General features: G+C 37.6%; 15 protein-coding genes across 21 annotated transcripts; 11 read left to right on the forward strand and 4 right to left on the reverse strand.

Annotated features, from left to right (window-relative positions):
* The first annotated feature begins 215 nt into the window (after positions 1–215).
* chs1 (chitin synthase 1) lies at positions 216–19,034 on the forward strand. The gene is made up of 34 exons (XM_055154310.1): positions 216–262; positions 2,527–2,662; positions 3,505–3,690; positions 4,442–4,643; positions 4,829–4,989; positions 5,097–5,172; positions 5,260–5,378; positions 5,450–5,605; positions 5,729–5,847; positions 5,932–6,028; positions 6,125–6,246; positions 6,333–6,428; positions 6,514–6,678; positions 7,358–7,505; positions 7,577–7,642; positions 7,720–7,901; positions 7,988–8,046; positions 8,118–8,318; positions 8,392–8,560; positions 8,646–8,761; positions 8,839–9,018; positions 14,732–14,836; positions 14,909–15,026; positions 15,141–15,222; positions 15,299–15,528; positions 15,644–15,718; positions 15,810–15,911; positions 16,517–16,667; positions 16,746–16,850; positions 17,616–17,726; positions 17,798–17,935; positions 18,008–18,087; positions 18,161–18,233; positions 18,951–19,034. Exons 1-34 carry the CDS (start codon positions 216–218, stop codon positions 19,032–19,034), a joined length of 4,257 nt encoding a protein of 1,418 aa, XP_055010285.1.
* Positions 19,035–19,556: 522 nt separating this feature from the next.
* On the reverse strand, positions 19,557–27,073 carry ddx21 (DEAD (Asp-Glu-Ala-Asp) box helicase 21). Its single transcript, XM_020941593.2, has 16 exons — positions 26,900–27,073; positions 26,009–26,203; positions 25,795–25,935; positions 25,646–25,718; positions 25,008–25,186; positions 24,822–24,939; positions 23,614–23,799; positions 23,387–23,532; positions 23,153–23,302; positions 22,262–22,423; positions 22,068–22,187; positions 20,700–20,773; positions 20,458–20,617; positions 20,254–20,388; positions 20,113–20,157; positions 19,557–20,034 (listed from the first exon to the last, which is right to left on the reverse strand). The coding sequence occupies exons 1-16, from the start codon at positions 27,035–27,037 to the stop codon at positions 19,783–19,785; spliced, it is 2,274 nt and encodes a 757-aa protein (XP_020797252.1). The 5' UTR covers positions 27,038–27,073; the 3' UTR covers positions 19,557–19,782.
* Positions 27,074–27,455: 382 nt separating this feature from the next.
* On the forward strand, positions 27,456–29,464 carry LOC110175426 (mitochondrial pyruvate carrier 1). Of its 2 annotated transcripts, XM_020941599.2 has the most exons (4): positions 28,357–28,375; positions 28,466–28,562; positions 28,975–29,107; positions 29,221–29,464. In XM_020941599.2, exons 1-4 carry the CDS (start codon positions 28,361–28,363, stop codon positions 29,240–29,242), a joined length of 267 nt encoding a protein of 88 aa, XP_020797258.2. In that variant the 5' UTR covers positions 28,357–28,360; the 3' UTR covers positions 29,243–29,464. The 2 variants fall into 2 exon arrangements, with proteins under 2 accessions (XP_055010558.1, XP_020797258.2); XM_055154583.1 differs by lacking the exon at positions 29,221–29,464 and having other exon boundaries at positions 27,456–28,375; positions 28,975–29,111.
* Positions 29,465–30,485: 1,021 nt separating this feature from the next.
* On the forward strand, positions 30,486–34,819 carry kifbp (kinesin family binding protein). Its single transcript, XM_020941596.2, has 13 exons — positions 30,486–30,958; positions 31,041–31,139; positions 31,454–31,533; positions 31,742–31,800; positions 31,886–32,010; positions 32,136–32,229; positions 32,310–32,422; positions 32,838–32,987; positions 33,073–33,147; positions 33,290–33,452; positions 33,681–33,855; positions 33,925–34,110; positions 34,198–34,819. Exons 1-13 carry the CDS (start codon positions 30,509–30,511, stop codon positions 34,334–34,336), a joined length of 1,908 nt encoding a protein of 635 aa, XP_020797255.1. The 5' UTR covers positions 30,486–30,508; the 3' UTR covers positions 34,337–34,819.
* A 1,364-nt stretch (positions 34,820–36,183) lies between these two features.
* LOC110175425 (serglycin-like) lies at positions 36,184–39,744 on the forward strand. Of its 2 annotated transcripts, none has more exons than XM_020941598.2 (4): positions 36,184–36,352; positions 37,067–37,208; positions 38,889–39,091; positions 39,172–39,744. In XM_020941598.2, the coding sequence occupies exons 1-4, from the start codon at positions 36,214–36,216 to the stop codon at positions 39,267–39,269; spliced, it is 582 nt and encodes a 193-aa protein (XP_020797257.1). In that variant the 5' UTR covers positions 36,184–36,213; the 3' UTR covers positions 39,270–39,744. The 2 variants fall into 2 exon arrangements, with proteins under 2 accessions (XP_020797257.1, XP_055010849.1); XM_055154874.1 differs by having other exon boundaries at positions 36,199–36,250.
* Positions 39,745–40,625: 881 nt separating this feature from the next.
* On the forward strand, positions 40,626–45,269 carry vps26a (VPS26, retromer complex component A). The gene is made up of 9 exons (XM_020941597.2): positions 40,626–40,727; positions 41,690–41,839; positions 41,915–41,990; positions 42,532–42,688; positions 42,768–42,932; positions 43,018–43,124; positions 43,203–43,304; positions 43,373–43,482; positions 43,562–45,269. The coding sequence occupies exons 1-9, from the start codon at positions 40,725–40,727 to the stop codon at positions 43,676–43,678; spliced, it is 987 nt and encodes a 328-aa protein (XP_020797256.1). The 5' UTR covers positions 40,626–40,724; the 3' UTR covers positions 43,679–45,269.
* Positions 45,270–45,682: 413 nt separating this feature from the next.
* Positions 45,683–49,532, forward strand: supv3l1 (SUV3-like helicase). The gene is made up of 15 exons (XM_020941592.2): positions 45,683–46,078; positions 46,178–46,255; positions 46,344–46,451; positions 46,524–46,638; positions 46,703–46,871; positions 46,941–47,052; positions 47,138–47,215; positions 47,289–47,380; positions 47,479–47,659; positions 47,741–47,954; positions 48,062–48,161; positions 48,263–48,343; positions 48,429–48,605; positions 48,694–48,842; positions 48,914–49,532. Exons 1-15 carry the CDS (start codon positions 45,820–45,822, stop codon positions 49,293–49,295), a joined length of 2,295 nt encoding a protein of 764 aa, XP_020797251.1. The 5' UTR covers positions 45,683–45,819; the 3' UTR covers positions 49,296–49,532.
* A 135-nt stretch (positions 49,533–49,667) lies between these two features.
* Positions 49,668–57,187, forward strand: LOC110175418 (hexokinase HKDC1-like). Its single transcript, XM_055154795.1, has 21 exons — positions 49,668–49,876; positions 50,149–50,311; positions 50,425–50,582; positions 50,654–50,776; positions 50,868–50,963; positions 51,467–51,566; positions 51,650–51,833; positions 51,904–52,059; positions 52,126–52,353; positions 53,040–53,181; positions 53,251–53,383; positions 54,048–54,199; positions 54,285–54,404; positions 54,931–54,993; positions 55,082–55,181; positions 55,260–55,345; positions 55,408–55,568; positions 55,636–55,791; positions 55,878–55,965; positions 56,378–56,523; positions 56,596–57,187. The coding sequence occupies exons 1-21, from the start codon at positions 49,799–49,801 to the stop codon at positions 56,732–56,734; spliced, it is 2,772 nt and encodes a 923-aa protein (XP_055010770.1). The 5' UTR covers positions 49,668–49,798; the 3' UTR covers positions 56,735–57,187.
* Positions 57,188–59,481: 2,294 nt separating this feature from the next.
* Positions 59,482–71,698, forward strand: hk1 (hexokinase 1). Its single transcript, XM_020941588.2, has 21 exons — positions 59,482–59,742; positions 62,677–62,839; positions 63,734–63,882; positions 64,206–64,325; positions 64,431–64,526; positions 64,627–64,726; positions 65,413–65,596; positions 66,358–66,513; positions 66,597–66,684; positions 67,163–67,308; positions 67,395–67,587; positions 67,666–67,777; positions 67,921–68,069; positions 68,149–68,268; positions 68,706–68,801; positions 69,121–69,220; positions 69,302–69,485; positions 69,750–69,905; positions 69,976–70,063; positions 70,262–70,407; positions 70,496–71,698. The coding sequence occupies exons 1-21, from the start codon at positions 59,680–59,682 to the stop codon at positions 70,641–70,643; spliced, it is 2,757 nt and encodes a 918-aa protein (XP_020797247.2). The 5' UTR covers positions 59,482–59,679; the 3' UTR covers positions 70,644–71,698.
* Positions 71,699–71,975: 277 nt separating this feature from the next.
* On the reverse strand, positions 71,976–76,139 carry LOC110175402 (neuromedin-K receptor-like). Of its 2 annotated transcripts, XM_055154796.1 has the most exons (8): positions 76,024–76,139; positions 75,154–75,303; positions 74,735–75,030; positions 73,919–74,113; positions 73,526–73,676; positions 73,312–73,431; positions 73,045–73,121; positions 71,976–72,878 (listed from the first exon to the last, which is right to left on the reverse strand). In XM_055154796.1, the coding sequence occupies exons 2-8, from the start codon at positions 75,286–75,288 to the stop codon at positions 72,740–72,742; spliced, it is 1,113 nt and encodes a 370-aa protein (XP_055010771.1). In that variant the 5' UTR covers positions 75,289–75,303; positions 76,024–76,139; the 3' UTR covers positions 71,976–72,739. The 2 variants fall into 2 exon arrangements, with proteins under 2 accessions (XP_055010771.1, XP_055010772.1); XM_055154797.1 differs by lacking the exon at positions 75,154–75,303 and having other exon boundaries at positions 76,024–76,092.
* A 17,027-nt stretch (positions 76,140–93,166) lies between these two features.
* tacr2 (tachykinin receptor 2) lies at positions 93,167–95,966 on the reverse strand. The gene is made up of 6 exons (XM_020941574.2): positions 95,852–95,966; positions 95,326–95,621; positions 94,395–94,589; positions 93,701–93,851; positions 93,489–93,608; positions 93,167–93,247 (listed from the first exon to the last, which is right to left on the reverse strand). The coding sequence occupies exons 1-6, from the start codon at positions 95,963–95,965 to the stop codon at positions 93,167–93,169; spliced, it is 957 nt and encodes a 318-aa protein (XP_020797233.2). The 5' UTR covers position 95,966.
* A 1,957-nt stretch (positions 95,967–97,923) lies between these two features.
* tspan15 (tetraspanin 15) lies at positions 97,924–113,175 on the forward strand. The gene is made up of 8 exons (XM_020941482.2): positions 97,924–98,097; positions 103,487–103,672; positions 103,756–103,830; positions 105,906–106,001; positions 108,612–108,728; positions 110,180–110,230; positions 110,731–110,847; positions 111,302–113,175. Exons 1-8 carry the CDS (start codon positions 98,008–98,010, stop codon positions 111,458–111,460), a joined length of 891 nt encoding a protein of 296 aa, XP_020797141.1. The 5' UTR covers positions 97,924–98,007; the 3' UTR covers positions 111,461–113,175.
* Positions 113,176–122,423: 9,248 nt separating this feature from the next.
* dna2 (DNA replication helicase/nuclease 2) lies at positions 122,424–131,441 on the forward strand. The gene is given in 26 exon segments (XM_020941575.2): positions 122,424–122,673; positions 123,129–123,182; positions 123,269–123,514; positions 123,516–123,855; positions 123,979–124,072; positions 124,135–124,284; positions 124,747–124,930; positions 125,114–125,262; positions 125,344–125,466; positions 125,540–125,768; positions 125,847–125,961; positions 126,088–126,244; positions 126,319–126,510; positions 127,205–127,435; positions 127,535–127,648; positions 127,758–127,867; positions 127,936–128,045; positions 128,136–128,264; positions 128,332–128,424; positions 128,532–128,725; positions 128,840–128,929; positions 129,011–129,224; positions 129,292–129,381; positions 129,455–129,640; positions 130,043–130,189; positions 130,974–131,441. Coding segments are annotated over 26 exon segments (3,819 nt in total). The 5' UTR covers positions 122,424–122,649; the 3' UTR covers positions 131,028–131,441.
* Positions 131,442–131,492: 51 nt separating this feature from the next.
* On the reverse strand, positions 131,493–133,585 carry LOC110175291 (phenazine biosynthesis-like domain-containing protein 1). Of its 2 annotated transcripts, none has more exons than XM_055154533.1 (10): positions 133,396–133,585; positions 133,192–133,291; positions 132,643–132,741; positions 132,464–132,573; positions 132,364–132,393; positions 132,194–132,282; positions 132,015–132,106; positions 131,868–131,911; positions 131,735–131,797; positions 131,493–131,655 (listed from the first exon to the last, which is right to left on the reverse strand). In XM_055154533.1, the coding sequence occupies exons 1-9, from the start codon at positions 133,477–133,479 to the stop codon at positions 131,753–131,755; spliced, it is 693 nt and encodes a 230-aa protein (XP_055010508.1). In that variant the 5' UTR covers positions 133,480–133,585; the 3' UTR covers positions 131,493–131,655; positions 131,735–131,752. The 2 variants fall into 2 exon arrangements, with proteins under 2 accessions (XP_055010508.1, XP_020797101.1); XM_020941442.2 differs by having other exon boundaries at positions 131,868–131,951; positions 133,396–133,583.
* Positions 133,586–133,838: 253 nt separating this feature from the next.
* On the forward strand, positions 133,839–137,541 carry hnrnph3 (heterogeneous nuclear ribonucleoprotein H3 (2H9)). 3 transcript variants are annotated; one of them, XM_020941432.2, is made up of 11 exons: positions 133,839–133,979; positions 134,463–134,554; positions 134,648–134,803; positions 134,880–135,023; positions 135,369–135,507; positions 135,909–136,108; positions 136,208–136,303; positions 136,380–136,486; positions 136,628–136,763; positions 136,852–136,908; positions 136,994–137,541. In XM_020941432.2, exons 2-11 carry the CDS (start codon positions 134,467–134,469, stop codon positions 137,047–137,049), a joined length of 1,179 nt encoding a protein of 392 aa, XP_020797091.1. In that variant the 5' UTR covers positions 133,839–133,979; positions 134,463–134,466; the 3' UTR covers positions 137,050–137,541. The 3 variants fall into 3 exon arrangements, with proteins under 3 accessions (XP_020797091.1, XP_055010507.1, XP_055010506.1); XM_055154532.1 differs by lacking the exon at positions 133,839–133,979 and adding an exon at positions 134,298–134,316; XM_055154531.1 differs by lacking the exon at positions 133,839–133,979 and adding an exon at positions 134,329–134,347.
* The last annotated feature ends 52 nt before the right edge of the window (positions 137,542–137,593 follow it).

The raw sequence follows: 137,593 nt of genomic DNA on the forward strand, positions 1-137,593 counted from the left end.
TGTTGGATTTGCATTCCTCCTTTTTACGCAGACTGCTCGGATTATGTTATTTGATGTGTCTAAAAACGTTTACAAGAGAAATACAGGTAAATTTAAGCACTTAATACAGTGTGGTTTTTCACTAAGTTTTATTAGTAGTAACGCTAATAGTAACACTTTATTATGTCTTTTTCAGTGACAGAAAAGATATCTGTGTGATACTGGCCTAAAAAAAAATGGAGGAGTTGAAAACAAGAGGAAGGAACCGAGAAGATCGGCACAAGTAGGTTACGAACTTTTTAGATGAACAATGTATTTTACTGTAGAAGCTGCTACCTTGTCACTGTATACTAACTAACATGTGGGACTGATCTGCTCTCAACTGTCTAGAGGCAGAATAAATCATGTTTTTTTTTTTTTTTTATAAATATTGTTTAAAAAACAACCTGTGGAAACATTTGAGATGATTAGCTACAGATTGCTATAATTTTGGTTGATGGTTGGTTGGACATTCCTTTACATAAATCATGTTTACATTTGATTAAAATTGATATTCTGTTAGGTCATAGTTTATATTTATTTTTAATAACTCAGAAAAAAAAAATCTTAAAATACTGTGAAAAAGCACAATTGGTGCTCTCACTTTTCAATGCATACCAGTTCGTGTGACAATGTTATTGATCATTTATTTTTATTGGATCTGTATCCATCCAAGCAATAAAGTATTGCATTCCTAGATTTCAATTTGAAGCCATTTTACAGCTTAAAGGAAATAGTTAATTTCCCCTGTGTACTTCTCACTTTTGTTCCTTATTGCTCTTGCTCAGTGATATCCCTCCATCACAGACTACATTATAACAGCACTTTTCTCACTCAAATGTTTCAGCCATAATAAGCACAAACTATTGATGGTAAATAGCAGAGCAATCTGACTTATTGATTGAATTAAAAATGAGTCCACTAAAAATATTGGGAATATGGGAGAAATGTACAAGTCACAAATATAGATTTCCGATTTGAAAATTCAATAGCCTTAAGTAAGGAATAGTATATATTAAGACTCTATAGTATTCAAACGGTAATCAACAGTGTCAGTATTATATATAATATATTGTCCTTGGTCCAGGTATGTCATTTGCAAAACAACACCACAATTCTGTATACATTAAATAGTTTTTAAATAAACTTGTTTTTGTTCCAAACTAAAATGCCCCACCAAACAGTCTAATAAAAAGTTATAATTGAATGTTATAAGTTAGTGGTTCTGTTTCAGTTTACATAAGCTTGCCATAGAGGAAAGATTCAGCCATATAGCTGTCATATTTATTGATAATTGTTATGGTTCTGAATCAAAGATCACTGCTGTGTTATCCATTCAGAAGTCCACACCCTGATACCTTTTCCAGTTAATCACCAGTGTGACATATACTGGATCATGAAGTATTATTTTAAGTCCACTGTCCACATTGTGTACTGCAGCCACTTCATAATTCTCTTTATAGAGCTAATAAAAATTACAATCATGAGGACGTGTCATCAGGCCTTGACAGTATTAATCAATAGTCAACTAGTTATGACTAGAAAAAATATAACAGGCATATTATAATAATTTAAAATGTTCACATCAAAAAAGGATAAACAGATTTTCATAAAAAAATAAAATAAAATAATATTAAATTAATAGAAAACAATATTTAATATTATTAAGTATTATATTTAGAAGCCTTTAGTCAGCATATTTCAAAATACATTTGGATAATAACATATTTTAAAACTCACTGTACAACAAAAAAGTAGTTTGACTAGTTGACCTACTGTAGTAAAGTACATGTTTACACAGGGCATAGGGCAGGGAGGGGGTCTCAGTCTGTAAAGTGCATTTTTCATGAGGAGAGCATGTTGTGAAGGCCTAGAATCCCTGCTACTATCCATTTTGGCCATTTGAATTTTTTACGATTCAATTTAATCACCTGTGATATGATACTTTTTGCTGTTCAGTTCCCGATTCCTTTTCCAGACATAAAACCAAATGTAATGTAACTTTATAGTTTTTATGGCCCAGGGTGTTATTGTACCAAAACTTTAGACCAACTCTTGGGCTAGTAAAAAAACATAGAGTGTAGGTTTTGAAAAGGACCAGAGTAGCTTATGAGTGAAAAAGGTTGACATCAAGCTCAGGTGGTTAAAGGTGCATTCATTATGCAACTTTTCTGGCTGTCACCTGCTTATCTTCATGGGTATGTTACTGGTCATATTACAGGTCAGATCTGTGGAGAGGCAATATTCACAAATATATCTTATTTTTGAGCAATAGAACACATATAATTAATAAATGCTAGATAGATGCGTTTAATATCGTATCACTGAACATTCCAGGTGAAGAAATAACATCTCCATGGAAACAAGTGGGTAACAGATCCTCCACCAGAAAAGCTGCGCAATGCACCTTTAAGTGTGAATAATAGTGTGTTGTTATTTTTTTTCCATATATATTTCATTTGTTAATGTATTTATTTTTTTCTTATTTGTGTTTGTCTTTTGCCTCAGAGGAACATGGGATCCGTTCCTCTTGAATCCGGCAGGAGCAGAGAAGGAGCAGAAAAGGACATGTTTCCGACTAGCCCAATATTTAGTGACAATATTAGTGGGCCTGGCTGTTTTGACCACTGCTGTTCTAGCAAAGGTACCATTACGCTTTAACGCTGTATATTAAAACCTTTGAACCTGGACTATGAACATGACTCGGCTTCTGAGACTTTCTGAGGGTTGCTACCTATTTAGAATTTATTATTATCATTTATATATCTTTTTCTCTTTGTTATTATAAGATTTTGTGATGTGTGAACTACTGTGTCCAAATAATTTCCCTTATGGATCAATGAAGTTTATCTACCTCTAAATCAAAATTCCAGCAAACACAAATATTAAGCAGAACTTCATCATTTTTTCACAATCAAAAATGCAAAACCTCACTTGACACACAGTAAATCTTAAATTACTGCTTTTGACAAAATTCCTTGCCATAAATTGAAAAAGTTACAAAAAAAAAACAAAACAGAACTAGTACATTTTCTTCAGTTTCTAAGCACTTTCACAACTCCAGCATGGACAACTAACAACTAGCATGCTAACGTGAACGTTCCAATTATCTGACAATAAAGTCCTTTATAATTAGATGCTGGCTGTACACAAAGGACTTAATTTGACCTCAAAAGCTTATACAATATCATCTATACTGGGGAAAGACATAAAGCTCAATTACATGGGAAAAAAAATCTGGTTCAGGGCCTTTAAAATAATACATTCTCCATAGCGGTAGATACGTTTCGTGCCAAATGGTTGTGGTGATGGTGCAGTTTGAATTTGTTTCTTGCACCACGTTAGAAGTCCGCAAAAATGTAACTGTTCCATTTTATTTATTGTTTGCTGTTTGAAATATGCTATAAAACACCTGAAACAATCAAACAGACCTGTATTTTGTTTTTAAACCCCATAATGATATGGTTTTATAATGTGTTCTCACAGGGCTCATTGCTGGTGCTGTCCACTTTGTCCAGTCCCACCTCAATGCGCAGCAAACAGGAGAAGCAATTCTATATGCTCATGTTAGTCTTTGTCCTCGTCTGTCCTAACCTTCTTGTGTTCCTCAAGTCTCTGTGGAGATGTGCCTTCAAGAGTTTTGTCCGACCAAACTTCAAAACTATGTCCATTGTAAGTTTCTCATTAAAGGAGACATATTACGCAAAATCATCTTAAATAATCATAAGCTTACTTAAAGGTGCAGTGTGTAACTTCTTGGTTGGGGGTCTGTCACTTGCTTGTTTCTATGGATAAGTCACTGTTAGGCCTGGAATGTTCCACAGTATGGCATTAAACAGCTCTATTTTACATTTATTAAAATAAAGGTGGTTTTATAGCACAACCATTCCTCAAAAAACTAAAACAAAAACAGGCTTTCTGACTTGACTGTGAGAGGGGTTGTCTTTCCACAGATCTGACCTGTAATTTAGCGTGGTTTGGTCTCCACGAAGATACAGAGTTTTAATACCATACTGTGAAACATTCCATACAAAGCAATAACATCTCTATGGAGAAAAAGTATGTTGGGCTCTTCACCAGAAAAAGTTACACAATGCACCTTTAAGGTTGGATTTTGACTGATTCAGGTATGTCTGAGTAAAGCTGTATTGTCTTGCCTCTATTCCTGTACATGAAAGGTTCTAAAATGTCACATAGCCAAACAAAATATAAAAACTGGTCAATTAAAATCCACTGCTTGCTACAATGAAATGCCACTATGAAGAGGTTGGTCCTATCAGTCTGTGGACCCACTTATATCTTAGAGATGTTTTAGATCAATATTTTAATGTACAATGAAGAATATGTAAAATTATGCAATATTCAATAAGTACAATAAAAAAACGTATATGGTGAACTAACAAACCCACTTCTGCGTCATCAGATTTGTGCCATTGAGTGCCTGGTGTCTCTGGGGACCTCCATCCTGGTGCTGGTTGTCATGCCTAAATTTGATGTTCTGACTAATCTTTTCATCAGTGGAGGAGTATGCATTGTGTCCGCAGTCCTACAGATCATTTTCAGACTTCAGGCCGAATCTTGGAAATTGATCTTCCCAGTTTGCTCCCTGATTCTCACAGTAGCAGGTAGGGGTGGGCAAAATCGACAAAAAATATGATCTCAATATTTTGGGGGATTATCTTTAGATGACCTGATGGCAGTCATTCAGACATTTGCTCAAATGTGCCTGTAAATTAATAGACTACAATTTATAATATAATTTGCATTTAATTTATATTTGTTCATATTAATTTCATTCACAAATCCACAGGCTACTGTCTCTTGGGCATTGACTACTATGCCCGTGTAACATCATTCGTGGACAGACAGGGTGATGACTGCTACTTTTACATTGTCATGGGCATTTTGTCATCGCTGCTCATCTCCCTCTGCTGGTGGGAAAATTCACTGCAAGCATCTAACCGTATGCAGGTAAATGTGAATAGTTTTAACTTAAATACTGCATGTAATATACTTGAAGTAAAGTTACAGCTTACTAGTGTGCTGCTAGTAAATATTCATTTACTGTGTATTTTCAGGACAGACTGCGTGAGTTGGAAGGATTTCGGGACTTTGTGTACTGTATCAGCAGTCTTCTAAGGATAATAGTTATAGGTCATTATCTGCATTTAAACAACCAGTACACATTACTGTCTGTGATCCATCCCTAAGTCTGCACAATTTGTTTACTGTGGATTTCAGGAGGTGTGTACCTGCTCTACCATTATTTCATTGCCAAGACAATAGTTTGGAAAGAGTTTGTAATAGAGAAAGCTGACGGGCAGCTGCTGCAGACTGGACTAGGACTGTTATTCTTACAGGTAAAGTCAAGGAGCCTTAATGTTTGTGTGTCTATCAATTATCTGCAATTTACAACTGAACTTTTGTCTAGGCCTGCTGTGCAGCTGCCTGCCACTGGTTTGGTGTAGTGGCCTGCAAAATTCATGCTGTTAGACTGAGTTTTGCTCTGCCAGTGTGCTGTACAGGTCCTGTTGTGCTTTTGTTGGGACTTGTATTGTTCATGACTGAGTCCAAGTCATTGACTGAAGTAGAAAAAGGGAACATCACAGGTGGGTTTCTGCAAAGATGCACATTAATGAAAGACAGAGAAAGAGGCTTTATGGCTATATAGGTTAACTGGACTACTGAGTATTCCAAAATATAAATGTAGTTTAAAAGTGTCTCTTTTACAGAGTTTTGTGAAAGCCTTGAGCTTGTCACGCACAAAAACGCAACTTCAATTATACTGCTCGAGGTCATCAGGAGTATTTGCCGCACATCACTGAACAGGTACCTAAAAATGCACTTGAAAATTGGCACTATGCATGGATATTCAATTTAGAATGCTTATATTTTATTGTTTTCCCACTATAGTTATTATGACCAGTGGCCGTTTGCTATGCTGGTTATGGAGGGGTTGTGTATGTGGTCTGGATTCGTCACCTGCACTTACTATGTGTGGAAGATAAAGGTAAAGCACATACGCATTAGTTGCCATTGAACGGCTTTTGTGGCAAAACATACTGCAATACTACAAAAACCTAAACTTGTGTAAAACCAAAATCAGGTCCAGCGCATAGAGAGAACATCACAGCTCTTTGTGCGAAGACTGTACGAATCCTGCTTCATTGACCTCTCTCTGTTACTCAACACTAAGATGAAGGTGGCAAGAACTGAAAACCAAGAGAGGTAAAGAAAAAGTGTAGTATACGGTATATTGTGTCGTTTAGTAGAGTATCTACAAATTACCACTTAATTCCATTTCTCCTAAACAGCTCGGACGAAATACAGAACTGTGTAATCTACCTCTGTGCAACTATGTGGCATGAAACCTACGATGAGATGCTAAAGATCATAACATCAATGTTTAGGTATGGTATAAGCAACAAACAAATGTGTGTGTGTTAATTTTACCTTTCAAATAATAATCATCAATGGTAATACGATTTGTTTCAGGCTGGATCGATACCGAGGCGATCCAGGAAAGCAACACAATGACTGCTTTAACTTCGAGTGTCACGTATTTGTGGACGATGCCTTTATGACTGAAAAGGAAACGGGAAAAAGATTGGTTAATTCTTACGTCAGTGACCTGGTTAATGTTGTCATTGAGGTTTACAGGTGAGATAGTTATTTACTAGGGCTTCAGTCAATTAGAGAAATCCACCAAAAACATGAATAGGCTGCAAGAGGGTGATGCATTACCACAGACTGTATACACAAATGAACATAGCAACACGCAACCCACCACATTCCAAATACGAAATTTGCTTGCAGGCGCTTCCGGCTCCTACTGACCCTGTCTCCCATTGACTTACATTGGAATATTGTCACCCACTCTCTCTCTAACTGTTGTAATGAGCCTCATCATTTTGGTATTCAAATGTTTGTATTAACCTGCTCTACAAGATCCTGGTGTTTTTTTCCCACTATTTCGTCCTTTAAAAAAATCCTATTCCTAATATATAGTCTGGCTCCAAATTCGCTCCTGCAACTGCTAGCTTGGCGAGCTTCATTTGAATAGTGCTGAACACTACACACAAGATTACAAGCTCATAGAAGTTTTCTAGAGAAAAGTATTCATAATCTGTATATTTACATGAATTGGGGAGAATAAATTGTCACCAGACATTGCAAAATCTCCCACTAATCCACTTCATGTTCCCCATATAATTTTTTAATGCTTCAATAAAATTATTAGTTGACTAATAAAAATGTCAATAAACCATACCAGAATTGCCAGATTAATTAAATGACAAAGGCTTATTCATCAGAGAGTGGTATGTTTGCCGTTACACAGAGTATTCACTCACAAAGAGCCAGATGACGTGTCAATCATTGAGACTCCGTATGGAGGCAGGCTTATGGTCGTGCTGCCACAAGGAAACCTGTTCTTGGCTCACCTCAAAGACAAGAGTCTCATCCGGAACAAGAAGAGATGGTCACAGGTATACATGCTCACCTCTTCTTACAAAAGTGCTTTCAGCATATCTTTACTAATTATATTAATCTTTTTCAGATTATGTATTTATATTACCTGCTTGGATGGAAGGGTTATGTTGACAAGAATCCTCAAAAATTAAAAGTAGGGGGGATTTTTTTTTGCTGATATAAATGTATTTATTTTCTTTGTTTCATCTAAAAAAAAACACTTCTTTTCAGTACAAGAGAGAAAGCATGCAATCATTGGATCGTGAATCTGAATTTTCAAACATATATATCATGCGTCAAGAAGATATTGAGATCTACAATAGGAAGAACATTTCAGATGAAAACACTTACATCCTGGCTTTGGACGGAGACACAGATTTCCATCCTAAAGCTGTGATTCTTCTTGTAGACAGGTACAGTTTATCAGTTTATTATTATTTAAGTTTTTTGTTAAATGGTTTTGTTTCATACATTTCATATTGCACTTTATTATTAACAGATTACGTATGTATGATAATGTTGGTGCAGCCTGTGGCAGGATTCATCCAACTGGAATGGGTAAACAGTGGAATGATTTTATTATTCTTTACTGTTTGTTGTTTATTATACTGGAATACTATCACTTATAGGTCCAATGGTATGGTACCAGAAGTTTGAGTATGCGGTGGGCCATTGGTTACAGAAAACAGCAGAACATGTGTTTGGCTCTGTGCTGTGCAGCCCAGGCTGCTTCAGTCTCTTTCGAGGCTCAGCTCTAATGGACGACAATGTACTGAAGAGGTACACCACCAAAGCCTCGCGAGCCTCAGAGTATGTGCAGTATGACCAAGGTATGTGCCACTTACAGTTTGAATTTCTTTAAAACTTTATCTTATTGATAATACTTTGTATTATTCCTTGTAGGGGAGGATCGTTGGCTGTGCACGTTATTGTTGCAGCAAGGATGGCGTGTGGAATACAACGCTGCATCAGATGCATACACAAACTCACCCCAAGAGTTTAAAGAGTTTTATAACCAACGAAGAAGATGGGGCCCATCTACATTAGCAAACACACTTGATCTTTTACACAGGTTTGTCATGCTAAATGACTCCTCATCAAGATGTTTTTGTGTAGAATATCACTCAGTGGTTTTTAACCTGTGGCCCAAATTGCAGTGGTTCAGAGACAGTGAAAAGAAACACATCCATCTCGAGGCTTTACATTTTTTACCAGATGTTCACTGTTGGCTCCTCTATTCTTGGACCAGCCTCTGTGACTCTGATGATAGCAGGTACGCCCATGTTGCAATAGTGAAGCCAGAGTAAAGCATTTATTTGAAACATATTTTACCACTATTTTGATTGACAGGTGCTTTTCAGTTTGTTTTCCAAATTACTGGAACAATCTCCATCATCATAGCAAGCGTTCCCCCTGTGTTCTACATCCTCATCTGCTTTATCACTAAAGCCAACACCCAGATCACCATTGCTGGGATAATGAGTGTCCTCTACGCTTTTCTGATGATAGCTTCTTTCTTCTCTATCATTGGTCAGTACAATTACAGTTGGTTAAGTTACTTTAAGTAGTACTTATTGTACTATTTTCTAATCTGTTATTGTTTTGACATTACAAACTTATTTGTTTCATTCACACATTTAAAACACAAACCCTGCATATCTCACAAACAGAAAACACTCTCTTCTCCCTTGTGATGTCATGTGGTAATACAGGAAGTGCTCCACTCTGGGTTTTTTTGTTTGTTTTTTTAAATCATTTTTTGTTTTTGTTTTTCAATTGTACAAAACAAAACAAAACAAACACAGAAGAGAAGAGTGCCATTACAATCGTTAAATGAAATATCAATCAAGATGTATTTACGCTATTCATTTTCAGATAAAGTCCAATCTGATAGGTTTCACATACTCAGTCCATTTCGTCCATGTTTCATAAAATAAGTCCCTTTGGTTCCGGAGGGAGAAAGACAGCTTTTCCACCACATAAATTTCAAAGACTATTTCTATCCACTCCTCTATTGATGGAGGATCCACCCTCAGCCATTTTCTTGTGATGGCTTTTTTGCTTGCTACAAGTAGGACTGCTAATAACTTTTTATCATCATTTCCCCAATTCTGGACATAACATCTCCCAAGTATATACACTCGAAGGTAAACATCAATTTAGATCCAAAAACATGGTTTATATGACTCCAAATCTTTGACCAATAAAATTTCAGAATAGTGCAATCCCAAAAAATATGATAGTGGTTCACCCCAGATGAGCCACAGAGCCTCCAACATGAATCCCCGTTCCCTTGGTGTCTTTTTGAATGGGTGTAATAAAAAACCTGACAATGTTCTTCCATCCAAACACTCGCCATGTATTAGATAATGTTGTCTTCCATTGTAATTGACAAATTCTTTCCCAACTTTCACTTGAAATGTTCAGATTACCTTCCATTTCCCACCTTTACCTTGTTGAATTGCTTTATGTAATTTAGATATTATATTACACTGAGACATTGATTTTGTTAATGTTAAAAAGGTCAGTATGAATCCCAAATCGCCTACACCTTTCATATTTTGGTCAAAATGATGTCTAATCTGTAAATATCTGTAAAAGTCTTTCTGATCTAATCAATTTTTTCCCCTTAATTTTTCAAAGCTCAAAAATACCCCCTTTTGGATGAAAGAGTAATATGATGTCAGACCCTTTGATATCCATGTTTTGAACATATTATCATGAGGGAAATCAGAGTCATAGGCTACCCATCTTAATATTTTTGATATTTTCTCCAGTTCACAAATTCTAAGAACTCCCTCTCAACTTTTCAAGAGGGATTCATACATAAAATCCTCTGTTATGTTAAAATTGTTTTGTAATTTTTTATCAGCCAATAGTGCCATAATTGGAATATTTTCCATCTCCATGCTTTCCACTTCTTTCCAGCTTGCAGAATAGGCTGGTAAACATAAACATACCAAAGGTCTGAGTTGAGCGGCGAAGTAATAGTCTTGAAAGCATGGGAGCCCGAGCCCACCCCTCTCCTTCCTCAGTTGCAATGTCTTATATTTAATTCTAGCTCTCTTGTTTTGCCAAATATATCTACCCAACATTCTGTCCCAACTGTCAAAATAACTGTGGTATCCAAATTGGTAAACAATTAAATAAATACAGCAAACGTGGGAGAATGTCCATCCTAACTGATTCCACTCGGGAGTGTAAATTCAGAAAAGGGATCATACTCCACCTTTGTAAATCTGTTTTAATTTTTAAGATTAATGGATCATAATTTGCGTGAAAAAGTTTAGATAAATCTCCCGTCAAAACAACCCCTAAATATTTAATGTTATTTGAGTCCCATTTCCATTTATATGCATTTTTTTATCCTGATTGGGGGTTTGTAGTTAAATTTCAACACCTGAGTTTTGTTTATATTGATTTTGTACCCTGAAAGAGAACCATATTTACACCTGCATTAGTTTTGGTAGAGATTGTGAAGGTTCAGTCAGATATATCAATATGTCAACTGCAAATAGAGCTAATTTTTGTACACCTGATTTAAGGGTAACTCCTATAATTTCTGTACTTTGTCTTATAAATTGGCTTAAGGGTTCAATAAATAAAGCAAATAAAAGTGTGGATGCTCCACAACCCTGCCGAGTCCTCCGTTCCAAAATGAAAGATTTAGTCAAATCCCCGTTAATTTTTATTCTTGCAGTTGGCCTGTTATACAGAGCAGCAACCGTGTCAATAATATTGGCATCAAAGCCAAATGTAGCCTTTACTCTGTACAAAAATTCTCATCGTACCGAATGGAATGCTTTCTCAGCATCTAAACTTATCATGAGCATTTTCAAGTTACATTTATTGACATGTTTCATAATTAATAATGCTCTTCGAATGTTGTCCTGAGTCTGCTTTTGTCTAATGAAACCAGTCTGGTCTTTATTAATAAGTTCTGGAAGGATTATCTCCAACCTTTTACATAGTATAGAAGTAAAAATTTTATAATCGATGTTAAGCACACTTACGGGACGATAACTTCCACAATCCAGTTTGTCTTTGTTTTACTTGGGGATTATAGAAGTTATGGTTTCTTTCCAAGATGGGGGTATACTTTTCTTCTCAAAAATCCAATTAAAAATCTTTATTAATGTTGGAACTAAATTTTCTTGCATTGTTTTATACCATTCTGAATTACACCCATCAGCCCCTGGATTCTTACCATTTTTCAATCTCTTAAGTGATGCTAAAACTTTTTCCTTAGTTATTTTTTATGTCAGTCTCTCGTTTTGATCATCAGAAACGTTCCGTAAGTCTAGAGACAACAAAAATTGGTCAATTTCCTCACTGTTTCCTAACTGAGGCTGAGAGTATAATTTTCTGTAGTACTCCTCAAAGCATTCTTGTATTTTGTTGAGGCAGGTCTCTATTCTATTAGTTACTGGGTGTCTAATTTTATGAACTGTCCTCTCTGCTTGTTCTCTCAATCTGTAAGAAAGAAGCTTGAACGCTTTCCCCCCTGCATCGTAGTATAGTTGTTTTGTAAAGTGGAGCTTCTTTTGAATCTCTTGTGTGTTTATAGCACCTATTTCCCCCTTCACTTCCTTTTCATTTTAACTGAATTTTGGAGCGAATTAGAGTGTTCTGTCAAAAGTTCCTTAAGTTTGACTTCTAGTGCTTCCAATTTTTGTTCTTTACGTTTCTTTAGTGTAGCCGAAATTGCTATTATTTTGCCCCGAATCACGGCTTTCAATGCATCCCATAATATTGCAGGAGGGACCACACCTTTGTCATTACTATCCAAGTATAGTTGAATTTCTTTTTTCAGAGTAACTTTAATATTGTGATCATTTAAGATATTTGAATTTAATTTCCAGAGCATAGATTTTGTTTTGTCACTTATGTTGAGTGTTAAATATACAAGTTCAAGGTCTGATATAGCCCAAGTGCCAATCTTGGACCTCACCGCTCTATACATATCACTTTTGAACATTAAGAAGAAGTCTATTCGAGAATAAACATTGTGAGCTGAGGAATAATGTGTATAGTCTCGCACTTTATGGTTATATTCCCTCCATATGTCAATTATTCCTAGTTCCTTCATAAAATTATTCACTTTTCTACTGATATTTTTAGCGTCTGATCTTCCACTGGAACTGTCCATTCTAGGATGCAATCTAATGTTAAAAGCACCCCCGCATATTGGGATGCCTTGGCATTCCTTTGTCAATGTTTCAAGTACATGTTTGTAAAATGACCAGTCACTGCCAGGTGGCATGTACACATTTAACAGACTCACCAGAGTACCATCCGATTTACCTATGACCAAGATATATCTTCCTTCCTTATCCCAGATTTGTGAGAGGAGAAATATACTTTAGAATATCCCATTTTATTCAGTTTCGCATGTTCACTATCACTCAGGTGAGTTTCCTGAATAAATGCCACCTGTGACAACATTTTTGATCTCTTAACTGGATTGAGCATGCCATTTATGTTAAATCAAATACATTTTACAAATCAGGCTGACATCTGATTGTATCAACAAATGATAACATCTTTAAGCATGGCACTCTCCTCTCTGCACAGAACAACAGAGTGTAAATCACAACAACCAAAACTGAACAAAAAACGAACTTGATTCCCTGTGCTGGGGTCAATGTAACAGACCCTCTTATGTCCCAGGGGGCGCTTCAAGGCAAAAGACCTACTCCTGTCAGCAGTGCAGGGGATGCTTGCGGCTATGTCAGTATTATAAAAACCCTCGTTGTAGAACCCTCAATATTTCAATAGTTTTACTCACACAGTCATCTCAATCTAATGCTTTTTCAATCAGAGGGAAACAAACCCGAATCCTCCCGGTTTTGTGCTTTTATTCTGCACTTGGGCCAGGTGATGTTTTCCGGAATGCGCGCAGCTTCTCCTTGTAGTTGATGTCTCGCTCAGGGTCAGGTGCATTCTTCTTCGTGCGTCGATCCACGCAAGTTCAGGTCAGCTGTTGAATCCGCTCTGTCAGTGATGCCGGTGTTGGTATGAGTTTGACTGCATATCCCCCGCTTCACGAGATCCTCCGCCGCCTCCGCTGTGTCTCACGTGCAGCCGGGCAGGAAAGAGTGTCTGAAACCGGACAGCTTTCTCTTTTAACACTTTATGGATCTCTGCATATTCTCTCCTCTTTCCAACAATGGCGAGTGGAAAGACCTGGTCCAGAGTAACCTGTTTATCTTTCCACTTGAATCCTTTCATTTGCCAGGATTTGTGAAGCACCATCTCCTTGGTCCGAAAGCTTAAAAACTTGACCACAATAGAGCGAGGGGGAGCGCTTGGCACTGGAGGAGGTCCCAGGGAGCGGTACGCTCTTTCGATGCCCAATTCCAGGTCATTTGACAACTGGAGACCCTCACGAAGTAAGTTTTCAACAAATATGACCATTTCTGTCTCTTCTTTCTCCGCGTTCTCGCTGACCCCGTATATTCTCACATTTTCGCATCTTCCTCGGGCCTGGATGTCAACTAGCTGCTCCTCCAGCTTTGAGCATAGCTTTAGAAAGCCAGTGGCTACAATTTCGGATGTTTGAACCCGCTCTTCGACTTTTTCAATACGACTTTAGGCCTTCTCTAGTCTATTGTTGATTGAAGAAATGTCTCTTTTTAGCTCTTCAAATTGGTCCCTGCTTTCTTGTCGAAACTGCTTTAGCTCATTTAAGATCTTGGAGTCCGCCACCTCGCTGGGCAAGTGCTAGTAAGCCCGTAGTTAGCCGTGACCATGGATCCCAGTCTCCCTCTCTTTTTTTTAGGGTGAAATAATTCATGGTGACATCTGGCCCCCTTTTAATACTTCAGATATGCATTATTTCTCTTCTGAATGGGCCTTTTGCTAAGATTTCTCTGGGTCGGTCGGGAGCCTTCTTACTGTGCTGCCAGTGTCTCAGTGTTCCAACGGAAGTCTCCACTCAGTTTTTAAACTTCATATATCTTTACTAGAAACATTTGGATAATTTCAGCTCTACAATTGCCTATTGCTAATAAACTAAAGGTAAAAGTTGCTGTAAAACACAGTTTTATGACATCACAAAGTGGAACAGAGTATTGTGATCTTTGGAGATGTAGACACATTAATAATAAAGTGTTACTCAAACATGTATGAATGAAACAAAACACAACTCCAGTAAAGTTTTTAAGGAGGTAACAGCATTATAACATGTCTAAAAGCTCAGAGTCAATTTTGTGTAATATAGGGCCTTTATGTATGTTTGTAGGTGACATGGTTATGCAGAAGACGTTCCTGACACCCACTGGGGTATTTTTAGTGTCCATGACCGTCATGTATATGATAACAGCTATTCTCCACCCAGAGGAGTTTGGTACGACTTACTTTTTATTACAAAGCGCTGGTATTTTGTGAAACCAGTAACCATGTGTAATCTGTTCCACAGGTTTGATCATGTATGGCCTGATGTACTTTATCTGTATTCCCAGTGGCTATCTCCTCCTGACCATTTACTCTCTTGTCAACATGAACAACGTGTCATGGGGCACAAGGGAGACCAACAAGTAATGTATTAACAGATTTAATGTCATAGCTGAACTCACAAATCACTAAAAACTCTGCTGCTGCTATTGTTTCAAACGTGCTTTATCTCACACTGACACATTTCTTTGCTTCAGGGGAGAGGTAGAAGCAAAGAAGCTCCAGAACGTCCTGTGTGACAAGAACTGTCGGCTTTGCTGCTGGGACATGAAATTACAGGTGCCCCATGGTCCAAAATAATTTAATTAAAAATTTTCCAATACAATTCATATGACTTTAACCATCTCCTTTTCAGGTAACCCAAGAAGCAGAGAATGTAATGTTTCAGAAGATAGGAGGACATCCTGCACTGCTAGCCCCTCCACTCCTCGTTACCAGCCAGCCAACAACACAAGAAACAGCCTTAATGCAGCAGAGCAATGACTTGCCCAAAGAAACACAAGAAAAAGAGAAAGAAAAAGAGGATAAACTAAATCTGTTTGAAAAACAAGAGACAAAATACAATCATGTAGCTTCTATTTCCAGGTGTGCAATGAAATTATTCACAACGCATTCCTTTTTTGTTTAATTTTGAGCAAAATCAGCGTAAGACGCTTGCTATAATCATAAATAAATAAATGTCTGTGCATCTCTCTAACAGCAGTGATTACAGCAGCGATAAGAAGAGCGTATTGTCCTCGGACTTTGATGAAGATGATGACGATGTGAACTACAGGTCAGAACTAGCAGAAAACAACTTCCTGTTAGTGGTAAGAAACATATGAAATGAAAAGTAACTACAGTTAGTTATCCATTGATATTGAAAGCATCTATGGTGTTCTTGCAGATTGGGTATATCCAGTGAAGGAGGAGTTCCTAAAGAAGTTGACTTATGCAAATATGGCAAAAAACTTAAAGGAACAGATAAGGCAAGTAATCATTCTCAACATACACATTGGTATTCCTTAGCATTTGTTTTAATATATTATGCTACAACACCATTCTAAAATTAAAAGGTACATTATTTAACTTCTAAGTTAAAGGGTCTTCCTCCACCTGCTCATGCCCATGGAGATGTTATTGCTTTGCCTGGAGTGTTCCACAGGATAACATTATACTTTTATCTCCATGGAGACAAGCAAGTGATGCCACTAAGGCAAGTTACTGGTCAGATCTGTGGAGAGGCAATCCCATCAACTGTGGGAATCTTTTATTTTTATTTTAACAATAAGAACACAAATAAATACTTAAATGTAAGACTGATACATTATAGATTAAAGTAATGTCAAACTATGGAACATTTTAAAGAAAGCAAAAATATCCCAATGAACAAACGCAATGATGGACCACCCAGCTGAAAAGTTACATAGTGCACCTTTAACGCAAAAAGTACAGTCAGAAAAGTCTACCAGTCCATTAAAAGTGTGGGATAAGTTTGTACTGCTGCAAATTGTTTCTAGTTATGTTTTTCACATATTTAGAAGAGTAAAAAATTGGTACAGTGCCTAAAACCAAAAAGTGTTTTTGTGTGTAGGTTTGTACTTCCTGTCAGTGAGGATGAGCTCTGTGATGAGCTGGTGTTGATGTTAAATGACACACTCACCACAGAGCTCAGCAGAGTTGGGCCTGAAGATATCCCCTCAAACTGCCAACTGGAGGAACTGAGGGATGCACTCACCAGACAAGTAATCACAAGACTGCTATGCATTTCAATTTTAAAATACCAAAAACAAAATACATAACCAGCGTTCTTCCTCTGCCAGGCAAGACAAATCCTGAAGAATAACCATAAGAAAAAACTTGAAAAGAAAGTCATGAGCGCTATTGAGAAAACCCTCAGAGCCCCACAAGTCAAACAACTGAATGAGGTACACAGTTTCCATACAGATTCACAGTACTGTGCTAAAGTCAGCATACATAGTAGCTGTAGTTAACATTACAGTCTGGTAATCATTACAAGTCTAAATAAAGCAAAGCATATTTACTAGTACCTACTAATGCTTGTTCTCTGTCAGAAATGAAAATAGGTAAGATAATAACAAAGGAGAAATTCAATTCTGTCAAACAGACAAACATTTTTTGATTGACTATGTTTTGCAGTTTATCCAAACTGCTTCTTCAGTTTTGGTCAGATTGCTGGTGGACACTGCCTTATACATGCCTATAGGAAGGAGCTAACTACACTGAAACTACTCTGAAACTAACACACCTATTTGTTTACAGTTTGTTAGCTGGTCATGTTGACCAGTAAGTAAATGGTTAGGTTAGATAATAGCAAGTATACTATTGAGGAATTTCTCCCACATTTCCTCACTGTCTCCACGAAAATATCAAATAGTTTGCATGCCAGGTGCTAAAAAGGTCCTCAAAACTATGGCCTATTAATTTTATGTGCAAAAATGCAAGAAAGTGGGAATGCAGAAAAACTTTTTTTTTTTTTTTTTAAACAAGCAAGAGTCAAAAAGTGACTTAAAATAGTACAGAATGGCAATAAACTAATCTAAAAAGGGATATGGGTTCATGCCATATGAGGTCTTCTAAAGATTTTTGTTAGCCCACAAAATATTTAAGTTGTTTTAATTGCAAAATGTGATAATATAGTAGTAGTGTATCATCTGTCTAATTCTAATTAGGATGAAAATGACTTCTGGAATAAGTTAATCGACCGATACCTGAAACCAATTGTTGACAGCCAGGAGCATAAAGATGAAGTCAGCAAAGAGCTGAAATCACTGCGCAACAAGGTACCTGCACCTGATAGCACTGGCTTTTTATATAAAGAAAATGTTTAATAAGTTTGTCATGTCCTTCACAGGCAGTCTTCCTCTATTTTATCATAAACATTTTATGGGTGGTTGCAACATTCTTCCTGCAAGCAATTGGAAATGACGTGATCAGCATCAAAATCCCTAAATATTATTCAAACGGCAGTCTTTCAACTGAGTATTTAAAGGTGGGACAAGAAAAATTTTAAGATACTGGGATTTGTAATGCTTATAGTTACTATTTACTCATGCTGTTACAGGTTGAACCTCTGAGCTTGATGTTCCTTCTATCCTTTGCCATTCTACTTGTGGTCCAATTCCTGGCGATGTTATATCACCGGTACATATGCTTGTTATGATGAAAAATGAAAGATAATTTCTATGTGTCACATCACTTTGTATTCTGTTTATAGGGTCTATACTCTTATTCATATTGTATCTTATCGGAGCAAAGAAAAGGACTACATAGAGAAGCCTACAACATATGTAAGCAACACCTGCCAAAATAATTGCACATTTATTTATTAATTTATTTATTTTTACTTGCATGAATGGAGTTGTTTGTGAAACTTAAAAGAGCAAAAGACCTTATGTGACTAAATAACGTTGGGCAGTCAGTCTATGGTTGGACAATACTGTACAATTCGACTTTACTTTTTTCTTTTAATATGAATGAAGTCTTGCTCTTTTTCTCCCTCCGATATTAGACCTATAATGGACGCCCTATAATAGCGTAATAACGTAGCTCACCTATGTAATGTGAAACTAGCTCTAGCCAATTAGGCTAATCGGCTACTATACTGACATTGACAAAACAAAATATAAAGTAGTGTAAATTAGGCTAGTAATCTTATTAATAGCTTACCTTAATTATGTCCATTTATGTACTGTTGATATCCCATGGTCTGAAGCTTTCTTTTAAGTATTTTCGCTGGTAATTACCCGCTGGTGTGGCCATAGCTCGTAGGTGTGACACGTGGAAGGTAAATGGTCGATCATCGATTGAGCAATGTTTCTCACAATGAACTATCCACCTGTCTAGGCCTAGGTGGCGCTAACCGAGATTGACATATTAAAGTTAGATCTAATTTTCTAATAATTTACTGATCGTTCATTCACAGTTAATAAGGCATTGTGTATGTAAAACTTAACTTCGACTGATTTTCTCTAGCCTATGTGCAGCTAATTTATGTCTTTATTTAGGACCCAGAAAGGGATGATCACTTCATTGAAGAAAACCCTGGAGCCATTGAACTCATGATCAACAAAGATGATCTGCATTCATAGCCATATTCATAGAGCGTTTAACTATATCATGATTTTTTTAATTTGTCAAATGTAATAAGAAATAATGTATGTCAGTACTTGGCACTATAGAAATCAATTCAACATTTCCATTCATTAACTGATCAAATCTAAATGCTACTACTTTGAAATATTACCAAGCTTGAAAAAAGACATTTTATTGTATAGTTGTAAATGTATGGTCTGTAAGCATTGCCCAGTAAAACCTGAAAATCAATATGCCTTCATTTTATGAAGGCATGTGTTTATGAATAACTATTAAAAGACAAATTATGTAAAATAGCTTTATTTGTAGAGTCTGAGTTTGTTTTAAATGTTGCTGATTGTATATTGTCAAATAACCAATTTATGAAAAATCAAGGTATTATCATTGCATTGCATTATTATTGCATTATTTTTAGTGCAACTTAACTTTTGCCCTTATTTGTCTCCATTTTTGTATATTTGTAGCATAATTAATTGTCTTTGTGTAAAATTAATGAATAACACTCAAAACAATGAAAATAGTTTTTAAAATGATATTTATCATTTGATGAATTAAAGAAGGTTTATATTACTTCAAAACCTTGAGGAAAATGTACAGTACATATGAATACATGTTTGTGTGAAGTACTTTGTAAAAGGTCAGGTTGATACTCCGCTTTTGTGGTCATATATGACTATCTGTACTGAAGAGACTATGAAAAATGTTAACTGGAGTTAGTAAAAAAGTACATTATTAGTCCACATATCAGTAATCAAAAGCTTGGCTGAAGCTACGTTTCTGTCCTCCTCCTCCTCTGCTGTTGCCATAGCCACCACCACCGTTTCGGAAGCCCCCATTCCTGAAGTTTCGGCCTCTTCCTCCTCTGAACCCTCCAGATCTGTCACCACGATTACCACTACCAAATCCCCTGTCGCTACGATTGCCTGGTTTTTCCTCAAGTTCGGGCAGCTCTGTTGCTACAGTCAATTGCCAGCGCCGACCATCCGTCCAGGATTCCTATTGGAGCAACCAGAAAATTAGGCTGTGGCTCTTTTTTGTGATATTAACTAAAGGTCTAAGCTTTGCATGTCTCACCTGAATCTGCTTGACTTTGTCTGCTGGGACATCAAAACAAACTCCCTGTTAATTAACAGACAAATGATTAGCAAATTAGCTGTATATTTTCAGTCTTGTTAAAAAAAATAATAATAATAATTAAAAAAAAAACAAACATACAGTTTTTCCCTTCAGAAACGTCATTCTGTGAATATGGTTCTCAATCTCCTCTCCAAGTTGTTCTTTGATGGTTCTCCATGCATAACCAAGATTGTGCATTTCTTGTGAACACACTAACTGGAGAGTTGTGTATCCCTAGAAAAGCAGTAAGCAGAATGTAAAAACCACAAATAGACAACCAAAATTCCCATTCTCTTTTCTTACAGCATCAGAGTTGAGAAGTGATCGCTGCTCCAAACTCGTAGCTCCAGAAATATGGGCTAAGGCGGCTGCTAGTGCCTCAACAGCTCCTCTTTCTTCTATTAGCCTTTGAGCTGATTCCTTGAAATAACCAATAGCTGCAACAGGTACAGAGTCCAAGAACCTGTGTATTGAAGGAATACAAACATTGCCATCTCCTATTGAACTATAAAAGTATTAATTATTCAAGTTTCTGAAGTACTCACCTGACTGCGTCCTTGCTGGAAGATTTTATGATGTCATTGGCAGTTGGAACACCAACCCGTCTAAATGTGATGCACTGAAAAATGACATCAGTCCTGATTAAGGTTTGCCATAGCGCAGTGGTGCTCACACTTTTTCAGCATGTGAGCTACTTACAAAATGACCAAGTCATAATGATCTACCTAATACAAAGCCAAGCAAACTGCACTGAAACACACTGTGCCCCTTTTTTGGACCCTCACCCACAGTTTGAGAACCCCTTCTTTAAGAGAACTTCCTCTGGCACTTCACACAAAACTATGAAAAAAGTGAAGGAAGATGTTTAAACCTGTTTTTTAAAGTTCCAAACTGGAGTTGCATTCTTTTCTGGTTTTGCAGTGATATTTACCAGCCTCTGCACGTTTACCAAACCAAACGCACATCGTGACAAACACAGATGCATTTGTGCACTTTTGTCAGGCAAACTTCAGCCAAATGTGGCAGGTCTGTTCTGTGGTTCTGCTCTATGCTGTAGGCCTGCTTTGTGTCAACACTGGAACACAAATTTAGACTCGTTTTTGCTTCACTTTTCGTCTTGCTCTTCTAATCAGCGCGCACTTTGGAAGGGGCTTGTGTTCGCTGTACGCAGGAAGGAGCGAGAGTGTGAAAAGGCGAGGGGCGGCATGCTGACATGAGGCAGATGGACAGGTAGGATGTTTAGGAAGTTTAACCTGCCCTGTGATGCACGTTGGTACACGAGGGCACACGCTGTTGCAGACAAGCCGTGCACAGGGAGCGTGTGTATTTAATGTGCCGTAGAGTCTCCGCGGGCTGCACTAAGCGCACAGGCTGCACTGAGACGCCCCACACGCTCCTGCACCCCGGTACAAGTTTATTGCAAACAGCAGCAGCCGTAATGAAATATGATTGCACTTGTTGAGTGTCAGACCTTGAGTGAGAGACAAGACTGAGTCCAAACGCGAGTCCGAGACGAGACACAGCGATCTACCCACACAACCTTGGCGATCGACTGGTAGATCGCGACTGACATATTGAGCACCCCTGCCATAGCGTATATATAATGTATGTGTCTTCCTCTAGTCCTAATTGAGTGCATTGTAGCCATTATACATTAAAAGTACGAAAATCACAAACATGCAGGCACTTCCCATTGACTTACACTGGTATATTATGGCCCCTCTCTCTATAACTACTGCTGTGAAGCTCGTCATTTTGGTCTTAAAGGACCCAATCTTGCCCCCAATCTTAGCACTAGCACTAGCGTTAGCTAGCATCGTAAACTTGTAGTTTTTTCGGCTATAATCTTGCACAGTATGCCATAAAAATTATATCTCCATAGAAAATGTTCATGCGAATGGCATTTTACTTACAGCTTTGTTTTCTACATAGCGCAGTTGGTCCTCTTCTTTTCTTTGATAGAAACAGATGCACACTCCAGTGCGGCCAGCCCGGCCTGTTCGGCCTGAGCGATGGATGTAAGACTCTACATCCTAGCAGAAAATTCCACAGTTTAAATGAATGTTTATTAATCACTGGGCACTTGAGTCTGAATAAATGTGCATACCTTTGGAGGGGAACACTGAACAACCAGATCCACTTCTGGGATATCTAAACCTCGAGCAGCAACATTTGTCGCAACAAGAACTTCAAAAGCACCATTCCTGAATCCTTTCAGTGTCAGCTCTCTTTGTTTTTGAGGAATATCTCCATGAAGAGATTGAGAACTCTAGAAACAACAAAGCAGGAAAGCAGCATTACCTTCACCACTTAAGTTCATATCCTGGGCAACAGTGATCCTGTGGTTACAATGCTCATTCACCAACTTTAAAGAGTGGCAAGACTGACCCCACTCAAACCAGAGCATGCCGTCACTGTGTCGTTGGGTAAGACATGTCACACACTGTGCTCATGTGTCGGCAGTGTGATGCATGGTTGTTGATGATCAGTGTACATATTTTTACAAGTAGTCCATAAGAATAAAGATAAAAAGGCAGGAGACAGGTGATATTTCCACATGAACAGATTTAAGTACTTAAATGCGGTGAATCATATTGAAGGACATTAAACAAGACAGCAGATTAACTGAGCACGTCTTGATGCCACAAATAAGATGTGATGAACTGTTCTAGCTTGACTGTGCAGTTTAGAGGTGATTTTTCTGAAAGAGGATCTAAAATTCAGCCCTGATTCCATATTTTTCCTTAGTTTACCACCACCAAAAATGTAGCATACTACACTGTAGCTTGTAAAGTGTCCAACAAATGTTTGACATTGTTATTCTTAGATGAAAATGTAATGGTTTAAATATGTACTGAATCTAGATCTATCATACTTCTACCAGCTTCTACACTTAAATTCACAATCAAGATGGGTTGGTATAAAAAATAAACTTGGAATTGAGGGAACACTGCATCTGTTTAGTGTGTTACCCAATATATAAAAATATTTCTTGTACCTGTTTGATCGATGAATTCATGGCAAGCTCATTGGCCTCCTTCTTAGTCTCACAGAAAATAATAGTCCTTCCATGGCTGCCACTGTAAACCTGGATAACATCTCCTATCACAGCAGCCCGCTGTGACCAGTGACACGCAATGGCCAGATGCTGTGAACAAGGAATTAAACAAACATCAAATTTGCAATACTGTAGCTTTTAGAAAACTCTAAACTTGTTTTCCTATGCACTCACTTCAACGGTTGTTGCAGCTTTTTGCATTTTTTTGCCAATCAGGTCAACATGTTTACAGTTGGGCCTCATGTATTTCTTTGCTACTTCATAAACCCACTGAGGACAAGTGGCTGAGAACAGCAATGTCTGCGGATTGGAGTCAGAATCTACAAAATACATAAGACACATTTAATTTATCCAATATGTAATATAAAAATAAAAATGTCAAAACATTGTATATTATATACCTTTTTTATAAGAAGAGGCCAATATCTCTTCAACTTGTTCAGCAAATCCCATGTCCAACATTTGGTCAACTTCGTCAAGGACTACATGTTTGAGTTTTGAAAGGTCCAGCTTATGGTTTTGAATGTGGTCCTTGATACGTCCAGGCGTGCCAACCAAAATGTCAATACCATTACGAATAGCATCAACTGAAACAGGCAAATTACACTGATTTATGGAAAGAATCACTTTGCACAACCAAACTATCATAACAGTCATCAAGAATCATAACTAGTTTACAAGTGTATCAATTTAATGGTGTAAATGCAATAGGCCTCATTCATGAATGTTTCTTTAGAGCATGTTCATAACTTCTGTTTTAAGAAGACTTTAAAAGAACTTTATACTAGATCACTCAATTACATTTACTTATATAAAATTCTATATATCTATGTATTTACACCCCCTAAACGTCCATATATATGGACTCAACATGACGTGAAAGCGAGAGAACAAAGAAATAACATGGAGCACCTCTACCCCTGCTTTACAGTTTCAGCAAAATCACAGTACCGGTAAATAACAGAGCTCTAGTTATTGGGGCGTTGACAGGGGGCTACTGACTGACTGCGTGAGTTCTGTGGGGAGTTATAATAAAAGGTAGAAAAAAAAGAACAGATCCACAGCAGTTCTTTGTAGCTCCCATTTTTTTATTTTAATAGCAACACAATATTTATATTAAATTAAAATTGTTTTTTTTTTTAATGGGAGCTCCAAAGAACTGCTGTGTGGTTAATTTTTTTTCTTTTCTACAGTTTTGGTTTTTGGACCCAGCACACAGACATGCCTCTGGCTCCACAGTTATAATAATGACTCATGCAGAGGGCACTGGGACTGTAACAAACTGCTGTGACTGCTGTACAAAATGTACACTGTATATCACCTCTGATCACCTTTTTTGTAACCGATATTATCTTTACATGAAATAATTTGTAAATTTTGTAAATTTTTAAAAAAAGTTACAATCACGCTGGAAGTAGAATTTTTGGTTGCATTACAATATATTAAATATTCTACATATATTTCATAAGTGGTCTTGACTGTTGTTAAGATTTCTTCTAGGAACATTTTCAGTTAATTTTGTTCTTCCTTTGTAAGAAGCTCTTAAGTATAAGTAAGTTTGCAAGAATGTGCCATGTAGAAGACCAACTGTATTTAGGAACAAACTTACTCTGTGGGTTGTATGAACTCCCTCCATAAAAACAGGCAATGGCCAGTCTTTTGGCAATGTCTTTGAAGTCCTTTGCAACCTGAATGGCCAGCTCTCTGGTTGGCGCCAAAACCAAAACCTACAATAAAAGTATTGGTAAAAAGTTTTATTTACAGGCAAAAAATGTTTTAGGAGTTGCAGATTTACCTTTGGGGCACGGCCTCTGGTTTTATCAGCTCCATTCTTCTGTAGTTTCTCCACCAAAGGAAGAGCAAAAGAGAAAGTTTTTCCAGTTCCTGTCCGGGCTTGAGCAATTACATCGTCTCCATCATAAACTGAATCAAAGGTCTTCACTTGAATGTCAAACAGGTATGAGACCCCCCGAGCTGGATTTGAAAATAAAAAGAAAAAAATGACAGAAATGGTGAGTGACAAATTAATTGGTATATGTATGCACTGTGACTGTGACTTTGCTCTAGGGATGGTTTATCAGTTATTGGTGATATTGGTGATATCAGAGGATTCCTTGTCAGTATTGGTACAATATTGAAAAATGTGCCAATTTTTTTTTTCTGCACTGCCCTGGGCTTCATGTGCCCATGTGTGAGTGAAAATATGACATTAAATCACAGATAAATACATGTTATATTTTTACAAAACCGAAAAGTGAATTAGTAAACTTCACTATAACTTAACATTAATTTCAGTCTCGCTATGGATTTAAAAGCTTAATATCAGTATCTGCAAATATCAGTAATTGGCCACAACAACAAGACAAATACTGGATATCTGTATCGGGTAAAATAATCCATATCGGATCATTTCTTCTTTGCTCTACACATTACCTTTCAGCCTATCTATGGTGACTTGAGATATCCTGAAGTTTGAAAAGGCACCTTCCCTCTGCTCTGGTGTTTCCTGAATCAACAAAAGAAAATAAATCTTTGTAACAACAACAACAATAATATAATATTATTAGAGTTATTATAATTACCACAGCCTCCTTCTCACTGTCACTTGCAGAGTCCTCACTTGAATGAGATGGTGTTTGAATAGGCATCATGGTAGGAGTATTAACAGGGGAATGTCCATTTTCTTCTTCTGCAATTGCTTTGTTTTCTTTTTTCTTTTTTTTCTAGGCCGCAAGCAGTAACCATTAATAACATTTTTACTCATGGTGTTTTGTAATGTTGACTGATTGAACTTACCTCTGAGTCTGTTTTTTTAATTTGCTTTGTTGTTTCCTCTGAATGTAGGTTGCCATTTAAGTCTGTGGTTTTATTCATGTGGTCCTCTTTTTGTTTATCTTTTTTTTTCTTCTTTTTGGGTGCTGGAGGTTCACATTCTTCAAGGTCCGTAATTTGCTCCTTCTTTTTCTTTTTCTTGCCCTCTTTGATCTTATTCTAAATCATGGAAGCAGAATGATTGTTGTAAATAAATAAACAGCCTTTTGTGCATTTCTTCATTAAAGCCACACTACATGACTTTTAAGGCAAAAAAAGCATGTGGTGTTTTTTCCAAGCATAGGATTCTATAACAGAAATTATGAAACATTTATATAAAACAGAACTATATTAAAATTATTAGTTTTTATTATAGATCCATGAATACAACGTACAACTTAGTTAAGGCTGCCCAGCTGTGTTGTGTATTGCGTCATAAAAATGCGCACACACCGCGTGTGACAAATAGATCAGTATCAGCTGTAGATAAATATTCCTGTATATCTGCGCTATTATCTATTACCCAAAGATTACACGATTACATCTCTAAAGATTAATTTATCTTATTCTTCTGGAAGTTAAATTAGAAATCGTTTTTGTTGCCACGTGTTCCAGTAGCTAGCGATCTTATAAAGTAGCCAGCTGATATTTAAATGGTCAACAGCTCAGTTGTACTGCCTGCATTAACAACACAACAGAAATATAAATGCTCAAGTAAATGTGTTTCTAACAACTTGTCGTAATAGAAAAATGACATAAGCTTGTAATTTAGCTTGTTCCGCCAGCACGGATCTATGCGTAGCCACATGTTGTCAAACAAGGCTAGTCCAGAAACGGCTTTGAGATTTATGTTGTTTGGCAGCTCATTTTGCTCACCACTGAGGGGTTGTTCGGTGCCACGGAGTCTACCTCTCCTTCCATTGCTTCGCACGCGTCTTCAACCGAGATTTTAGACGGCATTTCACTTCTTTCCTTCACTTGATGTAGTCCACCAAATCTACAGAGGGAACTCATCCACGGACTCCCCGACCGAAAGGAGCGCGTAATTCTCGCGAGCGTTGGAGGAAGACCTCACGAGACTTCAAACTGAGGCCTTCAGTGTGAGTCATAGATATAAACCGTTCAATATCTATGAGTGTGAGTTTAGACCATATGATGTGAGCATGAGTGTGAGGCATAAATATTTGATACTGAAATACTGATTAAATCTTTTTATCACGGTTTAATGTATACAAGCATAACTTTCCCAACAAAACATGAAACATGGAATACCCAATATAGATTAAAAATAGAAACATAAAAGGTTATTTAAAGAATTGCTATGACAATGAGATCATATTTTTTTTCTTATTTTAAATCGTAAATCTATTATCCATCATGTAAGTTAGTCACGCTCTCTTCACTTTCAGTGTGAGCGCGCATGGCTTGTTTTTGCAACAATGCCGTAAAGCGTAGCGGTGTTGTCATTTAGACCAGTGTCCTCTGCGCTCGAAAATCGGGTCGTCCTTCAAACTAGAAACAGGACAACAATTTTGATCTCCCACACAAGAAAATGGCAGGAACGATTGCCCGTAAAGCTGTAGACCATTTGAAAAGCAAGGAGTTCAGAGATTATTTGATGAGGTATGTGTTCTGTGCTAATATGTTTAGCGGATAGCAGTCTCACTAGCTAAAAGTAGCATAAGGTGACAGGAATAGAAATCAGTGAGGGACAGGTTCACCTCCTTCACTATTCTTTAACATCTATGCAATAAAGCAATAAAGTATTATGATTAATTACAAGATCAACTTATCGTACAATACATTATTGAAGGATATTTTGTAGAGCTGAATATCTATTTTGGCTATGTTAATATTTGACCCGTGTATGGATGAATAATTAACATATTTTGTACTCAAACACATTCTGGTTCTTTTTAGCTACCATTTATATTTTGCAGCTCAGATTTTATGTTACGTTCTTTGAGTTTTGTGTGATTCTTATACGCTGAAATAATGGTCTATAATATATACTACTTCAAAATGAGTTATGAAATAAAATGAATTTAAGAGGTTTCAATGTGAATTTGTGTCACTCAAACGTACCACAATAAGGCTTATGCTGTCTTGTGTTTTACTTTAGACAATGCAAATAATCTGCATCAAACTTTAATACTTTTGACATATGACTTTTGTATGTATGAAATTCCTTTCCTTTTGTTGTTGTTTGCATTTCTGATTTTCCTCATATTAATTAATTAATTAACAAAGAATGCATGATTTCATATAGAAGTCAAAAGTACTTTTGTGTTTGACTCCAATATGTGCTTTCTCTCTTTTGATGCACTGGAAACTTGGATGTCTATCAGCACGGTATGAAAACACTGTCAATATAATCTCAATATAATATCAATATAATTTTGCCTTGTTACCTCAAGTAAACCTGATTTTTTTGCTGTGCAGCATTTCTGGGGACCTGTGGCAAACTGGGGTCTACCTATAGCAGCCATCTCAGATATGAAAAAGAGCCCTGAGATTATCAGTGGCAGAATGACCTTCGGTAAGGCACACGAAGATGAAAAAAAAAAACAATGACGACACTGTTTGCCTGTCCTATGTGTGTGGAATATGTGTTGTTGACATTGAGAAAGAATGTTGAAAGTGATTTAAAATTGTTGTAGAACTGGTCTCTTCAACATGGGGTCGGGACCCATGGGCAACCCCAGGGTTATGGTTGGGGCCTCACAAAATAATATGACTTTTAGCATTTGCATTTAAATAAAAGCTATTAATTTAAGTCATAATAATAGACCATTACAATATTCTGAACAAACCACTGAATGAAGAGAGGGATCTCCTGTTCACCAGTTCGGGGGGCCTTGACCTAAAACATGTCAAAGACCCATGTTTTTTATGTATCTGAACTTATTACACATCAAGGAATTATAATTGACAGCATATGTTTTTTACAGCTCTCTGTTGCTACTCACTCTTGTTCATGAGATTTGCTTACAAAGTGCAACCCCGCAACTGGCTGTTGTTTGCCTGCCACATAACCAACGAAACAGCTCAGTTAATCCAAGGAAGTCGTCTCATCAAATACAAGTAAGAGACAGTTTTAGTTTTTAGTCATTTAGCACCATTAGTGTTTTGAGACATTGTGCTGAATGTATATTAAGTCAAAAATAACAACCATGGCCCTGTACCTCTTATTTCAGTCTTGAGAAGAAGTCATCATAATCACCAAATCGCCTACATGCCAGAGCTTTGGAACTCCGTGTAAAATGTGGCTAATTTACTCTGATCAAAAGTCACATTTGGACAGAGTCTAGTAATAAGGTCAATTCTTGGGGTGTATTTCGGCAGTGTAACATTACAGAAAATGTTAATATCCAATAATTGAGTGATTGATTGATGCCTTAAAAATATGTTTTAGTGCACAGCCAAGATGGTAAAATGGAACGACTACTTTGAACAATTATACATAATGCAGGTCTTGGGCATCAATATTTGTATTTTCTGAATGTGTAAAACACATTTACATTACATCACATTTAATTGATAAAACTGTCACCCATGCTAATATGACGTTGAACACACCAGTATGTTATACAAGTAAATATAGGTATACATTTAATAAGGTTATTTGCTATTATTTGATTCAAACTGGACATCTCATTTGTTGATGCTGACCAAATCCGTGTTAACATATTCACATTAATTTAACATGTTTTTGTTATTTGATTCATTTTCCCTTAAAATGGAACATGATTTCTTCAAATAAAAAACACTTTTTAATGATGAAATAGGTCTTCTTGGTGTTTTTTTGTCAAACAAGTTCTTGTTTGGAAAAATATCTATTAGTATTGGACAGAGTTTTGAAGAGAGTTTGAATTTAATTTTACAATCCTGATGTCCTATACAAATGGTTAACTTCCCAGGGATATCAACCCTTTGCACCATGGTGTACATCAGAAATTAGTGAATGTATGCAGGGAGCTGCCCAGAACTCTGCTGTAAAACAACTACACAGTGAAGAGTGCTTTTTCATTTGCATCCTCTATTTCAAATTCATTAACTTGCTTGTTTCCTGGGAGCTCTAACCTCAACATCAGTTTTCCGCACTCTGTACAATGTTATCCTATTCATATACAATCCATTTAATTTCCAGATTTTAATATTCAGTGTATGAATAGGCTATGTATCCAATTACCAAAATAAAGCTTTTTTTATATGCTTTTATAAAATATAGTGATTTGTGCATTACAACTGTGTATGCAGTTGACATTATTTAGAGATTTTAATTATTTTATCCAGCGTGTTCACTTAACAGAAGACTAACTGGTACAGGTTCATGCAGCAGTTTGGAGCGGGTTGAGAGATTGAGGAGCGTTTGCTTCTAGACATTTATTTACAAATAAAAATGGTGAAAATTGCCAGAAGGTGGCGGTAGTTCCAAAGACGTTAAGACTGGTTTCAGGGAAGAGAAAGAACAAGACATCCAAGATGGCGTCTGTCAACAGTGAGGAGTGGAGAGCGCTCTGTGACAAATTCACCAACGCCCAAAATCTTACAGATGTTGAATCACTAAATGATCCGAGGAATGACCCATTCCGCTCCAAATACAAAGCGAGAGAGCTGCTGCGAGAAATCTATTGCTCTCTAAAAAGTTTCGAGGGTGTGGAGGAGGACCGCGGGGTTGAGACCAGCCTGCAGCCAGAGGAGGAGGCGGCGGTAGATGGGCAGCGTCAGGATGTGTCCGCGGAGGGGCTCTGCGGGGACTCACCTGCGGGCATGCGGACCGCTAAGCTCGCAGCGGTGGAGTATTACCTGGGCGTCAACCACATCGACACAGAGGAGCTGCCAGCTGGCCAGGAGCACTTGGGAAACTGCATGGCACTGCTGGACAAATGCACCGTGACCTGCTATAATGTCTCACTTTTCATTCACGTCAGGGTACGATTCCAGCACGTTCCAGACAAGGAAATGTAATAATGTCTGTGGTTGTCCGTATGTCAATGACAAAGTTTGTTTTCAGAACCAGCTGGGCATCCTTTGGGCAGGCTACGATGAGACGGAGAAGGCTCAAGGCTTCCTAGAGGCAGCCGAATCCAACTACCATCAATATATGAAAGATGTAAGCCGTGTAATTATTGTGAATAGTTCTCAGTGTAGTTATTGTAGTGATTGGCCTGACACACACGAGCAATTCAAACTCTGCCCGTGCAGCTGAATGTTTCTGATGGACCAGAGCAGCAGAGCAAAGCCGCGTGATGTCACATGCATTTTCACAATGTATTTGGCTGTTGGAGGCAGCACAGACAACAAATCTGCAAATCAACATTGTTCGCACTAAAACAACTACAACAACAACAAAACACACACAATGCTACTAAAACACCAACAAAATACAGCTTTTAACCCTACTCTAATGCTGCATCTTTCCGCCAGGATGGAAGTCCTCCAATTGACATGACAGAGTATTTCTCTGTTGAAGAAAATATGTTGACACACCAAGAAAGAGTCAGAAGGTAGCACAGTTCTCTTTATATTATAACATTTGTCATTGACAAATTACATATGAAAAGCAAAACAACTATCACAAGCCTAAATGTGGATTTTCTTTTTTCAAGCCATTGCCCCTAACTAATAAAGCATGCTGCACACCATTTTGAATTGAAGATTTTACAATATAATATACTGAAGACAAGTGGAAAAATTATTCTTTGTATTTAACAGATTTGAGCTGGCCTATACCCACACAATGTATTACCTTGCACAGGTCTATAAAAACCTTGGTGAGTGAAATTCTTAAAGGTGATAAAGATGTAACTTTTTTTTTAACAATAAATTTTTAGAATTTAATTCACACCATGTGTCCAGGTCAAACTGAGCGGGCTGCTACATATTGTCACAGTACTCTGCAGAGACAGCTAAAATTAAATCAATACAATCCTATGGAGTGGGCTTTAAACGCTGCTACTCTGTCTCAGTATTACATCACAAAGGTATGACTTTTTGTAGTTTCCTCACACTTTTAAATGAACTTTTTTTTAGGGGATTTTCAGTTACTTTGTTCATACGAAAATACTTTGTTTTTGATGCTACTGACATGATAATGGTTTGCCTACAGGGGCGATATATGGAAGGGAGACATTGCCTTGCAGCTGCGACTGTTATATCTGGTTTAGCTGGGGACATTCCTTCTGAGGCTGCAGCACAAGAAAGTAAGTATTCCTTATTATTTTCAATAATGAAATTTTCTGATATGTAATTATTACTCTGTTTAATTAAATCTTTTTCCAAGGTGAAATAGAAAGTGAACGTAGAGAGACACTCAGGCAGAAGAGAGCAGAGATCGCGAGATGTTGGATCAAGTATTGTCTGAACTTGCTGCAGGATGCTCGGAAGCTACTGGAGGTACTTCTTGTCCATTCTTTGTTTTATAACACTCCTACTCTATGTATGCCTAATATCAACAGTTTGTTTCAGTTCAAAAATATTCAGTCTAAAAATTTTAATATTTTACAATATTTCTGACTAGACCAGGACTAAAATTACTTGGACATGGGCAACGCCAGTCTATATCAGGACTACATCACCCCCTGTTAAACAAGAACAAGTGTGAAGGCACTATCACTAAACAATTTCTAGAAGAAACACTAGATGGTGCTGTTGTATATATCCGTTTGTTCTTAATTTCCAATTTATTTTAATTAAACAACTAATCTTAATTTGTTTTGTTTTATCATTTTTTGTTTAATTATGTGATCAGATGTATTGTATGAAGTATGAACCTATCCACTGATGTCAGTTCATGCATGTGTGTGACAAGGACAACATTGGTGAAATAGATTCTGATCGCCAAGAAGAGCTGGGAAATGCAAGAAGACGAGCTGAAGAGGAGGAGGAAAAAGGACGGAAGAGCACGCTGCTGTTTGATTCTGAAGATACTTTTGACTCTATTGCCAGCCTGGAAGAAAAGGTCTGATCACACGCTTTGATTAAATGTTTATTATCACCTACCCCTTTTTTACATTCAATATTTTTATCCTGTCCTATCTTTTCAGGTACAATGTTTGTTCCCACTGGACTTTACAGAGGCACGTGCTGTATTTCTTGTGGGACAGAACTATGTAACTCAGGTAACTTATATTGGATTTAATTTATGAAGAAATATTCAAGTTTGTATGTTTTGTTTTTCTATTAAATATTTTGGTTCCTTGTCAATAAAGCATAGTGTGATTAGTTTTAATCATTGTGTGATTAGTTGTGTTCATTTTTCAGGCTAAAGAATATTTCCAGATGGACGGTTATGTGACAGACCACATTGAAATTCTGCAAGATCATAGTGCTTTGTTCAGAGTACTGGCATTTTTTGAAGAGGACCTTGAACGACGCTGCAAAATGCACAAGAGGAGAGTTGACATGCTGGAGCCAATTTGTAATGGTAATATTCAATTTTTTTATATGCATATGTTCAATGTATAGTTAGAACCAGACATTTACATACACAGCATTAGGGACGGGACAAGATTTCATGCCACTTGCTCTCATGTGATAAAATTGTGTACACGTGGAAAATGATAAATGAAAGTGATTGTGACTTTTCTTTCATCCAGTCCACTCCCTACACTGCATTTTTTAATAATATTGTCACATATTTCACCCCTCACAGAACTTAATGCTCAATACTACCTTATGATCCGGCGTCAGTTGATGTTTGAGTTGGCTGAGACTTATAATGACATGATGGATCTGAAGCTCGCTCTGGCTAACAGACAAGCAGACACACAGTCTTTAGACAGCCACACCATAAAGAAATTCAACCATCTTTGCTCTTCCTCTGCAAAGTAAGTAAGAGGGGGAAAAAAAAGGTGTTGCTTTAAACACACTTCTGACCATGTCTTTTTCAAATGCAGATACTTCCAAATGTTCCTGGACTCTTTGCGTTCTCCAGAAGGGAAGATACCAGACCATTTGGAGGAAGAAGTACTCAGACCTGCTCTAGTGGCTCGCTTTAGAGTCGCACGACTTCACAGCCGCCTCATCAGCTCTTCACCAACAGTGCAGCTGGACAATCTCAACAAAGCTTTGGAAAACTACAAGTATGGCTTAGTTACTTACTTGCCTTTATGGTGCAAATATCATATCAAATAATTTGTTGTTCTAATGCTCCTTCTGTTGTCCGGTAGATACGTGGTTCAGTACTGTGAGACTCATCCTGAGGCAGGAGCTGTCGTGGAGATAGAGCTGGAGCTGAGTAAAGAGATGGCCGGCCTGCTGCCATTGAAAATCAATCGGCTCAAAGCAAGAATGGGTTCCAATAACTGAACACTATTGTACTGATCTTCTCACGGGCCAAAATACAAGCTACCAATGGCTTACACTAAAACAATGAATAGCAATGTTTAGATTAGCTATCACTTGTGACTCTGCTATGTTAATTTATTGTTTACTTGCTGTGGCACAGTTCCTATATGAAATTTAACTGTGCAAGCAGTTCTACTTGTATCTGCATGAAGTATTGTCTTATCTTTTAACTAAACCTGTGCAATTATCCTGTTCATGTAAATATTGTATGTAATTGTACTGAACCAAGTATGTGTAACTGTGCTACTTAGACACCTGCTTGAACTATTGTATCTGTGACCGGGCCATTGGTTGAATGACTTAAAATAGTGGCCTTACAAAAGAGAATGCAAAGATAATCTTCTTGCAATCTTCAGATTTGAGACTATAATATGGTACTAGCTACAGCTAAATAGTTATTATCTGCAACTTGGAGACAATAAACACTTGGTGACACACTTTTTACCCTGTCTTGGCTATAATTCATTGCTACAAAGAAAAACTGATTTGTTCAATTTAAAAAATCATTCTAACCAGCACACATGTACTTATATCTTTTTATCTAGGTATTACTCCCATTAAGGTCTTCAGATTTATATCATGGTAGATTTAGAGGTTGTTCTGGTGTTGCTAGATATGTATCTTTATCTGTTTGAGTGGCCAGTGTCGGGCATGTTAATGTGTCATTTCCTGAGGTTAAACAATTGTAGCTACCACTTCCGTTAAAACCAAGTGACATGTCAGCTGAAAATAATACTACTATATTTCTTTTTTGTTGATTAACATGAACTGTGAGGCAGAGGAATGCAGCTCAAGAGTCACTCCTGTATGAGGTCTACAAGAACTCAACAAACATCTGACACAGCTGACAATAAAACACACTCATACAGTGCAGAGTGGCCCAAACACTGGTTTATGTTGCCAGGATGCTCTCTTGCTCTTTGTTATACTGGAATACTTTGACCAAGCAACTGAATGTGTTTTGATGTGTGGAGGAGATCTCAAAACTAGTCCTAAGGTGACACACAGTGTACACCACAGATGATTCATCATACAGTATTAAGTGTCTACTTAGCATCTTTCAGAAAACTTCCAGTAAATTGGTCACGTCAGAGCAGTTTTAAGCTGTTTCCCCGAACTCTGGCAAACTGGAGATCATCCTTTTTGAATGAATTCAGACTTATTCCCAATCATTTTGAGGGGCTTGTTGTTCACTTCAGTCACTGTGTTTGCTGGTTTAAGAAATAATTTCACACAAAAGAAAAAATATCCCAATAAGTTGGCAGATTCATATTTCACTGCTTTATATACAATGAATTAGATTGGAATTCCTTGAAATTACATCCTAAATATAACATGAATGATAATAAAATGTATTATTTTGTCTCCTTACCACTTGGTTTGATTGTTAGGTTATTTCATAGGATCTAAGGATGTTGCTGTGAAGCTATTTTTGCTGTATGAATACTAAGTGCCAACACTGGATCCATCATGGTTATAACTGGCCTATAAAGGGACAACGGATAATCCAATTTAATAAAGTAGCCGAAAAGTAAATGCATACTATGGCCTACACGTCTCGCTTTGCCTGTTCTTAAAAAAGAAAAAAATGGGCCAATAACACTGTGGTCGCATCTTGTTAGTTTCCATCAGAGGCGCGGGTCAGCGTTGGATGCTGATATCTTTTGGTATTTCCTCAATCGTGTTGCGCAGTTACGCAAACGCGGAGTTGTTATCTGATATTTGTGGGCCGTGCAAAGTTTCCACCTAAGGATGTTCAGACTCTTCTTTTTGCACAATCTAGTGTTGAGGAAACCATGACGCATTCAGGGGGCTGAGCTCTTAAACACCGAGTCTGGATGTCAAAAGCAGTTGACATTTTTCTTCACGCTGTAGGTACAGAAAGTTATTTCACCCGCGTATTCACGTTTTGCCGTTCAGTGAAGAAAATGATTTTGTTTCTCGTAGTATTCAGCCTCGCCCTCAGTGGTACACAGGGTAAGACGTCAATATCCCTTTGCTTCATTATCAGCTGTGTTAATTGGGTTGAATGTGGCGTTAATTTTGACCGGAAACAATGCGTAAAATTAGGCTACATCGCGCTAAATTAAAGTGTTCTATGCTCTTTGACTTACATGTAAATTCTACATCTGTGGACTATAACTTAGTAATGACTGATCAGTAAAGACTTTCTACTTGATAATTAAAAAAAAGAAAGAAAAGAAACATTATGAGTACATTTGCGCTTTGATCCATGTGTATTTTTTGTTATTTTAGAAGCCACAGCACAGTGTGTTTTGGTGTGAACCTTAGAATATGTCAGGGGAAAGTAGAAAAAAGTCCCTTTATTCACACGCACCAGATCACTCAGTTTCTGTTTCCAACAGTTTAGTTTCGATGTATGAATGTGATTTCATATAACTGATAGACTATAAAAGCCTAGACTACTAAAAGAAAAATTGCCCACTTTTTAATAAAAGATTGATAGATTTCAGCAACAAGAGTGCACTTAAATCTAGGCTCACACACAACTTCAGAACTTTTTTCAGCTTGATGTTTCTTGGGAAAAACTGTTACTTTTAAGAATAATGTTTACCTGACAGCATCCCAAAACTCAGAAATATTGTAATGTTGGTTACGAGGGGCAGAAACAGGCAAATATTTTGCTTGGTTTGAATAATGTATGTGATGTTACTTCCACTTTATTTCTAGGAGCACCAAGCACTGCAGTGTACAAGTTTGTCAAGTGTAACCCCGAAGGAGACCAAGCCAACTGCATCACTCACCAAAGTGCTAATATGGAGTGGAGTCGGGATTTACCAACAAAACTCCCTGCCTCTGCTACCCAGTACCTGTGAGTCCATACAGCTGCTTACTGAAAAAGTCCCAAAGTCACTTTTTGGATGAGCCACAATATGCATTCATGTGTTTGTCAGCAAGTATGTAAGTGGCAGGTACGTTTCCAAAAAAAACCAAAATAGGCGTCAGCATGGAGAGATAAAGAAAGAGACACTGTCCTATAGGCAGAGCTCATTATGAAAAAATACCTTTAGTATGGAAACATTAAACGTGTGAGTGAGTGAAAATGGGTCACTTGGTGTAATGGTTGTCTTATAATGGAAGGTTGTTTTTTATATCATAGCTCTGACCAGAGCTGACACTGTTGTTGTGTTCTTGAGCATGAATCTTCCTCCACATATGAATATGAGTGAGGAAATTATGAAGTTATGGTTAGTGGCCATTGCCACTTTCAGAAGATTGTTAAGCCTCTGAAGTACAAATGTATTTATACTTTATATTACTATTAGTATTATAACTGTTGTGTCAAGTTGTAATGTAGATTTGGACCAAGGGACCCTGACTTTGTTTTTTATACAAAAGTTGTGATTAAGGTTAAAGTGAAGGCACCCTTTGTTGTTGTTGATTGCTGAGAAAACCCAGAATGCAACATTTGCTTTGATATTTCTTCATTTTTATGTTTTAAAAATAACAACATATACTAATTGAGGACATCAGATAATCCATCCTTCACATTTAGTGTGTGAACTGCGCAATGTCCAATGTATCTGACATTCACAGTTACTTAGAAAATATTAATGTCAGTCCTTCCACTGCAGCCTGCGCAGGAAGTGAAGGGGAAGTGCTCAGAGGAAGTGTGGCTGTGACGCCTTGTTACACAGCTCCACTCTATTGTTCAATTTATGTATGCTCCTCGAACTACACCTTTAAAGATTTATTTATTTTTATTTAACCTTTATTTTACCAGGCAAAACATTAAGAACAAATTCTTATTTACAATGTTGGCCTGGGCAACATTGGGCAAAGATGCACTATGTAACTTTGTTGGTTGAGGGTCCGCTAACTGCTTGTCTGCATGTAGATTTTTTATTTATTTTTTTTGTATAACAATGTTTTTATTTATTTTTTGTACATTATCTTTCTTTTTCAAAATAAATAGTCATAAAATATATTTTAAAGTGTTAAAGTATGTAATAATTTAAAAAAAGCTTCACAAAGTCATCTTCAGCATCATTCGCCAAATTAAGATTCCCTACAAAAATTTTAAGAGGGCCCCACATATCATCAAACAATTTCAATTTTCCTTTTCTAATGCATGTAATGCATCTTTTCAAGGGGAAAACTATGAGAGATGTTATAGTTTTATTTGGAATGTTCCAAAGTATGAACTTATCTATCCCCATGGAGACAAGCAGATAATGTTAAAAAGCCAAAATGCTGGTAGCTCACAGTGAGAATGGATATTCTTAAGATAATTTCAATCAATAAAGACACATGTAATTGAATAAATGCAAGACAGATATGTTTAATGCTGTTGCAGGCAAAAAACATCTTCATGGAGGCAGTTAGGTAGTTGACGTTAGCCGATATAGTGGACTTTTGATAATTTACCAAGCTGAGTTGTTTAAGTGACTTGGTCTTCGTCATGACTATATTCCTACATAATGCTAAATTATACTATTGCAAGGTATCCACTTTCCAGACATTGCAGTGATGTTTTTAACTGTGTTTTCAGAGAGGCTGAGCCAGTGGAGGATGAACGCGATCCAGAGGAGGAGGAGGACCCAGTAGAGGAGGAGGAGGAGTTTCTGGGCTCTGAGGAAGGAGAGTCTCCCCTGGTCTACCTGCCTGAGGATGGCTCTGGAGATGGAGGCTCTGGCTTTATGGCCGACATCGACTCAAAAGAACTCTTGGACAAAAACTACAAGCCCAACAGAGGTAATGTCTTCAAATACACCTTCTATAGTTGTTTAAATATCAGCCTACACTTTTTCTGAGTTTTTTTGCTGTTGTCATAGGTGGCCGTAAAAACCGTACATGGGACTGGCTGGATAAACGAGATGAACAAAAACCAAGCAAGGAGGAGATGATGGAAGAGCACCTTCTTCATCAGTAAAAGACACATTTATGATTAAAAGGCCAAAATAAAATGTGTATATATTTTATATTCTACAAAGTACAATTTTTTTATATGGTCTACTGTATGCAGTGAATAAAATGTAAATTACACTGAAATGAATGAACAAACCAAACATAGTAGGTCTCCTCAAACATTTGGCCTTTATTAAATAATATTTTCTTTGCTTTCTAATACTTAAGTATTCCTTGTCCAGTACATTAGGCCTACCTTACACTTATTGCTCATGCCTCGAAGTGGAGTTTCCATAAATCTGTTGTATCTGGATCATTGCATATAAATTATTGCTTAGCCCATGTTTTTGCATTCCTAAGGGATTTGAACTTACTCAGTGAGAGTATGTAACGCTTCACAAATGCCTATTCTGATGTAGGCCTTTAAAACATGTGTATTCTACATGTTTGGCAGTTTGTAAGAAAATATTTTCTTCTAATAAATAATTTTTAAAAAGAAACATTTCATAATTGTTGTAATGTTGTCCTGCATTTTGATCACAAGGTAGACTAGGGCTACTGGTGTTTCATGAAAGAAATCATTTTTGAGAAATAAAACCAGCCAATAATCAGCCAATTTCTGCCATTTGTTTCACACAGTCAGTGAACCAAGTAGTGGGTCATATGTTAATAAACACTTAATGACACTGACTGGCCTGTTATTATGCTTTAAGTTTCATATCAAATCTAGGTGGAAATGTACTATGATTCCCTTTACTTTTTCCCTTTACTTTTTCCCCTTTACTTTTCCCTTGACTTTTTCCCTTTTGTTTTCTTTCTTACAAATTGTGTGTGTTGCGTATCATATGAAGTCATGTCTAGTGGGAGTGGGACCAAAGCATCTGCTGCAGTTTTTTCAGAGGTTTCTTACCCTCATCCTCTCAGAGAGAGAGAAAGAGAAAGAGAGAGAGAGAGAGAGAGAGAGAGGGAGGAGGAGGAGGGGGAGAGAGACAGAGAGGGAGAGACAGAGACAGAGAGACAAAGAGGGAGATAGAGAGAGACAGGGAGAGAGAGAGCGAGACAGAGACATAGAGAGAGAGACAGAGACATAGAGAGAGAGAGACAGAGACAGAGAGAGAGAGACATAGAGAGAGAGACAGAGACATAGAGAGAGAGAGAGACAGAGACAGAGACATAGAGAGAGAGAGAGAGACAGAGACATAGAGACATAGAGAGAGAGAGAGAGAGAGAGAGAGAGACAGAGACAGAGACAGAGACATAGAGAGAGAGACATAGAGAGAGAGAGAGAGATAGAGAGAGAGAGAGAGACATAGAGAGAGAGAGAGAGAGACAGAGAGAGAGAGAGAGAGAGAGACAGAGACAGAGAGAGAGAGAGAGAGAGCAGCCAGGCAGGTCACATGACACTCAGTTCTATGGTTCAGGCAGTACGGGCTTCACGGAGCAGGGCTAGCTGTTAGCTTCAGCTGACTACACGGCCGAAATGGTGAGTGCAAAAACAACAGATACTCCTCAAACCACGCTGAAATGCACCGGAATCTGCTGTTTGTCTTAAAGCATAGATTACTGTTTTGTATTTGATAATTGTTATTTAAACGTGACATGAAAGAAGCTAACACAGTGGTGACCGAATTAGCTAGTACGAGGCCGCCAGCGTTACTCTGACATATTTTGGACAGCAGCAGAGCAACACTACAATACACAGATTGAAACTGAGTTGCTATTTTATATTTCTATAACACTTTCGTTGGAAATAGAGTTAGTAATGTGATGTCGCAGATGTCAGCTGTTGGAGATCTGGTGTTGCTGTAGATGTGATTTAGCTGTATCACATTTATACTGTAAAATATTGCATTTGAGTAGTGAACTAAATTGTCTACAAAATTAGCATCTGAATCAAATAACTAAGTTTATGAGTAATTGTTTTAGCTGTTAAATGTATTAGTTGAAGATACTATTTGTAACATTTCAGATGGTTGGTTTCTTTCCATGGAGAGATAGGATTGCTTTACCAGGAATGATCCACAGTATAGCATTAAACTCATATATTTCCATGGAGACAATGCCACCGGGCCAAATTACAGAAGATAGGGGAGAGGCAACGCTGCTTGAATTCAATGCATTTTTTGGAACATAATAAACAATAACTGAATAAATACAAGATAAATACATTTAATGTTTGACTGTAGAACTTTGCAAAGCAAGCCCATATCTCTGATGATAAGCAGGTGACACGTTTAATAATGTTTTAATGAAATTGCATGTGAAGCAACACTGCATTGTCTATTTCAATTGAATTTGTGAGGAAAAATGTTGATGTTTTTAGCTCTTGGAAAAGAGCTGTGGTCGTCTTCTGTAGTTCTTGCATAAGTATGAATTTTAATTTTAGTTTGTATTTTATACTCACTGTGGTTGTTAAATGTATTGTGTTTGTGTTTATGCTTTCAGAGTTTCCTTGGAGGTTTGTTTGGGCCAGTTTGTGAGATAGATGTACTTCTGAATGATGCAGAAAACAGAAAGACAGCTGAGTTAAAGACTGAAGATGGCAAAGTGGAGAAACATTACCTGTTCTATGATGGGGAGTCTGTATCCGGCAAGGTAAAGTAATGCTAACATGTGTATTACTGACTAGTCAATTTATTAAACTGAAAAAATTATTACTTTTATTTCCAGGTGAACCTAAATGTAAAACAGGGGGGGAAACGCCTCGAGCACCAAGGCATACGTATAGAGTTTGTTGGACAGATAGGTGAGTTTGCTATAATACTCCAAAACCTCAGTAAATGCTAAATAAACATGTTAAAATACTATTTGTCAGCAGTATTTTCCTCAGATGGTTGAAAGGTTTAACTAAGCACGTGGTAGTCATGTGAAGCCATAGGGCTACAGTAGGGCAACAAAAGCATTGTAGTGAAAATAACTAATGGGAGATCTATGTTAAACTTCTTTGTAATCCACATTTGACCTAGAGAATGATTAGGCTTGTTGCAATAACAAATTATGAAAGTACAATGTATTGCCACTAAAAATATAAAGAAATGTTAGAATATTGACTCTAATTTATGACACCAGTATAACATTTTTAAAGCAGGATAATCCAAGTCCAATCTCATTTTACTGATATACAATACTGATGTAAAAGATAGGCCAAAGAAAATGTACACATAATATATATTGAGACCCCAAAACATTTTCTAGCTATCATTTATTGAACAACAAATTGATATTGTTATTTGTGACATTGGTCTGCTATAACAATGCATTATGGTAATCGTATGTTTGTATTTCAGAGCTGTTTTCTGATAAAAGCAACACACATGAGTTTGTGGACCTGGTAAAAGAGTTGGCCCTACCTGGAGAACTCACTCAGAATCGGAGTTATGACTTTGAGTTTATGCAGGTTGAGAAGCCGTACGAGTCCTACACAGGAGCTAATGTCAGGCTAAGGTATACATTTGTTTATCGTGGCTTAGTTATACTGATTTAGTATTAAGCATTCATTAAATTCTCCATTTTATTGTTGTAGGTATTTTCTCAGGGTGACCATAGTCCGCCGCCTTTCTGACCTAGTCAAAGAGTATGAGCTTATTGTCCACCAGTTAGCCACATACCCAGATGTCAACAACTCAATTAAAATGGAGGTCGGAATTGAAGACTGTCTGCACATTGAGTTTGAATACAATAAGTCCAAGTAGGTTTTAGCCATAGAAAAATCTGTATAATATATAATTTGATTTATATCTATCCTGTATGTATCTTGTATCCTTGTCTTTTAGATACCACTTAAAAGATGTGATTGTGGGGAAGATCTACTTTCTGCTGGTCAGAATTAAGATCCAACACATGGAGCTACAGCTCATTAAGAAAGAGATAACTGGCATAGGTAATAGTTCATATCTATATTATTCTTATACTCACAGTTTGTTTATTTAATTTGTGCATGTTGTTTTTTTCTTTCCAGGACCCAGTACTACCACTGAGACTGAAACTGTTGCTAAATATGAGATAATGGATGGTGCTCCAGTCAAAGGAGAGTCAATCCCCATCAGACTGTTTCTTGCAGGTAAATGAAATCTGTGCTCTCATTTGATTTTTATTTGTATCCAACACTGACCACAGATTCTCTTACAGGATATGACCTGACGCCCACCATGAGGGACGTGAACAAGAAGTTTTCTGTGCGATACTTTCTCAATCTTGTCCTAGTGGATGAAGAGGATAGAAGATATTTCAAACAACAGGTTTGTTCAGCTAAAAACACAATTGACTAAAAGGCTATCTATGAAAAATATAGATTTTAAATAATCTGTCTGTGTTTAGGAAATTGTTTTGTGGAGGAAAGCTCCAGAGAAATTAAGGAAGAGAAACTTCCACCAGCGTTATGAATCTCCTGAGCCCAGGACCCAACCAGTCACTGCAGAGCAGCCAGAGATGTGAAGCTAAAGAGACTAAAGCTGCACAAAGACTTTCTACCAGGCAGTCAGGCTGTAATGGCTGCCTGTCTCTAAGGACTAAGAAAATGGCGTATACATGATGGCAAACCCAGAGACACAGGTTCCACCATCTCACAGCTACTGTTGTAAGCTCTGATTCGTCCTTAACCTTATTTTGTCTTTTTCTAGTGAATGACTTTGCAAAATTGCAATGCAAAATTACAAAGCATTAATCATTACCATCTATGCTCTGAAAAGTATCCACTGTATACGGCTAAAGAGAGAACTGTTCTGAATGCTTTTAAGCAGGGGGCCTTCATGTGAGTGTATATTTCTGCCGCGTCTGGATTTCCTTGTGTTTTCATAATGGTTCAAATATTTCTGGCATCCATCCCCCCTCTCTCCTGTCGGTAATCTGGTTTGTTTGGTTATATTGGATAAGGCTGAAATTAAGGACAGTTGTAAGGGATCAGATCTAATGAAATTACTATTTTAAATACAATAAAAAAGTAAATACATTTAACTTGTCTTAAATGTATTAATTAAGCAGATGAGTAAGCCCCCTTCGGTCGTCTTATTTATTCAACAGCTAGTATGATTTCTTTGAATTAACTTTATTGCTGAAATGGTGTCACATTTTGTTTAGTATATCTTATACACAATATAAACTTTGAAATGACTGTTTGATGGTTTATTTTCACTGATCTTAACAGGTTTTTTTTTTTTTCTTGAGAGAAGTCATTTTTATATGAATATAATTGCAGTCTTCCAGCACTAACACTAAATATAAACACTAGACTATACATTTATCTATGAAAAATGAGAACATGTGTTTTCTACATTATGAAAACAATAATATTAATGCTTACACATGTGTTCTTTACAACCAAAATTGTTTTATCTGCAAGTAATTCAGAATAGTAAAGTTAACTGTTATATGTAAGTACGTTCTCATTGGCCCAACAGGATATTAGAAAGAATACAGACCTCTATGGATAAACTGTGATGCATCATTCTTTCTTTGTAAAAGCATGAGTTGCTGTACACATGTCTGATTGGATTTATAACAGTTGTGTATGTGTAATAAAAATGGCTTACACCTGCCATTATCTGCACTCAACTTCAGTAAAGCCCCAAAAAGGTGCCACTGTGAACCCCAAAAGGGCAGTTTATGTCCTGCTTTAAAGATGCACGCACACTGTTGAAGTCACTGAATGCTTGTGTGAAGTAATGCTGAGCTGATTCTTTTGCACTTTCCAACTGTTAAACCTAAAGGGGGGTCATTAAAAAGACACGCCGCTATATCTACCACCACTTAACATTTGTCTCTTTGCAACTTATTTGTACCGCAATTACTTATTTCATTTTTCTTGTTACTACATGATAAAACAGAGTATGTTTGTAACTTTGCATTATTCTTGTCATTAGCAATTTTGTTTTATTTTTTGTCCCATATTGTAAAGGTAAAATGCCAAAAATGTCAGCTCAGCTCAATTTATTCTATTGCATGTAAACCAACCATGTCAAATCAAACCATGAGTGTGCATTTGTGTATAATAAATGTATATAAATAAAACTTAAACAATATAGATAAATGAACTCATCAATAAATGCAATTTATATTAAAGATATGTGTGCGTTATAAAGTGCTATTATATAGTCATAAATTTGATCGGATTTGTTCCAATGTGGAAACAGTGAGTTTATTTTATTTTTTCTTGACTGATTTTTGTAATCATAACATCAGAATTACAAAACTCTTAAAGCTGGACCTTAAGGGGGTAAAAGGATAGAAAAAAGGTGTCCCAAATAATGCCTCCCATTAAACGAGAGTACTTTAAACACACAATAATGTGGCTGCTGTGTTAATATATATTGAGTTGCCATTTGTGTGGCAAATAGGACAAACACTGTAACAGTAAAAGAAGCCAAGTTGCGCAGCAGTTTTGTGCATTTTTTTGTGTACAGGCGCTTTGCGGACAGCTAAACACAAATGGGGTCTTGGTCCACGTTGCAACAGCAGGAAGTGAAGGCTCGACCTCTGTGATGTTGTGGAGTTTCACATGTTTCACAGTAATGTAGTAATTATAACATCCTTTGTTAAGTGCCTTCCATTCAGCAACAGTACCGGAGAAAGTGGCGCTCATGGCGGCCTCTGTAAACCGCTGTGTGTGCGCTCTTTCACGTCTCCAGCGTACATCAGGTCGGGCTCATCTGTACGCTGGTGCTGCCTTGTCAGTCCCACGTCCACGAACTGGACCTGTGGTCTTCACCAGGGCTCGGTCCTCTGGCAGCTCCTCCCCGAAACCTCCGGACACTTCGCTGTTCGTCCCGGTGGCTCTGAAGACCGACTCATTCGCAGACGCAGGTGTTGGAGCAGAGCTTACACAGCCCTTGGATAAAAGTGAGATAATATCTTGTCCTAAACAATAAATATAATAAATAACGTGTGTTGTTGCTTTAAATATTAAACATCAGTCTATTTTCTCCATGATTGAACCAGGTGAACTTTTAAAAGTACTAAACCGCTTCTATAAAAGAAAAGAGATGCAGAAGTTGGCAGCAGATAATGGCCTCGATGGTGAGTTTATTGTTGTTTCTCAGTGTATTTGACTCAGTGTACTTTATGTCTTCACATAACGGGTCTTATTTCGGCGTTGCGTTTACAGCTCGACTGTTTCATCAAGCCTTCATCAGCTTTAGGAAATTTGTTTTGGAAATGTCATCTCTTCCTGCGGACCTGCACATCGTTCTCAGTGATGTTTGCTGTGGAGCAGGTTTGTCTTGTGTCAGATTATAGTGTGATTGTTAAAATTTTTTAGTCAACAAGTTTTCTTTGTTTCTTAAAGGTCATATAGATGATCTTTTCCCATACTTTATGCGCCACTCCAAGCAAATCTTCCCCATGTTAGACTGCATGGATGACCTGCGAAAGATCTCAGACCTCAGAGTCCCAGCCAACTGGTAAATTTACCACAAATGCTAAGCATTGGCAAACAGACTGATCCTAGCAACTTTTATGTTTCAGGTACCCAGAGGCCCGTGCAATCCAGAGAAAAGTAATTTTTCACGCTGGTCCCACAAATAGCGGCAAAACATACCATGCAATTCAGCGCTATCTAGCTGCCAAATCTGGAGTCTACTGTGGTCCTTTGAAACTTCTGGCTCATGAGATCTTTGAGAAGAGCAATGACGCTGTGAGTATTACTGTGTTTTCAACTCTTAATCCTGAACTGTTTTTTATTTTGGTTTCTTTTGGGTGTTAGGGTGTACCATGCGACTTGATAACGGGGGAAGAACGAACATTTGTGGATCCAGAGGGACGGGCATCTGGTCATGTTGCCTGCACCATTGAGATGTGCAGCGTCACTACATCCTGTATGCTTAAATAACAAAAATGAACGATCAGTTGTTAAGTGCTACTTCAGTGCAGTAGTTTTCTGTTTTACTGTTTTGTATGCAGATGAGGTCGCTGTCATTGATGAAATACAAATGATTCGAGATCCGTCCAGAGGCTGGGCTTGGACTAGAGCCCTGCTGGGTAAAACAAATACATTTGTATTTCATAAATGTTTATTTTTAGCATCCACAAATAATTTTGGCAAATGTTACAGGTCTTTGTGCTGAGGAGATTCATGTGTGTGGGGAAACAGCTGCAATAGACTTTGTAAGGGAACTAATGTATACCACTGGAGAAGAGGTGGAGGTGAGATGTCCCAATAAATAGTTTTTATACTATACATTTTGTCTTTCTTTGTATTCCTATTTTGTATTTCTGTAATTACATTTTGTATTTCTCTTCAGGTTCATAATTACCAGCGTTTGACTCCATTCTCAATCTTGGATCAAGCTTTGGATTCATTAGACAATTTGAGACCAGGGGATTGTATTGTTTGTTTCAGTAAAAATGACATTTACTCCATCAGCAGACAGGTAGAGGCTCGAGGTCTCGAATGTGCTGTGATTTATGGGAGTCTACCTCCAGGTGACTGCTTTTGCCTATGGTTTTTAATAAATTTTTTTGTTTTTTTATTTTTAAGTAATAATTGATTATTTGGTGTTATAGGTACTAAACTGTCCCAGGCCAAAAAATTCAATGACCCTGAGGACCCCTGTAAGATACTGGTCGCCACAGACGCTATTGGTATGGGACTTAACCTGAGTATTAAGCGTATCATCTTCAATAGTCTAGTCAAGCCAAATGTGAATGAAAAAGGAGAAAAACACATGGAGACAATCAGCACCTCACAGGCTTTGCAGATCGCTGGTCGAGCAGGCAGGTCAGCTATGAACATTGTCCTACAAGCCTTCATGCATGGGATTAAAATAAAACAAAAACAGACATTGTGTGTAGATGAAATAATTGTATTCCCTAATGCGCTGTCAGGTTCTCCTCAAAGTTTAAAGAAGGAGAAGTAACAACAATGCACAGAGATGATCTTCCTGTCTTAAAGGAACTTCTGAGTCAGTCAGTGGAGCCCATAGAGGTGACATCATTGGCCTTTGTTGTTGTATTGTTTTCTAAATTTGTTTAATTGCTCAAGAACTCTTTGAAACTTCTCTTTATTTTTCTCTCAAATTGTTTCAGACTGCAGGTCTTCATCCCACTGCTGAACAGATTGAGATGTTTGCCTACCATCTTCCTGATGCAACACTGTCTAACCTTGTGGTGAGTGTCCCCAGTTATTCTTTCATTGCTCTTGAACTCTCATATCTGAGTACAAAATGTGTATAAATTAATTTATTTCCCACAGGACATCTTCGTGAGCCTCTCTCAAGTGGACGGCATGTATTTTGTCTGCAACATCGATGATTTTAAGTTTTTGGCTGATATGATTCAGCATATCCCTTTAAATCTGAGGTCTCGCTATGTCTTCTGTACAGCCCCAATCAACAAGAAACAACCGTTTGTTTGCACTTCTTTTCTAAAGGTGATAGCTTTAGACTCTTAATACATAAAATCTGATTATTTTATTGACAAGTATTGTAAAACAACCACATTTTGTATTGCTTTTTTAGTTTGCTCGTCAGTTCAGTCGAGACGAGCCACTGACATTTGACTGGGTGTGTCGTCATATTGGCTGGCCTCCGCTCGCACCAAAAAACATTAAGGATTTGGTGCACTTAGAAGCAGTACATGATGTTCTGGATCTTTATCTCTGGCTAAGGTATGCTTTTGTAATAACCGTTTTGAAATGTGACAAAAGACTCTAATAATGCGCTTCTTATCCTTTTGTAGTTACCGATTTATGGACATGTTTCCAGACACAATATTAATACGACAAATCCAGAAAGACCTTGATCAAATTATTCAAGATGGAGTTCGAAACATCACTCGTCTTATCAGAGCATCGGATCCTGTTACTGTCACTGACCCTCTCCAAAACGCCAAACCAGACCAAATGGCCGACCGTGGTCTTTCTCTGAAGGTGCAGAGAGGGAGTAGAGCTGCGATCGACAGCTCACTGACCAGCCGCCTTGTAAGAGACGGCCTCCTGACTCCTGATATGATTCAACAGCTGCAGAGGGAATGGTCCAAAGAATCAGACACTGCAAAACACAGTGCTCTTACAAACAGTTTAAAAACTGACAAAGGAAAACAAAGGAAAAAGAAGAAATAGAAGAAATTCTGCATATTATGGTCATAATGCCTCCGTGAAAAATTATGTTTGCTTATTGTATCATGTTGAACTTGTTTAAAGGTCACCCACAGCTAAACTAATAACATAGAAGAATTTATTTTTATAGTTAAAATTGTGTTATAACTTGCACAATAACTCAAGGGATTACAGCATGTCAACCATTTTATTCAATAAAACCTTTAGGGTATATTGCTAAATAAATATATATTTAAAATACTGCGTATAGTGTACATAATTAGTTGTATTTAAATGTGTATGAATTTCAGAGGAAATATCTTATATTTTGCATGACAGAAGAACATATAGGAGCATAAAGTGAGAGAAGAGGGATTGGCTTTTTGTTAATCATTGAGTCGGGTCAGAGATTACAGTGTACAGCTGTCTCAGGGGGACAACACAACATGCACGTATGAATTCAAGGGTAGAAAACAACTCCTGTTACCTTTTTACATTGATTTAGTAAAGGTTTTTTTTTTCCTTTTATGTATTGTAGCACCATGTTGGCTGCCCATTTAATTGCATTTTACCTCTCCAAACCTCAGGAGGACCCCATAAATAAGGTAAGATTGTTGTGTGACTAGTGCATACCCTGAACTAACAAACAAATGCAATATCTAAAGGAAATACTGGAGACAACGCTGATTGTAGGAGGTGGAGATCATAAGATCACATTTGACCTGCAAACATGTTTCCTGTTTTGATTGTATCTAAAAGATAAAGCAGCCAGTCTAGTGACACCAATGAGTTCATCTAGATCATTTAGAATTTATCAAATGGAGCTGAAATGCAAATGTTTTGGTCAAACTCTTTATGCAAACTAACTTTATTTTAGGTAGATGGATTTCTTCGAGCCATGTGTCTACAAGAAGAACAATTAAAAGATGTCTCAGTCCTGTTTGAGGCTGAAATGAAAAAAGGGCTTTCATCAAAAAGCAGAGCTAGAGCTGCAGTAAAGATGCTCCCAACACATGTGTGCTCCTCCCCCTATAGCTCAGGTCTCACTACCGCCTTATATAAATCACATGCAATTAAACATCTGCATTATTGGCCACATTCTTTTTAATAATTAGTTAAGTTGGTGATTACAAAAGCTGCACTTTTGTTCCAGAGAAGGGACAGTTTTTGGCCTTGGATTTGGGTGAATCAAATTTTAAAGTTCAGCAAATTGAACTTGGTGATGAAGTTGACTATAGATGTAAAGAGGTGAAAATACAAGAGAAAATAGTTCCAATTCCAAAACAACTTCTAAATAGCAGAGCAGATGAGGTGAGTCAATAGAAACATTAATCAATAAATGTAGAATAGAATAAGGCTGTAATTTATTTGTTTTTCTGTAGTTATTTAACTTTGTTTCAAGATCCTTAAAACAATTTATGCATGAGAAAAACATAGGTTTTGTGAGGAAACACGCTCTGGCCTTCACCTTCTCTTTTCCTTGTGAACAACCCACCTTAAACCAGGTAAAACTCCTTTATTTTGCCCATACACCAAAATAATACAATAAAAATTATTGAGCCTGTAACGATGTATGATTTTTAATTTTCTTCTCAGGGACTCTTGGTAAACTGGACTAAAAATGTCAGAACTCCAGGCCTTCAAGGAAGAGATGTTGCTCATGCTCTGAAAAGTGCAATTGAAAGAACAGGGGTAGGTGGCTATGTTTTGTTCAAAAATAGTATAATTTACAGTAAAGAAGTAATAACAAATGAAATAACTATTGACATAGATTTTGATTAATTTTTTTTTTAATTTTAATAAAATTTAATAAAAAAAATTTCATTTATTTAAATCACTCAACAGTCAATAATCACTCATGACTGAAAGTTCTACTATTTCAAGTACAAAAACCTTCTCTCTGGGCTTTACCATAGACCTGGGCATTGGTGGTGGTATAAACTGCCTCTGTAGCCGCACTTAATGTGGGGTTGACGCTTAGCAATTGAAATGTCTTGCTCAAGCACACAATGGCATAATGAGCTGGTTGTTACCCGGTGAACCATTGGCAGTCATAAAGTGCATGTTTAAAGCCCGGTGCTGCTTTTCAAAAAACAATACCATAAATAAATCTCCCTGTTATTTCATGCAGCCTGACCATGCTGCAACTCTTGCTGGTTTTCCTAAAAATCACAAATGGTACTTGACCATTACAGGGTATGGATATTGACATTGTTGCACTGGTGAATGATTCTGTTGCAACTATGATGACTTGTGGATTTGATGACCCTGAGTGTGAAGTTGGGCTCATAATTGGTTAGTCCTTTTCTACTTTTTAAAATTTGGTTGTAGCCTACATAATTGTGTTATCAACAGTTTGTTAAATGTCGTATTCATAGGATCAGGCACGAATGCATGTTACATGGAGGAGCGGCGTTACATTGACTTAGTGGAAGGAGACGAGGGCCGAATGTGCATTAACAGTGAGTGGGGAGCATTTGGAGATGATGGAGCTTTGGACAACTATATAACTGACTTTGACATAGAGCTAGATGCAGCATCCACCAATCCTGGAAAACAAAGGTTAAGAATAACACAAATGATGAACCACACTGCTAAAAACCTGCTATAACTTTCTGTAAAACATGCATAGCTTTGAAAAAATGGTAAGCGGCATGTACCTGGGGGAGCTGGTAAGACTGGCTGTATTAAAAATGGCCAAACAAGGACTTCTATTTCAAGGATCTGTGCCAAATGCTCTGAAAGCCAAAGGGAAGATTGCCACAACACATCTAGCTGCCATAGAGGAGTAAGTTTTGATTATTTTGCATTTGTTTAGATGGGTTGTTTGATGAATGTACTATATATCCCACAGTGTTCAAAGAGGTCTTCAAAACACCAGAGACATCCTCATGGGACTGGACTTAACCCCCTCTGTTGAAGATTGCATAGCTATTCAGCGTGTGAGCACTATAATAACCAAGAGGTCCTCTAATCTAGTGGCTGCATGTCTGTCATCAATCTTGACTCGGATCAAACAAAACAGAAGATCGACACATGTTACTGTAGGTGTGGATGGTGAACTCTACAGAAGACATCCACAGTAAGTGTAATCTCAATCATTTTACAGATGCACCTAATAACTTTTCTGGTTTGGGGTCCACCTCCTGCTTCTCTCCATGGAAATATAATTCTGATTAATAATAACTCAAGTTCTATATAGCGCTGATCAACAAACCTGGCTGAAATGCTCCTTAGTGTGGCATTTAACTTACAGTATCTCAGTATCTTAATCTTACAAGTAGTGAAGATTTGAAAAACACACATTATTACTGTGATTAGGATTGACCTTTCCATAGATCTGACTAAATTTATTGTCATACCCTATGGCATTTTATTTTTGCTTGTACGTAGACATTTATCTATTTATTCCTTATTTGACACTAGTCTCTTGATATTTTTTCTACTTATTTAGAATTTATTATTATTGTTTATATTTGTTCTCTTTGTTATTAAAATATATTGTGATGTGTGAGCTACTGTGTCCTAGTAATTACCCTTGTGGCAAATGAAGAACATCTCCGCAGAGACAAGACAATGCCTTCCTTCCCCTCCAGCAAGACCAAGACATTTACAAATATATATGTGTGTGTGTGTGTGTGTGTGTGATCTTACACAAATGCTCAACTTCCTTCAGCAATCTTTAGTTGATCCTCATTCCCAAAGCAGTTACAAGAATTAACCACTAGAGGTCATTAAATGTTTACTCTAAAGTCAGTTCATTTGCAGATATTCCAAGCGCCTCCAGAGGGCGGTGCAGAGGTTGATCCCTGACATCTGTGTGAGGTTTGTCACGTCTCCTTGTGGCACTGGCACAGGAGCCGCTCTCATTACAATGGGAGCTAAACATGCAGCATGGAAAAGGCAACAGGTGAGTTTGTAGCGTTGAGTCCATCATCAACAACAATAAGTCAACTTTTATACTTTGATTCTGTGAAAGGTTGATGAGACGGTTCATTTGTTTAAACTAAGCCAAGAGCAACTCGTTTTGGTAAAATCAAAGATGACAGCAGTGCTTGAATCTGAAATGAAGATGCTGCCCTCAATTATTTATCATTTACCAAATGGTACAGGTATGAAAATCTGGTAACCCTTTATAATAACAAAATCTTAACTGACCGTAATAAAGCATAAAGAAAGACTTAATGAATATAATGAACAAATAGTTTATTAAGAATGATTCAGCTTGGTAACTACTTAATCCTATATTACACAAAACTGAGTCTTGTGAGCTGTAAGCCATGTTAGAATGTTTTTACCTCATCAAAAACGTACTTGGAGTCGTGTTGTGTTTCATGTTTGAGTAATCATTTATTATTAGTCTTCCTCTCTCTGTTCAGTTGAGATTGGCAATTCCAGTCTGAAATTATTCATATAGTTCTAGTGAATGGAGTTTAAAAACACAGTGGAGTGCTTTCTGTGTGAGAGAAGAACTCAGCCAAAATACGTAGGATTTATGTGTTGAACGTGTGAATGAAACAAAACACAACTTCAAGTATGTTTGTGATAAGGAATCAACACTATAACTTAGATCAGAAATTAGTGCAATATGGGCCCTTGAATTATTACATTAACTCCTAACCCCTTAATTAAATAGTTACTAAGCCTGATTCTTTTATGATTTTAGTCTTTCTTCACACTTTATTAAGTCTGTAAATGATGGAGTATAAAATGTTACCAAATCTGATCTCAAATAGGCATGAGGGAAATTATTATGAATTTCAACTTTACATCTAGAGTCAGGACAGTATCTCGGTTTGGAGCTGGAGAAAACACATGTCAGGGCTATGCTGGTGAACATCAGAAATGGTCGGCCTCTACACCACACAAACCATCATCACAAGATCTATGAAGTTCCCCTGCAGCAGTTACACAAAAGTGGAGAGGAGGTTGGATACTCATCAGATGTGCAAAATATGCCATTGTTTTATTGTATTGCTTTAAATTTGATGAATATATTTGTTTTTGTTGCAGTTTTATGACCATGTAGCACAGTGCATTTCTGACTTTTTGGATTTTGTCGGCATGAAAAACACTTGTCTCCCAGCGGCCCTTACAGTTTCTTTTCCTTGTGAGCAAACAACAGTTGAAAAGGTGAAAACTAATGTCCTTCAGAACTTAAAGTTGCACTGTGTAATTTTTCTGGTAGACTGTCTGCTGTCTGCTTCTATATGGACATGTTATTGCTTTGTACCGAACTAGGGGAATGTTCCCCAATGTGGTTATTAAACCTAGCAGTGTCCATGGAGACAAATAGGAAACACCATCAAGCCAAATGACAGGTCAGATCTGTAGAAAGGCGACCCTGTTCACAGTAACAGTGCATTATTATTGTGAGCAAGATTGCCTTTCCATAGATCTGACTAAATGTCATAGACTGTATACGTTTCTAGGCCAAGGAATAACATTTCTCCATAGACAAGACAATGGCAAGAAATCAAGCAAGATGTTTACATAGTGCACCTTTACTTAAAATAACTAATAATATTTCTTAGCAATAACTGCAAAATGCAAAATAGATATGTTTAATGCCATACTGAGGAACACTGCAGACAAAGAAATAGCATCCCCATGGAGACAAGCACAATGCACCACTTTTATGCTGGACACTGTGTTGAAGGCCACAGACTGTGAGGGGCAGGACGTTGTCACCATGCTCAGAGAGGCCATAGACAGACGTGCTGTGAGTTACACGAGGACACAGTGTTAGTTAAACATATTTGGGTCAGATGTTTTTTTAAATTGCTCAAAACACTTCTTATTTTTCATAGACTTTTGACTTGGACATAGTGGCAGTTGTGAATGATACTGTGGGGACCATGATATCCTGTGCTTACGACGATTCTCAGTGTGAAGTTGGACTGATTGTTGGTATAAGACCATTTTCAGCAAACAGTGCTTTACATGTTTTATGGGCTTATGTGAAGTGTGTCGTTCTGTGCTTTAAAGGAGCTGGGGTCAATATTTGTTACATGGAGGAGTTGAAGCACATTAAATTTGCATTTAGAAAAGAAGTCTTCACCAAAGTTAAAGAGGTAATGGGAAATAAATATTTTAAAACACTTTCTGGTTGTATCTGCTTGTGACACTTTTACAGAGTGATATGACGTGTGCAGAAGAAACAGGAGACACAAGTAAACAGAGGATGTGTATAAACACAGAGTGTGGACGACTTGGGGAAAATGGGTCCCTTAATGACATAATAACAACTTATGACATTCAGGTGGACTTAAACTCACAGCACCCTGGAAAACAACGGTATGAAGCATAACATGGAGAACATAGAGATCCAAACTAAATATTACTTTTGTTATTTGTGTTTCAGATTTGAGAAGCTGACCAGTGGGTTGTATGTGGGGGAGGTTGTACGTCAGGTTCTGCTAGATTTGACCAGCAGGGGTCTTCTGTTCAAAAATGATGAGAATATTGCTTTGAAAACACCCGGGTTGTTCCATATTAACTCTCTGTCGCAAATAGAGAGGTAAGACTCAATGAATGCGATGTGAACATGCACGTGAGTTTCAAAACACTTAAGAGATCACTAAAAATGTTGTGTTGTACCCCTAGTGGTCGTGTTGGAGTGGTACAGGTCAGGTCTATTCTCCAACAGCTGGGACTTGAAAGCAGCTGTGATGACAGTGTTTTTGTTAAAGAGGTAATTTATACTGAATGTGTGCTTAAAAGCTTAAAAATCATTCAGAAAAGAACAACGAAAAGAAACTAAATGGCTGAAGTTAAAGAAAGAAGGAATAAAAGCAAAAGAAAAATTTAACTCAGAATTAAATTTTTCTTTAGCTCTGGATCATACATGGACAAATGAGAGATTACACGGAAGAAGAAATCATTAACAAACTTTATAACTTAAAATTGACCTTCGTCACTATAAAACAATGCTGATCACAAATATAATGGAAAAGTTATACCTTCAGGCACAGACAGTACAAAAATGTCTTTCAGTTGTAACCTCACCCTAACCATTTGTAACACGTTTTAGTGGTGACATCACTTTGGCAAATTATGGCTGCAATAGTTTCCTGCAGTCATGAAGGGGATTTCTTATTGAGCAGGTCTGTTGCGCCGTGTCACGTCGCGCAGCTCAGCTCTGTGGAGTGGCGGTCGCTGCTGTAGTTGATCAGATGAGAGAGAATCGAATGGAGGACAGTTTAAGCGTTACCGTGGCAGCAGACGGAGATCTTTACAAAATGCATCCTCAGTGAGTTTGTTGAAATATTTTACTATTTACTATATTTTACTATAGAGTTACTGATGTGTTTGTGTTTAATAGTTTCTCTAGAATTCTCAAAGAGACAGTGAAAAGTCTAGCCCCTGAGTGCACAGTGACCTTTATGACCTCAGAAGAAGGAAGTGGGAAAGGAGCCACTCTTATTGCTGCAACAGCCAGACCGAGACAGGAGAAGTCATAACAACGTCACACCATTTTTCTTAACCTTTAAACTGGTCTAAAATTCAAACAAGTCTAGATCCTGACCTGATTCTGGGTGCCAGCTGTCCAAAGCTCCTGTGCATACTGCCTCTGGTGTATGAATTTGTGTGTCAGTTGAGATTTCCTCTCAAATTTTGGTAACTAATAAAATAAAAGATGAATGTTGATAACTTATGTTTAAACAATTAGTTTAGGTTCTGTTCATGCAGTGGCTTGTGATGCCTGTCTGTCTTTCTGTCCATCAACATTATTTTGCTCCACTTGCTGGCTGACACATTGTATTTTACATAATCTGAAATGAAAACAAACCCCCAGCAAACACTTAAAGCTCCTATATTATGCAAAACTGACTCTTGTGAGGTTTAAGCCATTTTATAATGTTGTAACCTTTTCATATATTATTACATAAATTTATATATTTTTGTTTCATTCACACGTTTGATTAACCCTTTATTATTAATGTGTCTACATCCAAAGCTCAAGATGCCCTGTTCCACCTTGTGATGTCATGAGATGGGAGTTTTTGAAGTTTTCTAAATTATTCTAGTGAAAGTATGTGGAAAATTGTATAATATAGGATCTTTGAAAATCTTGTGAGAAAAGCTCTACAGTAAAATCGATAAATTACAACTAAACACAAGTTTATGTGAAATAACATTATATATAAATACACACAATAAAACTATATCCAAAGGAGGTAAAATATAAATAAACCTTGTCTGAAGCATCGGTAAAGTAGCTATAGGTGCAACTTTGTTCTTAGCGCTGTCCTGTGAACTAGCATTTAATCTGAGCAGGATTAGGATGTGACTAGGCAACAGTCCCAGAGCACTGTCACTTCACCTATAATCCCACACTGTGTGGTGATGACCTGCTCCAGTTTCACCGCTAGAACTCACAGTACCTCTTTGTTACTGGACCTAGAAATATCCAACCTGGTGTTAATCATATACACAATTTAAATCATAAATTGTATAAGGAAATTGTAAATCTTGTGAACTAAAGTATTTTTGGCAATGTGACTGTGGGAGACTGAGTGGGATTTTGTCTTTGTCTTCTTGCATCAATAAGAGCTTTGATAAAAATGGTAAGCAGTCGGTGCACACTGTAGACCGACATTTTTTAGGTAAATTTCAGCATTTTTGTTTCATTTTAGATTTAAAATAAAAACTTGACCACAACTTTCAAATCATCACTGCAAAACGTGAGATGGATTCAGATGAGGACATGGATGTCTTCTCAGAAAAGGTAATAGTTTACAGCACCATAATGTAGCCGAATGCAAAATACATGGATTTATAATGAAAATGTTAGATACAATATTTGTGAAGAAAAGAAATACTGCTGCTAATGTTAAGGGTTTTCTTTTCAGACAGAGATCATTTATTTTCGTATCGCAATATATTAATTGATTAGTGAATATTTTTTTAAATCACATTTGGATATCAGGTAGCCTAAGTTAAATTGGCAAAATGCTACAAAGATATGAATAACAATAACAAAGGACCAAACATATAACTATTATGAAGTACTGTGGGTAATTTTATAGTCCTTTCATATTGTCTGGTTTAAACTTCAATTAACACATTATAGAGATGTTTTAGCACATTTCTGGTGAATTGCAAAAATATCTCTGCAATCCAGGGACAAAATTCTCACCCTACTACAAGATTTTATAAACGTCATCATTATTTGGTTTTAGAATCACTAACCACACACACAGATGTCATTCACTCTTGACGTGAGGGGTGTGACAGCCGTGCTCACAGCTCCTTCTTGTGTTTGAGCAGGTGGTCAGCTGCTGAGACCCTCTAAATATATCAAGTGTCATGACACAAAAGAAGGATTAGTTTATTGTTTTCTACAACCCATTGTAAATCTTATGATCTTCTTGGATATTACTGCTGATTTGTTTTAAGGCAGTGGGGCAGGGCACAATATACTTAATTGATATTATTGATCCTATTGATTATGTATAAATCTCCTTCAAAAAGTAGCCTGCCAAAAAAGTAGCTATAGTATTCCTATTAAAATGTATGGAAAATAAAATGGAAATTAAAGTTTTGACCATATGTAATTCTGTCTGAAAACATCAGACTTCTTTGTGGTTGACTTTTTTCTGTATGGCAAAAGAAATTACTTCAGTTCATAATGTGGTCTGTTGTTAAAAATTTCCATCATTACTCTATCCACAGGATGAAATAGTCCAGATCTTATTCTTACACACCATACATCGCTCTAAATTAGAATAAACTTTAGCCTGACACATTAGTTCGCCTTGTTAATAGGTCCTATGTTAATGTTAATGCTAATAGGCCCTATGTTAATTTCTCAATGTGACCCTCTTTTACAAGTAAAATATACTTATACATGAGAGCTTATTTATCTTTATTGAGTTCATTTATCACTCTTCATTGTCCTCATTAGGCTATATAACGTGATTTGGCGAGGTTATTTTTTTGAGCCATATCTTGTAGTGACTAATTTTGTAACGCGGGCCTACGTGATGAGAGTCATTCTTTTCCTACTTTACATATGTTAATTCGTTCTCTCACCTCCTGCCCACATGGCTCACAGCTCCTCCATCACCGCTTTTGCCTCCAGAGCGTCCGCCGCGCTGCAGCCAATCCTGGCCCGGCTCGAGTCCTTCACGCGGCTGGACCAATGAGCGCGCGCATCGTAAACTGGGCTCGGCCTCTGCGCTTTACCCGCCTCTCCACGCTTCTCCTGCGGCTAAACTTTGCTGTCCCATTCGTGTTTCCTGGCTCCACTCACATGCGCTGACAAGGAAGAGCCGAAGTGTCTGTTTTATTCCGCGATAATTTGGAGTATATGTAAATTTGGTGGTGAGATTTACGATCATTTTTATGTAAAAAGTAGAGACAGGAAAGTTTTCGTGCGTCTGTCTGTGAGAGCGTAACCAGGATGATCGCAGCCCAGCTACTAGCTTATTACTTCTCTGAACTCAAGGATGACCAGGTTAAGAGGGTAAGGCTTTACTTTTCTTTCAAAATAAGTGTCATGTGTGAATGTTTGTAAAAAGTGGCACTGATGAAGTGATGCAACGCTAGACGATGTGGAGGTCAACGAGTTCTTCCAACTTCACTGGAATGAACCATTTCCTTAGTGTGTTTGGATTGTACTTTTGGATTATCTGGGTCATGAATCAGTGTCAAGGATACCGACCTGCCCCACTAGGATTTAAATAAACTGGTCAGTAGGATGTGACTGTGCAAATGCCAGCCGTGAGTAGTAGGCCAAGTACATGATGTAACCAACGTGGAAGTCATTGACGAGAAGTAGCTCTCTGGAAAGTGATGAACTCAGTGGGCTAGTGTAGGCTATTACAGGGTCACAATCAAGCTAATCGTGGTATTTTGTTAGTTTTCTTTGTCTTCCTATAATTTTGCCTTATAATGTATATGCTGTTAAAGTTTTGGCCTTCAATGATCTCTGTTGCAATGTGTGTGAGGATGAAACTTGAGCTTTCCCAGTCCTCCGCTGTGGCCTATTTCCAGGTATAAATGTCATTTAAGGTGATGTTATCAACAACCTTTTTCTGCTGTGTAAATTTGAATTACTTGACCTTCTTAACCTTTGTAAACATAGTTATTCTTTTCACATTTTGAAGTCTGGTTATGTTTTAGTGGAAACCTTGTTCCAAGAGGCTGGGTTCCTTTAAAACCGCTTTCTGATGAAGTCACACTTCCATGCAGTTAGAGCATCACAGGGTATTTCTCTCTGTAATAGGTTGAGTAATCACCCCCTTCCTGTCTTCTTTCTCCTCCTTCTTTTGTACTCAAATATCATGATTTAGTCTTATTTGGTACACTTAAAATAGGTGTAGACTTGGTTTGGCCCAGTTGTGGTTTATATGGTGTAGTCCAGGCTTAGTTCCGGGTTTAGTCAAAGTACAGCTCCTTTTTTATGTAGTGCCTGTACAACGTAACCTCCACGGAAGAAATTACTGTGATGCAATAAAATAACAAATACCAAACAACAAATAATTGAATTAGAATAAGAAATGTAATTACTAAATAATGAAGGGTCAATTTATGGCCTACCACAACAGTAAAATAAGTGGAATACAACACAAATTTGTGCAACAGTAAGTGAATGAGTCAGTGTAACCTTGTTATTTGGTGTGTTATTTGACCAAATGACCAAATCTCTCTCACTCTGCACTGCTGTCTCTTCCGCTCCTTCTCCTCCCTCAAGTACAACTTTAGGTCATGCCATCAAAGGTGAGCAGAGGAGAGCTTACACACAGATGCACTGGTGAACACTGCACCAGGTGTGTAGCTGCTGAGGAGGGCATGAAAGAGCTGCCTGTTCACAAAGTAGAGACTTATGTTTGAAATTAAAAAGGTGATGTTAGTGTTTCGACTATGCGTGTCATGGCAGGTTTAGGCAGGTCCTGCATGTTCTGTAACTCTGATATATTGTCCTTGAGTGTACTTTATCTGCATGTCTACTTTGCCATGTAGCTAGCTGTGCTAGGCTAAATGCAGGAAGTGTAAATTAGAGCGGAGGACAGTATTTTTCCACATGGCTTTGTGGTGCATGTGCACACATGAGCGTCAGGTTTCAGAGCGTCCCCTGAACACGTCACACTGACGAGAACAGTGCATTGTCAATGGAGGAATGCAAACAGAAACGACAGATGCAGAGAGGAGGGGTGGAGGAGGCCACAGTGAAGGAGAGCTGCTGCAGACAGGAGAAAGTTGTGTGTGAGGTGTGTTGACAGGACAACACAGCCTTTACACACACATTGTTGTAACATATATACATATTCGTCCTGTAAACACCAGTAACAGACAACAAAACCAGAAGCTGCACTATTGTTATTGAAAATGTAGATACAGATGTTTTATCTTTATTTTGAAAACAAAACTGTTGTTAGAAAGTAAAAACTGCTGTAACCCTTACGTTCTCTATTTCAACATGTGACAGTGAGGGGTGCACATGATCTGAGGTAAAAATATCTCCTTTCAACACATGTTTGTGACCACCACACTGTGTTTAACACTCATTTACTACATTACACATATGTAAAATATACATAAAAATAGTAACTTGAAGCCATGTGTGTAGACCATGTTGTAGTTCAAAAATGGTAACATATATGTTTTACTTTAAATTATTACACCTGTCAAATGGAGCACTGGTAGTGCATTACATTGTACTCTCAACATTTAGACTGAATGTAAGGAATGTCATGCCTCCCATGATTACAGACTGTAGCAGCAGACACATGATGTTAACAAGTCTAGGCTTGCTACAACCAAATATTTACCCTGTTTTCAAATTCTTATTTGAGCTTTTATGTGTTATGGTTGTTTCAAAAGTTCTGATACTCTTTCTAAATCTCTTGGCAAAACTTTTCCAAAGTTACTGTTTTTTGAGGAAATGGTTCATGTGTGATTAGTTACCAAAACAGGAAGTACAGGATTCCCGTTCGTCCGTTACACAAGGTTCAATTGTACTTGTTCTATACAGTTACAAGGAGGAGTAACTCTTTTGTCTTATTATGTCCACTATATTCTTACCATGTTTAGCATTTTTCTAAATTCATATTTTCAGTTTCGTAATTAGGTACAGTAACATTTTATCAGCATTATTTAACTTCCTGTTCACAAAAGTGCGTTTAGTTATGGATATGATAGTTAATCTTTATTAATTTACACATGTCCACACCTGCAATATAAATCATATCATGCTCTTTGAGAAACCATGTGTCCTTCAATGAGCTTATGACTAATGAATTTCAGTTAACAGTTAACTTTGACACATTTATTACATTTAAAGAGCTTTTGATAGCATAATGTTCCTGTCTGTATCAGTGGGACTGTGATATTCTACACAAAATATGATTTAAATATATGGCAGTGTAAACAGTAGCAAATATGTGTTGTATTTCAGATTGACAAGTACCTGTACTCCATGCGCTTCTCTGATGAGACACTGTTGGACATCACACAGAGGTTTCGCAGGGAGCTGGTCAAAGGACTAGGACGGGATACGAACCCCACGACTGCCCTAAAAATGCTGCCGACATTTGTGCGCTCAATTCCAGATGGATCAGGTTTGTATCTTAAAGCCCCCCATGAAATGACCAACTCCAGTGATTAATCATATAGATAGGAATGGAAAGTATGGCTGTATTATTACTGAAACAGAGCAGTAGTTACATCAAATATTGCAGGAAATGTATAAATAGAATCTATTATATTATCTAATATATAAATCTATTGTTTTTTTTCTTTCTTCTATTATTTCTGTAAATATTCTATTGAGATGTCCTCAAGTTAAATCACCTAAGCTTCCTTTGGGTCATATTCCATCTTTTTAATTATATTACTTTATCTAATGATTAATAAAAAAATTATTGCCCTTAGTAAAATTATATGTAGGTTGTGCTATAACAGAATAAAAAACCTTGTCCTATAATAACTAACTAGAAACAGTAATTTGCACTTTGCACATTTATTACGTAAAGTTGTGTAGTCATAGTTAGTTCTTTAATATTACTGGATAAATATTTGTCAGCTAACATTGAGCTCTATCTGTGTTAAAGGGTGAGGTAATGAACTGCTTAACTTGAATACTCAAGACTGTACTGTACTTTATTGAGTGTATTTTATTCAGTGCGTACATGATTGGGCACAATTGGCGTACTATATTTGTGTAAGGATTTGATAAGCAAAGATTGTCTTCGGTGGTGAATGGTGTATTTGTGATTTAAAACTGCTGCTTTCAAATTAAAGGTCTGACTCATTTCCCTTTTGAAATTGTAGTTTATTAGTATTGGTGTATAGCAATAAATTGATGGAAATCGATCATTAAAGAGCCTATATTACACATATGTTTTTGATGAGGAAACAACATAATAACATAGATCAGCAAATACCATAATTTAGGACCTTTAAGATTAGGAGATGCTTCATCAATAATATTTTTCCATGTTTTGTTCATTCAGAAAAGGGAGATTTCATTGCCTTAGATTTGGGTGGCAGTAACTTTAGGATCCTCCGTGTGAAAGTGAGCCACCAGAAGAAACAGACTGTTCAAATGGAGAGTGAAATCTATGACACACCTGAAGACATTATTCACGGGACAGGACAAAGGGTAGGTTTATTTAACATGTAAACAGGTTATTTAATGGTGCACTAAGTAACTTTTCTGCTTGTCTCATGAAGACATTTGTTTCACAGTATGATATTAAACTAATCTCTCATTATGTATGGGTGATTTTATTGCTGAACAGTACATTGAGAAACATGCATTCTTACTTTGAGCACAGTCACCTCAATTCACTGAAATTATCTATAACTTGCCTCATTGGTGTTGCCTTCTTGTCTCAGTGGAAATGGGAATTTAATGCCCTGATAGTGCACCTGATATCTCAGCATCAGGGACTATTCATAATTACATTGACTTTTATCTTCTAGCTGTTTGACCATGTGGCGGAGTGTCTGGGTGACTTTATGGAAAAACACCACATCAAAGACAAGAAGCTACCTGTTGGATTTACTTTCTCCTTTCCCTGCCAACAAACTAAACTAGATGAGGTACTGGGCCACGCTTTTTAAATATATTTGATTATTCCTATACAGTACCTAAGGACACAATATAAAAATACTCCTTTGACTTCAGTATCTGGTCTTTTATTTCAGGGATATCTTATAACTTGGACAAAACGCTTCAAAGCTAGTGGTGTAGAGGGAATGGATGTTGTGCAGTTGTTAAATAAAGCTATTAAAAAACGTGGGGTAAGTAATTTTTCTCCAGTTAGTGTTTATTTTTTCTCCAGCTTAGTGTTTTACTTTTTAAGTTTGTGTATATCAGACTGTTTGTGTTGTTATATTCCAGGACTATGAAGCAGACATTATGGCAGTGGTGAATGACACAGTGGGAACAATGATGACGTGTGGATTTGATGACCAGCGCTGCGAAGTTGGAATTATTATTGGTAAAGTGATTATTTCAACTTTCAACACCAGAAAAGTTACATAGTGTACCTTTAAAAAAAAAAAAGTATAAATAAAGTAAAAAAAAAAAAAGACAAATAAGTACTGTAAGTATTTACAAAGAGGGTTTTGATATGCAATCAGGTATGTACGGAGGAGCATTAACACAAACTGCATTAGTAATGCATAATATAATCACAAATGTTATTGGTATATAGGGCAACTCTTTTTCATTTGTAATCTATATAATCTGTACCTGACAAAGACTGGAGTTAAAGGTGCATTGTGTAAGTTTTCTGGTGGAGGGTCCATCAAATGCTTTTCTCCTTGGAGATGTTATTGCTTTATGTGGAATGTTTCACAGTATGGTATTAAACGTTTCTCACTCATGGAGACCAAACCAGACCAAGTTACAGGTCAGATCTGTGGAGAGGCGTCCGGCTGTTTTTTTAGGTATTTTTGAACTATCAAACCACCTGTAATTTAACAAATGTACGATAGAGCTGTGTAATGCCATACTTTGGAACATTCCAGGCAGAGCATTGACATATCCATAGAAACAAGCAGATAACGGATCCCCAACCAAAAAGTTGCATAGTGCACCTTTAATTATATAAAATAAAATAAAAGTGTGAGTTTAAGTGACAAATATCAGTACTTTAATGTTTCTGATGCTTTTTGTGTTCAGGTACTGGCACTAATGCGTGTTACATGGAGGAGCTGCGTCACATTGACTTGATGGAGGGGGACGAGGGCCGGATGTGTGTGAACACTGAGTGGGGGGCTTTTGGAGACGACGGCGGACTGGAGGACATCAGAACCGAGTTTGACAGAGAGATAGACAGAGGCTCACTGAACCCTGGAAAACAGCTGTACGTTCATGTATACTATAGCACTGGTTGTAAGGATCAATGCTATGCTAAATTACTTTTTAGAGCTTTCAACAATGTGATAATGCTGTTTCATCATGGACTGTATATATAAATGGATATAGCTAACTCACTAGCCGCCACATTACAAAGGAGAAGTGAGCATGGGCGTGCTGCCGGTTCCACTGAGTCTGGTTCCAGTTGACTTTATGTTGAAAAATTGTCACCCTCTCTCTGTAACTGTGGCAGTCATCATTTTGGTCTTAAATTGTGTTTCTATTTCGTCATTTTGTTTGTAAATAAATTCCTAATCCAAATATAGAACTCTGCTCCAAATTTGCATCTGTAAGTGCTAGCCTTGCAATCTTCATATGAGTGGAGCCGAACGTTACAGGTGACGTCACACTCACTTAGTCCACTTCTTTATACAGTCTGTGGTCAACATCTGTAACGTCCTCCGCTTCACCCCTCAGCATACTGTAGCCACTCAGTTTATTTTTATTCTTCTTCACCATTTACCTTATTCTCATCATGTAATGGCTCAAATTGCCCCTATTGTGCAATTTAGAAAAGTGGATGCCAGCTACTGTTATTTTTAGCTTCATGGAAACTTTACCTTTCAATGTGCCAGGAGATGCCGTCGTCCCCCTGCACCCTCCGTTGGCATTTTGTATAGACATTTTTAACAAAAGCTTTGGCATATTTACATTATTTTAACATATTTAAAACCTTTATTGATGTTAACTAAATGTAATATTTTATAGATTTGAAAAGATGGTTAGTGGCATGTACATGGGGGAGTTGGTTCGTCTCATTCTGGTGAAGATGGCTCGAGAAGGTTTGTTGTTTGAAGGCAGGATCACACCAGAGCTCCTCACCAAAGGCACCATAGAAACCAAGCACATCTCAGCGATGGAAAAGTAAGGCCTTGTATAAGAAATATAATATAATAATGTGCCGACATCCTTTTACTCTTTTTGTCTTATTTATTATTTCTCTTTAGGAACAAGGAGGGACTGTCCCGGACCAAAGAAATTTTAACCAAACTTGGTGTTGAGCCTTCATCAGATGACTGTATAGCTGTACAACATGTAAGTATGAATTAGACCCTTTAAAATAGATTGTCAGAAACTCAAATTTCCATAATGGAGGCACCGTTATAAATTAGGGTATAGATGTCAATTAGTTTGCTTTTCTATTATAGAGGATAGAAAAAAAATGTAGCCTCAACATTCTATTTGAGATTAACTAAAGTATTTCATATTTTGTAATAAAATATCTAATACAGTTGTGGATGAAAAGAAAAGAAATCATAATAAAAGTGTCTATAAAATAAACAGATTATGTAAAAACAATTGTTAATGTCTTTGAAATTGTCAGCCCCCTCGGTTGTTCATATTTAGTGATATTCTGTAGTTTATCCCATTTCTCCATTGAAATCACATTATGCTGCACTTCAATTTTTACATTTGCCTTCATTCCGTAACAAACTTTAAACTGTTTTAATTCAAATGATAATATAAATTTTATTACTTTCAACGAACTGACCATACTTTGGCCCATTTTTAGGTTTGTGCCATTGTGTCTTTCCGCTCGGCCAGTTTGATTGCTGCTACTTTGGCTGGGATCTTATTGAGGCTAAAGGAAAACAAACATGTGACTCGTCTGCGGACCACAGTCGGGATTGATGGGTCCCTGTACAAAATGCACCCACAGTGAGTGAAAGAGGCTTTTCACGTTCCTCTCCATCGCTTCTCTTATTCAATGTACTTTCTTAGTGGTAAAATAATTTCTTAATCAGGTACTCTCGCCGTCTTCACAAAACTGTACGCCGTCTGGTCCCAGATTCTGATGTTCGGTTTCTTCTGTCTGAGAGTGGCAGTGGAAAGGGCGCTGCCATGGTGACTGCTGTGGCCTATCGACTGGCAGAACAATCACGACAAATTGCTCAAACGTTAGCAGAGTTTCGACTGACCACTGAACAGTTACTAGAGGTCACTTACTGTTGTACTCATGTGTGTGGCGTTTTTATTACTACACTAAAACTCACTGATGTGTGATTTATTTTTTAGGTGAAGAAGCGTATGAGAACAGAGATTGAAAATGGTTTATCAAAAAGCACTCAAGACATTGCCACAGTCAAAATGTTGCCTACATATGTTCGAAGCACTCCTGATGGCACAGGTAAGTCCTCTTGATACTCTGCAGCTGATGTCATCAACATTCCCTGGGGGTGTGATGCTAACTCAGAGCAAAATATCAATAACTCATTCAATACTGGACATTTGTGACTATTCAGCTGACTGTCTTTTCTTTAATTTGTACAGAGAATGGAGATTTCCTAGCTTTAGATTTAGGAGGAACAAATTTCAGAGTTTTGCTGGTCAAGATCCGCTCTGGGAAAAGGCGTTCAGTAGAAATGCACAACAAGATTTACGCAATTCCTCTCGAAGTTATGCAGGGAACAGGAGAAGAAGTGGGAACAATGGACAAATTATTCATTTGTTGGAAATGTGATTGCAAGCTAATCTTACAATTGATCCTTTTATCCACAGTTGTTTGATCACATCGTGCATTGTATCAGTGACTTCCTGGACTACATGGGCATGAAAAGTGCTCGTCTTCCTCTCGGTTTCACATTTTCTTTCCCATGCAAACAGAACAGCCTGGATGCTGTGAGTACAAGTTGCACAAATGTATTGTCCTTTGTTTATATTGACTTGAAATGAGACTCAGAGTGACTATCTTGACTATGACCAAAGTCCAATGTTTAAAGGTGCACTGTGAAACTTTTCTGGTGGTTTCTCCATGGAGACATTATTGCTTTGCCTGGAATGTTTCAGTTGCTCAAAAATACAGTAGTTTCTTCTGTGAATAGGGATGACTCTGCACAGGTCTCCCTTGTTATAGATTTAATAGGTTTAATCTATCCTATGGAACATTCTAGACAAAGCAATAACATTTCCATGGAGATAAGCAGCTGGTGGGCCCCCCACTAGAAATATTATGCAGTAGACCTTTAAATTAATTTGTTGTACAATAATATATATTGGTAGAGTGACAAAAATGATAAAATGTTTTATATGTGTCCTATAATATTATGTTTTTATAGGGAATACTGGTAACATGGACCAAGGGATTCAAAGCAACAGACTGTGAAGGAGAAGATGTTGTGGGACTGTTGAGGGAAGCAATTAAGAGGAGAGAGGTAAAAGTTACATATTTTAAATGAAAATAAACACCCCATAGATAATTTGTGTAATGTGAATGTGTTTTCAAGTCAAAAATAAAGATTTAGCTGAGAGAAAAGACACAAGACATTTGTCTTTAAAGGGGACATATGATCATATGATATTAAGTCAACTTTTAAGAGCTTTTAACCTGGTTTTAAAGTTTAAAAAAAGTTGTATTTAGAGTGATAAATTTTTTCTTTCTACCATGTGATAATGTATTTAATGTTGTAATTAAGATGTCTTAATCTTAATCTATTTTGACAGAAATAAAGCACAATATGTCTTCTTTAACAGGAGTTTGACCTTGATGTTGTGGCTGTAGTCAACGATACAGTGGGAACAATGATGACCTGTGCCTATGAAGAGCCAACCTGTGAGATAGGCCTCATTGCTGGTCAGTTAATAAAGTATTCCTCTTATAGTTCATTTTATTTATTCCTGTCTTCTATATTCAAAATGTGTTTCCTCTTAAAAGGTACGGGTAGTAATGCGTGCTACATGGAGGAGATGAGAAACATTGAGATGGTCGAGGGAGATGAGGGTCAGATGTGTGTCAACATGGAGTGGGGAGCCTTTGGTGACAATGGTTGTCTCGATGACTTCAGGACCGAATATGACCGCTCTGTAGATGACTTGTCTCTCAATCCGGGCCATCAAAGGTGTTTTTTTACATAATTTCTAATACATACATTTAGCAGCTCTGTTCATAAAATTTTCCTCATATTTTTATTTTATTGAATATTGTTGCTGTAATATTTGCACTGCAACTCAAATGTGTCATGTATGCAGAGTCTAGCAATTTTGTCTTGCAAGATCTTGTGGTACAACAACTTATCAGCTGCCTTTTCACTGTCAAACGCATCTGTTAAACCATTAACCTTTTACTGCCTGAAACATTTAAATGTCTGCTACTTTAATTTTAGATATGAAAAGATGTGCAGTGGGATGTATCTTGGTGAAATTGTGAGGAACATCCTAATTGACCTAACCAAAAGGGGATTCCTGTTCCGAGGTCAAATCTCAGAGACACTAAAAACCAGAGGCATTTTTGAGACAAAGTTCCTTTCGCAAATAGAAAGGTAAGATATATTTTTTACAATTTTCATTTGTTCATATGAGTATTTTCTATAACGTGGTTTGTCTCCACAGTGACCGTCTGGCATTACTGCAAGTGAGATCTATTCTCCAACATTTAGGTCTGGACAGCACGTGTGATGACAGTATCATAGTTAAAGAGGTAGTTGGTTAAAATACACATTTGCAAGCAAATACAACTCAATTGCACAACTTATTACAATCTTTTGACCCATGAATAAACAACAGATGTTGAGAAAGACACACATGTGACACTATCAGGATTTATCAGGCTTTACTTTCAAATGAGTCTTTTCATTTACAGAAATGATGCAATAGTGATAACTTTCTTTTGTTAAAGGTATGTGGAGCCGTGTCATACCGTGCAGCTCAGCTGTGTGGGGCAGGAATGGCAGCTGTGGTCGATAAAATCAGAGAAAACCGAGGACTAGACTTTCTCAACATCACTGTAGGAGTGGATGGGACTCTTTACAAACTGCACCCACAGTGAGTCTTTAACAGGCACATATTATATGATCTAAAATACATAGATGCACATAATATTTCATGGTCACAATCCTTTGTTTTTGTCCAGTTTCTCCCAAATCATGCACCAAACAGTGAAGGAGCTGGCGCCTCAGTGTGACGTCAACTTCCTGCTCTCAGAGGATGGCAGCGGCAAAGGCGCTGCCCTCATCACTGCTGTGGGCTGCAGGATGAGGAATGAAATGAACGGCAAATAAATTATTCAGTAGATGCACTGCAACCTGCCCACTAGGGAAGACTCTGCTGGAGTTCTGTTGCAATTACTGTATATTATAGAACAAGTTATATGTCAACAGCTTTAGTCCAAACAGTAGGTAAGCGCTACTTTCTTCAAAGCAAGAAGTGCAAATCTTGAGACAAAAGCAAGATTAGTTTTGTACAAATGAGTTTGATTAGTCTTTATATTTAGATTACAATGTTAGAACTTAAACATGCTCAGTTTGTGCCTGTCGTGCTTTCATGTGCACACAAGCGCCCTCCACAGGATTATTGTGGTTACTGTACTCTATGCTCTATGGTAGTAGGGCAATATTGAAAGGGCTATAATAATTAACTTGTAGAAAAAGGACAAAAATGGTGAACAAAGTCAGTACAGCAAAGGGATGTGATGTAGAAATGTACAATGAGATTAAAGGGAATATGTGTTATTCTATTCTATATATTTACACAATGATGCTATTTATTTTATTTTTGTATTTGGAAATTAATCTGTGTTACTGATGAATACTGTAAACACATTGGGCCAAAGAGGAACAAGGCATAATGCTTTTTGTCTGAATGCATTTGCTTATATTGGCCTATAGGTGGCACACTGCTCAACTTGCACAGAAAAGAGATTCAGCATGTACTGTAGCATCAATATTCCTATACTGTATTCCCCTGATATACCATTTTAAAAGGGCAGCACTACTTATAAGCCTATTCATGCAGAACACAGAATTATACAACTTCTCTCTTAAATACTGTGTGTAAGGGATACAGGAAATTAAAATACTGTTGGTGCCATGCATTTTCAAACCCTGGTCCATTGTGTTAAAACAAATGTTCTCTATGTGTTTTGTCCTCTGACTGTTAATTCAACTGCTATTTACAGCAAACGCATTGTTTTAGTGCAATCTTTGGCTTAATCCTAATGCTATGTCAAGAGTTTGCCACTTTTATTTAAAACTGTAAAAACCTTACTGATACTCGCACCTTATTCTTGCTTTTGTTCACTTAACATTTGTCAAATAAAAATCCTGTATCCATTTTATGATGACTTTGCTTTTATTGAGTTGACATGAAATTGTAAACAGATATACTTCAGTAGAATGTCATCTCACATTACGGACAAATACAAATGTAAATAATATAGTACCCATAGTAAGCCAGTTGACACTTTTCTATTAAGAAAAGACATTTTCACATCTTAAACATCCATCAAGTAAAAAGACTTCAGTGCAGCATTAACACTACCAGCAACTCAAAGACTGCCTTCATAGTGGAACACTCATCTCTTGTGTACAGTACCTAAAGGCACATCTCTCACAACTACTTCCATGGATAAAAACAAACTTAAGATCTTTTAAAATGCCATTAAAAAATTTAATGTCAGTTAATTTGCTTCTGCAGTAAAAACAAATCTTAATAGTATGAATTATTCCACTCTTATAGCATTAGTCCACATTTCTGTTTGTAGACCATTTAAGTTTTTGCCTTCACAAAAAGTTTGTATCCAACCATAACCAAGCACCCACACACATCTCATTCACAAAATTGGTTAATTCTCTTGCCCAAGAACACAACAACAGTATTCACAGGTCTAGGTGGAACACACACACTCACAAAAAAAGTTCCAACCACTGAGGCTACACATTTTAACTTTTCTTGGTGCTCTGTATCTTGGTGCAATTGTTTTTCTTCATTTGTAATACCGACTCTAGTCTGCAGTATCTGCATTGATAAAGGTTTAAATCAGGCATGTCCAAACTATGGCCCGGGGGCCAAATGCGGCCCTCAGATAAATTTTTCTTGGCACTCAGACTTCCAGGTGAATTGGCCCAAATTACCTTGCGTCAATTAAAAAATAATTTTTTACTGCAAGTTTTTTGAGAATCTACCTGGATAAAGCCGATATTTAATATTTAGTGTGTGGTTTTAAGGATCTTAGCATGGATAAAGACTGATGGCACATTCTAACGTGTTAAATATGCACAGATTTCAATTATTCCCTGTAGTGAGCATCAGTCTACGGCCCTCGATCAGCCCTCTGCATCGTCTGTGTTTAGATATGTGGCCCTTGATGAAAAAAGTTTTAAATGGACGACTCCTGATGGAGGCTGCGTGTCATTGTTAATTTGAGAGAGCGCATGTGCTGAATCTTCATTTTATCTTCCTCTGACAATCTGACAAAGGGACACCAAGCAAAAGCATGACGAAAACCAACACGAAACCTGGGGAAGCACAGTTATATTTATATATATATATATATACCAAGTGTGTGTGTGTGTGTGTGTGTGTGTGTGTGTATATATATATATATATATATATATATATACACACACACACACTTGGTCTTGGTCGGTATTTTTTTCTACTGATGTAAATAATAAAAGTTACCTCTGATTTAGACTACAATATATAATAGGATTGTACATGGTTGAACTCATGGCCAACCAAAAAATGGCAAGATACACCTGTGGACATAAGAGGAGAAAGTGACATCAGAATTATGACAGAATTATTAGTAAAGATAAACAAGTACTTTCTCTATTCTGTCATAAAAAGCTTTTGATAAAATGTGCATTGGACACATAACAGTCTCATAGCCTGGCTGGGTCAGGCAATCTCACAGAAATGGTTTTATATGACTAAATACAATGATACCTGTTGGATGTACCACTTCCTATAGATGTCTATGTTGAATGTGCCAAGTATGAAATAAATGTGATAGGGCAGCCAGCACAAAGCAAATGTTATCACTATAACAATCATCATCTTCACAACCTGTGAAAATTATTAAAGAAAATTTATTAATGTAGCAATGTAAAGGAAAAAAAAAAATGGATTGTGCGGTAAAAAGTGGGTTTAAATCTGTCACCTTTCGCTTGGATGTCATCAGATTGGGATAATGGTCAGAGGCTTCTCCAGGGATGTGTGCCCCCCACAACGAACGGCCCACCAGACTGTAAGTCACCACCATCACCAGCAGAGGAAGTAGGTAGATCAACACTATCAGTGAGTAATGGTAACTGAAAATGGAATTGACTCATTAGATGATGTGCTATAATGGTCATAAGTTTAACAACGTCATCATTTCACATGCAAGGTCATCAGAATTTGTTAGAAACAGTTACGGTTAACATTTCAACAATTAGCTTTTAGTAGACTTTTCAATCTGAATACAAAAGATGAACATCACCGTTCACAGTTTGAGATTGTATTTGGGACAGATTGGCATAATATAGGACTGGCTGATGTCATCTAGTTTTACCTCAATTGGTGAGTTCCCCCCAAGTTGTCAGGCCAGTCCACCCTGCACACTGTATTGGGGTTGTTAAAGTGGGTCACGCTGTAGTAGCACTGAGGAAAAGCCAGCAGTAGAGCAACTATCCAGATGAGAACAATAATGCCTTTGGTGGAGGTGGAGGAGAGACGGGGCTTCAGCGGGTGGATGATGGCCATGTACCTGAAAACAGACCCTGGCGTTCAGGAAATTTAATTTAATCCCGTGCATCATGGTTTTCATTTGTGACAGAGGGAGTCAGTCTAGTGTTATTTATGATGTCATTATGTGGATTCTCTTTCACAATTTTCTTTTGCCAGCTGCAGACTGTCTTTAAAAACAGGTATCATGATAACATAACCACAATTTGTTCAAATTTGAAAATAATGAAAAATTTAAGCAAGCAGATTTTCTACTAGGAGTAAGCTCTTGCACAAAGATCATTTAAGTTACAAGTCACTGGACTTCTGTATATAAGTATATGTTCTAATAAAATGTCATGTACCAAACCCTCATCAGTTTATCAAAACATTTTTCATGGAAGACAAACAAATTTTATGTCATATACTGTGGAAGATTATATACAAAGAAACAACTATTCCACGGAAACAAGCAAGAGAAAACCCTCTTCCACCCCAAGTAAGACCCAGGTTTGTTGAGCTCATTCAGAGTAAATTTTTCAGTGCAATAAACACAACCAAAATAAAAATATATTTTTAAGTATCAAGGGATAAGTGTCCTAAATACTGCTAAAGTTAAATGTTATAAAAACTTTATAAATAAAAATAGACTAGACCTACTCACCTATCCACTGCAATGACAGCCATGGTGTAAATGGATGAAAACATGGCAGTAATTGGAAAGAAGTTTTGAAACCTGCAATAGACCAGGCCAAAGTACCAGTCATTGTAGAGACCATATATAAAGTTAAAAAGGGTATTGAAAGTTGCCATAAAAACGTCAGAGAAGGCCAGGTTGACAATGAAGTAGTTGGTCACTGTCCTCATGCGCCTGTGCGCCAAAATGATCCAAATGACAGTGACGTTCCCAGTCACAGAGACCAGAATGATGAAGGAGTAGGCAATGGACCACAGAGCTACCTGCACATAGGACAGAAATAAAGGAATGGAAAAGAAAGCATATAGCAATGGAGCAACATGACGAGTAGGCCTATACATATGCACATCTTGAAATGTCGAATGACATCATTAATTGCAGCATACCTGCCAGACAGGTTGGTGGAATTTATTTCGACTTATCCCAGTCCCATTAATTCGCCAGGTTGTAGTCTCTAATAACGGGCCTGGTGTGACCTCTGTATCTTGTTGAACATGTTGAGTAAGATTTTCAACATCCATCTTTCTGATGTTTAGCTGATGGGAAAAGCCTCTAATTAATATAACTGACTATTTTGTGGGAAAGTCTGAATAAAAATAAATAATACATAATTGCAAGAAAGTACAGTGGGCAGGCATAAGGGGTAAGTGAAAACTGAAATTTTGTGCACATTTACCGTAAAGACTATGCCCCCTTTAAATCAAGTCACTAAGGAGGTTTCTTTGTGATTTAAGATGTATAAAATAACCTAAAGTTGTCTGGAATGGAGTTTAAGCAATTTGGAATAAAAAAAAAAAAAAAAAAGGTCCAGAAGAACGTTTTATGGTTAAATCCCAAAGTGTGGAAATCCACAAACACGCCCATAGAAAAAGTTATTATTATTATTATTATTATTTATATATAAAAAGCACTCACTCCTTCATGGTCTCCCCGTGGACTGGTCCAAGCTACAGACGCGGCAGTAGCGTGTGCGCGTGGAGCTGCGGTGCCAGCGCAAATTAAACTGGAGCGGATTCAGTTTTAAAGCCCTGGATGTCATCGGTGTCCAAGGCAATAATTTAAATAACAGCCTAAGTAATTAATAAGCCTACAACTAAGACCATGCCTGATGTCAATAATTTATGTCAACAAATCCTTTATAACCTATATTTTTGAAGCAGCGTGACCACTAGAAAACTTCAAATTTCAGACACCACATTTTGTTTTTAACAGATAACAGCGACAGTTGAATCCCGTTCAGATAATGTAAAACTTACAAATAGGTGCACGTCGGACCAGCAGACTTGAATTCTCGTGGACAGAAATGACAGAGCAGAAGCACTCCGTAGTAGGAATTTATCGTGAGCCCTCCCACGAGTTCTGACGAGGATGAGTCTTGATCAGGGCTGGTGCGCATCCATACGTGCGCTCCAATTTAAGGAGTCATGTGACAATACAATCACGTGATTCAAAGAACAAAAACATATTGTCCTTACAATTAGATCAGAGTAGGCAATCAATGTCAACAGCCCACCTCTCCCCCTTACAATAACAGAGCCACTAGTTGGAGAAAACTGGGCACCTTCATATATAGGCCTAAATCAATTTTTTCACATTTCAGATTTAATGTAGGCTACCAATATGCTCATTAAATTGGCGGTGCAATAATAATCACAGAAGGTAGCCCCTCTATAGACCTATTCATAAGTCTTACGGTAGGAATTTGATATTAGTAGATTCTAAAAAAGCAAATAGGTAAAGTATTGCACAGCTTTTGTCCAAACAGTTTGTAAACAGGGGGAACTACAGAAAGGATGAAGAGATCACCCCCTTATTAAGAGCAGGGCGGCGGTTTGCCCTCAAAGGCCCTAGACTATATTTATTTAAAAAAAAATTTTTTTTTTAAATGTCTCTTTGGAGCAGGTGTTTTTAGGTTTTTTTTTTTTTTTTTTAGATCGCTGTGATTCTCTGGGGAAATCTGTGACTTAAGCTCACCATACTGTCTTTTTGCCAGTTGTGTCAATACACATTAGGCTACATTTGTGTGCCCAGCACGTGCGTATTGATAGCAAGCTATTTAAAGACAGAGTTTGTTTGAGAAAGGCTAATTTAATAAAGAAAAGTCTATCTTCCCACAGCCCACTGAACAAAACCACCTGTTTACACAGCAAATTCAAAAGTGTTAAATTCATGGTGTTGTTGTTGTGAGTAAAGTGAAGAAAATCCAGATATTTCAACTAGTGCTGTCATGCGATTAAAAAAATTGAGAGATTAATTAATTATGATCTGTAATTAATTAATCTAATTAATCTCTTTTTAATCTCACCTAAAAATTGCTGAGAAAAGCCTTCAATTTGAGGTATTTTCATTTAAATTCATTATTACATTATTGTGGCAGATCAAAAGACTGATACAGAACAAAAAAAAGTGACTTTATAAAGTAATTTATTGTTTAACAAACTTTAACAGATGCAGTCACTTACATTCCACAGTATCATCATTATTATTACTATTACTAATCTGCAGTGTTGGGAAGGTTACTTTTAATATATATTCCCCTACAGATTACAGATTACAAATCCCAAAATGTAGTTTGTAACTTAATTCATTTAATTACTTAAAGTGAGTAACATAATTTGAATACTTTGGATTACTTGATATTGTCATGCTTTTTAAAACTACATGAATGTAGCAACCGCACCCTGCAAATGTTGTTCTTGTTTGTTCTCTTCAAATTGGCTGTTGAGCCCAAGTCTCCATGAATAAGAAACTGTTTGCTGTAAAGTAGCAAAGATGAGGAAATCTGAACATAATAACTTTTGTCTACTTAAAGACAATAAAAAGTCCAGTCTTTCCTTAACCATATTAAAAATATTATTGATAGAGAAATGCTTTATATATGAGATCACTGGTTTTAGTCCTGGTTTTAGTCCTGCTTTAGTCCTAGTTTAGTCCTGGAATGGCTTAGTCCTGGTTTTAGTCCTGGTGTTAGTTCTGGTTTAGTCCTGGTTTAGACCTGGTTTTAGTTCTGGTTTTAGTCCTGGTTTAGTCCTGGTTTAGTCCTGGTTTTAGTCCTTGGTTTTAGTCCTGGTTTAGTCCTGGTTTAGACCTGGTTTAGTTCTGGTTTAGTCCTGGACTGGGTTAGTCCCGGTTTTAGTCTTGGTTTTAGTTTTGGTTTAGAGGCTCACAGGAGGAAGCGCGGTTTACGTAGCGTACACAGCGCACGGGAGGACAGCGGTGTCTGCGCAGTAACTATGGAAGGAAACGTGGTCAGCGCGTTCTCAGGTTAATGACGATGATGAAGATGTGTGTTTGTTTGTGTGCGTGTCCCCTCATGTGGCAGGTCACTATAAGACAGTAGTGCAGACATCATGAGCCTATGCAGGTTGTTTTCACTAATGACATTTACATTGTAGGCGATTTTATATTTGTTATTTTCTTTTATATTTCACGTCAGGAGGATAATTTCCAAGACACGAATGTGTTTTTACCTGTGCACTGCTGCCTCTGTTCTACTGGCTCTTCAACCTCGTCCATTGTGCGACTGACGCCGCCAACATTAACATGATGTTTACATCGCTTTTACTGTGCGCGTTTTGTGTGGGTTTCCGGCAATGAGTGGAATTACCGAAATAAAAAAAAATTATAAATGTGTTTTTTGTGTGTGTGTGTGTGTGTGTGTTGTCCCAACAACACATAAAAACAGATTTTATAATAAAGCAACTCACATACAGAAACAGTAAAGTTAGAGATTAAAAATGAGATTAACGCGATTAAAAAACATAACGCGCTAAATATGACTGTAATTAATTAATTGCAATTAACGCGATAATTTGACACCCCTAGTTTCAACATAGTCAAGAGTTATTTCAACTATGACAGTGCTGTAGAGTAAAATAAATAGTTGTTGAATTGCAATGTTAACGTCAAAAACTTAGAAAGTGTCTATTTTGAATATTACACTACATCAGTGTTGGACTTTTGTAACGTTTCCAGCGGGAGAACTATAGTCCGAGAGAGAAGCCACATTTTGCCGTCCTAAAATAAGCTAAGAGCCATGGATCTATTAAAATAAGAGCTAACAGCATAAACCTAACAGCTAATAGCGTTTGTTTTTCAGCAGAACCTGAACTCAACGAGCCTCAAGTCCAACCACCTTAGCTCTCACATGCCCTGGGTCAGTTCATTTAATTCATAAAAACACTAAATATAATTGGTCTAATGCTAGTAGTAGTATTGAGTAGTAGTAAGCTAACTAAGTTACCTGTGACAGTCAATGTTGCTGTCACTGATGTCGATGTGTAAAGGGTGGTACCACGGGGTGTTGCTGCTGGGCCAAGTTGGTTGCGTGCACGGGCAAGAGGGTCCGGGGGGTGTCAGTTTCCGTGGGTGGCCAGGTAGACTGCTGGACCCACCTGTGCGTGCGTTTGGCCAAGGATACTGGTGGGTTTTTAAATGTTTTGTGTGTGTGAGTGAATGAGACTGCATTTTTTAAATGAATTGTGTGTTAGGGCGGCCACGCTGTTTTAAAAACTCAACGGCGCTACGGGGGAGCGGTGTGTGGGATTTTCGACACAGGTAGCAACATTTTAAAATCGTTTTTAAATTATTAAAGTTTACCAAGCCCGTCTGTTTTTGGTAATTTTGGATTTTTGTGTTTTTATAGTTAGCCATTGTCCCTCATGTCCTGTAGTTTGGTTGTTTTTCAGGTCACTTCCCTTTTCCCGAACTTGTCCATTCATGTTAAATAAATAACCTAAACTGCACCACGGCTCCGGATTTTTATTACCGCGGCTATACCACATGAAAATTTGGTAAAATAGCCACAAAATGTATTAAATTTTGAGTAATGAAAGAGTAATAAAAAAATATTTCTCAAGTCTAAGTGTAACAAACAGGCTGGTTTGTTACCCTAGAACCACACTTAGCACCTTCACCCTTCTCTAGAGCACTTTAAAACACTGCACTTTCCTAGCACACAGCACTTTTAACATATTTGCACATCACAAAATAAATTGCACACAATTGGTTTTAAAAAAATATTTATTGGCTTTCCTTTAACCATTTTTTATTCCTGAGGCACAGCACTTTAATTGGAAGTTTCTTGTCCCTGGAGGAAAAGGGAGACAATAACAAATTACATTTTAAATTGACTTTGTGCAATAAATATGGTGCAATATCTGTTTTAGGACCACGTGTAACATTTTGTACAGGGGTTTTAGGTTAGGTGTTTTATTGGTTTATGGGTTTTAACATTTAATTGGTGTAATTGTTTTAGGGTTTTATGTATATAGTTGGTGGTTTTAATAGTTATCTGGGTTTTGGGTTGTTTTATGGAGGTTTAGGTTTTAGTTTTACATAAAAGGCGCCTTCAAGATCAGTCTGTGTTCGGCTGCTGGAGAGGAAACTGCTGCCTGCCTCCGTTTTGCACCCTGCACTTTTGGCACTTGCACTTTTGTAATCATTGAAAAAACAAAAGTAAACTGTGGACCACAAGTACCGGTCTGTGTCTGGATTTGTTTTTTACCTTGCTCACTGAACCCCAAGCCGCTCACGGTCAGCCGACGTTACACTAAGTAAAAAATAGAAGTCCAAAAAATTTGTTAAGTAGCTAAAAGTAAAAGTGTTTGGAGAAACTACTCCTTTAGTAACTTAAGTTAAAAGTACCTGGATGAAAACATCTGATTTGTCATTTAATCCTCACGCTCTCTTCGGGGTCACATAGACCGGAAGAAACTTTTTTTTTTTCCTTCCCGCTCTCTTGGGGCTGGTCAATCAGACCCAAAAAATTATTTTCATTTATTTTCTCGCCAGGCATAAAATAATGTCTCCTACATTTATTTCATTGTTGTCACCTGTTGTCCGGGATTTACATGGTTTTACGTGGTTTTACGGCGCCTGCCATTCTGCCATTCTCCGTCTGTACTCTGAGAAAGAAGCCACATTTCCCAGCTGAAGCTAAGCTAAGAGCTAATAGCGTTTGTTTTTGAGCAGAACTGAACTCAACGAGCCTCAAGTCCAACCACCTGAGCTCTCACATGCCCTGGGTCAGATTACTTTACCTCTTTAGGACACTCTGCAGTTAATTTAATTAATAGAAATACTAAATATATTTGGTGTAATGCTAGTAGTAGTATTGAGTAGTAGTACGCTAACGAAGTTACCTGTGACAGTCAATGTTGCTGTTGTAACCAAAGAAAATTTTATTTTTGTTTTTATTTTGAATTTCACCAAATCCTTCACTTTAATTCAATTTCCATTGTTATTTCGTGGTTTTAGGCAGGTTTTAGCCTCTTTCCCAATGTTATTATTATGTTAGTAAGAGTTGCGCATTTTACCTGTACTGTCCCTTTAAGAGCAACGTGGTTTGCGTGCTGCACATCTGCACCCCTCTCAGTCTGCCCAATGCTACTGAGGAGGTGAACACAGGTTTTTTTGTCAATGTCAATTCATTATTTTATTTTGGTAATTAGGCACTAAAAATATAAAAGTTCATAGTAAACATAATTACTGATCATCTGCAAATCCATATGTATAATTTGGACCATGTAGGAGCGTTTTCATGTCTATTGTTCAAATTTACTTAGATGTAGTTGAGAGTTAGCTTCAGCCTTCTCCATGTGTTTTCCTGCTAACAGGGGATGGATGAGCTGTGTGCATGGAGAAACATGTGACAAAGATTTGTATTTTTCTTTCATTTGTGCAGGTATGTGCATTGTGTTTAAGATGTCAATGCATTGTTATGGGACATTTATAAATACTATAATTCATATTTATTTTATGTTAAAAAAAAAAAGTTAAAATGTTTAGAAATATGTCAAATGCATGCTCAGTCTGCCCAATGCTACTGAGGAGGGGACGGATGAGCTGCGTGCATGGAGAAACGTGTGACAAAAGATTTGTATTTTTCTTTCATTTGTGCCACCAGTAAATGTGGTATTCAGTGTCCAGTGGTCACCAGTGTCTCATGGTCCTTCCTTCAGCCAGCGCAGTACACAGGAAAACAACGCAGATATAACTAAGGGTTAACGGATGTGCACCAAGACAATAGACTTTTAATGAATAGACACACACCTGTTACAATGTCACTGATGTCCATGAAAATTGGGTAAAATAGCCATAAATTGTACTAAATTAAAAGTAAAGTTACTTCCAAAGAAATATTTCTCAAGTCCAAGTAAAAAGTAGAAGTAGCTAAGAGTAAAAGTGTTCGGGGAAACTACTCCTCAAGTAACTTAAGTTGAATGTAACTGGACGAAACATCTGATTTGTCATTTAAAGTTAATGAATTTGCGAGGATGAAACATGAAATAGTACTCATGTCTGGTATTTTCACAGTGGGAAGAAAGTACAATATCTGTAAATAGTGACTCAAGTAAATGTAATAGGTCATAATACATGCTTGACAGACCTGCCCTACACTCAGTATATGTAAAACGATGATTTAGGACAGTTATGAGCTATTTATGATATATTTGTGAGCTATTTCAAGTGATAAATACAAAAATGGTGGTAAAATAATGTCTCCTACGTTTATTTCATGTGTGTCACCTGTTGTGCGGGTTTTACATGGTTTTACAGCACCTCTCTCCTCAAATGAAATGTGAAGTTAAATCAAAACAAGTTTATATTTCTTATGGCAATGCACAGACATTCCACGGTTGCCAGTAGTTGCATATATAAGGCTGCGTTCAGACTGCAGCCTGAAGTGACCCAAATCCGATTTTTTGGCTTCTATGTGACCTGTATCCAATCTTTAATTGACAGTCTGAACGGCACAGATCTGATTTTTTCAAATGCGACACATATCTGATCTTTTGACATGCGACTTCAGTGTGAACGGCCAAAGCGCATTCATCCGACCTACGCGTTATCAACAAGCCACAAACGTCACTATTCTGCGCTGAAGTAGGCGAAAATTGTTAATGAACTCCATGTCACTGAAGCGAAGCACATCGCCACTCACCACTCTTGGCTCCGTCTCCGCATCCACACGTTCATTTCAACAGACGTCGCTGCCGCTGCCCCACAAAACACCACGGCCAAAAACCTCGTCCTTCTCCTTCTCAATCTCCTCCTTAAAACAAGTAAGTTGTTCATGTTCAGGCTCCGGTACGAGAGGAACTTTAAAATCGCCAGGTGCTCAATGCTTGCGTCCATGTTTGGACAACTTCCGTAAACACAGAGCACGCTCGCTGCGGTTGACGTCATCGTGTCCTCCAGTGCGCATGTGGGACACTTTCGCGCCGTTTACTGTTCACACAGGGGATCGAATACAAGTCGCATTTAATTGGAAATGTGAACGACCTTGTAAAAACATCGGATTTCACCAAAAAATCGGAATTGAGCATTAAGCCCTGCAGTCTGAACGTAGCCTAAGAGTCCATTTTTAACGAAAATAAAGTCATAACATTTCAACATTACAACAAGTGTTTATATTATGAAAATAAAGTCGAATCCAGAAAAAGTCGTAATTTAATGAGAATAAAGTCATAATTTTATGAGAACAAAGTAGTAATTTTATGAGAATAAAGTCGTAGTCAAAATAAAGTCATAATATTACGAGAATATAGGCTGCTCGGAAAGTATTGTAGCAGCACCTGTAGTTCTAGTCCGGAAGAAAGATGGGACTTGGCGTTTCTGTGTGGAATACCGCCGCCTTAATGACATCACACGTAAAGACTCATACCCCCTGCCACGCATCGACGATGCTTTGGACTATATCTCTGGCTTTTCCTGGTTCAGCTCCTTAGACCTTCGCAGCGGGTACTGGCAGGTGGAGCTGGCACCTGAGGCCTGCCCCAAGACCGCTTTCAGTTCAAGGTCATGCCATTCGACCTCTGTAATGCTCCAGCTGATTTTGAGCGCCTATTGGAACGGGTGCTTGCAGACATCCCCAGGAGCTGCTGCTTTGTTTACCTGGATGACCTATTGGCCCACGCAGCAGACTTCCAATGTGCCCTAGACAACTTACGCCTGAACCCTAAGAAGTGCTAGTTGTTCAGGAAACAGACTTCTTTTCTGGGCCATGCTGTCATTGGCAAGGGAGTCTCCACTGACCCAGCTAAAGTAACCGTGGTGCGAGAGTGGCCTACCCCTAATGGCATTGCAGAGTTGCGCAGTTTCTTAGGCTTGGCTTCCTATTACCGAAGGTTCATGAAAGACTTTGCCACCATTGCCAGCCCCTCCACAAGTTGACCCAGAAAAACCACGTCTTCCAGTGGACAGATGACTGTGCTGCAGCCTTCAACCACCTGCGCTGTGCCTTGGTTGAAGCCCCAGTATTGGCCTATCCAGACCCAAAAAAGATCTTTATCATGGACACCGATGCCAGCAATGTGGGTCTGGGTGCCGTGCTTTCCCAGGAGGGAGAACATCATTTCATATTACAGTCACTCCCTAAGCAAACCAGAGAGGAACTATTGTGTTACCCGCCGGGAGCTGCTAGCAGTGGTCTTAGGTCTTCTCCATTTCCGACCATACTTGTATGGTCAGCGGTTTGTTCTGAGGACTGACCATGCTTCACTCACCTGGCTGTTGAACTTTAAGGAACCCGAAGGGCAGCTAGCCAGGTGGATCGAGATCCTACAGGACTATGATTTTGACATCCAGTATAGGGCAGGTTGAATTCACAGTAATGCTGATGCCCTGTCACGGAGGCCATGTGACAAGACATGTCGCTTCTGTCAATGAACAGAGGAGCATAGCCCTGATCCCAAAGTGGCAGCACTTCAATGTGTGGTGGTGTCAGACCCCCAAGAGGCCATCGGCCCTCAGCAGCTCCAGCAAGACCAACAACAGGACCCAGTTCTAGCTCGAGTACTTTCCTGGGTGGGAGATGGCCAACGCCCAGAGTGGTCAAACGTGTCAGCACTGGACTCTGAGACAAAAGCTCTGCACTCTCAGTGGCCCAATATCAATGTCAGGAATGGGGTCCTCTACCATTGTTGGAGTTCCCCAAATGGACATAGACAGATACTGCAGCTCCTGGTCCCTCTTAAACTGTGAACTAGAGTCCTTCAATGGGTTCATGGGGCAGTGGGTGCTGGACATTTTGGCGTTACCAAAACCTTACAGCGACTTAGACAAAGATTCTACTGGCCAGGTTGCAGACGCGACGTAGAGATGTTTGTTCACAGGTGTGATACCTGCACTGCACAGAAAGGTCCTATTCGTCAGTCCCATGAACCATTGCAGCAACACCAGGTGGGGGCACCCATGGAGAGGGTGGGCGTTGACATCTTAGGCCCATTCCCTGCCACAGACCAAGGGAGTCAGTACGTTCTTGTTGCTATGGAGTATTTTACAAAGTGGCTGGAGGCGTACACGATCCCTGATCAGAGTGCTGCTACCACTGCACAGAAACTAGTTGACGAGTTCTTCTGTCGGTTTGGAATGCCAGAGGAACTCCATATTGATTAAGAGCGGAACTTTGAGGCTAAGGTGTTCCAGGAGGTGTGCCAGCGTCTGGGAATAAGAAAACCAGGACCACCCCATTGCACCCACAAAGTGATGGTTTGGTTGAACGTTTTAACCGAACACTAACCACGCAGCTTGCCATCTTTACCAGCCACCGACAGCGGGACTGGGATCGTCACCTCTCCTTGGTCTTGTGGGCATACAGGACTGCTGTGCAGAACAGGTTGGCTCGTGTTTTAGCTTTATTAGAACCCGTAAAATAACAACAGTGCAGGGTTAAGTTTCAAACACTTCTGCCTAACTCATGGTCAGTACCACCAAAATTGCAAAGCTCCTTGTCAATTGCTTTGGCTCTTTTGCATTCACTTAGTACTTTTGTCAAAATAACCTGGATGGTTCAGCACAACACCATGGATCACCTGCAAAAGCTCAGATCTGTCCCAAAACAGTTTACCCATGTGTCAAAACTACATTCCTTTCGCATAGAAATAGTCATTGCCCCCAAAATGCATTGTCCCTTTGGCCTTGTGTCAGCACTGCAGGTCAAAATGCTTAGATGTTTTGTCACTATGGCAAAGGTCTAAATAACACAATACAATTATGGATTAAAAACTGAAAAAATGATTTCAGAGTAAGAATAGCATCCAAAGTTTCACACACACTGCACTCATACTGCCAAGGAAACTCTAACCATTTCATTCCCACACATAAAGTCGCTTCCATACATCAAAGTACATGAAAAGAAAATGTATACAATACTCTGTACATGTACCAAATACAAACACAAACAACAACAAAAAAGAGAAATTATATCTAGCCTACAGTGCTGTAAATAAAGCAAATAAAGTTTCTACAGTAACACTTTCACTGGTCGCAGTTGTCATCCTCCCTGTGATGACTGCAAAGAAGGAAAGAAACAGGGCAAATATCTCAATATCCCCTCCCCTGTAATGTCCTCGCACGGAGCATCCATTCCACAGAGTCAGGGACCTCTGGTCTGGAGCCTGATGTTCATACACTCTCCACCTCCAAGTAGAAAAAAAACTATCAGATTGAGGAAAGGAGAGTATTGGTGATAGTAGGTTCATGAGCATCTTTAGATGGGAAATGAACCAGGCCCTGATGAGCCACAGTGGAAATTCACAGTGTCCCACATGGTCACATAGTGTGATAGGAAGTTCTAATTTCACCTGACTGTCAATTACTGTCATGAATTTATCAAATGATCCCAAAAAATCATATACGGTGTTCATGGTATCATGTTCCTGACTAATTTTGACAATTGAACAAACTATTGTGCATATGATGACCAGTGTTGGGAGTAACGCGTTATAAAAGTAACGAATTACAGTAATGCATTACTTTTTGCTGTAACGCAGTAATGTAAGGCATTACAGGGGAAAAAATAGTAATATTTTACTCGGTACAAATGTGAGTAACGCGCGTTACAGTGTTTTTTTTAACCTGGATTGAAGTGGTGGGTTTTTCTTCATACAAATTCGCTAAAATCACCTCGATATCAGCAGCGGTGAAACGCCGGAGATGCGCCCTCGTAGACCTTCAGGTAAAAAGGAAGGACTGACAAAGAACTCCACGCTGTTTAGACCTGGTTTAGACCTGGGTCAGTTCTGGTTTAGACCTGGTTTACACTCGTCCCTCCCTCTATCGCAGTTCACTTTTCGCTGTCTCGCAGATTATTTTTATTTTTTTTGTGCAATTTTGCATGCCCTGTTTTTTTTTTTTTACATTATATGAATGCGTATTGCGTTCCTCCCGCTGCGCCCTGACTGGCCAAGGGACTCCTGTCTCCTGTACAGTACAGTACAGAATGTGTTCAGCTGCCAAATTTAAATACATGTTCAGTCTCTAGCAGTGTGATTCTGAAGTGCTGTACGGTTGTAAGTTTTCTCTCCGACAAAATCCACAACATCGACGAAACGTTCTGCACCGACAAAGGCTCCTGCGCTCGCACCCAAAAGACAGAGGAAGATGCAAACCATCACACAAAAAGTTGGACTTCTGGACACGCTGAAGGAAGGTAGAAGTTACGCGCTGTAACAGACTCTTGCACCGGCTCGGGTACCTGCAAATAGTTGCTGAAATCAGGACCGTGAGCCCGAGCAGCAGGGTCCATAAAGAGCGATCGGGTGTCAGCCGCTCTTACCTCCATGAGGTGCGGAGCAGAGCCGCTCCTTTCTCCTGCGGTCACCTTCGAGCCCGTCCCTACAGTGAGTCCTGTTTTAGTCCTAGTTCAGTTCTGGTTTAGTCCTAGTTCACTTCTGGTTTAGTCCTGGTTCAGCTCTGGTTTAGTCCTGGTTTAGACCTGGTTTAGTCCTGGTTCAGTCCATATACAGCGCAAAAGTTATTTTGGTGAGAGTAACTTAAAGTAATGCAATAGTAATGTAATGCCTTACATTTTAAATGCAGTAATATTGTAATGTAACGAATTACTTTGAAATGACAGTAATAGGTAATAAATAACGCATTACAGTTTCAAAGTAACTTGCCCAACAGTGATGATGACTCAGACTATGAAATCATGCTGACATGTTTTGGAAAGAACAACCATTAGACTGAGAATCAACTAATCAGTTTAGATCAGCAAGATCTATTTATTTGGAAAACGTGCTAAAACGTGGGCTAATTGTGCTAACTGTTGACGATTTGTCCAGAACCATGTGCAAAGATGCACTTAGATAGTTGAGACATGCACTAAGACATTTGCAATTTGATGAAATCAATAAGAAATGTCATTCTGTTGTGAACGACTGCAAGGTGATTTGGAGATTTGTCCATGTTGTTTTGAGAATGTAATTTCTGTTTCAAAAAATGTGCTAAACCAATGGAGAAAAAATGTAAAAGAAAAGTGAATAGTGAATGAATGCAGCCCCAAAAGTGTGAAAAAGACAGTAAAAACTCGTTAGTGTTAAGCTACCGAATGCTAAGCTAACGAATGCTAACCTGCCCTTCACTTCAGTATAGACCTGTGGGTCCGTGTCGCGGCCATTAGATTTTCGTTTGGAGATGGGGAATCGGTACCGGGTGCAGGCAGAGATGTGGCCGTGTGAGGGCGTTTGGATTGGGTTTGCGTGAGATCGTGGACCCGCTGTTTTGCGGTCTCCTCGAGAAGGAGCAGAGGCAGAGCGGGACTCACCTGGTTTAGGCGTATGCAGGTGTCGGGTTAGACCTGATCAAATGCGGGTTTAATCCTTATTTAGAGACAATTCCACCTCCTCTGGTGCCCAGTCCACGCTACGAAGCGTATACCGTGTCCCCGCTGCTGATCTACAGCCTGCAGAAACACCGGGAATTCCGGCAGCTCCCCTCAGAGAGTCAGCTGCAGTCTAGCCGCTGAGAGCGCTCTCCAGTCCCGCTTAAAGGCAGTGCGCCGCTGCGCAATAACCCGGTCCAGAAAGTGAAGAGCATCACGGACACTTGTCACGGGGCTCTGGGGCATGGATCTATTAAAATAACTGCTCTACGACAAAAACACGGACAAAAAGGAAATATTTTCGGCTTACAACAAAGTGTTACGATGTTGAATTTCCCATTTCAATAGGAAAATCGAATGCAATGTGAATGTACACGGACCCAAGAGGTTTTTTTTTTTCTTCCCCAAGTAGCAGAATCATCAGTGGAACATTATTCACTCTAAATACGCTACTGTGGTACATTTGATAAATTCTTAACTCAGTAAAGCAACCACAAGGCTAATGCCTACGACGGAGTGTAAGGGTCAGATAAAAAAAAAAAAAAGAAAAAAGATGCTGGTTACGAGAATAAAGTCATAATTTTACAGGAATAAAGTCACAATTTTACGAGAATAAAGTCTAAGTTAAAATAAAGTCGTAATATTATGAGAATAAAGTTATAATATTACGAGAATGAAGTCATAATAACATCAAAGTCAAAGTGAAAAATCAGAAGAACCTTGTTTTTCAATATAAACCAAAAATAAGAAAACTATTTAAAAAAATGTTTTAAAAATTCTTCATTATTTGTGCCTCCGGACTGAATCAGGACTGAACCAGGACTAAACCAGGTCCGGGACCAGACCAGGACTGAGACCAGGACTTAGACCGGGACCAGACAAGGACTGAGTCTGGGACCAAGACTAAGATCGGGATCAGACCAGAACTGAGACCAGGATTGAGACCGGGAACAGGACCAGGACTGAGACTGGGACTGAGATCGGGACCAGACCAGGACCAAACCGTGATACTGGGACCAGACCGGGACTGAGACTGGGACCAGGCCAGGACTGAAAATGGTTTAGTCCTGGTTTAGTCCTGATTCAGTCCTGATTCAGTCCTGGTTCAGTCCTGGCAGTCCGTATGCGGCGCAATAGTCCCGCATCACATTTTAAAGTCATGGAAACACCTTTCCCCATTTCCGTGACTTAAACCAGGACTAAACCGTTTTCAGTCCTGGTCTGGTCCCGGCCTCAGTCCTGGTCTGATCCCGGTCTCAATCCTGGTCTTAGTTCTAGTTTGGTTCCGGGCCTGATTTAGTCCTGATTCAGTCCTTTTTCAGTCAAATGAACGAATGATACACAGATTCTTCTCCTTTACAAAATGCTCCAAATTCTCCATTGCGCACCAGCCTACTCTAGGGTGACCAAACGTTTTGTTGTTTTTTTTTTTAAAGTGATGCAAATGTCCGGGTTTTCAGTACCGTTCATTAAACTGAGCGTCTCTCGTGGCGTCTGTGACTCAGAAGGAGCAAGACACAAACAGTCGGTCGGTCTGCAACATGCTGAAGCACAAATGCGCATTTAACAATGACTTGTACAAGAAATTCTCCGTTTTCCGTCCCGGTCGGGACAAGTGTGAGTCCATGTGCACAGGTTGTGAGGTGAGAGTACAGTGTCCCTCGTTTATATCGGGTTACGTTCTAAAAATAACCCGCGATAAGTGAAATCCGCGAAGTAGTCAACTTTATATTTTACAATTATTCTATCTGTGTTAAGGCTGTAAAACCCGTCATCACAAACTTTACACACTTTTCTCACACAGGACAGGTGCAACCCGTTTTACATCCTTCTTAAAACTTATTTCTGCTGTCGTCCTTGTGTTATTTTCCTCCTTCTTTATGTAACAAACTGAAGATTAATTTATTCCGTAATGGAGCCCAACAGCGCAGAGTCTCGCACGGGTCCATTTTTGGAGACCCCCAGTACAACACCGCACCAGTACAGGACCGCACCTGCCCGTTAACCCGAGATTATATCAAACTTTTGTACTGCCAACGCCACGTGCTGAACCAAGACTAAACCAGGACTAACCCAGGACTGATTCCAGGACTGAAGAGGAGGACTAATCCACGACTGAACTAGGATTAAACCAGGACTAAACCAGGACTAAACCAGAACTGAAACAGGACTCACCGTCAGGACGGGCTTGGAGGTGACAGCAGGAGAAAGGACCGGCTCAGCTCCGCACTTCACGGACGTAAACGCGGCAGTTGCCCGATCGCGCTTTGCTGCCAAACTGCTCGGCGTTTTCTCTCTTAAATCCAAGATTAGTCCTGGTTTAGACCTGGTTTAGTCCTGACCCACCCGTGTGTAATTACTACCCGCCTGTAATACACAATACGCATTTATACGCTATAAATAAAAAAAAAAAATCCGAGAAATTGTGAAATCCCCTCCCCCTCCCCCCCCCAAAGTGTCCGGGTTTTCACAAACGGAAATATGGTCACCCTAGCCTACTCATTCATACTGTAACGGCAGTTACGAAAAGAAAATCGTGAGAACAGGTTCGCTCGTGTTTCAGGTTTATTAGAACCCGCACAGCCCCCCACTAGCACGATTAACTGTCCCCAGTTGGTTGTCAACAACAAAGTCACTCAGATGTGAGGGGAGTCTCCGTTCCCTCCGAGGGCGATGCTCCGACTTGCCATTGGTGGCTGCCGCAGGGCTACTTGATGACGACTGGATTTGGTCTCCTGAAGCCCCTGCTGATGGAACCAAGGGCTGGTAGGGGGCAAGCCGGTCTCTGTGAAGAACTACAACCCTACCCCTCTGAGATAGTTTCAGGTACTGACTCTTTATATGGGAAAGGAATCTGTTTTGAAGCATATGTGAACAGTTTTGGGAGAGATATGAGCTTTTGCTGGTGAGCTGTAATGTTGTGTAGAACTATCAAACTGTTTGGCCAAATGATCTAGGGGGCATGTTACCCCTGTCCCAAGACTAATTTCTCCCATGGGAGACAATAAAGGATTATCTTATCTTATCTTATCTTATCTTACAGTTTTAAGAATATAATTTCTGTTTGAAGAAATGAGCCAAACCAACAGAGAAAAACTGTAATAACAGCTTGTAAACGTGCACACTTTTGTGTGGTGAGTTGAATTATTTAAATTATTTGAATCAAAGGTTAGTAGTATTCTGTAAAAGTAAAATATCTTCAAGTATGATGTCTTACCCATTACAGTTACATGGTAAAAGTGTGTGTATATATATATATATATATATATATATATATATATATATATATATATATATATATATATATATATATATATATATATATTGCAATGAAAAATATAAGGCAACTACATTTCAGGACACAAAATTGAACTTCTGGACAGCAAAGGGATGTGTGAGAAATGTACAATGAGATTAAAGGGAATATGTGTCCATACTTAATATATTACACTATCGTGCCATTACTTTATGTATTTATTTTATACATGTAACAGACAACAGTCAATACAATACATATTAACTGTGCTGTATTGACTGTTCTGGTCACTAATCTTTGTACATTTCAAATTAAAAGTCTTTTTTATGTTGACTTTTTTTTATTGAGTTTGTTGTTTAACAAATTTCAGTGGCACCACAAAAACACAAACATTTGCCTCAACTGAATAAATATATACAATGTGCCCTCACATTCAGTTAAGGGCATTAAATACAGCAGGCATAGTTGTTCCTTTTTAGCCCACTTGTTAAACATGCCTTAATGTTACTAAATGTTGTGCATATTAAAACTACGTAACATTTTTGCTGAATTTTTAACACAATGATCACCTGTTTAAACACAGATTGCGATTGTTTGCGATTCAGTATGTCCACCCATGATTCCACACTTTTATCAAAGTTCATAGACTAAAGACACAGGGGACTAAACAACACACACAAATCACCATATGAAAACATTTTAGTTGGACTATAGAAGACACTGCCCAACGCTGAAACCAGATGCTAAAAGAGTACAATACTGAAAATCAGCTTTTTGTTACACAATGTTGTGTAATATTTTATACATATTTGCAGTCCTGCAGGTATCCTATCTAAGTAGTTTGGATAATGTCTTGATCAGGGGTGGTCAGTAACAAAATTAATTTACATAAGTACTTTACTTAAGTAATGCTTTACATTTGTATTACATTTTACAATCATAGAGCTTCACTGTCATTATTCATTCACTTCATGACTGGTGGTACTACTTATGTAGCCACAACTGCATACATGTGCCATTGGCCCCTCCAACCAATAAACCCCCACTGACCATATTCATACACAAGCAATGTGGGTGAAGTTTGAAGTGCCCAAGGGCACAGCAACAGTGTGCCCAGGTTTAAGCTCAGATTGAACTGCTGACTTTTGGGTTGGTGGGTGAATGCTCTACCACTGAGCCACAGCTGCTTCTATTATCTTGATACATTTTGGTGTCAGTGATCAATCAGTTTATCTGTAGTACCAGATAGCTTTTTAATTTGTATTGCTGCATAGCCCTCTGACTCTTTGTTGATATTGAGGGTGTTGGTGGTTTTGATGGAAGCTTCCTGCTGGTGGCTGCGTGTCATTGTCACTCTGAACGTGCGGGTGTGCTGAAGCTCCATCTTATCTTCCTCTGACAATTTGACAAAGGGACACCAAGCAAAAGCGTGACGAAAACCAGCACGAAACCTGGGGGATGCACAGTTAGGAAAAAAATATAAGACTGACTGAAAAAATTTTTTTCTATCAATGTAAATGAATGTATTTGAGAACTACCTTTGGTTTAGACAACAATAGATGATAGGATTGTACATGGTTGAACTCATCGCCAACCAGAATATGGCAAGATACACCTGCAGAAAAGAGAAGAAAGCGACAACAACAGGCTGTAGTAAGAAAGCAGAATTATTATTAATAAAACAAGACTCTATTCTGTCCTGTGCATTTAACTAATTTAAAATTCTAACTATCTCATATATGTGACACTAGTAATTTCTTGGCCACTTGCCTAATATGGTTTTAATATTGTTTTGAAAGAAATACTTGAGAACAGTTTTCTATCACTACAGAATAAACATAGGAATGAAGAAACACCTGTTGGATGTACCACTTCTTATAAACTTCAGTGTTGAATGTGCCAAGTATGAAATAAACATGATAGGGCAGCCAGCACAAAGCAAAGGTTGTCACTACGACAATCATCATCTTGACAACCTGAGAAATGTATTAAATAAAATGTATTAATATAGCACTGTAATAAAAAATGAGTTAAAATGTGTAGAATGTGTAGTAAAAAGTGGGCCCACCTTTCGCTTGGATGTTATCTGATTGTGATAATGGTCAGAGGCTTCTCCAGGAATGTGCGCCCCCCACAATGTACGGCCCACCAGACTGTAGGTCACCAACATAACCAACAGGGGGAGTAGGTAGATCAACACTATCACTGTGTACTGGTAACTGGAAATAGTATTGTATAGTATACCAGGTCATTACATTTGCACAGCAAGTCAGAACAGTGTGGTTACATTACATTACAATTTGCTTTAGTAAATTGTCAGTCTGTGAATTATGATGCTCACGGTGTATTGAATTTGAATATTTTATCTAATTTATTTAAGTGGTGCTTATTTGATCACATAGTTGCGTTATTGATGCTTGTATGTTTAAAAATGTATGCATATTAGTCGTATATTTGTTACTTACTTCAGTTACAGACTTACTAAAAGCCAATATTATAACCCATCTGTACTTGGCCTTATGTTCAGTAGTTTTAGTGTGAGTGATTTTTGTATGTGAGACTGTGTATGTGATTGTTGACACTGTTGTGGGTTGTTGGTTGTGTGTGGTAGGCCAGTAATGGGTGTAGGGTAGTTGGGATGGGAGGGCATGTAAGAGTGTCTTAATTGACTGTGAAGCATCTTTTTTGTATGAAAAGGGATTTATAAATTAAGTTTGATCTGAAATTATGACATGGGACTGATTGATGTCATCTAGTTTTACCTCAATTGGTGTGTTCCCCCATAGTCGTCAGGCCAGTCCACCATGCACACTGTCCGGGGGTAGTAAAAGTGGGTCACGCTGTAGTAGCACTGAGGAAATGCCAGCAGAACAGCAATGATCCAGATGAGAGCAATAAGAGCTTTGGTGGAGGTAGAGGAGAGGCGGGGCTTCAGTGGGTGGATGATGGCCATGTACCTGAACACAGACACTGGTGTTTAGGAAATGTATTCCCTTAATCCTGAGTGAAACAAAAGCCAGACAATTACAAGCTTTAAGAACAAGTGGGTCATTGCGATGTTTTCATACAATAAAAAAAGAAATGCAGTTCTGTAACTTATATGGATTTGTTTTAGTTTAATCAATAAACGAGATGACTGGAGCCTATTAGCATAATATTAGATGAACCATATCAGTCATTTCTCACTTTCATTCACATGGTTTTCATTTGGTTGACATAGACTGTCAATAATATTATTGTTGATCACATTATGTGGATTCTCTTTCACACTTCTCTTAAATTAGGAAGTAATCTGTTTTACTTTTGCCTGCTGCAGACCCTGAAAACTGGCTTAAAAATCAAGACATCATGATAATATAATCACTGATTGTCAAATTGGAAAGTAATGAAAGACTGGGAGCAGTAAGCAGATTTTAGGTCTGAAGTAAGCTCCTGCACAAGGATCATCCCATTTATCATCAAGTCCCAAGTCATTGGACCGACATATGCATGTCCACGTTAAGCACTTTAATTAAATGCTCCAGTGACAGACTGCAATGCGGTGTACCAACCAATGCCATTGTGTTAATGTATATTACTGAAAAATGTGTAAAGTGAGACGACGTATGCAAACATCAGTAAGTTTAAGGACTAAGCGTTTTATGATGAAACAGGGTTATGGTGTGTAAAAAAGAATATATTAGTCCTACTCACCTATCCACTGCAATGGCGGTCATAGAGTAAATGGATGAAAACATGGCAGTAATTGGGAAGAAGTTTTGAAATCTGCAATAGCCCAGGCCAAAGTACCAGTCATTGTGAAGAGCATAAACAAAGTTAAAAAGGGTATTGAAAGTTGCCATAGAAACGTCAGAGAAGGCCAGGTTGACGATGAAGTAGTTGGTCACTGTCCTCATGCGCCTGTGCGCCAAAATGATCCAGATGACAGTGACGTTCCCAGTCACAGAGACCAGAATGATCAGGGAGTAGGCAATGGCCCACAGAGCTACCTGCAGATTGTATAAAATATGAAAAGTTAAAAAAAAAAAAAAAAGAAGAAGAAGAAAAGAAAGCGCTAAATTAAGATACAATAATATGTATAACTATTAAACTATTTTTAAGTATATAATTGCTTTTGCACTATTTCAAAACGTAATCCACCTTCTCGAGTGTCGTTTTTTGGAACATATATTGTGTCAAAGTAGGCTACATTATTAATTGCATTAATTGTATAGCATACCTGCCAGCCAGGTTGGTGGAACTTATTCCCGTCATCTAGCCAGTCCGTGGTCTCCGATAAGGGGTCTGATGTGACTTCTCGTTGAACATGTTGAATAAGACTTTCAGCATCCATTTTTCTGATTTACCTGATGGAAAACGCCTCTAATTAATATGGTTTGTGTGTAGAGCATCTTACGCACTGAACCATTCAAGGTCTACAAAAAAGACTGAATTAAGACCGACTGTGAAGGAGAGGCTTTCGCGTAGCTTATTTATGACAGGACTCTCTACGAATTTCCTTCGGGGTAAAGTGATATTTTATCTTTTCCACCACATGTGCCGCAATCAGTGTATACAAAAATAGCCTACTTAATTAAGTCACCAAGGATACTTGTCCATGACCTTTAAAATGAGCCCATTTGAGACTATAGCCTTTATAAAATATACTTACCTGGATTGGAGTTTAATCCATTTGGAATCCAAAATATTTTTCTGCCTAAATCCATCCATTCAGACACCCTTAGTTGTCGATTCTTTTACGCACACACTCACTATGAGGCACTCGCTCCTCCACCGTTTCCCCACACGTAAGATTGTACGAGGTGCAGGTCCAAGCTCAACACTGGATTGGCGTGCGTGAGAGCGCGTGAAGCTGCAGTGCCAACGCTCCTCCGAATGAGAGCGCAAATCAATCTGGAGCTGATTCACTTACAGCTTTAAAGGCAGCGGTGGGTAAGGCAAATATTTCAAATACATATAATATACTTAATATCACTAATAGCTACATGCCACAAAATTATCTGAAGTAATATTTTATTATAGTCCACGTTTGGTACAAGAGTCATTGCTGCCCATTTGCCTAAAACTTCATAAACAGATCATGTATATGTAATACTGAAATTATTGATAGTTTGTAAAATGGGGGAGTTACAGGAAGGGTGAAAAGACTAAAGTTACCAGGGCGCATGCTGCCCTCAAAGGCCTAGAGCAGGGGTGCTCACACTTTTTCAGCGTGCGAGCTACTTTCAAAATGACCAAGTCATAAAGATCTACCTAATACAAAGCCAAGCAAACTGCACTGAAACACTCTGTGCCCCTTTTTTGGACCCTGACCCACAGTTTGAGAACCCCTTCTTTAAGAGAACTTCCTCTGGCACTTTACACAAAACTGTGAAAAAAGTGAAGGAAGATTTTTAAACCTGTTTTTTAAAGTTCCAAACTGGAGTTGCATTCTAAAAAAGAAAGGACAAGACACAGAAAAACTGACTTCTGCTAAAATTGTTAGGACCTTGTAAAGTAAACCAAGTGTACATGTCATGTAGACAACATTCAAAGTGCTTATTCATTATTGTGGTTTCCTCTTATAAGTCAAATCTAATTGAATAAGTTTACATTTTTCTTTGTCCTAAATTATATATTATACTTGCTCTGATGAACCAACAGAATGTTGTGACCATATATTAATTTATTCTAAATACATTTTAAATGGCTCGGAATACTATTATAAGGCTATTATTTATATAAGGCTATTATTATTATTATTATTATTATTATTATTATTATTATTATTATATTTTCGGTAGGCCTGCTTGCATAATATCTATTACTATCCAACATGGAACGTTTGGGGGGGCAGTTTCTGAAATATACTTATTTAGTTTATGATAACAAGACAAAAAACATATTGATAACATATGTCCAAGTTTGCCAGAAGTGAAATTCGTCCAGATCCTCAAATATCCGGATTTGAATTAAATGTGTCTGTCACGTGAGCCCTATACTACTTATTAAACTAGATCAGCTAAATAACTAAATCCAACAGCAATGTGCAAACTATCTCTGACTCAGTAGAAACCACACAAGTGAAGGAAAGCTGAAAACTGCGATCGCTGCCATAGACTGTATAATATATATATATATATATATATATATATATATATATATATATATATATATATATATATATATATATATATATATATATATATATATATATATATATATATATATATATACGGTCTATGCTCGCCATGCTAACAGTCGCGCTCTCTCAGGTGCGCTGGTGACGACAACGCGGAAGTGTGGAGTAAACAGCGCAGCGCGAGGGGGGTGTCCGCTGTTCACTGTCCACTGTCCAGCTCACTGTGCTGAATAGACAGGCTACCTACGGCCATCATGTCCAACAAGGACGATATTCGCTATTGCCACAGATGCTCTTACGTAGTCCTCAAGTTCCTCTTGTGTTTTTATTCCATCATCTGGTGGGTAAGTCACTTTACAGTTTCAGTGAGAATCGAAGTAGGGTGTATGTAGTGGGTTAAACCGAAACCGTGTGAGCCCTGACCAGAGTGCTTCATCAGATCATGTAACAGGTAATAGGTTCGTGATATTCTTTTAAATAATGTTACTTCACATGTAACTGCAGAGTTTGTAGGCTATGCAACATGGCCACACCTTCTAGGCTACCTTTGCTCTACCTGTTTGATACTGTAGTAAGATAACACTGGAGGTTCTATAGCTACAACTTTGTCTGCAGTTTTTGCTATGGTTCATGCTATATTTATACACTCACAATGATGTGTCACGTGGTCACATGTTGTTTACAGTACATGGAACAATGGTGGCTTCCTGCATAACATTTTAGCGTAGTTTAATTTGGAGTATGTGGAGTTCCCCATTTAATTTTTATGCAGACCTATTTAGGCTGTTCATTAAATTAATATTAGCAATGTTTCACAAACACAGTCTTAACTTGGTTCAAAAATGCTTAGAAGAAATGCTTTAAATCAGACAGCGTGGCTGAAGATCAAATCTTGGCCATTAAAAGTGATTTGAAAGTGATGCAGAGCTTGGCTAACTAAAGCCAAGGTTGATGGAGTATGCAAATTTTTTCATTTACAGAATAAAAGTGTTTTTCTTGGGCCCAGCAGCTCCCCTACAGAGAACACCACACACAGTGTATATGAACACACAGATTGCTGATTGGCACAATGCTTAATTGTTCTAACAGAATTACAGTTTTCAAAAAAGCATTTTTGATGTTTATTTGTCAAAGAAATTATGGATTATAGTTGTCCATTATATAAGAGGAATAAAACTGTGAACCATTGTATTTATAACCCTGAGGGACAGAGATCCAACTGAGCTGTTGGGGCATATCACCTCCACAACATGAGGATGTGTTAAAATAGCTGTGAATGCATAATGTTGTTAGTAATGGTATTATGTTTTAGTTGGATATTTAGACAGTTTAATTAGTCCTGGAGTAGTCTTTGGTTTGTTTATAGGTTCATAAGTTCATGTTGTTTTTGTATTACATTTATGCCTTATTTACAATATTTATTCAATATAAAGTGATGAAAAAATTAATTCAATATAAAGTGAAATGATACTTGGTCACAAGGTTTTGTACTTTTACTTTTATTCCGCATTTCACTGGACAGGAAGTTGGTGAGGTCTTGCGACAAAGATTTCATGTTTATACTGAAAAATTGCTCAAGGTAATTTTTAGTTCTGACTTTATGTGATACAGAATAAGAAAAAGTGACAATTTAATTTCTGTGGCAGAACAGGAGTATGCCTTTTAAAGAGATGTTTTCTCAGTTTATAGTGTTCTGATAATGATTTCTGTTGCAAAATGAGGAGCCACCCACCCATGATCCTGGTGAACTTACTGTGCCTTTATTCTTTATTCTTACTGTGCCTGTATTAACAGTTTTAACACCTCTCTCTTTCCTCACTTCCATTGAAGGTGTGCTTTGATATTTGATTTGACATTTAAGGACATTTCTTTTTTTTGTGTGTGATTTTTTTGCATCTCTGCAGTACTTTTTATTTTTTGTTAGATGAATTTTTGATGACACTTGGCAACAACCCAATGGCAGTTCTAAGATTTTTTTGAAACAAGAGACATTAAGGGGCCACATGTTACATTCAGGGGCAAAGTACAGGGTACATCCAAGCACACATGTGATTAATTCAGTACAATGCAAATACATTTGGATTGTCATGTCACAAATGAAACATTATGAAGCAGTAAAGTATGGAATCCGACTCCGTGAATGATAACGTTCAAGCATTTCGAGCATAGACAGTAAAAAAACAAAAGCCCTCCACAGATCTGTTTCTTCTCCCATTAAATTGTATTGAGGCAATAGGTCTGCTGCCACCAAGAGGTTGTTCTTCTCGTCAGTTGATTGACAGAATAGGAGCACTTCAGGGGCCAATCAAATAAGAGGTGGGGCCAGGGCCCCTGTGGCCCTTCCCCTAGAACTGCCCCTAGTTCTGGAGCAATTTAAGTATCAAAACAGCTCACAGACCTGTCTTCACTTCACTTGTGCATCACTGTCCACCGATGTTCCACAGCTCCCTAATTGGTGGACTTTTGATTGCAACTGACCACTGCAGGTCAAGAACACTCACAAGAGCTGTGATTTCACAGTTTTGGTCTATAACCTTTGCAGTTTGTTTATTTGTATATTTGTATTGAATATTCTCATCAACATACTAATTCCACTTCTATCAACTAATTGTTGTCTAATATAAACATGTATTCACATATACTCATTGTGAACTCACAAAAATCATGAGAATTAATCTTGCTGCCAAATTTTAATATGCCTGTGGAAGAATGACGCTATATAATTAAAATAAAGTAGTCTTATCTGGATTTCAGACTGTATAGTAAAAAACAAGGTTTAAGCACAACAAATAAGCACAACAAATAATCTCTACATCTCAATATGTGTCATGTGGCCTTGGATGTCTCAGACTTACTGCCTGCAGAGTCAAGGAGTTCAACTCTTCTTAAGGTACATTCAAGAAGTCAGTCTGGTTACCCAGTCTCCATCAACGTTGGTGGCCATAATTTCTGCATCGTGTGAATCAATGTTTCTGAGAACAACACTGGGGCCCACTGGTGCCTCATCGCCTCATCCAGGGCAAATGCTTCTTGTTCCATGCCAGATGATTACTCTGTGTGGGTGCATGTGGTAAGGTTCTTGCAAGTAGTCTTGCACATCACCATGTTGATGTGAGCGGTTTAGATGATATGAGACTCTGGTACTTCTCTCTTGTCTCTAATGTGCCTGGAATTTAGTTCATGGTCATCAGACTGAAGGATATCCCCTTCTGTGCCTCTGTGCTACTGTTACTGCTGTAGTCTCACTGTCATCCCGCCTGATCAACTGTTAAGTGTCTTCTCAGTCTCATGATGTCAAAATATGAGCAGCATGATCACGGGGACTGTTTAATTATAATCTAGAGGTTGATTTGTAGATTAGAACTGCACGTACTTAAATAAAAATTAAAACACTTCTTACTTAAATATATTAATTTAGAAGTTGTAGATGGTCAAATTATAACCAAATGTTACAGTATTTTGTAATACAATAGCTTTAAACCAGGGGCCCCCAACCACCGGGGCACAAAACCTGGTTATGGTCAGGGACATGTAAGGAAGCGCACCATGGTGGCCTATAAACACTTTTCACAAGTCTTAGTGACAGAAAATTCATGTAGAAATGTGAGGGGATGAGGGGAGGTCACAGTTAAGAGCCCATTAAAATTTGAAATGTTTGCTTTACTGTCTTACCATCTAAACCCAGGGCTAGGAGTGAAAACAGACTACATAAACATGAGAGCTTGAGGTAGGTGATATTGGGTATGAGAGAATATGGAAAATGTTTTGAAAGTATGCAAAGTTAGAGGAAAATGTCAAAAAGCTGCAAAATGGGTTCAAATCCACTTTATTAAACAACAAAAGGTATGCAACAGAGGGTATAAATGCTCATTTTAACCTTACCAGGCCTAAAACACTAAAACCAGTCAAAGAAAATTAAACCGTTAAAAACAGCAATAAGTAAATAATATACAAATTTAAATAAAATATATAAAAAACACAGAGGACCACACAACTCACACGGTGTTAAAAGCCAGAGAATAAACTCAGTGATCCAAGGCTATAGGAGATATTTTAGCTTGTGTTTAATTTTACAGTTCATTCTCTTTTTTCCATTACTCTCAATTGAGACATTTACAGCATGATTTAAAACAATTTTAATGGATTATTTATTATCAGGAGTATCCAAACAAATTCAATTTGGATCATTATTGCCTTCCACCAATGGGAAGTATAGCACATATACTGTAGTTGAAATGCCTTAGTGTTTTTCCCTTTAAACCCATTATGCCTTTAGAATGTGGTCAGTGGTCAGCACAATCACACGATGATGACTAATACAGGGCTTTATAGACAGCAGGCCCATGTGACTTGTGGGCAGTCATGGGGTTACATTTATTAAAAGATAATTTTATACCACCAGATTGTGTAGAAAAAGGTTCTTATCCACGATGTTCTCTTTTTGTTTTAATAATTATTACTGTATATTGTTAATCACATTTATTTGGGATCTGATGATTACGAGACCAATTTTGAATATTTTTTAAAGCCTGTCACAATAACACATTTTAAAGTGTGATATAATTCTGAAATAAATATAGACAATAAATGATAATACTGACAGAAAAACCAAAAAGCAGGATTATCCCTAAAACTCTTCTAAGTGTTCAATACTGTTAAAAAAGAATAGCATTAGATGCAAGAACTAAACAGAATTAACCTTTTAGTACTTAGTTTGTAGCTGTAATCGGTCACAGACATTATTTACATAAAAATAACAAAAAGTTACCCACTAGTATTAAGAAAAAGTCTCCATGATAAATATTGCTTCTCAAAAATGATTGTTCAATACAGCATATATAGAACGATAAGTCAGTTTAGTAATTATCGTGACAGGCAAATCAATACTTTAAAATATCACTAGGTACCCAATATCCACCAATACCAGAATATAGAGCAGATGTGTGTATTCCGAGTACACACTCTGAGTACACACTCATGCACTTGGGAATAAGAACTAGGTACAGGACTTGCTTATACCTGTATCAGTAAAACTTATAAATGAAGAACTGTAGATTAAAGGAGGAGATGATTTGTGTGTTTACAGGCTTTTGTATGTGTCATTCTGACTGTAGCATTGCCTTGCTTTTGTGAGATGCGTGTGGGTGATGTTTTGAGCAGCTCTCCCTGTTCCAGAGAAATTTCTTTTATGGGAGACCAAGAAAATGAACTAACTACTGTGTTCTGCTATTTATCCTCCAAGTAACGCAGAAAAGCATTTTTATGCATTATGAAATGTACTGGGTAATGATCAGGCATTCAACAATCTTATTTTATTCATTCATAGACCCAACCAACCAGAATATTACTTTCAACCAGTATCAGTGCATTTTTAATAATAAAAGACTTAGAAAGCTCTCACTGATAAAAGACTGGTAGAGTAATTAATGCACACCCTGTATTTGCGCACCCCAGTGACTTGAAGCCCGAGTTTATTAGAACTAAATAAAGGAGCCATTTACCAGAACCAAAAGTAAAAAGATCTATGGTCCATTTCAACCTGGCACAATTACGAAATCTAATTGGCCTGTAATTAGTCACAAATGTCATACTAAAAGAAAAGATGAGACACTTCTATTTATATACACAGCCTTTATTTCTGTTCTCTCTCATTAAAGTAAAAAACACATGTTATGCTAATTTCTGGAGCATTTCTTGCTTGCTTATAAATCTGTGCTTTCCTTGTACTTGCAGCTTATAGGTGGCTGTATCCTGGCTGTAGGCATATATGCGGAGGTGGAGAGGCAGCACTACAAGACTCTAGAGGGAGTGTTTTTGGCCCCAGCTATTATCCTGATCCTGCTGGGCATCCTCATGTTTGTAGTCTCATTTATTGGCGTTTTGGGTTCACTGAGGGACAATCTGACTCTGCTGAAGGTGGTAAGTACAGTTTGTAGTAAGTTTTCATGATGTGGCAAATTGAAAAACATAGGATATTATAATGATCTTATGATGTATTGCAGTTTATGTACGCGTTGGCGGTGTGCCTGATTCTGGAGCTGCTGGGAGGGATATTGGCTCTGGTTTTCCGCAACCAGGTGAGTCCTTGTCAGTCAGAGCCTCAGCCTTCCTTTCACTTTGAGATTTCTTTGGCGAAATGTTATCGCCTGCAGTGATTAAAACGATTATGGATGCGAACCTGGTGAATAGACCAGTAATTACAATAATTCAGCTGAATCTATTCTCAGATGGAGACCATGTGTTCTAAGGTATAGGATTATTGAGATGTCTGTAAACGTTTATGAACAATATCCAGAAACAAGCCTTCTTTTCATTTGCTATTAATCTGGTTTGATTTAAGATCCTTATCCATCTTCTTCATTTATTCCCTTTTGTCTATCATCTGATAAAAGGGAACTATCAAGACCCTGTGCATCTAAAACACAGAGGGCAAGCTATAACCCACAAATCTCCAGTTACATGAACCTTTCTGCTTAGAATCATCTTTTATGTAACTAAAATTGACCAAGGTGTTGATCATCATGCTTTAGCGTTACAGTATCAGTGACATAAAAAGTGGTCCTACATATTATAGTATTTCAAATGAAAATCTTGCATTCAGCTGTACACTTTGTTGTTGTAACTCATGTGGCAAGACCCATGATGCCATTGTAGGATATATGTGTGTCTATTGCTTATATTTAAACATTTTTAAAATGCTTGCTCTCACCCTACAATTGTACAGTGTGCACCTATAAAAGTGCAAAAATATTCATTACATGGTCTACATTGCGGCGACCACATAGCATAACAAGTAATTTTTTGGCCAAATAGATTTTTGGTCTTCTACTCTCCAGAGTCTGCTGCATCTGTAGGTGTCATTGGCTCCATCCATGGGAAATCAGAAAGCCAAACAGTCAAACACAAAACCGCTCATACCAGTTTGTGCACCATAAAAACATATTATAGCCTCTGGAAAAAAAACATGTCTCTGCTGTCAAATAACAGTTTATATCTTCAATTTGTCAAGTGAAATTAGGTCAGATTAGAAGTTTGTTTCTCAATGAGAAACAATTGAACTTAAGAGTAAAACTGCACAATATACAATATAGCTGTATAGTTGTAACAATACATAAATATGTCAAATATTCAACCATTACATTTTTTTTTTTTCTGAAAACCTTGAAAAACAACCATATGCAGCCTTAAATCTTGGTCACACAGTCCTCACATCTTCTTTGTTACAAGAGAAGCTCAGTGATCCTTTCTGCTTTATATTCTTGATTTTTGCATATGGTGTCAATGGACAGCATATTCAAAATTCTAATGTTCATGTGTGTTTAATTTACATTATAGTACTTTAACATAGTGTTCAATATCAATCTTGTACAGCATACTAATGACAACTCCTTGATAATCCAGTTAGTTTGAATATGTGCCTTTGCCTGGGTACACTGCAGAGACTTTACATAGTGGAAGAAAATATAAAACCTGCATGGAAGTGCATGGTGTATACCATGTAGAACTGTACTGCAATAAAATACCTTCTTTACAACAGTCAGTCTAGCAGTAGATACTGCATAATAGTGTGGAGGTTCTCTATAGTTTTTATTTTGACATGAAGGGGGAATAAGTTACTTTTGCTGGAGAGTCTGTCACCTGTTAATCATTATGGAGGTGCTATTGTTTTGCCTGCAATGTTCCACAGTATGGCACTGAAATGATCTAATATGCAATTACTAAATTACAAATGTTATATTGCTAAAATATCTTAAAACAGACATTCTTTTTGTGAATGATCCAACCTGTAACTTATAAATAAGATTAATGTCATACAGTAAATGTCTCCAGGCAAAGTATCTTCTTGGAGACAAGCAGAAAAATTACATCAAGAACCAAATAGTGCATCTAGCTGCATTCATGTATGTCCGGTTAAGCGAAAATGAGGCACTGCAGCAGATTGTGAGTGACAGCTGGGCCATGTTAAAAAGTCATCTTTAAATCTTTCAGCTGAATGGGTCAGTCACCTTGACTAAGTGGATGGTTTCTTACACTTGGTGTGTATTTCACATAAACAGTAGATCAGCTGTTTCATCAGAGCTTAATGAAATGGCAGCTGACCCTCCCTGCCACATTAACATACTAATTGTTTCTGTTCATTTTCTTCATGCAGGCGATGGATTTGGTTAATAGAAACATCAGGAGAGGCATTAAAAACTACTATGACGACTTGGACTTCAAGAACATAATGGATTTTGTTCAGAAAGAGGTATGACTTGTGATGATGCTGGTAAAGAATCTATAAGCTTTCAGCGTCTAGTACAGACACTGCTTTTATTGTACACAAAGAGCAGGTGTTATGGGCAACACAATGAACTCAGTCACAGTGCAGCTATAACCACAGTTAATCATCATTAAAGGCGCATCCAATTATGCAATTTAGATGATCACAGACTCAACACCATTAAATCCCTTTTTACTTATAGATTTTTTTCCTGTTTGACCAAAGATGTTTGATTGATTTGTTGACTCAGAGATGCCATCTATCAGACTGGAGACTTGGATTAGAGCTGACAGCCAAGCGCAGTCAGTTTTCAACATAAATCTATAAAACTCTGTATGGGATTTTGTGCCTGTTTCTTGTGTAGTAAGAAGTACACACTCAGTTTGGAGCCTGACAGGATACTGGTCTCAAATTTGAGCAGTATAATTAAACTACATGATCCTAATGTCTTAATGAATTATCAGCTTGTAGACATTGTATTGATGAGAAAGGAGATAGTGCATTGACTTATAGCTTGCAGCCCTCCCAGACCAAGCCAATTAGCAACCTGGTTAGTCACTTTTTCACCCTGTCTGAGATGCCAATGACTAGACATCAGTCAGTGGGTGTGTCCGCCAGTATCTGCCTCCAACAGAGCATTGTCAGTTTAAAACACTGCACTTCAGTTTTGTGCAATAGCAAAGCCAGGTGGACTGACATAGAATCCATTATATTCATTAATTATGGCCTTTGCACAGTTGCCTCATCTGATACATTTTGGTACATGTTTTGCTGGATGCTAGGTAATCATTATTGCTATTGAGTTAATGGAGTGTTTTTGTGTGTTTTCTCTTCTTGTATTATATATGAATGAAAACATAAAATGCCAGACCAGAACTATATAAAAATACATTCTGTTGTTTTTTAAATTATATGCACTGAATGAATTAGTTTAAAATGTTATGTATTGATACTTTTACTTCATTAATGCGTACAATTTCTAGTGGAAGGTCCATCACCTGCTTATCTCTATGGCGATGTTATTGCTTTGCCTGGAATGTTCCTTAATCAAGATATTCATCTAGCATTTATTCATTATGGATGGTTCTATTGCTCACAAATTCAACAATTTGATTTGTAAATAGGGGTGGCTCGCCACAGATCTGAATTTTAATGTAGTGTTGTGCTATAATCTGCTTGTCTTCCTTGTGAAAGGGTTTAATCTATACTGTGGAACATTCTAAGCAAAGTAGTAACATTTCCATGGAGACGAGCAGGTGGCAGACCATCCACTAGAAATGTTACAGAGTGCATCTTAAAATTTTGTCGATATAATGAATTTTGCATTCCATTATGAAATATTCACCATAAGATTTTCAGTACCAACAGTCTATGAATAACATAAATTCATTTGTGCCATATACACTTGAGGCAAAGTGGGTGACAGCCAAATGAACCTGGAGGGGGTTAAACTCAAATCAAATTATTACTTTAACATTTGGAAATCGTGTTTACTGCTAAACAAATTAATCTGTCCACAGACACTTAGATCTGCCAGTGTTTGGTGGCGGATGTAGCTTTACCTTGGTGTGTTTCCTATTTGGATTTTCAGTAATGACTGGTGGGCACCCTGGTGTGGTGTTGGCATACTGATGACATGCCTGTCAAACAGCAGACTCATAAACATTCATATATTCATGTATCAGCTTTCTTACTTAAGTTCATTTTACTATTATAATAATACTACTACCAATCATCACTACTACTTCACTTCACCTCAAACTCTAACTAAAGCCACATGGGGCCGTTGTGTTTGATTAAAGACACAATTAGATTAAATAATTTATGTCTCCAACATGGCTAATGGATTTTGACTACATTGTCTTTCAAAATAGCACAGCATTGGAAGCATATAGTTTTGGTAACTTTTGATTTGAATTTAAAGGTGCAGTATGTACGGTTTAGAAATATGGTTACGGTTACGGTTTTAAAAATGGTTACCCTCACCACTGAACCTGGGTTGTCAGTTTTTTTAACCTACATGTTGAGGAATTTTTTCGCATTCTCCATATATGGACATGAGAATCTCCAGAACCCATTCACTGAGCTGCAGAGACTGCACGAACACTAAATGACTGAGCAGAGAGGCATTTTAGACCTGGATTAAACCAACTGGATTTCAGCATTGAAACTAGCAACCCAAATGAGAGACTCAGGTTATGCTCATCCTGCTTTCTCATTGGAGAATTAACTTGAGAAGCAAAACACCAAATTATAACAAAAACAACTCGGCCATCATGTTAAATATTTTTGTAACACTGAATTCATGATATAAAAAATAGATTAGCATTATGTGAGAAATAGCATTGCTTGTTGCTCCAGCTGTGTATGAATAATCAGCAGTGTATTGAGTTTCAAGACCTCAACAGCACATTCAAAAGAGCCACAATTATTCAACTTGTCTTATAAATTATGGTGTATTTTGGCAGCAAATGTGTCTGGTATTCATCCAGTGGAGTCTCTGAAATGATCTTGTTTACATACTGATTTTCATTCATCTACATATAATTTCTGTTATGTCTCCTCTCCTCCTCTCCTGCACTCCCTGTTTCTCAGTTTAAATGCTGTGGAGGTCAAGAGTACAAGGATTGGTCGGTCAACATGTACCACAATTGCTCTGCCCCAGGTCCTTTAGCCTGTGGAGTCCCCTACACCTGTTGCATCACCACCAAGGTTTGTATTTCTGCATCCAATCACATTGTGTCTTTATGAATGAAAATAAATATTTAGTATTGCATAGATCACACAAAGTTCAAAAGGACATAGTCTAAATATAGTATGGTTTTATTATCATGATTACTGCTACTCTGTTTCCAGCTTAGGAGCAGCAAAGGCAATTTTCACCCACACAATCACAACATAGTATTTTCATATAATTATGATAGACCTTCAGGCTTGTGTCCGTGGGTTTCACAATGATGAAAAACTGTTGGCATTACAAATTAACAGTTTAAAACAAAAATATTATTGTGAAAAGTCTTAAAAATGTCTCACATAACAAGAAGATGAAATCCGTGAAAAGGGGTACAACTAGTACAACCATACACACTTAGGGAAATGTTTGGGTAAATTATAGCTATTAATATATTTGTATACATGTTATTTTTTACAGATTTTATACGGTCTTATTTCTGCATTGTGTAATGGGATGGCATTTGGATAATTCATGTCTTTATGCCGTACTCAGTGTTGTCCTAACAGATTATTCCTACTCAGATTGTACAGGGTGGTTTTGTCTAAACTGATCATTAACTATTGAACATTGAGTGTTGACAAAAAGGCAGTCGAGTGTGGATGAGACTTTCAGCTTAAACATTTGTAACATAGCACCTCATGCACCTGGAGTGGCACAGGGAGGATGACAGACTCTGATCAGTACGACCATCTGACTGTCAGCTGTTGCCTTGGAAACTGATCTGGACTGTAAAAATATGCCTAAATTTAATATCATCATATTTTTATATCTAGATTAAAGAAGACATATCTGACATCTAAGTTCTAATATCTAAGACATGTATGGATTATTATTTTATACTTTGGAAGTTGCAATATGTGGGATCTTAAACAATTTATAAAAAAAAACTCTGCTGACTTCCAGTTGAATATTGAGGTGTGGGGAAAAAAAAAGGTTAAAAGCTCTTTAAAGATTAAAATACTCTGTATACAACCTGTATAATACTTTTTTTCCCCCGATTCACCACTTGCTTGTTCCAGATGGCAAGCGGGGGATTTATCATATTTAAAATAACATGCAAATCTCCATGTATTTGAATATGGTAATGCTGTATTAACACTGTCAATGCACAAATACTTTATTCAGAGCCAAGTCAAACTCATCTGGACAGTACAGTGAACACATGCAATACTGTCACTGCTGCCATTCTTACAGTCAGTTTAATTGCTCATACATTGACATTTTACTAACTACAGGTTAGAATCTGCTGTAGCAAATGAAACAGTATAAGTTTTACCTATTTTGGAGTAACACAACAATTTTACAGTGGTGATACTGGTGAAATTCTGACTTCATGCAGGGGTATATTTTCATACATACACACACACATTCACAGTCATAATCAAGCAAACTGACAGTGCTCATTCTTGTTTTCTTGTCTGTTTTGTAGCCTAATGAAGTGGCCAACACTCTGTGTGGTTACAAAGTGCTCAAGAAAGAGGTTAGTCAACTCTGATCTGTAGTGGTCAGCATTCACCCCCACAAGAATCTACTTGTTATTTGTTTTTATTAATGGATTTCAAAGGAGATATTAAAAGGCCACCATTTCAGTTTTAGTGTCTTTCTTCTTCAAATCTATTTGCTGTTCATATCAGAGGATTGCATTTCACCTTTAGGGACTCAGTGGTTGGAGCCCTCATCCACCAATCCAAAGGTTGAACAATCGATTCCCGCTATTGTGTCAGATGTTGTATCTATCATCAAATGTGAATGTGGTGTGCATGAGTGATTGGTGGTGGTGGTCAGAGCTGCTCATGTGATGTTCCAGATTGGCAGCCAGCTTTCTTCAGTCTAAACCAGGGCAGCTGTGGCTAGTAGTAGTAATATCACTAAGTGTGGAGTGAATAAATAATGCAGTGTTAAATGCAATTTGAATGCACAAACCACATATTAGTTAAATAAGGCTTACACATGTCATTATATCTGCTTTATTTTTCTTAGCGTTTGGATTTAATCGATGTCATTCACATCAGAGGGTGTACTGACGCCTTCTTCATCTGGCTAATGGACAACTACAAGTATATGGCAGCTCTGTTGCTGGGAATCCTGCTGCCTCAGGTAACAGCCTATTGGTCATTCATTACAGTAACATCTGAATAGTTTCCTTCCATGATTCTTTTTTACTTACCATATCACAAAGATATGCGCGCCTGCCTCACCATTGTGGGTTTGAGACTAGTTTCTGACAACTGTTCATTGCAGAATTAAATTAATCCTATAAATTGCAATAAACCAACCAAATTAGTTTATGTAATCATCTTCACGGTCCAGTGATGACTTAAGAAAGCTTCAAACAACAACAAAGCCCAGTGGATTCTACATTTATGTCATGGTTTATTGTCTGTCATAATTCTATGCTAATTTATGAATCTTTTATGTTGCAAATCATTTTACCAACTTCTTAGCATTGGGAAAATTGCAGCTAAATTGACAATTATAAATCTGTCAGAAGCCTTCACCAACTTCTTAATATGAACTTCCTCAAGCTAATCATGGATTTTGCTCTTGGCAGTTCTTTGGAGTGATTGTGAGCTGGCTGTACATCACACGAGTGGAAGATGCTATAACAGAGTTCGGCCATTACAGGGATGCACTCCTGGACTCGGCGATGGAGACTAAGAGTCATGGCCGTGTTACAAAGTGGTTTAAGTGCATGCCAGATTTTGACTAAAGGGACAGCTAATGGACACTAGCTCCTCAAACTCTCCACTGACAACAATCCATGTTGCACAAATGCTTGATTGTGCCTTGATCGGTCTCAGGGATAAACAAACTGTTCAGGCATGCCACTACAACAGTGTACAACTTTTACTATGGATTTTTACATTAAGAAGGATACGGAAATTAAGCAACCTTGTGTCAATTCAACGTTTTAATAGTTTAATCAATAATCAAGCCTTATCAGTTTTAATAGTTTGTTATACTGCCGTTTCAGTTTATTACTAATATCTAACTATCTACCTACCTATCTATATATTATAGAGTTGTACACTTAGTTGTCAGTTGTTGCTTTGTTTTTATATTCTTCATTATTATTCGTTTTCTGATAGTTTCCTACTAATGTAGCAATTTTCAAGTTCAGATCATGACCTTGTTTTGTGGTACAGTTATAATTAATTTTTTATTTCAAAATTTCAATTAATTTGCTTCGATCTACCCTTTTAATTACTGCTATCTCTATAAAATGTGTAGTAGTTTTTTTTAAAAGGCTAACCGTAGCTGAACAATAATGTGAAGTGTGCTCCTGCTCCCATCTCCCGATGAACAGAGCAGAGTAAAAGGAGACCACGATCAATTTGTCCTTTACATTGCTACTTTCTGTTTGGCCTTGAAACTTAATCTGATTTCAACAAAGGCAGATAGTTTGAGATTTGATGTTTCTTCAGTGGCATTTTGCAGTTTAGTTACTATTAAGGGGTAAGATGATGTTTAGTGGTGCATTTTCACTCATCACCAGTATGGGGAAAAATATCTTGAAAATGTGACAAAATGACTTGCAGTGGGATGTACTTTGTAACATATTCTAACACCTGGTCTAGTCAGAGTACTGTATTCTGAATTGATACTTTGCAGCTGAACATTCCCTGGGGTTGTGGTGCTAATTGTAGACACTGCTCTGTCTAAAGCTCTGTTAAACAAGTTTAATCTGCTGATTAATTTAACACTATCTGACCATAAAGAACTCATAAAGAATTACAACAAGTGAGATGATCTGTGCTGTTAAACAACTCCTCCTCAAATAACACGAAAGTCACAAGATAACAAGCATAAGCCAACAGTTTTTCAGATAGTCACTCACCTTTTTGCGTTTTCAGACAATCATAAAATCTTTTGGTGTAGTTATTGCTAATATGTGCACTGTGTCACCATGGTAACTTCTAAACACTCCGCCAATAGGCATACATGCAGAACATCCCCAGAGTGATGCTGTAGCAAACTATCAATATTTAGAGTTATATTGTTACACGGCATTGGATTAAATCAACTTTGTTCCACTGTTTTGCATTTATTAATCACTGAATTGAGAAGGAAATATTGCACATGCATTTGTAAGAGCTGTATTTTCTTCTTTTCTCACAAATACATTTGGTTTTAGGAAATTACTGTATTCTGAAAAGCTACAGTTAGTTGTAGTATTCTGAAAGCATATCAGTTCATGTTACTTCCCAATGCTCATCATCACCTATAGTTTTAGATATTAATTATAGATTGTTTTTTGTTTTTTTATGAAGTTGAATTTTAAACTGAAGTGTGTTTTTCTTTGTCTTCCAGGTATATTTAACTTTGATTAGTAAGCTTTTTGGAATGACAGGTGATGTGGGGAAAACTACTATTTGAGTGTGATTGGTGAAGAGTGAGTGAACAATAAAAACATGTTTTATTATGTTTTAAGCTTTTTTCCTTGACTGCTGTGGAAGTTCTATTTGGTGAGCTGGAGCGTTAATAATTGATTTCCAATACCACACTGTGTACCATGAGAGGGCAAGTCAACTTAAGACTTGACTACCCTGCTAAATCTTTGATGCTAGTAAAAATCAACACCACACTATAAAGCCTGTCCAGTTTTATTATGTAGTAAAATGCTTTCATTATCTATTTTCAGTCGATCTGTCATGAGGCCATAACCTTTTCTTTGATTAATGGTGTACACATAGATTGTATAATTCATCTTCATCCAGTCTATGGGTGTAGAGAAACACACAATAGAAATGTCTAGCCCACCCACTGCTACCCCAGAGCAAATGTAGCTATTAGTAGGTTTTAGGGTGCGCTCACACTTGCTTATTCACCACATCAAAACTGAGACTAAACCAGGACTAGAACAGGACCAAAGCAAGTCCACATAAGGACTTGGATTGGTTCAGTTAGAGTGTAATAAAAATGTGTGAACACATCTTAGTATAGCAGTTGAATCACCCGTACCATTAGAATGTAGTAATTCAAACCTGACTATATTTATGCATCCTTTGTGAGTGAACTGAGAGCTGTGCTGGAGTTGAAAAGAAAGGCTATGACTCTGAATGTCAGAGGCAAGAGAAGATTATTACCATCTGTGCAGGACCCAGGGACAGTGAATACAGAGCACACTGTGATAGAATTGACCATTCAAGCCCCCCGTGTTTTCATTTATGAAAATTTTATAATACAAGGGGGTGCAAGTAATAGATCTACAAAGAAAGGGAAGAAGAAGACATGTCCTTGACAGAACAGCGTGGTAATGTATACAACATTCCTCAATGTGAATGAACACTGTACATTATAGACAGAAAAATATATATTTAAGAAATGTCCTCCTATTCTCTGAAAACAGTAGAAATGCCATCAGAGATGGACAGTATTCAGTTATATACAACTTCTTATCTATACTATTTCTTTCTTTATTTTGATAACATGAAATTATTTAAACATTTATGTTTCTTGCACTGCTCCTTCAAATAATTAAGTTGTTTTTTTTGTTGTTTTTTTCAAATACATTAACTTCAAATTATAAATAAGGTGTTACATCCAGACAGCTATAGCAAGGCCAAGACCTTTTTATTTATTTATTTTTTATTTTATTTTTTTTAGAAGTTTTAGAGTTCCTAAATATTTGTATTACTTTTACTTCAAGTAAAAGTTAAATTTTGTTTAATTTAGTGTGTTAACACATATAATATTGTGAGGTACTTATAACATGTAACAACAACAACATGGCATAAAAGGCTGTGGTACTAGTAGATACAGCAGTATAAGGTTATAAGGTTTAGGTGAGTAATTTTTTTACGTTTTATTCCTGTAGTGTTAATTTGAACTGTACTCTTAAATAAATAGTTTGTTTAGTCTACCCACCTTCATATGTCATTAGATTAGACACTAAAAAATTTCTGCCACTTACAACTGACAATATGATTATGCAGACTCATATTCTGCCTGAATTTTGTGGCACTGTCCAACAAGAAAGATTGTATAGTTCCAAAGTACACACAGGTTTAAATATGTTTTAAAATATTCATCAAAACAGGAAGTGTTTTGTCCTTTTGTATTGTCTTGATTATGGGCAGACTAATGCACTGGGCTTAGAGCTTTCCAAATAGCAGCCATGAAAACGTTGAAAGGAGGTAGCAGCATTCATCTTGGAGAGGCTTTTGAGCATTGTAAAAAGCTATAGATGGAGACAAGAGTCGAGGATATAACAAATACAGTCTAGTCACAACTAATGCATGTGCCAGTACCTATTGTCACCATGGCAATACACCGCAAATATTGTACTTAATTAAACTAAACATAGTATTTTTATCTGTAGTCAGTAATGAGGTGATTTACTGAAGCTAAGAGTTACAGAGAAAGCCCTGACAATTGTCTGATTAATTATTATTTTCCTCATCCTGCTAGAACACTGACGGTGTGCAGTAATGTAGGTGGAAGGTGTAGCCATTTATTAGTCTGGTGCCTGACATTTAGCATGGCACATAATAAATTAACCTTGTTAGCTTATCAGCCCAAAGTACTGATGTAGGAGGGCTACCATAGACTGTATAAAGAAGTGGACTAAGGGAGTGAGACAGAATAGGAATTTATTTACAGACAAAAAAGCTAAATAGAAACACCAGGATCATGTAGAGCGGTTTAATATGAACATTTTAAGACTGAAGTGATGAGGCTCACTGCAGCAGTTACAGGGAGAGGGGTAACAATTTTGCAGTGTAAAGTCAATTGGAAAGTTGATGGTGCCGGAAGCGCCCCCATGAACACTTCCTGTTTGGAATGTGGCAGCTTGAGGGTTAGTTATGCCCATTTATTATACAGGCTAATAGAGCCACAAAGCTTCTCAAATGAACTTAAAGGAAATGTATGTAAAATTGTGATTTATAAATTCCATAAACATGACTTAACTGTGTCAGATACGATAAATGGTCATATTTATACATTATTTTCCACCTTCAAGGCACTCAAAGGCACTTTACATTGAGAAACCATGCACCCATTCACCTGCACATTCATACCCAGACACTGGGGGGAGAGATGGATGAAGTGTCTTGCCCAAGGACGCAACAGTAACAATCTGGAATTGAAGTGGATCTCTGACAACTCAATCAATGATGTTTATGTTGAGAGCAGGATTCGAACCACCAGCCTTCGGATCAGTAGACAAACTTGCTATCAGCTGAGCTACCTCTTGATTTGGAGATGTTCAGATCCAATGGCTTTTACTGATAACTACTTTAATACTTTTTTAAAAACTGGAACTGGAACCAATAGTCAATAGCAATCAAGAGTAACATTTTGCATAACATTTAACGGTTTAATAATCAAATCAATATTAGGCTATTAGTAAATGCCCAGAGAGGCTATAGAAAATTCATCTGGATTGGACTTTAAGCTTTGTTTCTGTGCAAAACACATTTTATTAAAGGTCCTATAATATGCAAAATTGACTCTTATAAGCTTTAAGCCATATAATAATGCTCCTACCTCATCATAAACATACCAGGAGTTGTGTTTAGTTTTATTCACACATGTCTGAGTAACCCTTTAATATTAGTCTGTCTACATTTCCAAAGCTCAACATGTTCTGTTCCACCTTGTATTGTAATGTAGTGATAGTTTTCAAGTTAACACCTCCTTTTTACCTGTAGTTCAGTAAAGACGGACAATTCCAGGGATGAAATTTTCCAAATGATTCTAGAGAAGGTGTGTGGAGTTTAGAAACACAGAGGAGCACTTCCTGTATTACGACATGACATCACAAGGTGGAACAGAGTGTTTTCTGTTTGAGAGAAAAACTCAACCCAAATATGCAGAATTTGTGTGTTAAACATGTGTGAATCACACACAACACAACTCCAGGTTTGTTTGTGATGAAGAAACAACATTATACTGAATGCTGAAGTCAGTAGTTTGATACACTGTGAATCATGCCATTTTATCATAACAAAACAATCTGAGTGTTACAAGAGCTGCTATTGTGAAGATTCTTAGGCTCAGTTTTTTAGTCACCACAATTTTCCTTTGACACTCTTACGACATAGTTCTGAATCATTTTGCTTTTCATTCTAGTGGCTATACAGGTACACCTAGAATCTGATCATTATCTAAGTTGTGGAGTTATTGAAATGTCATGTAAACAGATACATCTGGTGTGAGTAATCTGATTTCTCTCTGATTATGCAAAAGGGAAAACTAATGTGGCAAAGGTAAAAAATTAAATGAACAGTTTTATTTGTTTTGATGATCAGCTCTCTGTTTTGCATGTAAACACACATCAGATCTAATCAATGGGTTATCTGATTATTTTAGTTATCTGATTTGTGTGTGAGGTCATGAGGAGGTGAGGCAGAGTTTTGAAATTTGCAAATGAAGACTCTATATGAGATCTCTGCTCCAAATTCACAGCACTGTTGGCTTTGGGGCAGTGTGGGGAAAAGGAGCTTAAATTCAGTGGGAGATTTCATGCAATAATTAACCCAAAACCATGACCAGATCAGAAAGCCAAGCCTTCATCAAGACTTAACTGAAGTAGAAGGTTAGATCAAATATGTTTCAATCATCACTAAATAAGTCAAAGCTGAAATGCGTTGTATAAATGGTCTATCAATGGCCCCAGGTTAAGATTATAGCCTACTGCTGTGTATAAAATGCCCTGGAAATATACTTTGAAAACTGTCTCACTTTAAATGGATAAGAAATCTGCAATTACTGCCAAATATAACACTATATATACTGTAGGTCTTTATTATTGGTGGAAGAAGTATTCAATTTTGTTACCTAAGTAAAACTACAAATACAGGAACAAAAAAAAAGTACCACATGAAAAAGTCAATTTAAGTAAGAGATTTGTACTGAATTTTGTTCAGCAGAAACAACTGAATCGATTTTTTTTCCTTAGCTGTTTTTATTTGTATATTTTTGTTTCCTCAAACAAATGTGTTTCTGCAGGTCTCAAACTATACTAAAATACTTTTACTTTTCAGTCCAGTTAAAAAATGTAATGGAGTAAGTACTGAAGTAAAAGTAGAAAGTATCTGTCAAAGTTTTCAGTCCAAGAAAGGGTGGCAGTAAAGGCTGGCGACCAAATGGATGTCTTAATCAGGAGAAGTTTATTTACAATCAATAATATGGACCCGGGGGGACTTGTAAAGTGAACATAGTATGATCTTTGAGTGTTCAAGTCCCTTGACTATGCTTCCAAAGGAGGAGGTTTATAAAGCAAGTGTGGTGAGACTATGAAGGCCAGTAGGCAGTTAGGCAGCAATATGCCACAATTTAGATAATGGTATGCCAATGGTATACCAAGAGAAGATCATGGTGAAAATATAGATTTTGTGTCACTGTTAAACTGAGATGTGCGTGGAAGATAAATTACTTAAATTCTCTTACAGTATCCACTTAAAAATGTACTTAATAACAATGATAATAATACAATAATATGTTTTATTTATAAGTTTTCCAAACACTCAAAGATGCTGACTTAAAGTACAGTACATTTCTACTTTTACTTTGTTACGTTCCACAACTGGCCTACATTATATTACTTAACAAAACCAGGTATCATGGAAGGTCTGGTGAAAATCTGCCGTAGTTCACATGGTTTGAAAAATGTGTGTGCGTTTAAAGTCAGCAAGTGAAATGATAATAGGCTCCTTATTAAGCAAAAGATGTTCATTTTGTCTTCTTATATACTTTAACTTCTTGGGCAGCCGAAACATGTCAACAAGGTAAACACACTTTACTGCATTGTCTTTAAAAAGAACCCAAGAAGTTAAAGATAATAGGCTCCATTTGTCCAAGAAGAACAATTTCACCCTCTACCTGTTCAGCCGCTGCAGAACACCAACAATCAATAGTTAACGCTGCAGTTGTGAATTCAGTTGTTTCACCATTTTTAGAGAAAGTCTTCAGCTCTGTCTGTAAAATAAATGCGCTCAATCATGTATTTGTCAAGACAAGATGGTAGAGACTATTGGTCACTTTTTTTGGTAAATGGTCACATTTTTATATAGCACTTTTCTACCTTCAAGGCACTCAAAGCTCTTTACATCAAGGAACCACTCACCCATTCACACACCGGTGTACGCAGACACTGAGGGCAAGGTGGGTTAAAGGCATTTAACTTTTCTGGTGGAGGTTCATCACCTGCTTGTTTCTATGAATATATCATTGCTCTGCCTAGAATGTTCTGCAGTATGACATTAAACAGTTCTACCTTACATGTATTTAATTACAGGTGGTTTTATAGCTCAAAAATACCTAGAAAAACAGGCATTCTGACAGCGAGTGGGTAGTGGTCTCTCTACAGATCTGACCTGACCATGGTCTCCATGAAGATTGTCTGGTTCAGTACCATACTGAACCAGACAAAGCAAGAAAATCTCCATCAAGAAAAGCATTTGACGAACCCACCACCACAAAATTTACACAATGCACATTTAAGTGTCTTGCTCAATGACACAACAACAGTATTTGTCTGTTGGAACTGCGGGAATTGCCCCACTGTTGACTGTTGAGATTTTATTGCTTTATTGTACAGTATGGTTTATATATTTTTCATTCATTCAATTTGAGCTGTTTTTGATATATGTGCAGTGTGCATGGTCACCTCTCCACAGATCTGACTCGTAACTGATGGCATTACCTGTTTGTATCCACAGAGATAGGAGTAGTGGTACATCCCAGGCATCTGACATCAAACCATCTCTTTGGAAAAAAGCAGGCAGTGAACAGGTGACTAGAAAAGTTACATAGTGCACCTTTATTTTGACTGAGTGGGCTCTTATCCTTGTGGGTCGCTCTTGATCCGTAACAATTATGTTTTTATTTTATGGGTCAAGAATTCAAGAATACATGGTTCATCTGTTTTTTCTAGTGATGCACGATGTTTGACTAATGCATACATTTTTCTCCACCACTGATGAAAATCTTTATTGATCTATCTTGTTTACCCACCATTTTATTAACATTTGTGGACATGCCTTTGTCAAGTACATGTTACCTTTCAAACACAAGCAATGCTCTGCTCCCCATGGACATTCACAACACTGAAAACATCTGTAGACCTGGCTTTAAGTGCCGTAATAGAACACTTACAGACTCTAAATAAAGCACATAGACCAGTATCCAATCATTCTACTTTTATTTGAGCAAAGAAAGAGTTGCCACATGCTAGAAAACAGGTTTGACATTTACAGAGGTATATGTTGTGAATGATCCATATTTCCTGCATGACATTTGCCATCTAAATATCTGGAGAATGTGATTACTTTCAGATTGTATATCTTTATTTAGTGACCCTGTGTTAATGGACATCAATTTCCGACTTCATGAGAGCAAGCTATATTGTTAGGGATGTACAGATTTTGCTCTTTTAGCTTCCCCTATAGACAGCAGGTGGTACATCTTCTTGGTACATCATTTGTTACGACAGCAGAGAACCCAGACATGTGTCGAGGTAGAAGACAGTAGCTACTTGGTATTCTCCACTTGGCCAGACTCCTTTTCCCCTGTCTGTGATTTATTAGGAGAAGTTCTTAACTCTGAAACAATCAAATCAAATGAGGAGAAAGTAAAGGATAACATTAAAAACATGCACTGTTTACTTTTACAAATCAAAAGATCTCAAGAAATTTGGCCATGTTTTCTAGTCTGCTCTCTTAGCCCTGCTATATGACCAGATGGTATAGACAAGGAAGGGGTGGTGGGCAATGAGCCAAAAATTCTTACAAAAAAAGATTCATTTTCATGCAGCTTGAGCACAAATTTAGATATACACACACTATGGAAATAAAGCCATTTGGTGCCTCAGAAGGTTCACTATGATTGGTTAAAATCCAGCTGTCACGCACTCAGAGCATAAGGTTGCCCAATGGGAGTAGTAGGTGGGGAAAGGTGTGTGGGAAAAGAACATAGGGCTACATTAAACAGAAAAGCATTGCAACACTGAAAAAAAAAAAAAATCATCTGAATTGAATAGTTCTGATTCAGGACTAGTAAGACTAAGATCATTATTTTGTATTCTATTATATGTTTATTTTTAATATTATTTATTGAGACAGGGCACATTGTGTTAGTACAGCATGTAAATGTGCCAGAGTTAGGGTTAGGGTTAGTTTTTAAATTTTCATTTGTAGTCCTATTGGCAGGTTGATGACAAGACAAAAAACAGGACTGGCACAAAATATTCAGTCCATCACACATGACAATGATGATATGAAAAAAGAATGTTTTTGTGTCATTGTGGTATAAAAACAAATGAGTGTGAAATGTTATTGTGACAACATGACTTTTACAGTATTTCGGACTCAATGACGTATTCAGTGGTGCGGTATGAATGAAGAAAGTTTATTAATTATTTGCATACAGAAGACAAACCATATCCCTTGATTGTGCTAAATTATGTGAATGAATGGTGCATATGTGACACATTCACACGCCTACTTAGAGCTTATTCATTTTGTATATGTGGAAGTGTTCCCAGCTGTGCCACCCTATTGTTGGCAAAAGGCTAAAAGCTGCCAGACAGTATGTGCCAAATTGAGAATGATAGAATGAATAAACCATGAAACAGCAACAACTTACAAAATATGTTGCTTGGCTGTTTTTTTGTTTTGTTTTGTTTTGTTTTGTGTTGAATTTGCATATAGGCTTATATAGAGAATTATTTAGGCTGTATTTAATTAACTATATTGAATCTCATGTTTTCATCATAATATTTTCATTTATGTATGTGTTACATATGGAAGATCAGATTTGCTGATGTGCGTTGTTGTGCCTCTGTCAAATGCCTGGTCATTGTTCTTTTGTGTGCCCCCCTTTGGCATGTGGCTTGTCTCACTGTGTTGTGTTCACTTTATGTCATAACAGCCCAGCCTATAGTCTATAACTGAGCTGGAGGACAGGTCAGAATTATTTTATAGAATTACCCTTGAAGCTGTCTAAATACAGATGTGTTTGATGTTCTTAGTGGCATATAATTTTCTCTGTTATACTATACTATATATATATTTTTAAACATTTCATTTTTATTAGAAAAATACCTTTTTACATAATCTATATTGCTGTTAAATCTCATCACACAAACTATTTTCTTGAATCGATAAAGTTGTCTTCAATAAATAAACCACAAAAGAATAAAAAAAAAAAGAAAAGAAAACTAGGCTAATTTCATTCAGTGGCCTAAAAAACAGGCCCAAGTGAGGCAATTCTCAACCTAAGATAAGATAGACCTAGAGCAGATATATCTAGGCCTAGCTGTGGTCTAATGAGCCTTTTGCCTTTTTCATACGTCTAAGATGCTCATCAGTCACCCTTTTGTTGCCACTGTGCTATAAAAGGGGACTGCTGACTTGCAGTAATGATGTAAACATAGTGATTTAAACAGAGAGGAAAGAAAAAAGGGTAAAGAATTTTTTTTTTTTACATAAAGGAATGGGAGAAGAAAATGTATTTGATATAAAAGATACAGTACTTGTATATAGGCTGCTATTTATTGGGTATTATTTATGGCTTACACTCGATACTTCTGGAAATAGAATAAAATAAAATTGCAAAATGTTTTGAGTAGACGGGAGAAATACTGTTACTGCCCTCTGCTGGTCTGCCAATAGGAGTACACATTTTCTCCACCAGATGGCGCCACTATCTACCGGAAACCCCTAAAGGACATTTCCGTTGCGCGAAATGACAAAAAAGCGCTCCAAATCCGATGCAACGAAAGAAAGACATGACATTCAAAGATACGGAGAAGTTCATACCTGCGACTTCTCACACACGTGGATTAGATGAGCGCGATGCACGGTTTTTCTTTTCTTTTTATTTACTCGCAACGCTTTCATAAGAGCATAGTGTATTGGATCTGAAAGAGTCGTGTGCACACTGCATTTCATCATGAGCAAACTCAAGAAAACTAAGGTAAGATCTATGAATTTACTTTATTATGTGGTCGAATATAACGTAGCAGTCATTAAAACCAGCAGATCTGTTAAACAATCCACGTTGTCATCCCTATTCAGTCAATCAAATAACTATTTATCCCTTAAAGGCAAATTAAGAATCCCCTATGCATGCTTAATTAAACTAATGCAAACATATAAAACTTGTAAGTTGTAGTGGTAGTGACAGTTTAGACGTTACTGAACAAATATATACAAAATTGAACAATGTATAGACTACTGTACAAAATTATGCTGTGTAGAAAATATTCCTTATTAAATTGTAGTATGACCATAATCTGAATTTAAGGCAAGGAGTGGACAAAACGATTATTTGGCTGAATACCAAAACTAGCACCACCCTGTGATTGTTTAATTATTGATAGTCATATTTTTTATACTGTCCTGTTTTATAACCCTACCATTTCGCAATAGGTTGTGCAAGGAGGTGTGAGAAACATTTCGTCCTTCTTTAGTGCGCCTAAAAAGGTATAGTAGTGATTTTTATCCATACATATTGGTAATGATGATATTGTTCTGTTGATAAAGTACATAGTAATTTGTGTTTTGTACAGGATGTGGCAACTAAGCCCTTTAAAGCTGGAGTAGCTGGAATCTCTACAATTAAAGCTTTGCTAAAATCACCAACTAAAAGGAAAATTTGGGATTTGGAGAATGACCTTCCATCTTCACCTGATTTTGTTATTTCTATTCCCGAGACACCAACAAGTCAAAACAAAAGTGAACTAAATCCTAGTCCAAGAAAAGGATTGGTTAGTTTAGAAAATACCGGACCAATGTCTCCTCTCTGTCGTAGCCCTAAGTTCAAAGACTTCTCAGCTTGCAAAGGAAAAACAAAATGGAGAGAGAAGAGGAACTGGATCATTGAAAAGACTGTTTAGCCCTCCTGAAAATTCACAACAAGCAAAGAGAACAAAAATTGCATTAACTCACAGAGACACAAACTCGAAAGATGAGGTTTTAAAGTCTAAAAACACCTCACATAAATTTGAAGTTGCTGAAGTTCCCAAACAGTCAGATCATAGTAACAAAGATGAATGCTATACAGTTATAACAGATTTAACAGATAGGGAAGTCAAGGATGGAATGAAAAAATTTTATGGAGAGAAACAAGAAAACCAGCCAACGACGACAACAGCAGGTAGTGGTCACGTATATATTTTTGATAACCAATGTATGTCATTTTTTGAAATATGTTTCTCTCCTGTATATGTAAAACAATAATAATAATTTTAGTTGTTTTTTTTTACCACATTAAACGCAGCAACTTTGGATCCAAATTTACAGGATGACTTGCTGGATGATGACTGGTTTACTGAGGAGATGGAGGAAAATGAAAATAAACCCAAAAAACTGAGGTACTATATAAATATTTACTCTTCGTTTTACACACTTTTACTGATGTTTTCTGATTTTGCAGGAAAGTTCCAGACCATGTCTTTCTCTCCTCAGGACCAAATAACCGCTATTGGGTTTTAGATGTTGAAGAAAGTCCTGGTTCAAAGACTCTGACAATCTCAAGCCATAAATCACTACAACCAACCGAGACGTGTCTGCTGAAAGATGGGTGGTAATGATGTTCAGTCAAGCTATGTAGAAAATGAATTAAAGTCGTAATTGGCTAATAGGCTGCGTTCATATCCTAGAATTTGATGAAGTAATACTTTCAGATGGGGAGCAGAGGCCTTTATAACTCACTCTGGGTTTGACGCTGCAAGTTTGTCATTTGAATCTTCTAACTCAAGGTCCTTTCAATCGACAACAATCACGTCTTTGGTGTTGAGTAATGGCACTTTGTTAAGCAATTGTGAAAACATTATTCCACCTTAGGTCAACAAAAAACTGCACAATGTCAGCACAAATGAAGAGGAAACAGGCACAACAATATAACAATAACTCAATTTTGCCAAATGTAATTGGGAATCTAATTGTGAATGCTATTGTCAGAAAAATTGCAAGTGGCTATTCGTAAAAATTAAGAAAAATGCTCAGCCATACTTTCTGTTCTTTCTGTTGTGTTTCTTTATTTCAGGGAGATGTCACCTGTTTTGTGTGGTGATGTGATACACCTTGAGGGCTGCTGTCAAAATGGATCTTGGATAGTAGAACGGGAGCGAGGCTTTTTAGTGTTGCACCCAGACACTTTGATCTCAGGAACAAGTATTGCAAGTGGCATTAGATGTATGAGAAGAGCAGTGCTAGGTGACATGTTCAAGGTAAAATTGTTATTTGTTGCACTGTTGTCTAGGTATTTGTTCTCTGCTCACATGCTATACTCTGTTCCCTGCTTAACGTGAAACCAATTCTATGACAATTCACACTGAATGTCTCTCCCCACTCTTCACCCATTCTTCAAATTGCTTCCAGTATGGTTTACAAATTTATTTTTATTCTGTCAGACATTTGATGGTGGTTCAAAGCAGATGCTGAATGGCACTATGGTCCATGAAGTCTTCCAAAAGGCAGCCATGGCCAAAGACTTTTCCTCAGAGAACCTTTTTAAACTGGGAGATCAGGCCCTGCATAGTCCTCGCTATTTGGCTGACATGTAGGTATTGCTAAAATGGACATCTAAATTTGATTTACTTACTATACTAAAACTACATTAAAATTCCCCTATATTTTGCAGGTACAGTTTGGGAGTAACACAAGAAGAGATGAAGCAGGAGCTACATGATTACTTGCCCTCACTTGAGCTGTGGGCAAGAGATTACCTTGATGTGCACAAACCAAAAATCACAAATCACAAAAAGTAGGTTCATAGACAATTACTGTTGTAATAGATTGTGTTTTTTTCATTTCTGTTTAATATTATCAAATTTCAGCTCCAACAATGGCAGAGCAAAGGACACAGCTGTCACCATTAATGAACTTGCAGATATAGAAGAAAATGTGTGGTCACCAAGATTTGGCTTAAAGGGAAAAATTGACGTGACAGCACAAGTATCTATACAAAGACCACGAAATGCAAGCCACCAAATGTCAGAAATTAAAACCGTTCCCCTTGAACTTAAAACTGGCAAAGAGTCTAACTCTATAGAGCACCGCAGTCAGGTTTGTTAAATATCAAATGTTTAATCAGTAATGAAAAAGTATTTCTCCTTCCATGTGTTTAATGGTGATTTGTTTTAGGTGATTCTTTACACTTTGATGAGCTCTGAGAGATACAGTACTGACACTGGCTTCTTACTTTACCTAAAAACTGGTAACTTGCATCCTGTTGTAGCTGGACACATGGATCGTAGAGGTATACTTATTTATCAATGGCAAAATATGATATTTTATACATTTTACATACAGTTGGATAAATATTTTCTATACATACGATTTTATCCATTTATTTATTTATTGTTTTAAATTTGGATTTTTGCAGAGCTGGTGAAGCTAAGAAATACATTGGTTCATTTCATTAATAACAGTCTTGAGAAAAAGGATGATAAAAGTTATTTGAGTAGACTCCCTGATATTGTATCAAACAGACAAACCTGCCAGTACTGTCCTCAGAGGAGAAACTGTGCTTTATATGAGAGGTGCGTAATTAACACTACATTTATTTCTGGAAGTAAACATTTTTTCAATCTCAACCTACTTTGTCTAATTTCAGAGCCCTAGATGGTAATCCTGAGCATTTACCAGAGAGCGTCATTCGTGACTTTTTGGATCAAGAGACTGGTCACATAACTGTCTCACACTTGAAATACTTTGCCCACTGGCTCCTGCTCTGTTGTCTTGAGGCGAAAACAATGGAGTCTAAAAATGGACGAAAAAATGTGTGGCTGCTATCGCCTGAGGAAGGGTGAGTTACACGTTACACACTGGCATTATTCAATATTATCAGAATCTGCAAAACTTCATTAACTTAAAAGTATATAACTGTAACGAACAGTAACAGGCACTAATCGAGACATGGTAAAATAAAGTAAAAAAGACGGGATAAAAGGGAAAAACATCTTTAAAAAAACTTAAGTACAATCAGCTGTGTCCATTGTAACTGCCCATATTTATCTGGGTACCAAAAGCTGATAATTATCTAATTTCTGGTGTTATCAAATTATTGAAACTTCATGTCAACAGTTACATCAGATCAGATGTAAGCAATCTGATTTTTGTTTTTTGTCACACCTCACATGATGCCAAGTAAAATGTGTTTGTTTTTAAAAAAAAAAAGAGAACCAAACTGGCAAAGACATAAGTGAGAACATATTAAAGATTTAGATTTATTCCACCAATTAACTGACCTGTGTCGGCTGATGTTTTTGATCTGATTATTGGTATGTTCACTGTTTACAGACACAAAACATCTAATATTGGGTTGTCTGATTATTCTAGATTTTTACTGACCATTTAAATGTACCCACTGTCTTCATAATATCACAATATCTTAATTATTGCATCTAGTTGTGTTACAAATATTCAATAAACAAAGTTGGAAAATATGACTTGAGTACAAAAATGCTGATTCTATGTAACTGATGTGTGCTTTCTCACAGTGAAAAGAATGGCAGTTGCATTGGAAACCTACAGCTCAGTGGTGCAGTGGTGACCCAGGCTGATGGTGTTTACCTGCATCACTTCAGGAGGAGGAGCTCTCAGGGGTCAGGGGGTAGTCTGGATTCTGGAGATCGAATAGTTCTTAGTGACCAAGAAGGACGCTTTGTTGGTTTAGCCACAGGATACGTGTGTGAGGTCAGCAGTGCATTTGTCAGCTGTACACTGGACAGGTGAGTATAAATGGAAATATGCAATGTTAGCTCATGTTGTCCAGCCAAAATATGTAGTGCATTTACATTTATCTGTGCTGCTGCTGTTTTGTGTTTCAGGGATGTGTCAAAGTTTAAGAGTGTCTTGTTTCGAATGGACGGTGACGAAGGAGTGGTGGGTTTGAGCACTCACCTCACAAATCTGTCCAGGCTCATGGAGAACGCTCCTGACAGGTAAATGGTCTGTGAGCTAGTTTTAGTGCAGGGGAATGAATTATGAAGTAGTTGTACTGGACCTCCATATCAAGTGCATAAAACACTTTTGGATATGTTTATTTTTTAGTGATCGTTTGAGAGAACTGATTATTGACTTTCGGGCACCTGAGTTCATCTCTAACCTGAGCTCAGTTCTGCCAAGAGAGGCCAAAGACACAGTGGCAAATATTCTCAAAGGTCAGACTTGAAAATTTTAAAAGGCTTTTTTATCATTGTGGATTCATTATTTAATTGATTAATTACAGGTCTCAACAAACCTCAAAAACAGGCAATGAAGAAGGTTCTTCTATCTAAAGATTACACTTTAATTGTTGGGATGCCAGGCACAGGCAAAACCACCACCATTTGCACTTTGGTAATTTAGGGTATATTCTATATTTTTGAGTTCTCTTGTTTTACAGTATTATTTGGAAATCATTCTGTCATTTCATGAAACAAATCTTAGGTTCGCATACTACATGCATGTGGGTTCAGTGTCCTGTTGACCAGCTACACCCACTCAGCTGTTGACAACATCCTCCTGAAACTGAAGCGTTTTCGGATTGGATTTCTGCGTCTGGGCCAAGGGCAAAAGGTATGGTTTGACATATATGAGTTTGCAATGCACAAGTTTAATTTAAAATGTTCTATCTGTGCTTCAGGTTCATCCAGACATTCTACCGTACACTGAAGAAAGTGCAAGAAAAAAGGGAGTTCAAACGCTGTCAGACTTGGAAGAACTTTACAATAAGGAGGTCAGATTTGCTTCTTTAACTTTTAAACTATTGCTCACAGTGACACTGAATTGTTCTTTTTAATTTTTTTTTAAAATTTTTTTTATTTATTTATTTATTTTTTAAAGATGGTTGTGGCAACAACATGTATGGGGATAAAACACCCAATTTTTTCCCGGCGCAAATTTGATTTTTGCATAGTAGATGAAGCATCACAAATCAGCCAGCCAGTCTGCCTCGGGCCACTTTTCTATGCAAAAAGATTTGTCCTTGTGGGTGATCATCAACAACTGCCACCAATAGTGCAAAACCATGAAGCTAGGTACACACAATTTTATATTTAAATTATCTGTATGTCTATAAATATTTCATTCTTCTGCAAATGAACACTGATCAGATGAGACTTGATTAGAAGAAAATAAATGCTTTTCAATAGGTCTTTAGGTATGGACGAAAGCCTCTTCAAACGATTGGAGCGCAACAGTGAAGCAGTGGTCCAACTAAATGTACAATACAGAATGAACAGGTACAGACAGGATCAATGGACCGCTGTAGTATAATCCAGTGGAAAATAATCTATTTTAAATAACATATTGTACCCCCTCAGGCAGATTATGTCTCTCAGTAATTCACTCATGTATGAAGGCCGTCTGGAGTGTGGCTCGGAGCGTACCGCCTGTGCCCAGGTCACATTGCCTTTCCTGCCCTCTGTCCAATCAGAGCTCAGTTCCCACTCAAAGAGCCACCCTCAACATGACCTGACATGGATACAAGACGCACTACTACCAGACAACACTGTTTGCTTCCTGGACTGTTCAGTGGTTGGTTGAAATTAAAATTTGAATTGATTAATACACATACATAAGTAATTATTTGTCTTTCTTCAAGGTACCAGCTTTGGAGTCAGTGGAGCAGGGCGGTGTAAGCAATCAAACTGAGGCAGAAGTTGTGCATTTACTACTGTCACTACTTATAAAGGTATTCACAAGATTTATTAATATTTCATTTCACTTTTTAGCTTTAAATATTTGTTATTTACACTTTTACACAGGCTGGGTGTAAACCAAGTGACATCGGCGTTATTGCCCCGTATCGGCAGCAGTTGAAATCAATCTCTGGTTTGCTTCAGTCATCCACATTTATTGGTGTTGAAGTTAATACAGTGGACAAGTACCAAGGACGAGACAAGAGTGTAATTGTGCTCTCTTTTGTGAGGAGCACTACAGAGGAGGGAAATGTAAGTTGGTATTAATTAGGCCTGTCGCGAAAATGTATCATGTGTATATTGACTTTGCACTACTCAGACATTTTTGGTTATTTCTTTGACATATATGATAAGATTTAAGACAAAAGGTTGCATACATCATTTATATGACTCATTACACATGCAGACTATTTACTAAGTGTTTCATTCTGCCATTTATTGATTGCAGCTCATGATTTTTTTTTTTTAGCAATATTTTATATTTAGGATATTTTTTGTTCTGAAAACAGAAACTTAGTAGTTAAACTTACTGTTTATTGTATATTTACTTCAGCAATATATCATACTTCAAAGTTAGTTATCATGACAGGCCTAGTTGCTATTTTCAGTGTAAATATTCTGAAACATAATAAAACTCTTGGTTTTTCTTCTTAGTTAGGTGAACTGCTGAAGGACTGGCGTCGCTTAAATGTGGCCATCACCAGAGCCAAACACAAGCTGCTGATGGTGGGCTCTGCCTCTACACTGCGAAGGTACGAACCTGTGGAGAAACTGCTCAGACATCTCCATCAAGAGAACATGATATCCTCTTTTTTTAGAAAGACAAGTGGCGCTGTAGATCATTGTTTTATATTTTGGTCATAGTAAACTGCTGAACTGGTGGTACTGAATTTTGTTTAACTGTAACTTTTCTGGCGGACGGTCTGTCAAATGCTTTCCTCTGTGGAGATGTTATTACTTTGTCTGAAATGTTTCACAGTATGGTATTAAACTTTTCTATCTTCATGGAAAGCAAACCAGACCAAGTTATAGGTCAGATTTGTGTAGAGGCAACTCCGCTCAGTCAGAATGCCTGTTATTTTAAGTATTTTTGAGCTATAAAACCACCTGTAATTGAGTAAATGTAAGGTAGTGCTGTTTAATGTCATACTGTGGTATATTCCAAGCAGAGCAGTGACGTCTATAGAAACACACATGGACATGGACCACGGACCCTCCTCCAGAAAAGTTTGACAATGCAGCTTTTAAAACTACAGACACAGAAGCAAAAAATGAATTGAGTAAAAGTGTCACATAAAAATTAACTTGAGTAAAACATATTTGTTTACATAGTTTAATGAATGAAAATTTACTACATTGAACATTTTGAAAATTTACCTGTCAAAGTCTATTATCTTTATAAAGAATTGTGCTAATTTTTGGTTAACACTGACTGAAATGGCAAGAATGTCAGGGTAATACTAGATTACTCAAACATGCATGAATTATTTAGATATAAAATCTGAGGGAAAACAATTATAACATGTCTCCTTTTGATTCAATCGCTGATTCCAATGACAGAGGTTTTCCTTAACCAGCATTTTACATGATAAAGCTCCCTCCTGCTGCCCACAAAACCCTTCCCAGATTTTTACTGTGAAAAATTATGATGACCATGATGACCATCAATATGGCAGCTACTTCATTATTCCAAAAGATGTGAATTATCTTAAGTTATCTTGAAGGTACTTAATTGATGCCTCCATATAATTTCATAAGCTCACATTTCTGTTTTAACATGTGTTATTTTAGTAGATTTTGTAAATTTTAATACCAGAAAAGCCTCATAATTTTAGATAAAAGATAAGTTGTAGCACCTTTTGTACACCTTTTGAAAGCGCACAAACTAAGGGTCATGTTTTGTTTCATAACATATTTGGACCCAATAAGACTGGTGAGGTTGATGCCCATTCATGGATTTATTCATTCTTTTAATGTTTACTAAACAATTTGTTGATTTGCACTGTACATTTTAATTAACATTTTAAATTTGAATAAATAATGTAAGCCTCAAGTGTAATTTTTACCTCTGTCAGCACTCTGCACATTCACAATTATGAGAATATTTTACTGTAGTACATTTTTAATAGATCCAAATTTGTTCATCTCTTTTCATTATATAGTGATTGTTCCCCGCATTATAGTAACAGTAGTCCCAGATATGTTGATTCTTCCATCGTCTCTCACTTCTAGCTCCATTTCTCCACCTCTGCTAGAACACTGGTAAGCTATAATCAAATAAAAAAGTACCACTCTTATAATATAACTGGAAAATATGTAAAAAAAGTTGTTGTTAGTTTTTATTACCGAGTAATTTGTGTTTTCCTAGTTTCTCAGCCCAATAGCTCCCCAAGACTGTGTGGGCCGAACCTGCCAAAACAAACAGTGTTACAGGTGGGGCAGTTTATATACACATATTTAGCTGGTACTTTGACTTTACCAGTGACGGGATCCTCTGTGATTCCAAACCATGGAGCAAAATATCTGGAGTAGAAATCATATCCTGGTTGTTCATTTGGAGATCCTGTTGTCGAACATGAGATGATCATATCTGTATTGGTAGACTGTTCTTCTGTGTAAGGCTTACCTATTATTGTAACAATGACGCCTTTGACTTTTCCAGTTGTGTCACTTCTTTGCAGAGCAATGGGATCAATCTTTATGTTGCATAACTCTGATCTATGTCAGTGCAATCACAAGCATTAGTTTGCTATTAACATGATACATTTGACATTAAAATACTCACATCAAATGAAATGTAGTTACCTATCACATTTGTCCGCCAGTCGAATCAGGAGTTTCTTTGTCTTTGCACTCAAGTATACCTCCTGTACTGGGAGGCTTCCTACAGCTGCCTGTTAAATACACATAATGATAACAAATGTACAACAAATATTTCACAAAATTCATTAATTTTAGATATTTATACCACATACTTTAATTATGTCTCTGAACTCATTTGGATCCTAAAAAACAAAATGTTGCATTTGAGTAAATTTTGAGTTATTGCCTCAGGCTTTGTGTGAATAAACTTACTGCAGGGCTTGCGGGGTTGAGAGGAAAATCCATGACACAATTGTCCCCATAGCGGGTAACCCACAGCTCTCCGCTTCTGGTCTCAAACACCAGTTTGTTGTTTACGTTTTCTATGAAAGTTAGTGGGGTTCTCAGCTTCATTGTCATTAATTATATTTTGTACACATGTTGAAACTTACTTTCATACTGGAACAATACTCTTGCAGTGGCCAGAGTGGCGTGTCCACATAAATTCACTTCAGTGGTTGGTGTGAACCATCGTAGACGAAACCTTGACCCTATTAAAAAACTGTGTTATTGTTGTGTAAAACTTTTTTTTCCCCTATCATATATTTTTCAGTAATCTCATGGTGTGCAGTCTGACAGAATGCTCTCTGTGTGTTTGTGAAACAAAAAGTAGAAAATGGTGGCTTTAAAATGGGTTCATTGCATTGTTCTCCCACTTTCCAACAATGCAAGTCTTAGCTCTATATGTTTCACATTGTTTAGAGTGAGGATTCAGAATGCTGAGGACAGGAGTTTAGTTTGTGCAAATAGTGTCTATGAATGACCTTAGAGACATTCAACTGCCCCACAAGAATCCAAACTAAATAGACTAAGTAGTAAATCCCGAGTAGCACACATATGTAGGCTATCTGATAAGTAATTCTATTCAGTTAAGTTATGCAGGAACATAGTTGGACCACATTATGGATATAAAAAGCCTATAAATACGTTGACTGACTCACCTGTAGTGAAGTTATCAGATGGATTCAGTTTGATAATAAAAGCTGTTTCTGACAAGTTCATTTCTGCTGAGATCTTCTGGTACATTTCATCACTCAGCTCCTGTGATAATATTTACAATTTGGATAAAAACACGTTGCACTAAGCCCAGGTTAAACAGTGCTGGGGGAAAAGCTGTCCAAATCTTTTGTAAGAAATGTACTCACATGTTGTAGAGGACAGACTGCTGCAGGGTTGCCCTTAAAGGGTATGCTGGTGAAAGCATCCAATGTATAAACTGGAATCTCCATTTTGGTAATGAATCAAACCTGTGGTGGCCTGACGATGGATTGTTGTTGCCTGTTGTCTTAACAATGGTGAGTGAGTGAGTGACACAAGCAAAGTGTCACAGTTTTCAATGGACTTTGAACGCACCAGAACTGCGCTAACCCAATGAGTCTGACAGACATTCATTTGTATGGTTATGAGTCCAGCTGTTTATGCAGTGGTTTAGCATTTTTATTGCTGGATTGCCGTGAGAAAATTGGCATTATAGTGTTATTTTCTAACACATATGTTATTATGTACAGTTCACATATGTTTTGTTATCAAGAATAGATAAAAGTTTGTGTAACCCACCATCGTCATTGTGCATTTTCTTTATGTTGTCTTACAGGTAAACTAAAATTATTGTTGGTTTTATTACAGCTCAATGATTTTTGTAAAAAATATAATAACATGCACTCTAAATCTCGCGATACCAGCCCTGGTTTCTTATCGCTCTGCAGGAGGTGATCGGAGGAGACCGGTAGTAAGTCGATTGTCTGTAAATAACTTACTATGTAACCGATGTCGTTATTATATTTTATCGTGCTCTTTATTAATGATTAAATGCAATACTTTTTTGGCTATGTTACTGTTCAACCCTTGTGTAGTTTGGACTGTTCATTTGACCGCTGTCTTGTCCTACAGTTAGCCTCAGATGTTAGCTGGTAATGCTAATGGTAGTTTGTGTGAAATTAATGCATCAACTCAGAGAAATTAGTGTATAATTTGCATGCAAGTCCTAAAAAAGACCCCACTGAGTATTCGTTTCGTAATTGTGGACGTGCCTGAATACAGAGACTGCTTCCTCTGGATTTCAGAAGGTAGCGAGCGTTTTCAAATAACTAGTAGGAAGTAAGTGACGCTGTTGTGTCAGTGCACCTCACGTTCATTTGTGTTCAGAAATGTTTGCCCAGGTCTGGTGTGTACTGGGCTTCTTTGACACGAGCTTCTGTCTTTGCTGTGGTAGGAGGATGTCTGTAAACGAGGAGGGGTACGTGGTGAGGATCAGAGGATTACCTTGGTCCTGCACTCAAGAAGAAGTGGCCAGTTTCTTTTCAGGTGACACTATCTGCGTGTTTACACAAGGGTACAACAGAATAATGAATCTGAAGACTTTGTTTAAAGTTTTTTCCCCCCTCTGAATTGTATTAGATTGTGACATTGTAGGTCAAGTCAATGGGGTGTGTTTCACTTACTCCAAAGAAGGTCGTCCCAGTGGAGAAGCATTTATTGAACTAAAATCTGCAGAAGACTTCAAAAATGCTCTTGCCAAAGACAGAAAATACATGGGGCACAGGTACATAGAAGGTAAATCATGCACACAAGTATATTAAAGTCATTGTCTTTTATTTCATGTAATAACATTGTTCTGTGTGTATTTCAGTTTTCAAGTCAAATCTTAGTGAGATGCACTGGGTGCTGAAGCGCTGTGGTCCTGCCGACTATGACAGCTGCAGCGGTTGTATGCTGCGACTGCGAGGCCTTCCATTTGGATGTAGCAAGGAGGAAATAGTTCAGTTCTTCTCAGGTATTCCAGCATGAATATATTTGCCCCTCTATGCTGTGATCAAAGTGCAAATAAAACTAGTTAAAATGAAGACTGAACACCTCACTAAATGTGAATGTTCATTACTATTAAAAAGAAACTAGGGACACTCACATAAAAGGCAAAATACTCAAAATAGTGTTTGCTGTGGGTGTTTAGTTCAAACTCATGCAACTTCATTCATCATTACGCTATACCTCATTCTCAGTAAATCACTAATTATCTATCATGTAGTAGTTGTCACCAGTGATATGTGGGTTTGATTTTTCTTTTAAATTTTACCAGACTATCTACCGACCAATGTATTTATGTGTGCTTGGGTTGAAGGGTTGAGAATCGTGCCAAATGGGATTACTCTGCCAGTGGACTACCAGGGGAGGAGCACAGGGGAAGCCTTCGTGCAGTTTGCCTCAAAGGAGATAGCAGAAAAGGCTCTGGGGAAACACAAGGAAAGAATAGGGCACAGGTGGGACAGACGGGATCGGGACGGGCTGGACTGTTTGGGCTTCTGTTAAAACGTCTTGATAAATGCAACTAGTTTAAGGGGGCTATGTTAATTTATTTTAATATGTTGAAACTATTTGTTTAATTCAATTACAGAATACTTCAAATACAAATAAAGTTGCTAGTGGTAAGGAAAGGGGTATTTTTTGTATTTCAATGTTATTTTATAGTCCTTGTGAGTGATGGTTAAATTACCATTTGCTCTACTAATTTAATTACAGTGAAAGATTGATTATAATTAATCATAGGGAAAGATGTTTTGGGTTACAATCTTTCTGATGTTTTTGTACAATATATGTAAAGGGAGTGGATCATTGCTCCTGTTGACCATGCCCCCTCTATGGCCCATGCCTCGTGTTACAGGTACATAGAGATCTTCAAAAGCAGCCGTAATGAGATCCGAGCCTACTATGAGGTACCTCGGAGGGGTCTGGGAGGACAACGGCCTGGACCCTATGATAGACCAGTGATGACTGGGCCCAGGGGAGGTTTCTTCGGTCCAAGCCCTGGACGGGGAGGTGCCCTGATGGATAATATTAGAGGTGGTGGGGGTTATGGTGGAGGTATGATTTGTGGTGTTTTTAAATCTTGACCTTTCAAGGCTTGCTTCACATGAAACCTTTGCATGTAGTTAAGAACAAAGCCTCTTTTATTTTTCTTAGGTTATGGAGGGTTTGACAACTACAACGGATTCAATAATTATTGTTTTGGCAATGGGATGTTTGACGATCGAGGCAGAGGAGACAGAGGTGGAAGAGGTAAGTTACTCTCTTTATTTGAGTATGTTTTTTTTTGTTTTGATTTGTGTACAGTAGTTGTTTTGTTTCTCATTAGGTCTGGGAGGCCATGGTCAAGGTGATGGTGGCTCTGGCTTCCACAGTGGCCATTTTGTCCACATGAGGGGACTGCCTTTCCGTGCAACAGAGGGAGATATAGCAAAGGTAAGAACAAATGTCTAGAGTTTATTCCAAAAATGCAAAGGAGCAAACATGGCGTCTTTTAACATATTTAGCTATATATCAATTTTTGGAGTTAGGAAAGGCAACATTTGTCTTGCCTCACATGCTCTGTTGTATTTTTAGTTTTTTGCACCATTGAATCCTCTGAGGGTTCACATTGACGTGGCTCCCAATGGCAAAGCGACTGGAGAGGCAGATGTCGAGTTTCGCTCACATGAAGATGCAGTTGCTGCAATGTCCAAAGACAAAAACCACATGCGTCAGTTCTTTTTTGACAGTATCATTTTACCTGTAACCTTTTATATTTGTAGGCTAAATATATATTTATATATTTTTTCTTCTCACAGAGCATCGCTATATTGAACTTTTCCTCAACTCAACTGCAAGTGGCACAGCTGAAACAAGTAAGTTAAAATTTTCTCAAAAGTGCATGTGTACATTCAAATATATGCACGGTGCGTTGCCGATATCACCTCTGATCCTCCTCAGGCCGAGGCGGTGGTTACTACGGTAACTCTCGGAGCGGTCTACGATCGGGATACTGATTCTTCCTCCTGTTTGAGTCTATCCATCTTTTGTGTTGCATCTTCTTTGGCCACATTTTTCTAGAGCTGATCTGACATCACTGACCCCAAGTGAACGTAACTAATATGGAAAACATTGAAGCTTATATTGAAAAGTAGCTTTTGGTGTTTTAGACACATGTAACTTTAACATAAATTTAAAGCAATTTGTTTTGTAATTAAGTTATTTTTTTAAACACAAATGTATTTAAGTTTGTTGTGAGGTGGTGTATGTTTAGTTTTTGGTCAAAGTCCGCTGTTATTCTGATTTCAGATCAGCTAATGACCTAATAAGATGAATGTGAGCCTGTGTTTTATGAATGTTTTGAAAGTTCATTAAATGATTTAAGTTTAATATTGTATTCTGCTCTTGAAGAGCAGAAGTAAAAAAAAAAAAAAGTGTTTATATTTCAGCTGTAAGATGGTAATGCAGCTGTTGTACATTTGCATATTAAATTTTATATTTAATTCTCATTTCCTGCCTCAGGTTTTTGTTTTAGATTTGAAGTCTCGTAATGCAAGATAC

Source organism: Boleophthalmus pectinirostris, unplaced genomic scaffold (assembly GCF_026225935.1).
Source record: "Boleophthalmus pectinirostris isolate CB_2022bp ecotype Guang Dong unplaced genomic scaffold, ASM2622593v1 HiC_scaffold_19, whole genome shotgun sequence".
In the NCBI taxonomy this organism is placed as follows: domain Eukaryota; kingdom Metazoa; phylum Chordata; class Actinopteri; order Gobiiformes; family Gobiidae; genus Boleophthalmus; species Boleophthalmus pectinirostris.

What these genes read in the sequence shown, in the direction of transcription:
- chs1 (XM_055154310.1), top strand. Translation starts at nt 216, where the DNA reads ATGGAGGAGTTGAAAACAAGAGGAAGGAACCGAGAAGATCGGCACAA. An exon ending in AAGCATCTAACCGTATGCAG is followed by an intron (nt 4,990 to 5,096) that starts GTAAATGTGAAT and finishes GTGTATTTTCAG; the next exon opens with GACAGACTGCGTGAGTTGGA. An exon ending in TGTGACTCTGATGATAGCAG is followed by an intron (nt 8,762 to 8,838) that starts GTACGCCCATGT and finishes TTTGATTGACAG; the next exon opens with GTGCTTTTCAGTTTGTTTTC.
- ddx21 (XM_020941593.2), bottom strand. Translation starts at nt 27,037, where the DNA reads ATGAGTTCCCTCTGTAGATTTGGTGGACTACATCAAGTGAAGGAAAGA. An exon ending in ACAGTGAGAAGGAGGCTGTG is followed by an intron (nt 25,719 to 25,794) that starts GTAATTATAATA and finishes TTGTTGATTCAG; the next exon opens with GAAACACCAGAGCAGAGGGA. An exon ending in CACTTCTCAACTCTGATGCT is followed by an intron (nt 20,389 to 20,457) that starts GTAAGAAAAGAG and finishes CTGCTTTTCTAG; the next exon opens with GGATACACAACTCTCCAGTT.
- LOC110175426 (XM_055154583.1), top strand. Translation starts at nt 28,325, where the DNA reads ATGTGCTTTCTCTCTTTTGATGCACTGGAAACTTGGATGTCTATCAGC. An exon ending in CTTGGATGTCTATCAGCACG is followed by an intron (nt 28,376 to 28,465) that starts GTATGAAAACAC and finishes TTTGCTGTGCAG; the next exon opens with CATTTCTGGGGACCTGTGGC. An exon ending in CAGTGGCAGAATGACCTTCG is followed by an intron (nt 28,563 to 28,974) that starts GTAAGGCACACG and finishes TGTTTTTTACAG; the next exon opens with CTCTCTGTTGCTACTCACTC.
- kifbp (XM_020941596.2), top strand. Translation starts at nt 30,509, where the DNA reads ATGGCGTCTGTCAACAGTGAGGAGTGGAGAGCGCTCTGTGACAAATTC. An exon ending in ACCATCAATATATGAAAGAT is followed by an intron (nt 31,140 to 31,453) that starts GTAAGCCGTGTA and finishes TCTTTCCGCCAG; the next exon opens with GATGGAAGTCCTCCAATTGA. An exon ending in GCTGGAGCCAATTTGTAATG is followed by an intron (nt 33,453 to 33,680) that starts GTAATATTCAAT and finishes CACCCCTCACAG; the next exon opens with AACTTAATGCTCAATACTAC.
- LOC110175425 (XM_020941598.2), top strand. Translation starts at nt 36,214, where the DNA reads ATGTCAAAAGCAGTTGACATTTTTCTTCACGCTGTAGGTACAGAAAGT. An exon ending in GCCTCTGCTACCCAGTACCT is followed by an intron (nt 37,209 to 38,888) that starts GTGAGTCCATAC and finishes CTGTGTTTTCAG; the next exon opens with AGAGGCTGAGCCAGTGGAGG. An exon ending in AAACTACAAGCCCAACAGAG is followed by an intron (nt 39,092 to 39,171) that starts GTAATGTCTTCA and finishes CTGTTGTCATAG; the next exon opens with GTGGCCGTAAAAACCGTACA.
- vps26a (XM_020941597.2), top strand. An exon ending in GGAGCTAATGTCAGGCTAAG is followed by an intron (nt 42,689 to 42,767) that starts GTATACATTTGT and finishes TTATTGTTGTAG; the next exon opens with GTATTTTCTCAGGGTGACCA. An exon ending in GAAGATATTTCAAACAACAG is followed by an intron (nt 43,483 to 43,561) that starts GTTTGTTCAGCT and finishes GTCTGTGTTTAG; the next exon opens with GAAATTGTTTTGTGGAGGAA.
- supv3l1 (XM_020941592.2), top strand. Translation starts at nt 45,820, where the DNA reads ATGGCGGCCTCTGTAAACCGCTGTGTGTGCGCTCTTTCACGTCTCCAG. An exon ending in TGATGTTTGCTGTGGAGCAG is followed by an intron (nt 46,452 to 46,523) that starts GTTTGTCTTGTG and finishes TGTTTCTTAAAG; the next exon opens with GTCATATAGATGATCTTTTC. An exon ending in GTGCAGCGTCACTACATCCT is followed by an intron (nt 47,053 to 47,137) that starts GTATGCTTAAAT and finishes TTTTGTATGCAG; the next exon opens with ATGAGGTCGCTGTCATTGAT.
- LOC110175418 (XM_055154795.1), top strand. Translation starts at nt 49,799, where the DNA reads ATGTATTGTAGCACCATGTTGGCTGCCCATTTAATTGCATTTTACCTC. An exon ending in CTCTACAGAAGACATCCACA is followed by an intron (nt 52,354 to 53,039) that starts GTAAGTGTAATC and finishes GTTCATTTGCAG; the next exon opens with ATATTCCAAGCGCCTCCAGA. An exon ending in CAGCATGGAAAAGGCAACAG is followed by an intron (nt 53,182 to 53,250) that starts GTGAGTTTGTAG and finishes ATTCTGTGAAAG; the next exon opens with GTTGATGAGACGGTTCATTT.
- hk1 (XM_020941588.2), top strand. Translation starts at nt 59,680, where the DNA reads ATGATCGCAGCCCAGCTACTAGCTTATTACTTCTCTGAACTCAAGGAT. An exon ending in CTGAACCCTGGAAAACAGCT is followed by an intron (nt 65,597 to 66,357) that starts GTACGTTCATGT and finishes AATATTTTATAG; the next exon opens with ATTTGAAAAGATGGTTAGTG. An exon ending in TGAGATAGGCCTCATTGCTG is followed by an intron (nt 69,221 to 69,301) that starts GTCAGTTAATAA and finishes TCCTCTTAAAAG; the next exon opens with GTACGGGTAGTAATGCGTGC.
- LOC110175402 (XM_055154796.1), bottom strand. Translation starts at nt 75,288, where the DNA reads ATGGATGTTGAAAATCTTACTCAACATGTTCAACAAGATACAGAGGTC. An exon ending in TCCACCAACCTGTCTGGCAG is followed by an intron (nt 75,031 to 75,153) that starts GTATGCTGCAAT and finishes TCCTATGTGCAG; the next exon opens with GTAGCTCTGTGGTCCATTGC. An exon ending in GGAAGTGGTACATCCAACAG is followed by an intron (nt 73,122 to 73,311) that starts GTATCATTGTAT and finishes TTATGTCCACAG; the next exon opens with GTGTATCTTGCCATTTTTTG.
- tacr2 (XM_020941574.2), bottom strand. Translation starts at nt 95,965, where the DNA reads ATGGATGCTGAAAGTCTTATTCAACATGTTCAACGAGAAGTCACATCA. An exon ending in TCCACCAACCTGGCTGGCAG is followed by an intron (nt 95,622 to 95,851) that starts GTATGCTATACA and finishes TACAATCTGCAG; the next exon opens with GTAGCTCTGTGGGCCATTGC. An exon ending in AGATAACATCCAAGCGAAAG is followed by an intron (nt 93,609 to 93,700) that starts GTGGGCCCACTT and finishes TACATTTCTCAG; the next exon opens with GTTGTCAAGATGATGATTGT.
- tspan15 (XM_020941482.2), top strand. Translation starts at nt 98,008, where the DNA reads ATGTCCAACAAGGACGATATTCGCTATTGCCACAGATGCTCTTACGTA. An exon ending in CCTGTTGCATCACCACCAAG is followed by an intron (nt 108,729 to 110,179) that starts GTTTGTATTTCT and finishes TCTGTTTTGTAG; the next exon opens with CCTAATGAAGTGGCCAACAC. An exon ending in ACAAAGTGCTCAAGAAAGAG is followed by an intron (nt 110,231 to 110,730) that starts GTTAGTCAACTC and finishes TATTTTTCTTAG; the next exon opens with CGTTTGGATTTAATCGATGT.
- LOC110175291 (XM_020941442.2), bottom strand. Translation starts at nt 133,479, where the DNA reads ATGGAGATTCCAGTTTATACATTGGATGCTTTCACCAGCATACCCTTT. An exon ending in AGTATTGTTCCAGTATGAAA is followed by an intron (nt 132,574 to 132,642) that starts GTAAGTTTCAAC and finishes TAACTTTCATAG; the next exon opens with AAAACGTAAACAACAAACTG. An exon ending in AGTTCAGAGACATAATTAAA is followed by an intron (nt 132,283 to 132,363) that starts GTATGTGGTATA and finishes TGTATTTAACAG; the next exon opens with GCAGCTGTAGGAAGCCTCCC.
- hnrnph3 (XM_020941432.2), top strand. Translation starts at nt 134,467, where the DNA reads ATGTCTGTAAACGAGGAGGGGTACGTGGTGAGGATCAGAGGATTACCT. An exon ending in GGGGCACAGGTACATAGAAG is followed by an intron (nt 134,804 to 134,879) that starts GTAAATCATGCA and finishes TGTGTATTTCAG; the next exon opens with TTTTCAAGTCAAATCTTAGT. An exon ending in AAGGAAAGAATAGGGCACAG is followed by an intron (nt 135,508 to 135,908) that starts GTGGGACAGACG and finishes CTCGTGTTACAG; the next exon opens with GTACATAGAGATCTTCAAAA.